The following is a 121,896-nucleotide window of genomic DNA, read 5'->3' as shown; positions in this document are numbered from 1 at the left end:
ATTTCATTGAAGTGGGTTAACTTCTCACCCAGGTCATTGACATTGGCATTGGGACAGGATAATTCCTTGTGATAATAATCGTGTGCTTTGCAGGATGTGTAATAGCCTCTCTAGTATGTCTCCACTAAATGCCAATAGTACCCTGGCCTCACTCATGACACTGAAAATGTCTTCAGGCATTGCCCCATTTTCCTCCAGACGGCAACACCAGCCCCCTGAGAGCCACCCGCCTAAAAATGCTGATTTTCAGCACAACAACTTCATCTTTTTTCTGAAAACATCAAGGTCCAAGGACCAACAACCAATACTTTTCTTTTCCCCTAACACGGAATAAGTTCCAAAACTCATTTTGCCTACCATTTTTTTCAGAAAAAAATTACTTCATGCCCCCCTAAAAATATATCTTCCTTTAGTGAAAAAAGTACCCCCAGTTGCATCTGAAGTTCTCTGCCCCGAGGATCCCCCTAACACACACACCAAGGGAGAGGTGTAGGAAACTCTGACTTAACATATAATTTCTTGAAAAATCAAATTCATTATTTCAGTATCTGCCTTTGGCATTTTCCCCAATATTTCCAGGGTGACCATTGGGTAAAAAATAGCATATAAATATACATATAAATATATTTATATGTATATTTGAACAGAGGTCCTTTTTTCCATGGACTCTGAGAAAATCCCCATCTTGTGTATACTTAGTATATCTCTGCATGATAAGTCTTCCCATAAATGCAGGGCCTTACCTAGAGCCATACTTAGAAGACTTCTACCGCTCACCATGATCACGGTCGTGCTGTTGTCTGCCTTCGTGGCTGGAGGTAAGCCCTGCCATCCAGATGCCATTTTTCCAATCCCCTGTTGGACCTAGGGGTGGATGCCCCCTGCTCCCCTGGACTCATCCTATGGTGATAAGAAAGGTGAAGCTGGGACAGGAGCGATAGTACAGTGGGTAGGGCATTTTCCTTGCACACGGCCGACCCGGGTTCAATCCCTGGCATCCCATATGGTCCATATGGTCCCCCAAGCACTGCCAGGAGTAATTCCTGAGTGTAGAGCCAGAAGTAATCCCTGAGCATCGCAGGGTGTGATCCAAAAAGCCAAAAAAAAAAAAAGAAAGAAAGAATGAAAAGTGAAGTTCCAGAGAAGTGGAATGAAGGGGGGCTGCCTCCTGGGATCCTTCCGGAAGGGGGCTTTCCAATCCGGGGCCTGGAGATGTACAAGTGTAGGTTACATGGTGAGGAACATTGCTTCCTAGACTCACAACTCTTCCTCTTTCCACAGCTCTCAGCTGTGGGATTCCCACCTACGAGCCCCACCTGCCCAGGGTTGTTGGGGGTGAAGATGTGAGACCCAACAGCTGGCCCTGGCAGGTGAGTCACCTACTCTGACCTTCTTCCCTCACTTTCTATCTGACCGGCCTTCCCCCAACCTGCCCTCCACTCTGCACTGGCAAGAATGAGGGTTGATGGGGACTCCGAAGGAAAGTGAGAAATTCCCCAGTAAGATTGATTTCCATGGTCTTGGTGCCAACCCTTCCAGCCTACTAAAGAGTCAGCTCCCACCCCACCTTCATACATGTAAACTCACACTGTTATGCTATTGACCAACCAGAGCCTTGCCTACAGATTTCTGCTATTTTATGAACCATTCATCACCATGTATTTAAATATCTACATGGTTCCAGAATGAACCAACCAAGGATATTTATGAAATTACTGTGTTTTTATTAATTAATTAATTTATTTTTTAACCCAGGTTTTCACACATGCAAGGCAAAGCGTTCCGCTACTGAGCTGCATTCCTGGCTCAAAATCAGTGTTTTTGCTTGCTGGCTTGGGGGCTTGGGGGGTCACATTTCCCAGTACTTAGGAGACCGTGTAGTGCCAGGAATTGAACCCTACTCTCCTGCTTACAAGCAATGCACTGCAGCCCTTCGAGCCATCTCCCCAGTCTTGCAAATTAATTCTTAACTATAGGCAAATCAATGTTACCAACCAAGGCAAATATTTCCTTACCTTGAACTAACCACATGATATCAAGATTAAAGTGCTGGGTAGGCCAGGGGCACAGTGAACCTGCTAGTGGTAGGATTTCCCAAAATTAAATATGTGAGACCAACACTGACATAAATAATACAGTTAGGGGGCTGAAGCAATAGCACAGTGGGTAGGGAGTTTGCCTTGCACGCGGCCAACCCTGGTTCAAGTCCCAGCATCCCATATGGGATGAGAAGCGCCAGGGGTAATTCCTGAGTGCAGAGCCAGGAGTGACCCCCTTGCATCGCCAGATGTGACCCAAAAAGCAAAAGAAAATAATAATTATAATCTAGTTAGATAGTTCTTATGTACCTTGGTTGAAACTAATTAAAAAGCTCACTGCCAGGACAGAGAGAGTATATGCTTCGCATGTAAAAGGCCTGGATTCTATCCCCAGCACTGCCAGGAATAACCCCTAAGCCTTGAGCCAAGATGAGTAGCACCTGAGCACCTCCAGGTATGGACCTAAAAACAAAGCAAAAACAATGTTGGTTGTGAAAAGTTGGTTGTAAAAAGACAGGTATAGAACCCATGCCTTGCATGCGTGAGGCCCTGAGTTCAATCCCCAAACCACATGGTTCCATGAGCAGTTCTTAGGGAAGCCCAGGTGCCTCTGAGAAACCGCCAGGCCTGAGCTCTGAAACATCAGATGTGCACAGCCAGGCTGAGAAGCACCAGGAGCAGCAGCGACTGCCTTCTCGGCAGTGATCCTTATGTTTAAAAGTGTATCTAGCAGCTCCTTTGGCCTAAATGTCCAAATGCCTGCCCTAGTTTACTCCTCTGTGAAATGGGCATGAGGATAGAGGCTGGTGGATTTGCTGTGACTGTCATGCGCACTGGTGCGGATTCACATTCTGAGCACAGAATGATGTCTGGTACCTGACTGCTACTCAAGTCATTATACATTGGAAGTGCCAGAAATGGTGATTCTTAGTCATCCCTAGAACCTTACGTGGTGAACATTATTATAATCCCATTTCCCAGATAACACAGGTTCAGGAAGTTTATGTAACTGCCACCCCGTTAGCCTAAAGAAGAGTAAGTAAGGATTCAAACCTGCTTCCCGCCATGGTTTGGGGGCCACACTTTGCTGCCTAAAGTGTAATTTTCCATATTCGCTTCTGTAGAGGGGTTCTTGCCCAGTTTAGGATTTTCAAGTGGGACATCCTTTCCTGTATCTTTTAAAATGTTTTTCTAATTTTAAGTGTCCTTAAGAATCAATCAATCTACCAGCCAGGGGGGCGGTTCACAGGATTGGAGCAGCGTGCTTGCTCTGCATGCCAGAGCACCGGTTCGATAGCCAACATCACATGGTCCCCAGCCCTGCCAGGATGAACCCCTGAGCACCAAGTCTGGAATAGCCTCCAAACCAGGGATGTGCCCCTCCAAATAAATTATCTAATGCTTGGAATGGCAAGAGAGCAGTTATTAATCAAAGGCTTATCTTTTTTCCCCTTTTTTAAATGTTTTATTTAATCACCGTGAGAAAAGTTACAAAGCTTTCAGGCTTAAGTCTCAGTCACACAATGATCAAACACCCATCCCTTCACCAGTGCACATGTTTCACCACCAAAAACCCCAGTATACCTCCCAACCCACACCCTCCACTCCCTCGTGTGTGGCGATGATTTTCACTTTACTTTCTTTTTACTTTGATTACATTCAATATCTCAACAGAAAACTCACTATTATTATTTGAAATTTTCCTTAAAAAATCAGACCTGCCGAAAAGGCATCATTTGATAATTTGTTTTTTGTTACTGAGAATGAAGAGCATATGAGGTTTTGGATTACAGGTATTTTAGTAATTAAGTCCAGAGAAATTTCTGCCAGAAGTCGAGTCACTGCAAGCTCATACCTCCGCTTAGTGGGCTCTATAAGATGGCGGTCGCCACACAGCCAGGAAAGGAAAGGCAGAGAGAGAAAAACCTTTCCCCTCTTGGGACGGCATGGGGCTGTATCTTAGTTCACAGTCTAGAGGCATTTCTGCAAGAAGCTGTTGGGTGCTGAAAGTGGTCATTAGGCATCGGGATCATGGTCTTTTAGGAGCCAAAGGCTTATCTTTTATATCTGAAGAAAATCCTCAAGATTGGGAGAACCCTGACAAATCATGTTGAAAAAAATATTCAAATCTGATTTTTGAGTCGTGCTCTGAAGTTTTGGGGTATTTTGTTCTTTGAGGGTTTTTGTGTTAAGGTCTGGTTTGGGTTTTTCTTTTGGTGGGTTATTAGGCCACACCTGACAGTTCTGAGGAGTACTTATGCTCTGCAAAAAGGGGTCACCTCTGGTGGGCTTAGAGGACCCTATGGGGTGCTGAGGTCCCAAGCATGGTTGGTCAATTGCAAGGCAAGAGCCTTACCCCCTCCACTATCTCTCTAGCCATGCTAACATCTTTATCGTTTTTATATTGCTGTGGCAGGTTAAATTATTGACACTTGGGTCTGGAGCGATAGTACAGCGGGTAGAGCATTTGCCTTGCACGTGGCCAACCCGGGTTCCATTCCCAGCATCCCATATGGTCCCCTGAGCACTGCCAGGAGTAATTCCTGAGTGCAGAGCCAGGAGTAACCCCTGTGCATCGCCAGATGTGATTCAAAAAGCAAATACACACACATATACATATATATATATATATATATAGAGAGAGAGAGAGAGAGAGAGACTTGATTACCGAGCATGCCTTCTGAGCCCTGCCTTAAGGATGCTGAGGAGGCTGGTCTCTGCCAGTCTCCAGAGCACCTGTCCTTCTTCCCAGGTGTCCCTGCAGTATGACAACAGAGGACAGTGGCGCCACACCTGCGGAGGTTCCCTGGTGGCCAACAACTGGGTCCTGACAGCTGCCCACTGCATCAGGTAACTGAGTCCCTGGCCATGCCAATCCTCCCCACCTGACCAGTGCTCTGCTCCAAGAACTGGAGCCCCAGTAGCCTAAGTCAGCCTCTATAAAGAAGCTTGCAAGTTAACCACCCGCCTGGCAAAGAAAGCAGCACTAGTGGATCTCTAGCTCAGCCTGTTGGTTAACAGGTGGGTTATCACCTAATGCAAATTGAATGGACCTATGGCTCAACCCACTGAGAGAAGATATGGGAGCAGGAGAAGCTCCTGGTCTACCGTCTAGGGGTCCCAGATGTGGTGTCCAGATTTGGAGCTGGGTTTCTCTTGAGTGAAACAAATTATTTCTTCATACCCACCTTCTCCACCCATTATATATATGCAGGTTGCAGAACTGAGTGCAGATTACATGAGACGAGACATAGCAGAGTCTGTGCTTAGTAATGGAAGTGGACTGTTAGCCCCAAGGCCCATGGGAAAGAAAAGCTTCTGGGACATTGTTGAACTTTCCCTCCTCTCCTTTCTGCCTCTGCCTGTCTTGGAGCGGTCTTTGGAGGGCCCCTCGGGTGAGGGAGAATCTCGCTGCCAGGCAGTTCTCTGTCCTCCCAGCCTAGTTATAAGCTCTGTGAGGCGGGAGGGAAGACGTTAGATGTGGGGGTCAGGAATCCCAGTTTTCAGTTCTGAATTCTCACTAGCAAGCTGTAAGGGCTAGTCGCACCTCTCTCAGCCTCGGTTTCCCATCTGATGTGAATATGAGAGGTGGGAGCTTAAACTAGGAGATGCCTTTGAGAGGAAAACTGCTATTTTCTCTCGGTCCACTTCATGTTCCCCATCACAACTGCGTTTATAGCGCTACACTTTCTAATTCTGCTTTGTGCTTATACATAGTGAAAATTATTATACAGTTAGCCCTCTCTTAGCACCATCAATAGTTTCTTGGAAACTGCAGGTGAAAGGATATATCATAAAACCAACCAGGTCCTTGGCTAGGATCTGTTTTTTTCTCCTCAAGACTCTAACGGGAGCAGGCATTAGGATGCATGCCTAGTAAGTGCCTGACTCAGGTTTGATTCCCAGCACCAGGAGGTGTGTGGCCTGAACACCCAAGAAACTCCAGGCTGGCCCAAGTCTCCCCAGAACCTCAGGGCCCTAAAAGTACGGCAGCCTCCGGCCTTTGTACTGAACCACCAACCAGTTGGCTGTGAATCACCTCTGAGGTCCTCTGAACATTGCTTGGGAGCCCACCCGTGCCCAGGAAAGAACTATGGGAAAGATGACATAGAGCAAACTGACATTATCCAAGGACCTGCGATCCAGTTGTTGGTGACGGTGCTTGATGGGCTGCCCCAGGAGGGGCAAGTCCCAACCCCAACCTGGTGGTTTATGTAGCAGTGCTGTTGCTCCCATGAGCCCATCCTGGTACTGGCCAAAGCCAGACCTCTGGAGATCATGCCCTGGAGAGTCCCTGTCTCTCCAGCACTGCCTATGGTGCCCTGAGCACCACCAGGAGTGATCCCTGAGCACAGAGCCAGGAGTAAGCCCTGGGGAGGGGGGGTGTTCGGAAAGGAAAGGCCTGTTGTCCCTGTTGGCCTGTTGTCCCTGTTAGCCTGTTGTCCCTGTTGGCCTGTTGTCCCTGTTGGCCTGTTTTCCCTGTTGGCCTGTTGTCCCTCAGCTGGTCCATTGACGTCTCTGCCCTTGATCTCTGTGCTCCAGCTCCTCCAGAACCTACCGCGTGATGGTGGGACGGCACAGCCTGTCCACCAACGAGCCCGGCTCCATGGCCATCAGTGTCTCCAAGCTCGTGGTGCACGAGAAGTGGAACCCCAGCCAGCTCTCCAAAGGGTACCTGCTGTCTGGGTGCACTGAGGGTGGGGGTGGCAGGGGTAGAAAGCAAGGGGTGTCTCACAGAAGGCGATGGGCCCTCAGCTCCTCCTCATTCCTCCTGCAGGGAGGGGAAGGAACTGGGCTCTTCAGAAGTGGGGTACCCCAAGGACGCTTGGGAGGGAGGAGTGGGAGCATCCCGGGAGGGACACAACATGTCAGAGCTGCTTGAGGCTCTACAGGTTAAGGGGCAGGTTCCAACCTGGACCCCACTGACTGTGTGCTTATTCCATGTCAAGCCCTGCTGGACGAAGGGATGGGTCTGGAGTTCCCAGTACTGACCCCGGAGCAGGACACAGACCCTCCTACCTTCCCCCAACCTCAGCCCCCTCCTAGTTTGGCCTTTTACATTTTCAAAAGTCCTTGATACTCCATAAGATAGCTGGGGGTTGGTGAGGGGGGCTTATACAGGAAGATGACCAGGGTCAATTTACTAGCTTAAAGCAGCAACCAGCAATTATTGTCATCGTTCAGGAATGATCCTAGTTCTGATGAGGCTCAGCGGGGAGATTATCACCCAGGGCTCCTCTGGAAGCTGCAAATAGAGAGTGGCTGGGCTTCATCACCTTGAAGGCTTCCTCCTTCAAGAAGAAGGAGAGATGCTGGAGGGGGGGCGGGGGAGTGGTTTAATCCCCAGCACTGCAAATGGTGCCCTGAGCACCACCAGGAGTGATCCCTGAGCACAGAGCCAGGAGTAAGCCCTGAACACCACCACGTGTGGCCCAAATCCCACCCCCCACCCCCCCAAGGATAAATATTCCCCTGAAAGGGCTTGGGGGAATTTAGGACTCTGAGCTCCACCAGGGATAAAACACAGCCTTGAAGTTTCACCCCCGTTGCTCTACTCCAACCCAATATCGGGAAGACTGACGCCTAGCCGGGGCTGAGATCGCAGTAGGAAGCAGCACCCATCTTTATCGCTTGCCTCTTTGCCACCCCAGAAACGACATTGCCCTGCTCAAACTGGCCAAGCCTGTCACTCTGAGCGACAAGATCCAGCTGGCCTGCCTCCCACCCGCCGGCGCCATCCTCCCCAACAACTACAGCTGCTTTGTCACTGGCTGGGGAAGGCTGCAGAGTAAGTAGATCCTGGAAGCCTTGCAGCTTAGGGGGGTCCGGTGGGGAGGTGCCCCCCACCCTGCCAGAGGTGCTCTTCCCAACCCCTGAAGACGTCTCTTCTTGGCAGAGCTCTTTTATCTTTCTGTCCCTTGAAGGAAATAGAAGCCACTGAGAGACATCTGCAGGTCACCTTTTGGCCTGGGATTATTTTTTTGGTCCTAGTTTTCCAGGGGAAGCAGATGCTTAGTCTAGCTTAAGTCGGGCGTTTATCCTTGACCCAAGCACCTGTGAGGACACAGTGCGGACAAACGTGGCTGTTCCCATTGCAACCCCAGGTCTGACCAGCAGTAAGAGGAATCAGAAAGGAAGGAGCCGGCCATCAACCTCGTTGGTTCTTTTCTTCTCAGATAAAGTCCTTCTGTCCCTACCCTGACTTTTCTCTGCTCTCATGCAGCCAACGGAGCATCTCCTGACATCATGCAGCAGGGTCAGCTGCTGGTCGTGGACTATGCCACCTGCTCCAGCCCTGGCTGGTGGGGCAGCACCGTGAAGACCAACATGATCTGCGCCGGGGGTGATGGCGTGATCTCCAGCTGCAATGTGAGTGCACATGGTCAGGAGCACCCTCCACAACTAAAGGGGGTGATGCTGGGGAGGTCCTCGGGGTCCCAGAGCCTGTCCGCCTACCTCCTGGCAGAAACACCAATAGTGCCATAAAGTTGAGGCCTTGAGCTTCGACCTCAGAGTGTCCAGAGGAAATGTCTTAAGATTCTCCTTGTAGTGTCCACCTCTCGCCCTGCTGAGCAGCCCCTCCTTGGGTCTCATGGAAGACTCTCCTGCCCTCATCTCTTACTCTCTGCTCTGTGAAGGGATCCATGCAAACAATCTGGTCTCTGGGGTGGGCCCGTTCTAAGGAAACTTCAAACGCATCTGTTGACTGACTCCCACCATCCGCTCACTGTCCTTTCCTGCTTGCCACAATCTTCCTGGATGCAGGGCCTTAACCTAAAGGCAGTGCAACGTGCCCGATGTTGTAGCAGGTTGGGGACAGAGCAGAAAAGAACTTCACACTTGCTTCAGGTCACGCTGTGCCCCAAAACTCTGCCAAGGCAGGCTGCTCCCCTGGAACCTTTTTCCTGCTGGGAGGAAGTGAAGGGGGTGACATTTTTAATCCTGGTCCTTCTCTCACCACCTGGACAACCTCGGGCATATTACCACCTCTGAGGGCTCCCCCTCACCTGTGAAATGGGCACGCTCAAACCACTGACCACCCAGTTTTTGGTGAGGATGAAGTGAGACAAAGCATACAAAATGCTTCGCCCCAGTCCTGGCACACAGAAATAACCAATGTCTCCTCTTGTTGACATCATGGTGCCATCTTGAGTTGTGACCAGGGTTGGCCTCAGAGAGCGTGGCACAATATCAGCAGACCTGATTAGCACGATGCAAATGTGCTAACCCTGATACACAAGCAGATGACCCCTCCCCCGGCTCCCAGGCTCCCCCTGACAGAACTCTCACCTTCCTCAGGGAGACTCTGGTGGACCACTGAACTGCCAGGCCGCCAACGGCCAGTGGGAAGTGCACGGCGTGGTGAGCTTCGGGTCCTCCCTTGGCTGCAACTACTACCATAAGCCCTCTGTCTTCACTCGTGTCTCTGACTACATTGACTGGATCAACACGGTAAGAACCAGGCAAACCTGGGCCTCCGGGCCCAACCCTGGCCCCATCAGGGCAGTTCCTACTACTGATGTCTACGAACCCACTCCTCCCTCCTCAGAGCAGGCAGGAGCCCCCTAGAGGAGCCCCACCAGGCATCCTCCTGGGGCTCCACAATTTCTGTGTGGGTCAAGTGTCATGGCACAGAGGGCAGTCTTGACGAAAGAGGTTGAAAACAGAGGAGAGGGGCTGGAGTGATAGCACAGTAGGTAGGGCGTTTGCCTTGCACACGGCCGACCTGGATTTTATTCCCAGCATCCCATATGGTCCCTTGAGCACCACCAGGAGTAATTCCTGAGTGCAGAGCCAGGAGTAACCCCTGTGCATCACCAGGTGTGACCCAAAAAGCAGAAAAAAAAACAAAGAAAGAAAAAAAACAGACGAGACTCCTCAAACAGGAAGGGTGGGTTCTGGTGTGCTGTGAGACTGAACAGGAAAGGATGTACATACCTTGTGTGCATGTGATCTGGGTTTGACCCCTAGCTTCATACAAAATAGGTTCCTTAGGACTTCTGTGGGATATTTTTGCCTCTCTATGTGTCAGCTCAGACCCACTATTCAATGCTCAGAACAGTAATCATTTTCTTTTGGTGCAGAGGGGGGTGGTCAGGGATCACTCCTGGTTCTGCACTCAGGGATCTACTCCTAACAGGGCTCAGGAGACCGTAGGGGGTCTCAGGGATATCAAACCCCAGCTGACTGTGTGCAAGGCAAGGGTCCGACCTGCTGTGCTCTCTGGTCCCTAAATAGTCATATTGACAGCAATGCCCAAAACCTGATCACTTGAGATCACCACAATAACTCTCGTTATGAAAAATTAGTCTCCAAAGACTAATAATAATAATTCTCCCCTTGTTATTCTGTCAGGTGACCTACCATCTCAGTTTTCCCAAAACTAGGAGATTGCCAGTGATATGGAAATTTTTGTTGTTGCTTTTGAAATGTTGTTGTTGTTGTTGTTTTGGGGTCACACCTGGAAATGTTCAGGGCTTACTCCTGGCTCTGCACTCCTTAATTACTCCTGGCAGTGCTCAGGGACCATATGGGATGCTGGGAATGGAACTCAAATCAGCTGCAGGCAAGGCAAATGCCTTCCCTGCTCTACTTTCACCCTGGCCTCCTGGAATCTCTTCTTCCTGTTTTGGAACCACGTCCTGAAGTGCTCAGGGGCTACTCCTGACTCCGTGTTCAGGAGTCCCTCCTGACAGTGCTCAGCGGACCATGCAGTGCTAGGGATCCACGCCAGGACTCCTGCATGCAGAGAGTGCACTCCAGCTCTTTGAGCCTGTTCCTCCACCCAGAACTTTCTATTTTAGAGTAGGCGAGTAGGTCTGATGTGACCCCCCCATTTCGTGACTGTCTGCATGAAACACCCTGTCTCCCATGAGCTCTAAACCAGAACCTCATAAGCTTCCATGCCAGTTCTCAATTCCTGTTGTCTTCAACCATCAATGTATATTTTAAATAACTATAAAAATTATTTGGGCTGGAGCGATAGCACAGCAGGTAAGGCACTTGCCTTGCATAAGGCCGACCAGGTTCAATTCTTCTGCTCTTCTCAGAGATCCCGGCAAGTTACCAAGAGTATCTTGCCCACATGGCAGAGCCTGGTAAGATACCTATGGCATATTTGATATGCCAAAAACAGTAACAACAATGGAGTCATTACTGGTGCCCGCCCAAGCAAATTGATGAGCAACGAGATGACAGTGATACAATGATAAAAATTATTTCATTTTGGGGGGGACCAGAGCAATAGCACAGCAGGGAGGGCGTTTGCCTTGCACGCGGCTGACCTGAGTTCAATCCCAGGCATCCCATATAGTCCCCGAACACCACCAGGAGTAATTCCTGAGTACAAAGCCAGGAATAACCAACCCCTGAGCATTTCTAGGTGTGACCCAAAAAGACCAAAAAAAATTATCTAATTTTTAAAAAACTATACTTGTGGGTCTGGAGAGCTAGTACAGTGTCTAAGGCACTTGCCTTTCATGTGGCCAAGATGGTTCTAGCCACAGCACCACATATGGTCTCCCAAGCCCACCAGGTCCCTGAGCATCACCAGGTATAGTCCCCCCCAAAAAAAAAAACCAAAATAAAACAAAACCAAAACACACTAATTTTGGAAGCTGGCTCAAAAGGGCAGGCATGCATGGCACCACACCAGGAGCAGCCATGGATATCATCTGAAGCACGTGCTGGAGATGTCACAGGAAAGGGGGAGGGGAGGACCAGGAAGAGGCTCAGTGAGCTGGAGCACATCCTCCACATACAGAATTCCCAGGGTTTGTCCCGGGCCTGCATGTTCCCCTGAGCACAGAGCTGGAGTAGCTCCCAAGCATTGACAGGTGCAGCCCCCCCCAAAAAAAAAAGAAGGAGGAGAGCAGAACTGGGAGCACTTGGACTCATGATGGATGTCGAAGGAAGAGGGCCTATGGCTGAGGGTGCATTTCACCCAACTCCTGGCAGCAGTTTGCTTCTCTGTGAATTGGGACTTGACCTAACACGACTCCTCCCCATTTTTTTTGAAGTCAGAGCAAGTGGGAGCTGCAGTGTTTGTGGCAGGGCCCCCTGTGAAGGAAAGCTGGCGTCTGATCGCTTTATTTTAAGTGTAATCCGAAGAGAACTGTTCCATTGAATCAAAACAATACTTTGCTATAAAATCAAGTAGGAAGCCGCAGCCACGAGCATGTGGCTGCAGAGGGAAAACTCTCCCGTCAAACGGCACTGTCAAAACAAGCAGGTGGCCACCACCCAGTCCCCCCTAATATCTGCGGCATTTTGCTCATTTGTCTGTCTGCTGGAGTCTCCTTGCCAACAAGTGGTCACAGACACCAGCGATCTCTGGAACGTTTATTGGAGGGGAAAAAGAAAGTGAAATTGAGAAGAAAATAGGTTGTCTTTTTTTCATTGCTAAACTAGGAGGATAATCCTGACTCCTCTCGGCAGAGCCCAGTCAAGTCCAGCTTTTAAAAGGCCACCCGTCAGGGCTGGAGCGATAACACAGTGGGTAGGGTATTGGCCTTGATTGCAGCCAATCCACGTTTGATCCCTGGCATCCCATATGGTCCCCTGAGCACTGCTAGGTGTTATCCTTGAAAGCCCTGAGCACAGCTGGGTGTCCCTCCACACCACCACCACCACCACCACCACACACACACACAAAAAAGTGCCACCAGCCTTTAAGGAACTAGCTAGCAAAATGCTTCAAGGCCCTTTCCCAACTCTTCCAGGCTCTCTTCCAGCATTGGCTGCCACATCAGTCACCAGGCAGCTGGTCTGGCAACACCTTGTAGGCCCAAAGCAGGGACCAGGGGCAACTGCCCTGATTTTTCAGTCCCACCGTCAGCTGTTCCCAGCCCCAGTCACAAGCTCAACAGTGCAGGCTACAGTCAAAATCGTGACCATATGTCGGCGGGATTCAACAGGGAAAGCAGGTCTTGGAGGCAGCTAGGCAGAGCCCTGTGCTCGGGGCTGGCAGCAACCCACACAGGCACATATGTCCGGGAGCAAGGTCCAGGAGTGGCAGGGGCAGGCGACCAGCTGTCCAGCCACCAACCCCCTAGTAGCGGCCACCCTGACAACTGCAGAAGGGCTTAGTGAACCCTTGCGTGGTCCTGGTCCAGGGCTCTCCACGTGGGAGCACCTGCCTGGACAAAGCCAGACAGATGACGAGCCCAGCTGGGGATGCTGCCAACAAAAGGCACCAAAGGGGGAGACAGGTGCACGGGGGCTCACCCGCCCTGCGAATGTCCACGGCATGACAGCACCACAGTGTTTTTCCCAAGCTGGTCCGCAACTCTCCCCAGCTCAGTTTTTAGTTTTGGAATTTCCATTAAAAAGTTTTTTTTTTCAAATAGAGAAGTGGATCAAATGAAAAGGCAGAAACCTTCCCCTCGTTTTATATGTCTAATTCCAGCCCCCCAAACATAATCTCTAACCGTCCAGATCTTGAAGTCTGCCAGACTTTGAATGCACATAGAAAGAATCAACATACACCATCAATATGCCTAGGTCTAGTCAAAAGTAGGGTTTTTTTTTTAATTCTTTATACTGTTCTGCAACTTAGTTATTTTTCGCTTCCAACCGTGTCCTGTTTTATATCTCAGATGAGTATCGATGTCACCCTTCAGAACAGCCGTCACTGACTCAGAGCACGGCTGCAGTGAATGAGGCTTTCGTCTGTTTTCCTATCTCCCACACCCACTGCTGCAGTGAATGCCCTTGGACATTCATTCTTGCACGATGCTCTGAGGCCGGTGCTCCAGAAACCCAGCATTCTGGGGCCACAGCCATAGTACAGCTAGTCGGGCATTTTCTAACCTGGGTTCAATCCCCGGCATCCCATATGGTTCCCCAAGCCCGCCAGGAGTAATTCCTGACTGTACAGCCTGGAGTAACTCTGGGACATCGCCAGGTGTGGCCCAAAACAAAACAAAAAGAAACCCAGCATTCTGAGGCTGGTCACGGTGCTAGCGTCTTAGAATGCCCACAAAAAACTTCTGAAAACAGGTGTGAGCCTCAGCCTAGAGACAAAGGGGAACAGAAGCTGGTGAACAGCAGTGGCTGCTAACACGTGGGGGCGGGCTCTCCCCCCTCCCCGCCCCCGTAAGAAACAAGTGATATCTAGAAACAAGCCCATCCATTCAGTTGGCGTATAAGGCGTAGAGGGTCACAGTCTCACCCTCACCCTGTGCCCTAACTCCGGACTCCGGGCTGAGCCCTTCCTTACAGGAAGCCCCTTCGGGTCAGTGTTTTTCCCAAGCGTCATTACAACGCCCTCGGGTGGGAGCTGCTCGGCAGAGGTCCTCTGTGAGGGCCAGGAGCTCAGTAGGAAGTAGCTAACAAGCGGGTCTGAAACTGACTCTCTTCTCCTGGGTGTCCTACAGGCAATGGCAAACAACTAAGAGACGCGCCGGTGACCGCTGCGGACGTGGAAAGGTCGCAGGAAGAAAAGAGCAATAATAATAAAGTGACAACCACAGAAATCACAGTTGGGCAAGAGTCTTCTTAACACATCAAACGATGTCCAGGACCCTGACAGCACCCAATAGGCCAGGGACGAGGGTCTCTCTGGGGGCGCCCCACCTCTCACTCCCCCCAGCACCCCCACCTGCTGCTCTGCAGTCCTACTGGGAAGGCACCTGGGGGCACAGGCCAGACTCTGAGGACCCCAGTCTAGTCCTGTCACCCCACCAGCTAACTGCTGTCCCCCCAGACAAGTGACTTAACCTCTCAGAACACAGGTTCTACCCCGAAGGTGGGGGCCGGGGTGGGGCGGGGGGGGGGGGGGGTAGGGGCAGGGCTTACATGGATTAAGATATGGGGAAATGTGTTCCAAAAAAAGCCAAAGTTGGTCTGGGTTTGATCTCCAATCACATGGCAAAAAAAAAAAAAAATCCTCCTTAATGAGGGAGAGCAAAGGTTAGAACCCAAAATGTAAGGCGAACCCAGGCTCAAGAGAACTTGTAATCATCTACAGTTTATTTTTAAAGAACATTGCAATACTTGGGGAGCCAGAGAAAAATAGTACAGAGGCTAAGGAGCTTGCCTTGCTTGCAGCTGAGTCCAGTTAGATCCCAGTACCATATATGGCCCCCTGAGCACTGCCAGTAGTGAGCCTTGAGCACAGAGCTAGGAATAAGGCCTGAGCACCACTGGTATATGTATGTGTGTGTGTGTGTGTATATATATATGTATATATATACACATGTATATGTATGTGTATGTTTACATACACACACAATCTGGGAAAATGAGTTGTTTTTAAAACCTCACAGATTCCAGCTATCCAGACTCCCTGCTCCAGACCTGCTGACTGAAGAGAGTAGCTGGTTTGTCTGAAGCTAGATTTATCTAGAGAAAATCCGGTGGTTCTCCAGTGGGGGACCCTGCCTCCCAGGGGAAAAGTGGCAACATCCAAAGACCTTTCAGTCAGCACGACTCGAACTGTGCCATGGCATCCAGTGGGTAAAGGCTCTACAGACACCAGCAGTGCCAGGCTGGCCAGAGCAAAGAGTGGCCCCAGAGTCCGGGGGCTGGGGCTGAGGCGCTCTGTGCAAGACAATGCTCCACTCCTCTTCTTCCTCCATCGCTGGGATGCCACGAAAGGCCTGTGGCAGCCCCACCGGGTACAAGCAGACCCTCCACGGGCTCCGAATCCATCAGAGAGCAAAATAGCAATTTTTGGCATTTGCTCAATTGTGGGGACATCCCGCCTCCCACGGCCTAAAATAGGAAGGTCTGGGGTAGAAGAAACGCAGGCAGGTGGAGGATCCTGGCCTCATTTTGTTTTAAAGAAAAGTCTTTTCCGGAGGAAATTGAAACAGCCAGGAATCTGTTTGTAAACCCCTTTCTCCGACACAGCATCTGCGACCTGTGGACACAGAATGGGGGTGTCAGTGAGTTCTCCTGACTACAGGGAGACGTCCAGAGAGGGGCTGGCCCTGGGAGCAGTAAGACCAAAAGAGGCAAAAGTTCCAACCACAGCCCCCCTCAAAGGGAAGAGTAAAAAGAGCAGCATCTCGACTTCAGCCTTGGAAAGTTCCAAATTTCAGGGGCTGAAGCCTGCCTTGACAGGCTTACACACACACACACACACACACACACACACACACACACACACACACACACACACACACACACACCTGACCCCGACTGGATCCCCGAAATTCCATAAAGTCCCCCGAAGCGCACCAGGAGTGATTCCTGAGCTCAGAGCCAGGAGTGGGCCCTGAGGATTGCCAGGTGTTGCCCCAAAACAAACAACAACAAAGAAAATTCCAAATTTCAAAATTCCCAAATTCATAAGCTTCATGTTTGATGAAAAGGTTTTTGGAGAAAAGCTGAGAGTCCCCAGGGTGCTGCTTAACCCTGAAGGGGACCCCTCAACCCCACAGCACAGGGCCCCAGACAGCTGCGGAGGCTCACTTGCCCAGGGACATGGCAGGCTGGCGCCCCCTGGAGGTGTGCTGTGTGTGAGCACTTGCTTTCCGCTCCTCCCCCTGCTCTGCCGACCAGAGAGGCGCGGCTCCCTGAGGAAGGAGCAGGGCCAGTGCCCACAAGTCCTTCCTCGGCACTAAACACCTGAGCAGCGTAAAAAAGGCCCGTGCAGAGGCCCCTGGAAGAACACTGGCAGGGCAGCAAGGGACGGCAGGACCTTCCCAGGCCTTCTTTCTGCTGCCTTCGCCAGGCCCACCCAGGAAGGGGATGTGCTAACAGGATTCTTGGTTCTTGAGGGTCAAGAACGGAAGACTTGGGGCTGGAGAGATAGCACAGCGGGTAGGGCATTTGCCTCGCACGCGGCCGACCCGGGTTTGATTCCCAGAATCCCACATGGTCCCCCGAGCACCGCCACGAGTTAATTCCTGAGTGCAGAGCCAGGAGTGACCCCTGAGCATCGCTGGGTGTGACCCAAAAAGCAAAAAGACAAAACAAAAAACAGAAGACTAGGAACAGGAGAGATAACGCCAGGATAAGGCACTGGCACACAGCTGACTCCAGTTCAGTCCTTGAAACTCCACATAGTCCCCTGAGCGTCATCCATGAACACAGAGGCAAGAGTAAGCCCCAAGCACCATTAAATGTGATCCCCCACACACCTCCCCCCACACACACATACACACAAAGAGTAAAAGACCGCACAGTGGTGAGTGGGGGGTGGGCAGAGCCAGGCCCTGCAGGCTGTTTTCTGGGATGCCATCCTCTGACCGTGGAGCCTTCCCTACCCTGCTACCACCGGGTGAGTGTTGGGGCCAGGCTAGGGAGCACATACCCCCGGGGGCCTCAGGGAGTAGGATGCAGCCCTCTGGGTCCAGGCCCAGGGACGCTGGCGACAATTACATCTTGCCTTCAGTGAAGCAAAAGCACTGGCTGCCCCGGGAGACGCAGATGCCGACAAGAGGTGTCTCGCCCCTCATGCCTCTCTGCGCATGGGCCCACCCGCCGGCACCCCAGCCCGCAGAGGACAGTGCTCACCCGGAGCAGGAGCGTCTGCAGGTCTTCCAAGGGCGCCCACTGCTCAAAGACGCTGTCCAGGGTCTCCACGTACCAGGACCCGCTCCTGGTGTTCCTCCAGGAGACGAAGCCTGGGGAAGGAGAAAGGCCACACTGACCCGGGGAGCCGCAGCCGGCCCGACTCCGACCACTCACGCCCCCGAGAGGAGGCAGCCACTGCCCTGTCCCACCCTTGACCTGACCCAGCGCGCCTCCACCTCCCAAGGGGGCTTTCCCAAACGGAAAACTGAGGCCCAGAGAAGCCAAGTGACTGGCGCAAGAGAGGAAATGTGGGGTGGGATGCCTCAGAGCGCCTGGGAACAGACCAAGCATGCGGGAGCTCTGGGCTCCATCCCTGGCACCTCATGGCCCCCCACGAGCAGCACTGCTGGCTGTGGGGGCCCCCAGGGAAAAAACAAGGAAGGAAATGAACACTGGTCATACCTGCCAGGTGCCAGTGATGACGACCCCTGCTACCTGCTAACCCCCATGATGACCCCTAAGATAACTTCTCACTTTAAAGAAGGGAGAAGAATGAGTGGGGCAGAGGGGGAATCTGGGGAGCATACAAATATGAGGAATGGGGGGTGCCGAGAGATAGTAAAGCTGGGAGGGCATTTGCATTGTACACGGCTGACCCGGTTCGATCCCCAGCATCTCATATGGTCCCCTGAGCACTGCCAGGAGTAATTTCTGAGTGCAGAGCCAAGAGTAACGCCTGTGCATCCCCAGGAAAGCCAATATATATGTATATGTGTGTGTGTATATATATATATATATATATATATATATATATATATATATGCATGCATCAGCATCAGCATCATCCCACTGATCATCGAATTTCTCGAGCGGTCTCAGTAATGTCTCTATTCGTCCAAGCCCTGAGATTTTAGAAGCCTCTCTCTACTTGTCCTTCCAACAATGCCATACTGGAGGCTCTTTCAGGGTCAGAGGAATGAGACTCAGCTTGTTACTGGTTTTGGCATATTCATACACAATGGAGACCTTGCGAGGCTCTCCCATGTGGGCAGGAAGCTCCCAGTAGTTTGCCAGGTTCTCCCAGAGGGAGAAGTAGGCTATAAGATATTGCGTGGCCTCGAAGTGACCGTGCACTTCCGGGAGCTTGCTTTTTAAGTCTCTGGATATATGTATGCATATATGTGTGTGTATACATATATATATATATATATATCGACCAAAAGCTTATATTCGTTAGACTGGGAACACCTGTAAAGGCTATTAGAGGCCGCCCCAAAAGCCTCCATCCCTCTCGGAGAGCCTGGCAAGCTACTGAGAGTATTCTGCCCGCATGGTAGAGCCTGGCAAGCTACCCGTGGCATATTTGATATGTCAAAAACAGTAACAATGATGGTCCTCATTCTCCTGATCCTGAAAGAGCCCCCAATACAACATTGGGCTACACTAGCATATGACAGGGACGAATGGAGACATTACTGGCGCCCGCTCAAGCAAACTGATGAACAACAGGATGACAGTGATACAGTGATATGTATGTATGTATATATATGCATATATATATATATATATATTTATGAGGAATGGGGACAGCCGAAAGTCTGCATCCTGGGTGCCTTGTACTTCCGAGGCTCAGAGAGGTGGGGTAACTTGCTCAGGGTCACACAGAAGGTGGGATGGAGAAGCTAGACTCCCAGCCGGTACTTTGGCTCAGGACATGGCAGCCCCTCGGTGGCCGGGAGGTGAAGCTCCCCCAGACACTCACCTGGGAAGGTGGAGTAGGACACAAAGATGTCGCTGGGCGTGGGCAAACTGGACACGGCATCGGGCTGGTCGAAGGTCCCTGCGTCGTCCTGGAATGGGGCAGCATCGGCCTCAGAGTCACCACCAGGGGATCTGTCTTCGGGGGACGTGGAGTCCACATGGAACCCATAGTCTTTCTGCTCTGCAGGGGAAAGAAACAGACCCCACTGGTCACAGGGACTCACTGGGCAGAGCCCCAGCTCAGGCTTCTCGGGGCCCCCAACCCGTCCCCACACTGAGACGGGCTGATTCCTTCGGGAGTCAGGGCCCCGTGCTGGACACACAGGGGCAGCAAACAGAAACGGAGGCTTCAGGTGTTGGTTTTCCTGTGGTGAAATTTTTGTTTTATTTTATTTTATTTTGTTTTATGGGTCACACTCGGCGATGCACAGGGGTTACTCCTGGCTCTACACCCAGGAATTACTCCTGGCGGTGCTCAGGGGACCATATGGGATGCTGGGAATCAAACCCGGGTCGGCCACGTGCAAGGCAAATGCCCTGCCCGCTGTGCTATCGCTCCAGCCCCTGTGATAAAATTTTTATAGGTTCATTGAATAAAAATTGGTGCGGGGAGGGATGGAGACACTCATAGAGATATTTTTAAAAAGTTCTAGAAAGGTCTATGAGAATTAACAATGGGCGTTCAAACAAAACCATGTACACACATCTCAAAGCATTATTTAAAAAAGGCAAAAGACAGATACGACCGAGTGTCCAGCCAGTGAGCGGGTAAAAAGGATGCTGCATCCAGCAGAACGTTACCCAGGCTCAGAAAGCTATGAAGTACCAAGACGTAACAGCATGGTGAGGCCTTGGAAACACGATCAATGAGAGAAGCCAGACACCGGGCCTGGGCAGACAGAGGATGGAGTCTATACCTTACACACACAAGACCCCGAGTTCGACACCTGTAGCACTGCAGCCGGTCCTCAAGCACCGCCAGGCCCAGCCCCAGGGGCCCTCAAACCACTGAACCCTGAAACCACCTGGCCTGGGTGGACGAATATTGCCCAGGAGTGACCCCCCAGGATGTCTGAGCTTGCATGGAAGCCCCTCCCTATCCTTGCCCCTCCAAAAAAAAAATTGGAAAGGAAAAAAAGTCACCTCATAGGATTTTATTTATATAAGATAGTAGCCAAGAGAGGGAAATCCAAAGAGGAGAAAGTAGATGCGTTGTTGCCTTCTTCTGACATGGTCCCTGCTGAACTTGTTTCCTTCGTGTCCCCCACAACCCCTTCCAACCAGCTAGTTTCAACACCCATTGACTTGATTTTGACCTGTAGCACCCCTGGAATATCCTGGGTATATCCACGGGAGGGGGTCAGATAACCCCCAGGTGAGAAACACCTGTTTCCACTGACTAGAAAAATTCTTCTGGCTTTGATGGGCCAGGTGGAAGATGGTCTAGGGAGAAAGTAACATAGCAAGGAACTGTGGCCACACATTCAGTTCTATCTAAGGTAGGCAGACGATGACTAGATGGCAGATAAAGTGTGTATGAGTGGGGGCTGGAGAGATAGCACAGCGGGTAGGGCGTTTGCCTTGCACGAGGCCGACCCGGGTTCAAATCCCAGCATCCCATATGGTCCCCTGAGCACCGCCAGGGGTAATTCCTGAGTGCAGAGCCAGGAGTAACCCCTGTGCATCGCCAGGTGTGACCCAAAAAGCAAAAAAAAAAAAAAGTGTGTATGTGTGTGTGTGTAAGTGCATGTGTGTGAGTGTGTGTGTGAGTGTGTGGGGTATGTGTGTGGGTGTGTGTGGGGTGTGTGAATGTGTTTGTGTATGTAAGTGTATGTGTGTGTGCGTGAGTGTGTGTGAGTGTGTGTAAGTTTATGTGTGTGTTTGTAAGTGTGTGTATTTCTGAATGTATGTGTAGGTGTGATGTGTGTGAATGTGAGTGTGTGTGTAAGTGTATGTGTATGTGAGTGTATATGTGTGTGGGTGTGTGAATGTGTGTGTATGTAAGTGTATGTGTGTGTGAGTGTGGGTGTGAGTGTGTGTATGTTTATGTGTGTGTGTATGAGTGTTTGTGAATGTGTGTATTTGTGAATGTATATGTGGGTGTGTGTGTGAATCTGTGTGTATGTAAGTGTATGTGTGTGTGAGTGTGGGTGTGAGTGTGTGTATGTTTATGTGTGTGTGTATGAGTGTTTGTGAATGTGTGTATTTGTGAATGTATATGTGGGTGTGTGTGTGAATCTGTGTGAGTGTATGTGAGCATGTGTGTGTGAGTGTGTATAAGTGTGTGTGTGAGTGTGTGAGGGCTGGAGCGATAGCACATCGGGTAGGGCATTTGCCTTGCACGCAGCCGACCCGGGTTCTAATCCCAGCATCCCATATGGTCCCCTGAGCACCGCCGGGGTAATTCCTGAGTGCAGAGCCAGGAGTAACCCCGGGTGTGACCCAAAAACCAAAAAATAATAATAATAATAAGTGTGTGTGTGAGTGTGTACCAGTGTGTGTGGGTGTGGGGGTGTCTGTGTGTATGAGCATGTGTGTGTGTGTGTCTGTGTGTGTGTGTGTGTGTGCGCGCACGTGCACGTGTGTGAACAGAGACCGAAATCTGGAAGGAATCTCATAATGTTAACAGAACTATCTCCAGGTCCCCAAGGTGGCTCAGGGGGCTAGAACCCAGGCCTTGCACACAGCATCCCTGGGTTTGATCCCAGAGCACCACACTGGGAGCATTCCAGGTCCCCACCTGGTGAAGCTCCCCAACGTGAAAAAGAACAGGGATGGACAGAGTTTTCACTCTCTAGGCTTTCCACACCTCTGACGTCTTTTCTCCGTTGTTTTTCAGTGAAGGTGACCTACTTTCAGCGCTCCTGCGTTTACCGGCCAGTATCCCGAACACTGGCCCTTTTGTGACTGGGTGCTCCGCAAGAGCTCGTTTGCAGTATCTTCCCTGTTGCATATGAAATATCAACACGGCTCAAAACAGAACAAAATAAGGCCCAGTCACGTGTCAGCACTCTGAGAGGCAGAGCTCACAGGTGGCAGACGGCTGTCTGTCTCCAGTCTTTCCTTTTACTTTTTGATTTGGGGGCCACACACCCAGTGGTGCTCAGGGTTTACTCCTGGCTCTGCACTCAGGAATCACTCCTGGCAGTGCTCGGGGTAACAGACTGGGTGCCAGGAATCGAACCCGGATCAGTCACATACAAGCCAATTTTTCTGCCTACTGTACTATCTCTGCAACCATAACAGTGCCACTGGGGCCCCGTGGTGCTGGGGGCCACCAGGCAGGGCCACCCCAGCAATGCTCGGGGCCACGTGGTATCCCAGATCCAACTCAGCTCCTTGGGCATTCAAGGCCCCTGATCTTTGAGGTACTGCCCACCACCGAGCCTTCTCTATGTCTTGGTGGTGGTGGTGGGGGGGGGGGGGGGGTTTGGGGGTCATAGTGCTCTAAGGCCACATCCAGTTTGGAGCTTGGGAAGGAGTTTGGAGTTTGGAGTTTGGAGTTTGGGAAGGAAACCAAGCAGGAGAGAGAGGAGCAGGGCGCAGGTGCGGGGTCCCCTGAGCGGGGCTGGTGGGAACCCAGGGAGGGACAGTGGGGACAAGAGAAAGTGCAGGTCAGATGGGAGGTCGTGGCTCCAACCCCGTGTCATCCTAACTCTACTCATGTGATGCCTCGGGCCTGGCCCTAAGCACTCCACATAGCATGCTCAGCTCTGTAATGATAGCTTCAGGAAGGGCGGGGTGACAGTTCAGAGGCTTAGGTGCATGATCGCACCACAGCCAATTTCCGTTCAATCCCAGGCACTGCCTGGGGTCCCCTGAGCACCACCAAGAGTGATCCTGAGCACAGAGCTAGGAGGAAGCCCTGAGCACTATTGGGGGGGGGTGGCCCAAACTCCTTTCAATCCCCTCTCCCCCCCCACACACAAAAAAAATTGGGGTAGAAGAGATAGATCAATGGATAGGGCATTAGTCTTGCATGCAGTCGACCCAGGTTTGAGCCCTGGCATCTCATATGGACCCTGGGCACAGCCAGGAGTAATTCCTGAGGGCAGAGCCAGGAGAAACCCCTGAGCGTCTTTGAGTATGCCCTCATACACACACACACACACACACACACACACACACACACACACACACACACACACACACCACTCCCCAAATAGCAAGACAAACTTCCCCCTAAGAATAAATGCACAGTGGAAGGAGGAGCTGTTCCTGCAGCTCTCAGACCCAGTACCACAGATGCACTGTTCTGCCTTCTGCCTTCTGTGCATGGTTTTGGGAAGCCTCAAGCGGGGTCGCCCCCGAATTCTCACTCCCCACTAGAGAACAGTCATCCTCGACAAGTCCAGCCAGCTGTCACTGCATCGCCTGACTCACTGCCACACCACCCCAAAGGCCCCAAATGGGACTTTCCACCCTGAGTCATCCCCTTCTACGGAGGGGGGTGGCTGACATCTCCGAGTTTGGGGTTTTCTATTGTTGTTGTTTTGGTACCACACCCAGTGTCTGCTCAGGAGTTACTTCTGGTTCTGCCCTCAGGGATCACACCTGCCAGTGCTCGAGGTAATCAGGGAATTGAACCCAGGTTGTCCACACACAGGGCAAATGCCCTACCTGCTGTACTATCACTCCAGCCCCACTATATCTCAGAGTTTTAAATGGCTTTAAATTGTTTCCCCCCCCCTTTATTTTTAAATTATGTTAGATTTTGATAGCAGTCAATTTATTGCAAGGGGAGAGTGAGAATCATATTTCCATTTTTAGGGACTCAAACTCCAGCCCTCCGCATACCAGTTATGTGCTTCTGCCCTTGGAGTTGTATCTCCAGCCTCAGAAGTGAATTCTTAAACACCGAAACAAGAACCACGCAAATGGAGGGCAGACATCAGATGCTGAGAGGAGGACTCCATTCCCACAGTCTGTTCTCAGCTGATGTGGCGCCCCCAGGTGGCAACACTGCCAAACACAAGGTCACACAGGCCCCTGGATTTGCAGGACCAGAACTTCACAGGTCTTCATGGCATTCCAGCTTTGCCGTCTGTCCCCTGGGAGTTATCTTTGCTTTTTCTTTCCTTTCCTTCCCATTCTTTCTTCCCTTCCTTCCTTCTTCCCTCCCTTCCTTCCTTCCTTCCTTCCTTCCTTCCTTCCTTCCTTCCTTCCTTCCTTCCTTCCTTCCTTCCTTCCTATAAGAGTCTTCATTACTTCAATTTTTCCTCACATGGATATTTTTACGTGAATCTCTTTCAAATTCAAATAAAGATACAACCATACTTATGAGTTCCGTGTCAGGCCGGAACCTGGCCTGACACTCAGAGAGCCACCCAGGGGGCCCCAGGGGGAACCTGCTAATGCAAGAGGAGCTGCGACAGCACCAGGGCCAGAAAATCCTGATTCCGAGCGAGGAAGAAGGGCTGTTTACGGAAGCTGTCTGCAGACCGTGGCAGTTAAGTTGTGACCAGAAAGGGCGGTTGATGAAGAACTGGTTGGGAGTCCAGGCAGAGGAAAGGTGGCCACCAAGTTAGCACCCGTATCATTGGGGGGGGGCAGGGAAGTGGGGACCAGGTGCCCTTGAGATGGTACTACGACCACAATTCTCTCGCTGCTGAGAATGGAAGAGGAATGGGCAGAGGAGCAGAAAACCAGCTCACTGGGGCTGGAGCGACAGCACAGCGGGTAGGGCATTAGCCTTGCACATGGCCGACCTGGGTTCGATTTCCAGCATCTCATATGATCCCCTGAGCACCGCCAGGAGTTATTCCTGAGTGCAGAGCCAGGGGTAACCCCTGTGCACCACCGGGTGTGACCCAAAAAGCAAAAAAGAAAAAAAGCGGGGCCAGAGCAATAGCACAGCGGGTAGGGCATTTGCCTTGCACACGGCCGACCCGGGTTCGATTCCCAGCATCCCATATGGTCCCCTGAGCACCGCCAGGAGTAATTCCTGAGTGCATGAGCCAGGAGTAACCCCTGTGCATTGCCGGGTGTGACTCAAAAAGAAAAAAAAATTAAGAAAGGAAAACCAGCTCACTGTGAGAGTGGGCATTCCCCGCGACCCTCACTTGAGATTCTCTTGTTCATTTCGGCCTTCCTTTAAATCACAGTAGAGAGAAGAACCCGTGGTGTCAGAGGAAGCACCTCGTTTGCCCACACGCCCTCCATGAGAAGGGAAAAGATGAGCAAAAAGGAACTTGTGCTTTACCAGAGCGATAGTACAGCAGTTAGAGCATTTGCCTCGCATATGGCAGAGCCAGGTTTGATCCCTGTCATCCCACATGGTTCCTGAGCACTGCCGGGAGTAATTCCTGAATGCATAACCAGAAATAAACCTTGAGCATTGCCGGATGTGGCCCAAAAAGCAAAAGAAAAGAAAAAAAAAGAAAGAAAGTACTTCTGCGGCCCCCTCTGCAGCAGTGCCTTGCTTTCCGCTTGCCATTATCCCTAGATCATGGTGCAGATGACAGGGCCACGGGGACCATGAAGTGACACTGAGTCCTCGGGCTTGAGAAGCAGAGAAGCGGAGGCCACATTTCCGGTAATGAAAGCCACCGGATACCACAGTAAGCGTGGCACGTGCACCGACTGGCATGTGTGCCGTTACAGTGCCTCTGAGCTGTGAGGTCACTACCCCACGTAGTGAGATGGCTCCTGGTGGGCTGGTCTGTGACTAGGTACACAGGGAATGAAGTTGCTGATCTGGGACCAAGCCACAGTTCTCAGCCACTCAAGGCCAAGTCACCAGCCTGGGTTCTGACAGCAGCTCTGTATTGCCCATCACACCCTGGGTTCCAGAGGGCAGAGATCCCATCTGTCCCCTACCCCCCACCGAACTCACAGCCAGGCGCTGCCTGTGCAAGCCAGACAGCTCTGGGATCTAACAGTGTCTACTTCTGCAGGAGATGAGGCCGACGGGCCAGGAAACAATGGAAGCCCCCACGTCAAGGCTCGGAGGGGACATCCGGGACATTAACCGGCACAAGGTTAATTTTTTTATTTTATCTTTCCTCCTTTCCCACTTTAAATAATGTAAAGATGAATCTGGGGTTCAGTTAAAAAAAGAACAAAGCTCTAAACAAGCCAAATGATCCTTAGAAATTAACAGAAATCAAAGTGAGGGAAAAAAATAGCTAGGAATGTCCAGTATTCGGTTCATTGGATTTGGTTCATTTGGTTCATTAACTATAATTTCAGTTAATTTTAGCCAGGGCCTTATTTTGTCCGGGATAGGGAGAGCAGTCTAATTTGGTGACCCTTGGCCTTTGCACGCCCGCGGGCCGGGACCTGCCCTGCTCACCGAACCAAGGTGGCAGACAGTGGCTTTCCACCTTTCTACATCTGCAGAATTTGGTACCAGTCTGTGGAGAGGTGGTTGAGGCACACTGGTTGAACTGACCAAGTTCAGGGCTTTGTTCCTGCCAAGCACCTGAAGCTGCTGTTGCCCCAAGTTAAGTGAGCCCCTGAAGCTACTCCTGTGAGGACGGAAGATTCCAGACTCTAAAAGGCGAGAGATGTGGGGCCAAAGCAATAGTCCAACTGGGAGGGCGCTTGCCTTGCACGTGGCTGACCAGGGCTTAATGCCCGGAATCCTATATGGTCCCCCAAGAATAGGCAGGAGTCTGTCCTGAGCAAAGCTAGGTGTGGTCCAAAAACCAAATAATTTTTAAATGAGGGGCCCGAGCAATAGTACAGTGGAGCGGGCATTTGCCTTGCATGCGGCGCACCCAGGTTCAATCCCCGGCATCCCATACAGTCTCCTGAGCACTGCCAGGAGTCATTCCTGAGTGAGAGCCAGGAATATCTCCTGAGTATTGTCAGGGATGGCCTCCACCAAAAAAAAAAAAAACCCAAAATCAAACAAAAATTAAATTAAAAATTAAAATAAACACATAACTAAAGGGCAGACAGCGCTAAGGCTGGCTCTAGGGCTGTCGCTCACATCCGTGCTGCTGTGACAGGCTGGAGGGACCCCTGTCCGGGGACACCGTGAAGAGCTGGAAGGAGAAGGGAGCAGGGGGGCACCACTGCACGGCAGCTGACCCCCTACCTACTTACCCCCGCCACAGGCTTGGAAGAAGAAGAGCTTGGGCTTCCCTCCCAAGCTGGGGCAGACAGCTCCGTTGAAGATGTTCACGATTCTCTCCACAGACAAAGAACACCCATCTGTACCGTAGACGGCCCCCGGGAACTGGCGGTGGCTAGCCTAGGAGGAGACGGAGAGTCCTGGTTACAAAACCCAGGGGCTGGGGCTGGGGCCGGGAGGAAGAGTTCAGTGGCTTAGAACTCCTGCCCTGCCCACAAGCGGTCACAGGCGCCACACCCACGGATCCCTGCCTGTGGCTGGCACAGTGACCCCCACAGCTCTGCCCTCTGAATCCTCCAAGCTCTGCCCAGGGCTGCCAACACCAGAGCTGCCCATGATTCCCGGCCACGCTGCAACCGGCACGTGCAAGCACGACTGAAGGGCGCCACCCTGGCGAGCCGCACCACAGAAAAGTGTGAGCAAAGGTAGCCAGGAGAGCCTCACTACTGCCTGGTGCGTGGTGGGTCCAGAGAGCAACCTGGCCTCCCAGAGATGCAAACAACACCAAGAATAGAGGGGAGGGAGAGAGCAGGGGGGACTTAAAAACCAGTAACAGGGCTGGAGCGATAGTAGTGTGGAGAGGGGGTTCCCAGCATCCTGTATGGTCCCCTGAGCACCGCCAGGACTAATTCCTGAGTGCAGAACCAGGAGTAACCCCTGAGCATGGCCAGGTGTGACCCCGAAAGACCTAAAAATAATAATAATAATAATAAATAAATAAAAATAAATAAATAAATAAAAATCAACAACAAGGGGGTTGGAGTGATAGCATAGCGGGTAGGGCGTTTGCATTGCACCCAGGTTCAAATCCCAGCATCCCGTATGGTCCCCCGAGCACCACCAGGAGTAATTCCTGAGTGCAGAGCCAGGAGTAACCCCTGTGCATCGCCGGGTATGACCCAAAAAGAAAAAAAAAAAAACTTTAACAAAATCAACAACAAAGACAGAGAGATCATGTCGGGCAGGGCACTTTGTCGTGCTCACAGCCAACTCAGGTTTGATTGCTGGCATCACATATGGTCCCCCAAGAATGGTCAGGAGGTGACCCCTGAGCACAAAGCCAGGAGTGACCTCTAAGAACTCAAAACAAAACGAACATGAAAACGATCAACACGTTGGGGAAGGAATCCCAAGGACTTTTGTGGAGTTTTGTGGGGGCCCTGAAGCATGACGCCAATGTGGGCAGAAAAGGGCTCACGGGTGGTCCGCATGAACCCTGTCTGGGTCCCAGCGTGCACGGGCCTCCAGGCTGAGGGAGCCGCACAGCCAGTGGGGCTTCCTCCGTGGCTGCCAAAGGGCGGCTCCTGGACTGGCAACAGCAGCGGCAGCAGCTGAGAGCTTACAAGACGTGCAAATTGCTCAGTTCCCCTCCCCTGCCCCCCTAATCCCGCACCTTCACCCCAGAGACCTCCTAAATCAGGGGTCCTGAGAAGGGGGCTAAGCAAGCTCCTCCTCTGGGTGCCTGGTGCAGAAAAACACTGAGAACGCTCAAGCTCAGAGCTCCCTAAAGTGGGGGGTAGTCATCTGGGGGCTAGGCATGGGACTGGATAAATGGGAGGGGAAAAGTTAGAAGCTTGGGTGCAGGTGGAAGGCACTTTGTCCACTTAAAGAAGGTAGATTCCAGGCGGGTGGGGCGGTGGCAACTCCGAGGTTTTGTTTTGTTTTGTTTTTTCTAGAAGGCTGTTAGGAAGAATGAGTGTGGCACCTCTGTAGACACTTGATGGTCTGGGGATCCTGTTCAGGGGAGGTTCTGAACGGAAGGTTCTGGGGAGGGGACTGAGTCTTCATTCTCCCACCTGCCCGGAGCGGCCTGTGCTGTCTGTCCAGGACACGGGGCCATGCCCCTGCCCTGTGACCATGCAGAGCTGCACTCTTGGAGGGCGCTGTCTGGACGCCCGGCCCTTAGTGGCTTTTCAGGAGAAGCTAGACTCCCACTCCCGGTGTGCGAACTGCCAATACTAAAGGCACAGCAGAAGCCACCAGGCATTCCAGGCCCCTCAGTGGGTTGCTCCAACCTGCCTAAGCCCTCAATTTAAAAGGCTAAGGAGGGGGGCTGGAGTGATAGCACAGCGGGTAGGGCGTTTGCCTTGCACACAGCCGACCTGGGTTCGAATCCCAGCATCCCATATGGTCCCCTGAGCACCACCAGGGGTGATTCCTGAGTGCATGAGCCAGGAGTGACCCCTGTGCATCGCCGGGTGTGACCCAAAAAGCAAAAAAAAATAAAAAATAAAAAAAATAAATAAAAGGCTAAGGAGGGGCTGGAGCGATAGCACATTGGGTGGAGCATTTGCCTTGCACGTGGCCAACCCAGGTTCAATTCCCAGCATCCCATATGGTCCCCCAGCATTCCTGAGTGCATGAGCCAGGAGTAACCCCTGTGCATCACTGGGTGTGACCCAAAAAGCAAATAAATAAATAAATAAATAAATAATGAGGAAACTGGAGGGGGGGGCGGGCAGAGGGGCAGAGAGATAGCACAGGGGGTAGGGGGCACTTGCCTTGCCTGCAGCTGACCTGGGTTCGATCCCCTGCATCCCATATGGTCCCCTGAACTGCACCAGCAGTAATTCCTGAGTGAGTGCAGAGCCAGGAGTAACCCCTGAGTATCACCCGGCATGGCCCCCAAACTGGAAGAAAAAAAGGTGGGGAAACCGAGGCACACAAAGGGGCTTGAGGACCATATCACAGCCGTGCCCTTGGTGGGTGCCAGGGCCTGCACTTGCGGTCAGCGGTCAGTGGTCAGGAGGGAGGTGGGAACCGGGAGTGCTGGCCTGCTCTGAGCAGTCTGGCTGCTTCTGCTTCTCCCAGCCCACTCCTCCCAGGAGCACCACCTTGCCCGGGAGGAGCAGCCAACTCCCGAGAAGACCAGATGGCCCCTGAGAAAACAATGGGAGGAGGACAGGGGGCCCCTGCGCTCCTTCAGCAAAGCCCAGTGTTTGGCCAGAGGAAGCAGCAGAGTCCCGCCCGCCCTGCCAGGCCCCAGGCCGCCTACCTGACAGCCGTGAGAGAGGACAGCCACTGCGCAGCAGTCCAGAGCTCGGTGGTCGCGCTGCGCCAGCTCCATCAACGCCAGCTCCATCTGCTGCAGGTGAGCCAGAATATGGAGAGTCAGGGCCCCCTGCACGGTCAGCCCCCCGCCCCCACGGCCCCCGGACACTGCAGCTTCCCTTTCTCTCCCCTCACATCTTTCTAATTCATTCAATAAAAACTACCTTCTTGCTTCACTAAAAAAAAATAAAATAAAAATAGAAGAAAGAAATTATGATTGTCTTCTACGTTTGAACATAAATCAGCATTTAAATTCAATGACGTTGCTATTTTAAGTTAGCATTGATATTGTGAAAATGAGATTCAAATTTTGTTTCTTAATGTTCATTCCTTACTGAAAGATAATTAAGGAACTATGCATCGTTCAGGGGAACGTCAGTGAGCTCTATGGGTGCACTGTATTTGCACACACATTTGGACATATTCTGAATTGTAGGCTTATTCACTTTTGCTTTTTTTTGTTGTCCAGGGCAAGATTTCCTGTTCTTAAGACATGGTTGTTTATATGTGAAGCGTCTCTTGTTATTGCCTCATTTTTGTTGCTTTTGTTAATGACAGGGCTCAGGGGCCAAGCCCCGCACTGTGGAGTCAGGTGTGTGGGCCTAAAGGTGCAGGGCTCAGGCCAGGGGTGCAGTACTGCTACCCACAGGGGAACTGGGGGCCACCAGGACCCCCGCCACAACACTCAGGGGGCCACGGGGCCTGGAGGATTGAGCAGGGGAGCCAGTGCCCTGCAGCCCTTTGAGCTCCCTGCCCTGCCCCAGCTGCGACTATCTTTGGGGCAAAGGTGCTGAGCTTCGGCATGGAGCACTTAGCCCTATAATCTAGAGCCCCACTTCTTAAACTGTGTGCGGGGAGGGGGGGGAGGGCCGGAGCGATAGCACAGCGGGTAGGGCGTTTGCCTTGCACGCGGCCGACCCGGGTTCGATCCCCGGCATCCTATATGGTCCCCCAAGCACCGCCAGGAGTAATTCCTGAGTGCAAAGCCAGGAGTAACCCCTGAGCATCGCTGGGTGTGACCCAAAAAGAAAAAAAAAAAAAAAACAACTGTGTGCGGGGACCCCTGGATGTCACTGTAGGCAATACATTTGCTTAAAAATAAACATGGAGCCTGAGTGATAGGAGTGAGAGTACAGCGGAGAGGGCATTTGTTTTGCATGAAGCGAACCCAGGTTAGATCCCCAGCATCCCATATGGTCTCCTGAGCACCACCAGGCATCATTCCTGGGTGCAGAGCCAGGAGTAACCCCTGAGCATCACTGGGTGTGACCCAAAAAGCAAAAATTTTTAAAAAAGCAAGATCTGTAGTCAGTCAGGGCTGGAGCAACAGCACAGTAGGTTGGGTGCTTGCCTTGCACACAGCCCAGTCAGGTTTGATCCTCAGCATCCCATATGGTCATCCGAGCGCAACAGGAGTAATACCTGAGTACAGAGCCAGGAATAACCCCTGAGCACTGACAAGTGTGGTTAAAAAAAAAAAAAAAGATTTGTTGGGGGCTGAGAAACACCAGCTCCCAATGCAGTATTCACCCGAGGGAGCAACCAGCTTCAAAATACAGCACCCAGGGGCCAATGTGGTAGTACTGCGTGTGGGGCGCTTGCTGTGTACACCGAAGACCTGGGTTTAATCCCTGGCACCACATACAGTCCTCCAGGTCTTGCCAGGGGTGATCCCTGAGCACAGATCCCAGAGTAAAAGAAAAAGATTTGTACTGCAGGTAGAGCACTTACCTTGCATGCAATTGATCCCCAGCATCACATATGGTCCCGAAACACAACTAGGAATAATTTCTAAGTGCAAAGCCAGAAGCTGCACCTGAGCATCACCAGGTATGGGACCGCACCCCAGCAAAAAAAAAAATATATATATATATATATATGTTAATAAATGCTTGGTTCCTATATCTATTTATAGCCTAAGGGTTATAACTGAATTTCTTGAATGAAAAGGGGTTCCAAGTGGCAAAAAAGATTAAAGAGGGGGCTGGGGAGATAGCACAGCAGGTAGGGTGTTTGCCTTGCACGCGGCCGACCTAGGTACAATTCCCAGCATCCCATATGGTCCACCAAGCACCGCCACGAGTAATTCCTGAGCCAGGAGTAACCCTTGTACATCGCCTGGTGTGACCCAAAAAGAAAAAAAAAAAGATTAAAGAGCCGGACCTTGGCTGTGAGGTCACACTTCACGTCCACTTGGAAACACAGCCAGTCGAAGCGTCTGCGTAGCTTCTCACAGTCGATGTTGGAGCCAGCGCGGGTTTGGAGCCGGGACTCCGGGAGGAAGTTCACGTTGTTGATGATGAGGCAGTGGCCGCATGGGTCTGCATTCAGCACATAGACCTGTGAGAGCACAGGGGCCCATCAGCCCAGGCTCACTGCACTCCAGAGACAACTAGAATTTCTTGGCTTGCAGCTGAGCTCCTGCAGAGACAAGGTCTATCTAGCAGCCCTCGGCGGGGCGGGGCAGAGGCGGCAGATTGCAAGCCAGACCGGGCTGAGCACGAACTGTGCAGTGTAGAAATAGCTCAGCCTGCACCAAATCACCAGCCCCCGGCATGGTATTCACCCGCCGCTGGAGCGGCCAGCTTCAAAATACAGCACCCAGAGGCCAAAGTCGAAGTACAGTGAAGTAGGGTGCTTGCCTTGCATGCCACCAACCCAGGTTCAATCCCTGGAACCCCCATAGGATCCCCCAAGCCATGTTAGGAGTGATCCCTGAGCACAGAGCCAGGAGTGAGCCCTGAGCACCACAGGGTGTGGCCAAAAAAGCATCCAGAGAACTTTCACCCCAGAGGACCTCCCAGGTAAGGGGCACTCTCTCTCTGGAATGCCTGGGAGCTGTGTGGACTCCGTCGTCAGACTCACACCCAGGCCTCGCACAGAGCATCTGAGGGCACCGATGTTTCCCTGCTAACTTTCCCTGCAGCCTTTGGCTCACGGTACTTCACACTACACCCACAGGCCAGCATTTTGCTGTGACAGGGCTCTGTGCGGCCAACAGCTGCAAAGTGAGAGAGCCACACGAGTGACCTGCTCCCCGCTGTCCCAGTTCAGAGCCCAGGGCTGGCACACCTTGACACTTAGGGGCTGTCACTGAGAGCGAGCGTCTCGGCCCGCTGATTCTGGGACCTGACCCTGACTCTGGAAGTGGAAAGGGCAGGGTGGGGTCAAAGACTCCAGCAAGAGTCAGGCAGTCACTGAGGGCCTGGGGCTTGGCATAGCCGCAGGGAAGGATGTGGGAAGTGGAGAGCGGAAGGGGCTGACACTCACACATCTGGCCCCAAGTAGCAGGACACTCACCAAATTGGCATCTCCCCTCGATTTATCAGGCACACCTGGAGAGAGAGAGAGAATGAGATGTAAATGTCAGGAGTGGGGGTAAGAGCTCAAAAGTGGGGACAGGAAAGGAAGTATAGCAGGTAACACTCTTTCTTGCCTTCTGTACAGCCAACCAGGGTTTGACCCTTGGCACTGTGTACAGTCCCCCAAGCTCCTCCAGGAATGAGTGCAGAGCCACGAGTAAGCCCTGAGCACTGCCAGATGGTGACCCCCAAATCAAAAAAAAAAAAAAAGAAGGAAAGAAAGAAAGAAGAAAAAAAAAGGAAAGCAAGAAAAGAAACAACAACAAAAAGAGCTCAGGGGCTGGAGCAATAGTACAGCAGGTAGGGAGCTTGCCTTGCACATGGCCAACCTGGGTTCAGTCCCTAGCATCACTTGTGGTTCGTGCCCTTGAGCCCGCCAAGAGTGATTCCTGAGTGCAGAACCAGGAGTAACCCCTGAGCATTGCCTATAGCAGCCCCAAACAAAATCTCAAAAGAATGAGCTCGGCCCAGATGAGATCCGGAGCAGCCGCGCACAACACGGCTCCTCTGCTCCTTAAAGACTATGATCCAGGAGGTCTACTTACCCATTTTGGCACCCAGGACTTATAGAAATGCATCTAGGCTGTGAGCTGAGCTAAAACAACAGAAATCCAAAACCACGCAGCCGCAATAGCGGCCGTGCGAGATCCTATCATCTTCATTCTCAGCAATGGAAAACAAACTATCAAATGATTCCTTTTTTGCAGGTTTGATTGTTGGAGGAAAATTCCAAATAATAATAGTCAGTCCTCTGTTGAAATATTGAATGTATCCAAAGTATAGAGAGAATAAAGTGAAGATCATTGGCCATTCAGGTGTGGGGGGGATGGGACAGGGGTATATCGGGGTTCTTGGTGGGGGAACAGGTGCACTGGTGAAGGTATGGGCGTTTGATCATTATATGACTGAGACTTAAACCTGAAAGCTTTGTAACTTATCACGGTGATTCAATAAAATAAAATTTTAAAAAATCTCAAAAGAGGGGGCCGGAGCGATAGCACAGTGGGTAGGGCATTTGCCTTGCATGCGGCCGACCCGGGTTCAATCCCCGGCATCCCATATGGTCCCCCAAGCACTGCCAGGAGCAGTTCCTGAGTGCAAAGCCAGGAGTAACCCCTGAGCATTGCTGGGCGTGACCCAAAAAGCAAAAAAAAAAAATCTCAAAAGAATGAAGCATAAACCTTGCATGCCTTAGGTCCTGGGTTCAGTGTCAGCACCACTAGAACCCCAATACCCTGCAGCACTTCATTGCAGGGTTCGATTATTGCCAGAAGGTGCCTCCCTGCTTCCCTGGGGCCCTGAGTACTAAAGGGGAGTCCCCTACATATACATTAAAAAAGAAGAAGTAGGGGCCGGAGCTATTGCACAGCAGGTAGGGCATTTGCCTTGCACACAGCCGAACCGGGTTTGATCCCCGGCACCCCATATGGTCCCTCAGGCACCGCCAGGAGTAATTCCTGTGTGCAGAGCCAGGAGTAACCCCTGAGCATTGCTGGGTGTGACCCAAAAAGCAATAAATAAATAAATAAATAAAGTCGTTTAACCAGCAAGCTAAAAACAGACAAACTATTCTAATTGGATAAGGGGTCAGCCAAGAAAAATAAAGCAAATGCTAACTGCTATGGGTATTTGCTGGACCCCCGGTTTTTCTTTTCCTTTTTCCCTCCTCTTCCTTTCGCTGCTGTTGCTCCAGCTAAGTGCTGAGCTCTGAGTAAATGAGTAGGTGCACACACACACACACACACACACACACACACACACACACGCATATCAGGGTTCAACAGAGAAGTGGGAAGAGACTCTGTGAGGGCAGCTTTCATAAACCCATGAGCGAGAGCTCAGGAAGACTACATTATTGTGCAGCTAGGAGGCACGGCCACATTGAAGAACTGTTTGGAACTTACTGATAAAATCAAACACATACCTACCCTCCCATGGGAATTATATTCCCAGGTAAATAATCAAGAGACATCGGGGAGCGGGGGATCAGCCACGAATAGTCACTGGACCATACTCATAATGGCTTCCCATTAAAATAACCCAGGTGGGGCTGGAGAGATAGCACAGCGAGTAGGGCTTTTGCCTTTCGCGCGGCCAACCCGGGTTCAATTCCCAGCATCCCATATAGTTCCCCTGAGCGTTGCCAGGAGTAATTCCTGAGTGCATGAGCCAGAAGTAACCCCTGTACAATGCTGGGTGTAACCCAAAAAGCAAAATAGTAATAATAATAATTTTTTAAAAATAAAATAAAATAACCCAAGTGTCTTTCAACAAGCTGACGAATGAATAAACTGCAATCCTGCCATACCAGGCAACACCATACAGCCTACAACAGGAACAGAATACCACTGACATGCCATGCCTAGATAATCCTCAAAAATGTCTTGCCAAGAGAAAAAGCCCAAAGAGTGAATCTGTCTATTGGAAATTCTAGACCAAGAAACGGTAAGGGAAATTCCAGAGAGTAGCTGCTTCCTCTCAAAGGATTCCATGGGGCTGGTACAAACACATGCTCAGGAAATATTTACAGAAGATATAAACAAGAAGGTGGTTCTAAAGAGTTTTCATTTCAATTAGCCAGAAGTCAACTGGTCACCAGCTTGTAAGATAGTGGGAAGAGTTTTCTTTGAAAGTAAGCAGACTTTTATTTAGAAAGGCTGAAATAACTGTAGGGCTAATTTGAACAGTGAGGCTGTCCCCCCCAAAAGTGACTTGAAAACTCCTTTTGATGTCCTCCAGGAACTGGGCATTGATTACTCATGCCTTTTTCTTTCTTCAAACCACAAACTCAATCCAACTGGACTTCCCCCCACATCATCCTTGGGCTCCAGCTAAGTGCTGAGCTCTGAGTAAAGGAGTAGGTGCCAGCAGCAGTGCCGGGAAGCTTTTCAGTGGACTCAAGGAACACATTGCTTCTAAATAAGGTCGTTTAGTCAGCAAACTAAAAACAGACAAAACTATCCCAATTGGTTAATGGGTCAGCCAAGAAAAGGCAAATGCTAAGTGCTATGAGCATTTGCTGGACCCCTGGTTTTTCTTTTCCTTTTTCTCTCCTCTTCCTTTCACTGCTGTTGCTCGAACATTGCTGAGAAGTCCAGGGTCACTTGGTGGTACTAACTCACCACTTGGTGGCAGTGAGGCATCACACACACTGCGGTCGTGGGATCCCAATGGCAGCACCAGCAAGATCATACTCTGTGATGGGGTAGGTACCAGAGGCTGGACTCAGGGCCTCACACCTGCAAGCAGGCTCACCAGCTCAGGTCCTCTTTGTTTCTCTCTCCTTTTTTTTTTTATCCAAAATGAGCTTATTGGGATGGTTCCCCGTTCATCTGATTCAGGGAGCTTTTAGTGTTGCTTCCGTCTGAAGGAGCATCCTTCTGTAAGCCTTGCCTTCCCACCCATGGGCTGGCAGAGGACCGTGGAGCAGCCGACACACAGAACCACGGTCTGTGCATGGCTGAAGACGGTGGTGATCTTATAGCATCCCGGACACTTGACGGCCATGAAGTAGGAGTTGGGGCTCTGCACCAGCCGCTTCTTCTTGTGCTTCCGCTTCTCCTCCTCTGGCGAGCGGTGAAGGAGGTCCTTGGCGAGAGGCATGTTCTCGTGGGGAGGTCATCATCGCCAGAAAAGGTCTCTTTTTTTTTTTAACTAAAGAGAACAGTGACCCCCTCCAAGGTATGTCAGTTCATGATCCAACACCATATGTCCATCATTGCTCAGGGTGGGGCTGGAGCCATTTTCTCAATGACTTCAGAACCACGTCAGAAAAGTGTTCATGCCCCATTTCTCCCCCCACTTTATTTAAACACTGTGGCTTACAAAGTTGTTCATCATGATTTGTTACAGGCACTCAATATCCCAACACCAGTCTCACCACCACTGTTGCGTTCCCTCCACTATTGTCTTCCCAACCACCCCCTCAAGCCTGCCCCCATAGCAGGCCCACAATAATTTATTTTACATTGCTAGTTAATTAAATGGCTAAAGGAATGATTAAAAATAAATATTTCCAGGGGCTGGAGCGATAGCACAGCAGGTAGAGCATTTGCCTTGCATGCGGTCGACCCGGGTTCGATTCCCAGCATCCCACATGGTCCCCTGAGCACCGCCAGGAGTGATTCCTGAGTGCAGAACCAGGAGTTACCCCTGTGCATCGCCAGGTGTGACCCAAAAAGCAAAATAAATATATAAATATTTCCATAAAAATAAATTAGTGAAAAGTGTTATATCTTACCCTGGGGACATTAGGTCCTTGTCTGAGGTTTTATTGAGCTGTTATTGCAAGTTAAGCCTTCTGTGTTAATGTTTTTGTCAGTCTATATTGGTTGGCTCCTGTGTTACATCACCACCCTCACATATAGTCCCTCCAACATGGCTAATAATGATACCTGAGCACCACCAAATATGACCCAAAAACCAAATATATGCATATTTGGTGTGTATATGTGCTCCAAAAATCCCACTTATGGATACATTTGCACAAGGAAATCAGGATCTCAAAGAGATATCTGTACCCTACATTGTCTATAACATTACTCATAGCAAAACATGGAAATGCCATGTCTCCTAATGGATGAACAGATATAAAAAAATACCATATAATATATAATAAAATAGTATCCAACCATAAGAAAGGAAACACTGACAACTGTTATTTGCCCCTCCGATGTAAGATCCTACAGGGTAAAACTATTGCTATAAACAGGAAATAAAATAACTTACAAAAGAACAGGAAGCTTCAAGTCAAGACTTTTGGTACTAAATGACTCAAGCAGACATTTCCCTGAACTGGACCAGATAACAAGACTTGAACTTTGTACTGTGTTTTCCTCCTTCCAGTAGTACAGGAATGAGGCTGGAGCGATAGCACAGCGGGTAGGGCGTTTGCCTTGCACTTGGCCGAACTGAGTTTGATTCCCAGCATCCCATATGGTCCCCTGAGCACCGCCAGGGGTGACTCCTGAGTGCAGAGCCAGGAGTAACCCCTAAGCACTGCCAGGTGTGACCCAAAAAGCAAAAAAAAAAAAAAAAAACAGTAGTACAGGAATGCTATGAACAATTCCAAAGCCAGTTCTCCTCCCTCCCTTTCTCTCTCCTCCCTCTCACTCTCTCTCTGTTTTCTCTCTCTTCTCTCTCTCCCTCTCTTTTCTCTATTGTGTCTCCTCTCTCTCCTCGCTCTTTCTCCCTCCCTCCCCACTCCCTTCTTTTTCTCTTTCCAATACAGTGGCTATTCCCAGCTTGTTTCTTTAGGAATTACTCCTGGCAAGATGCAGTGCCAGGTATTGAACCTGAGCCTCCTGTACACACAGCATCCTCTCCAGCCAGTTAGCCATCTCTCTGGCCGTCAGGAACCATTTTCCTTCCTTAGACCCTTATCATGTTGGTTTCTCTGCTTTAATGGGTTGACCAAAACATAAATATTCAGCACAAAAGACAAATACCACTTTTTGCCCATCACGTGGGAGAAAAAATAGTACATTCATTGTTTGCAAGAGTAAAGTCTAGTAAAGAGTAAAAAATAAAGCACATGCAATGCAAGTGCACTAGGTCTGTGAGCGATCTCCTGGCTGACTTTGTACTCTTTTAGGGAGGAACTGCCACCGCTGAATTTTCAAAAGGCCTACAAAATTTCCCCACCCAGAAAGACAATAACAAAATTAAAAGTTTTGGGGGCCAGAATTATAGTACAGTGGGCAGGATGCAGTCAACCTTGCCTTCCACACAGCCTACCCAGGTTTGATCCCCAGAACCCCAGCTGACTCCCCAAGCTTGCCAGATGTCACCCATGAGCAGAGAGCCAGAAGTTAAAATTTAAATTTAAAATTCTAAATCTTGGGCCAGAGCACTATCACAGCGATGCCTTGCAGGTGAAAAACCCAGATTCAATTTCTGGCACCCCAAATTGTCCTCTGAGCCTGTTAGGAGTTATCCCCAAGCACAGAGTCAGGAGGAAGCCTTGGGCACAGCCTGGAGTGACCCCAAATATAAAATAAAGTAACTTTAAAATTCTGAATCTCTGGCACTGATATATGACTCAGAGAATGTGTCGTACATATGTGAGACTCTGGGTTTGATCTTTCACACTGAGGATTTAAAATATATATGTGAGTGTGTGTGTGTGTGTGTTTGTGTGTGTGTAAAAAACTTGTATGTGGTCAACCTACGTTCATATCCCAGCACCCCTGATGGTCCCTTGAGCCCCACTGGGAGTGATCCCTGAATGCACAGTCAGGAGTCAGCCCCGAGCACTGCTGGTGCCCCAAAACAAGAACAACAACAACAACAAAAAACCCTTCTGACTCAGGCAGCCTGCCTGCACTCAGCACCACTAACCGAAGACTACCCTTTATGTCCACCCATCAGTCACTCTCAGTACTCACGGGCATCACTGATTCCTCTAGGACCAAGGTCCACTGGCCTGAGCACCTCAGACTTGAGTTTGATAGGTTCAAGCACCCGAGGCCCAGGGTCCAGGGGTCGGATGGTCTCAGGATTCCTCGCTGATGACTGGCGGCTGTTTCTCAAGGAGGTGGCCAGTTTGTTCTGGCCTGTGTCTTCCAGGCAGGAGATGAACAAAGGAAGGGCCTGACTCCCTCGGGTCTCCAGATCTGTGATCAGCTGTCTAGCTTGATCGCGCCGAGAACCTGCATGCTGCTTTGAAAGAAAGACATGGCACTGTTACCAACACGTTAGGATGGCGCACCTCATCCCCCAGCCCCTATACAGCCTAAGTTAAAAAGGAAAACTCAGATAGGATGACATGTCGCAGAGATGCCTCCAGACCCTGTACCAGGCTGTCTAATCCAGGGCAACCCAGAGGGGTGCGGGTGAGTTCTCCTCCCCTTCTCTCCCCTCCCCTCCCTGCCCCAACAGACCCCAGCAGCCGAAAACCTCTAGAACTCAATCGCTGCTGTGCTCACAGCCACTCCCCAGAGGCTCGGACGAGTCTCACCCATGAGTGAATCTGCTGTATAACCATATCTTAAATTTTGGAATTCCTAGAGTGTGTGGTCATGTTTGTGGCCATGTGACATCTCATACTTTACACCATTGACGTACCAAGAGTAGCACACCACATCTGATGGGGTTTAAAGTAGAAGGCAACCACCAGACCCTGTGCCAAGCTGTTTCATTCCGGGCAACCCGGAGCAGGGCAGACTTCCCCTCCCTGTCCCAGGGAAACAGCCCCAGCATCCAAAAACTTCCAAAACTTAACTATTGCCATGCTCACAGCTGCTCTCCACATGCTCAGGCTAAGCCTCACCCATGAATGAACCTATTCCTGGACCGCACAGCCGCAAATGTGGCCACAAGACTTCTCATACCTCACACCACTCATATTCTATGAGTAGCGCACCACATTTGATGGGGTTTAAAGTAGAAGGCAACCAATCTTAGAGGGAAATACATATTTACAGATATATATATATATTACATATATACATATGCAGAGTCTCTTGCCCATGTGCCTGGCTATCTTCCCCAGGGCCTCCTCAGAGGGGATGGGCTCCAGCTTCCCTCCCAATCCCAAGCAGAGCTCCTGGAGGCCGAAGACCTCCGGAGCCTAGCCACAGCCGTGCTCAAGGCCCCTTTCCACATGTTTGGACGAGCCTCATGCATGAGGGAATCGGTAGAGGAACCCAGGTGAGTGGGACCCGGGGCTGAGACCTCCAAGGCTTCTCGGATCGGAACTGGGCCTCCTCCGCCCAGATTTCCCATCTCCCAGTAGCTAGGTGGTCACACCAAGGGACTGCCCCCAGTACTGTGTAATCCTGTCAATGGCCAGCATCCAGAGACTTAAAAGCCAGCTCCCGGAAGAGCGTGGCCGCTCTGTGACCGCGCGGTATCTTATAGCCTACTTCTCCCTATGGGAGAACCTGGCAAACTACTGGGAGTTTCCTGCCCAGAGCCTGGCAAGGTCCCCATGGTATATTAATATGCCAAAACCAATAACAAGCTGGGTCTCATTCCTCTGACCCTGAAAGAGCCTCCAGTATGGCATCGTTGGAAGGACGAGTAGAGAGAGGCTTCTAAAATCTCAGGGCTTGGATGGATGGAGATGTTACTGAGATCACTTGAGAAATCTGATGATCAACGGGATGATGATGATGATGATGATGATGATGATGTTGATGATGATATGTACATATATATATAAGTATTCAAGGCTCAACCTTTAACAGCATGTTACTAATCTCTTATAGAAGCTTAACAGCACTTGGGTGAAATACAACAATCTTCACACACTTTCTTCTATGGAAACTTTTTTGGATAATTTTCAGCAGTTTATTCATAACAAACAACATAAAATAAATTATTTTGGTTCTGCTTTGGGGCAGGCATTGAGGTTTGGGATGGAAACATCCAAAATATGGTGGTGGGAAGGTGTAATGACTGGTGTTTGAATATTAAATGTAATCAAATATTATGAACTACTTTATAAAAATAAAATAAAATAATTTTTAAAATAAAATAAAGTAGAAGGCAACCAACCTCAGGGGGGAATACACACAACACACACACACACACATACACAGACACACACATAACACACACAAGGCTCAACCTTTAACTACATGTTAGCATCTCTTAGAATGGCTTAAAGGCTCCAGGGTGAAATACAACAATCTTCATAGACTTTCCTATAAGGAAACGTTTTTGGACCATTTTTAGTGGATTATTAATAACAAGCAATACGAAATAAATTATTTTGGTTCTGCTTTGGAGGCAGGGTTTGGGGTTTGGGGTTTGGGATGGAAACATTCAAAATATGGTGGTGGGAAAGCATAATGGTAGTGGATTGGTGCTTGAATATTAAATGTAATATATTATTGTGAACAACTTTATAAAAATTAAAAAAAAATTTTTTTAAATAAAACCCAGACATTGTCATTAAGGACATAACACAGTGGTAGAGCACTAGCCTGGTATTTACGAGGCCCTGAGTTTGATCCCCTGGCACTGCCAATAATAACTATTATTATTATTATTATTATTATCATCATCATTATCTTTTTTTTTTTTCTTTTTGGGTCACACCCAGCGATGCTCAGGGGTTACTCCTGGCTTTGCACTCAGGAACTACTCCTGGCGGTGCTTGGGGGACCATATGGGATGCCGGGGATCGAACCCGGGTCGGCCGCGTGCAAGGCAAACGCCCTACCCGCTGTGCTATCGCTCCGGCCCCAATCATCATCATTATCATTACTATAGTTGTCCATCAATTTGCTCAAGAGGACACCAGTAACGTCTCCATTGTGAGACTTGTTGTTACTGTTTTTGGCATATCGAATACACCATGGGTAGCTTGCCAGGCTCTGTCGTGTGGGCGGGATACTCTTGGTAGCTTGCCGGGCTCTCCGGGATGGACAGAGGAATCGAACCCGGGTCAGCCGCATGCAAGGCAAATGCCCTACCAGCTGTACTATAGCTCCAGCCCAACTTCCAGGCATGACCCCAAAATCCAAAACAATAAAAAAAATTTTAAATGCGAATGATAGGGCAACACCAGTCAGCATTCCTGCCTGGGTATAACCATACACAGCTCGAGCTAGGAGGCAAAGAGTGTGCCTTCTCTAGTGCTCACTCATTGGGCCTCCAACAGGCATTTGAGTTGTTTACGCCTCTGTGAATATTACCTACAGGTAGAGGCATTTCCAGTCTCCTGTGGCCACACAGCAGTTACTTCTCAGATTCATACTCCTCGGTAAAGAGGAGTTCCTTTCCTTACTTTCAGTCTCTCTCTCTCTCTCTCTCTCTCTCTCTCTCTCTCTGGACCCAGTAGATGTCTGGGGACCATGAAGTATCAGGATCAAATCCTGGCTTCTGCATATAAAAGGATGAGCACTAGCCCTTGGGGCCATCTCTCTGGTCCCACATAAAAAGTATTTAAAGAGAACTTCAAAAAATGTATTTAATTCTCTCTCTACTACCTGTATTAGGCATCTCCAAAACCCTCATCTCCAAAAGCCCTTAACAAACCTACACCCAATGTAGGACGTTGGGGCCAGGAAGATGGCTCAGTGGGCTGGCATACATACTTTGCTTGCAGGAACCATGGTGCAACCCCATATGTTCCCCCCAACACCACCAAAAGGAAAAAAAAGAAAAAAGAACAAGCACTGAACCCAACGTAGCCCGCACCACCCAAAGCAAAAACAATAACAACAACAACAACAACAAGACACACAGGACTGATCAAAATACAGTGAGCACAGCGCGTCACCCGTCACCGTCACGGTACACTGACTTAGGCTCTTCCTCTGGACACAGGCTTTAACCCCGTTATCTCGTTTAACCCTAGAGATACAACAGTTGTCACCATTTCACGACCGTGAAACAGACTTAAATTAAGTGATCTGTCCAAGAACACTGTGTCAGTAGGTCCAACGCTCTAGGAAAACGGGGTTCCCCCGCAAATGGTTGCCCGCAAGGGGGATGATGAGTTGTCCGAGGGACCAGGGGGGAGCAGAAGTTCAGCCGCTGGGTCCTGCTGTGGCCTCCGCAGCCCTCTCAGCACCGCCTCATTGTTCCCATCCGAGACACCACGTCTGCGCAGCGCGCGGGAAGCCGGGGGGGGGGGGGGGGGGGGCCGGGGGGGGGGGTTTCCCCGCTGAGCTGGGTGGGTTGGAGGGCGCACCTGGATGTCCTCGATCATGTCGGGGGTGAAGAGCTCGTGGTTCAGCAGAGGGTCCCAGAGCGAATCTACCTGCAGTTCACGAACCAGTTGTACCCGGCACCGCCGCAGGGTCTGCCGATCGGCTTCGTCCATCGCGGACCCACGACAGGGACGCGGGCAGCCGGCCACTGCTTCCGGGCCTGAAGTCCCAGGGCCCGGCCCGGGCCTCCAGACCCGCCCCGGGGCCGGCCCCCGCGTTCCGCCCCACCCCCGAGGCCACGCGCGCTCTCCTGTCCCGCCCCTGGGCGGGGCCACCGAGCTGATTCCCACCTGAATTGGCCGCTGCCGCCCCTCCGCCACGCCCCCTCGACGCGCTCGTTTCCCCGCCCCATCTGTGACACGCCCCCTTCCCGTCCCCCGCGACACGCCCACTTTCGCCTCCGAGTCTCGCCCAGTCCCCAGGCACACTCCACCTCTCTGACCTGAGCGGGAGAAACTGTATAGGTGGGCCTTGGCGCAGGGCTGTGGAGGCCTGTGCTCTAGTTCGAATCCCAGCATCACAGATGCCCCCGACCCCAGCACCGTCAAAGGTCCCTCCTGAGCACAGAGCCAGAATAGCCACTGAGCACCAGTGGGTGTGGCCTGAATACACCCTACCCCCACAAATTCTCTACCCCTCAACCTCTCAGGAGGTTCCCACTAGTAGGAACAGCAGTGCGTGCCGTCTTGGTCCATTCTGCATCTAGTACCCCGTAAAACAGTAAATCTTACGTTCGCGTTCCCCATCCTGCTTTCTCAAGGATTTCATCCAGCCAAATCCAGCTTGCAAGATTTTGTTTGCTTTTGGGGGCCACACCCGGTGGTGCTCAGGGCTTCCTCGTGGCTCTGCGCTAAGGGATCACTTCTGGCGGGATTCTGCGGATCGTATGTGGTGACCGGAATCAAACCCAAATCACTTTTCAAGGAAAGTGCCCTGCCCACTATACTATCTCTCTAGCTCCACAAGATCTTTCATTTCCTCTTTCACTGCAATTCTATCACCTCCTACAAAGTGGGGGCGAAGCGGGGAGACCTCACAGAAGTCTTGTCTTTCAAACTCCCTGTTTATACAGTTCATTTCCATGTTTTAAAAACATCATTCCTGGCAGCCGGAGCAATGGTACAACAGGTAGGGTGTTTGCCTTGCACATGCTGATCAGGGTTGATATCCCGCATTCCATATTGTCCCCTGAGCACTACCAGGAGTAATTTCTGAGTGCAGAGCCAGGAATAGCTCCTGAGTATGGCTGGGTATGACCCAACAAGAAAAAAAAAGCTATATATATGTATATATATATATATATATATATGTATGTATACAGGAATCCGGAGTTTAGACCTCCGTCGATGATGGAGGATCAGGAACGATCAAGGATGCTGCCTCGTTTGCCAAAGCGTCGAAAATCAGATGGGTCGGACTGCTGGACTATAGCCCTTACGACTGGATTCCATGGGATGTCAAAAGAACGCCTGACAACCCACCTACGAGATGGTCAGATTTCTTAATCAAGACCCTGAATGAATGGTTTGATGCTCTTTGTATTCCTGGAGCGAGCAGATGCCATTGGGCTACACTAGCACGCGACAGGGATGAATGGAGATGTTACTGGCGCCCACTCGAGCAAATCTATGAGCAACAGGATGACAAGTGATACAAGTGATCCTGTATATTGAACATTTTCCACCACTTCACACTGCATTATTTCATTTAGCCCTTACTACAATTCTACTAGAAAAAATATTCTATTCCTCTATCTTGCAGATGGGAGGCTAAGAGTCAAAGAAGAGGACACTAGTCTAGGATTCAGAGTTAGCAGTAAGTGGCAGAGGGAGGCCAAATTTATGGGTTTGTTTTTTGCTTTTTGGGTCACACCTGGCGATGCACAGGGGTTACTCCTGGCTCTGCACTCAGGAATTACCCCTGGCCGTGCTCAGGGGACCATATGGGATGCTGGGATTTGAACCCGGGTTGGCCGCGTGCAAGGCAAACGCCCTACCCGCTGTGCTATCTCTCCAGCCCCAGGAGGCCAAATTTAAACCAGAATCTGACTCAAAAATTCATATTGGAAAATATTCTCTTGCACAGTGAAGTTTTTACCCCATTGTTAATTGAATACAAGTATTCACTGTCATATCCTGTCATGCACAAATGGCAAGAATATACAGATAAACAAAACAAACAAAAAGGCCTGACATTAGGGGGCCAGAGAGATAGCTCAAAGGGCTAGATCTCAGGTTTTGCATATTGGACTGTGATTTCAATCCCAGGACAATTCACTGCCCCAGATTCCGGGAACCAAATGACAGCACAAAACTGGAAATAGCCCCCAGCATCGCAAGGTGTGACCTCAAAACAACAAAAAATTCCTTGCCGTTAGGAGCTTACATTCTATTGCAGGAAGACACAATAAACAACATAACTAATGAGAGATCAAGGCAAGGATGTTTTTAAAAAAATAAGATTAAATAGCAACAGGACTGGGGAGGGGGTGTAAAATTTCTTTATATCCCAAGGAACCTATCTCAATGGCTCAATGAAAGTCTACATTTCTTGTAATTGTTTTAACTGAATCACCATGAGCTCTAGTTACAAAGTTGTTTATGAATGACTTTCAGTTTCAGTGAACATTCTCAACTAAACATTCAGGATGAATGTTCCAACACTCATCAGCTTCACCAGTGTGACATTTTCCACCACCAATGTCCCCAGTTTCCCTCCCGCCCCCATAGCCTGACTCAATGAAAGACACTTCTCTTTTTTTCTCTCTCTCTCTGGTTTGCAATACTGTTACTGTGCTACTAAAAGGGTATTATCTACATCACCTTATCTCCTTTCAGCACTCAATTTGTATACACAGTGATAATTTCCAACTCTCGTTTTGTCATAAGGGCATAAAGTTCCTTTCTCTAACTGCACTCCTCCCCCCCCCCCCCACCTTTGTACCATAAATTCGTCCTTGTGATCCTGATTTCTACTGTGAAAGTCTACTTTATTGACCTGTGACTTCCCTACACTATACACGTCCCTTTCGGGTACAAAATATAGGAGCTAGCACACTTTAGGATGCAACTTGCTTTTTGCTAAGTAGGGCTGGTTAACCCTGAATTCTGGGCTGTGGACAAGTAAGTCCCTGTCCCTCTTCGGGGCCTCAGTATCCTATTCGTTTATGGAGGAGCTAGACTAGGAAGGATCCCTAAGGTCTCCTTCAACTCTGACGCTCTAAGATTCTATGAATAGGGTTAAAGAGAACAGGGACCAGAGATTGCTTCCCCATCCTAGCAACTGTTGTTAGACGAGGGGCATCTCTGACCGAGCGTAAACTCCTCCTTGGATCTGGGAGGTCTTTCTCACATCCCATCATGCAGTGCGACTTTGCCTCGCTAGGAGGCACGCTTTGGCCTCTTTGGTCACGACTCTCCTTTTGGATCCAGCCACAGAGCGCGCCTCGTTGCTATAGCAACTGTGCCTGGTCCACGCGCCGACGGCACGCCGGAAGGGTCAAAATAGGTTCGCGAAGTCGAAGCCCTCGACCTATGAGGTTCGCGCCTTCGGTGCGCTGGCTCTTTAAGTGTCACGTGACTGCTCTCCGGCTCCTTCCCTCCTATTTCTCCTCCCCGGGCCCTGGCGATCCCTGGTGTGGACCGAAGGCTCCCGGCTCAGCGGACTCACTGGAGCACGGACTCTGCAGTCACCGGTTAGGCCGGTGCTCTTCCTTGGTAACTCCTTCCCGGCGTGACGCGCGGAGCCATCGAGGTGGCGGGGCCGGGCTGCCTTAAAGATCTGTCAATTCCTCTGCGTTCCGGGTTCCCGCTGGGCCCGGGAGGAACCTGGAGCCACTGGGCCAGGCCCAGGGCTCTCGGGGGCCGGAGGGCTGTGACCTCCGGCGGGAGCTCGAGGCGGGGTGCTCAGACCTAGAGAGTGTGGCCCTGGAAGCGACCGCCTGGTCCAGGGGACACTGTGGGCTGTAGCCTACCTGTTGGACTGGATTCTGCTGGCCCCGAGGCCAGCAGGGTCAGCGAAAACGCTTCACTGGCCCGCGCCTTTGGGCCCGCCAGCGGAAAGCGACTGGCGCGGTGGAACCAGGCAGTGCTTGCCCTGCGTGATCGAGAAAACGTTTGATCACCGAGTACCAGGTATCGATTGTTGACCGGCGCCCAGCAAATCCTTGCGTACGCTGGACTCCCGAGATCCTTGCAAGGTGCTCTCATTCGCCCCAATTTGTGGACGGTTAGGTGGAAGCTCAGCACGTTTCAGTAACTTGCCCAAGGTCGCCTGCGGTGGGGGGCGATACCCAATCTTGGCCTCATTCTAGCGCCCGTCGCTATGTCACTCTGAGCGCGCTCTCCGTGTTGGCAGGGCCAATGTGGGTTGCCCCCCAAAGGAGAAAGTTGATTTGTTGAGGATCCTGTTGTGTCCTCCCGCGAGTCTGAACATTGACCATGAGAGTCGCTGGTTTTAAAGGACCCCCCCACCCCCGCCACTCTAGACCCACTCAGGCAGAAGTTAGACCTCACATGTCAAAACCCGCTGCTACAGCTCAGCCCTCCATAAGGTGTCACCTTAAACACTCACTTGAACCTTGAAACTTTAGAGGTTTATGAGGGAAGCAGAGTTAATTCAAGAGGCTGCAGATCTCTCGTGCGGGAGGCCGGGTTTGGTCTCTAGCATCATATAGTCTCCCAAGCAAGCACCGCTGGTGGGCTGCCTCACATTCGAGCACCACTAGGTGTGACCCGAAAACCGAAAAATTAAAGAGGTTTATGAGAAGTCAAAATAAACAGGTTTATGAGAAGCCATGAAAACTCATTGTAAGGGACCGGAGAGATAGTACAAGAGCCCTGAGCCCCACCTGCTGTGGCCCAAATTTACAAAGAAAAGAAGAAAGAAAACTCATTATCTTTTGCCAGAGTTCTGGCATGTGTAGGTCAGTGCCAAGCCACACTACTGTGTCCATTAACCAACCAGTATTATTTCTAGATATATAGCAAATGCAATAACTACACACACCAGAGACAGAGTTTTAACATTTGAAGACCAGGGCTGGTATATAGTCTTTGCATTTGTACTTCTTCATATGGAAAATGAAATTTTTTTTTGCATTTTCTCTCCTGAGGTCTCCATTTATAATGCTCACAATATTGTCAGTGGTTTCTTATAAAAAGACTTCTCAGGAGCAGGAGAAATGGTACAGTAAATCAGGTCCTTGCCTTGCACTCAGCCTACCTGATTTCCATCCTGGGCACCCCAGATAGTCCCCACAACAGCCAGGCGTGATCCCTAAGCACCAGTGGGTGTGGTCCCCAAATAAGTAAATAATTCAGTAAAATAATTTATTTTCCTGTTCAAATGTGGTGAGAAAGAATAGAATTGGGCCTAATTGCACAGGGTTTTGTTGTTTTTGAGAAGATTTCACTTCCATATTTGTATAAATTTAACCCCCAAGAAAATAACAGTTAATTTGATTTTGTAATTTTGCACATAGAAACTCTTACTACATTATTATTTATGGTTTACTCAGGGAGGTATATCTCTTAAGTCACATACTTATAAGCTTTTATTGCCAGAATTAGTGTAATGGTTCTGTAATAACCATGATTTTCCTATATATGTTTTGCCATATTCACTTATTATTTCTTCATCTCATTCATTTTCAATCATTTCTAAAGCTTTTCTAACCCATGGAGACTGGACGATTGCTGTTAATTCTGACTGCTCATCTTTTCATCGGATGTTCTTATTTGTGATATTCTAAAATAGCAGCAGGTTTGTTGATTTTAAAAGATACAGTCAAATAGCTTGACACTTTTCCTGCAAAAATATCTTTTGTTGTTTTGTTTTGCATCTGTATATCTTTGACCTTTACCTAAAAAGCAAGACTGTTTAGGTTTCTACCGCTGACACTCACTGCCTCTTCAATCATTTCAGCCCTGGAAAGGAAGAGAAATGGAAGTGAAAAAGTTGAGCATTTCCTGGCAGTTCTTGATAGTTCTGGTTCTGATCCTGCAAAATCTGTCTGCGTTGGATTTTGACCCATACAGAATCCTAGGGGTCAGCCGAACAGCCAGTCAGGCTGATATTAAAAAGGCTTATAAGAAGCTCGCCCGGGAATGGTAGGTGAAACAAAGAAATAGCAGTTTAATATAAGCTAAGTAGTTTTAGCAAGAGAATGAAGCCTAGTAAAAATTTTGCCTTTCTAATTCAATAAATTTACTATATATATATATATGTCTGTAATATTTTATGTGATAGAGCTAATACTTATGTTGGGGGAGGCGTTTGGTTTGGGGTTTTTTTGTTCATTTGTTTGTTTTTTGGTCTTTTGGTTTGGTTTGGGTCCATACCAGGCTTTGCTTAGATCTTACTCCCAGCTCTCTCTAGGTCTTGGTCAGTGTCTTGGTCACTCGTGGAGGTCCTCTGGGACCATATGTGGTGCCAGAGATCAAACCTGTGTCAGCTGTGTGCAAAGCAAGTGCCTTATCCCTGACTATTTTTCTGGCCCAACTGTTTTTCTCCTTATTTTTTAGTGATGAGATCTAAAACTTATATTGCTAGGAATCCTCCTTTAAGGAATATTTTTGACTTAAAGAATTGCATTAGATACTCTTTGTATATTTAATGTCAAAGTATAGTAAAGTGAAAGTGAACTTTAATTTAAATATGTCTATATCTACACACAATACACAAATACATACATGTACACATACAAGGCTCAAGAGAAAGCTCAATGGGCTGAACATATGCTTTGCATGTGGGAGGCCCAGGTTTAATCCTTAGCGCCTCTCGATCCCCAGAACTCCACTTCAGTGGCCTCCTAACCCCAGAACTACCAGTTATGGCCCCCTATTTAAAAAATATTTTTAATAATATATATAATCAATAAAAGATAAGTTGCTTGTCCCATGATGTTCATGAATCTCATTGCTAAAGTAAACATTATATAGATTATGAATTTTTAAGCATTCAAAAAGAATTTTTTTTTTTTTTTTTTTTTTGCTTTTTTGGGTCACACCCAGCGATGCTCAGGGGTTACTCCTGGCTTTGCACTCAGGAATTACTCCTGGCCTGCTTGGGGGACCATATGGGATGCCGGGGATTGAACCCGGGTCGGCCGCGTGCAAGGCAAACGCCCTACCTGCTGTGCTATCACTCCGGCCCCAACGAAAAGAATTTTTTTTTAAGGATTAGAGATGTGATTTAGAGATGTGAGTTATGAGGCCCCAGATTGGATCCCTGGCACAAAAAGAGAAAAATACATATTTTTTAGAATAAGAACATTTGTCCTTAATTTTAAAAAGATATTCAGGAACTGAGTGTATTACTTATAAAACACACTTTATAGAAAAATTGTAATTCTGCTTACAAATATTTTATTTGCTTGAGATAATGGAAGTACATTAGCAAGAAAACAATAAGTTTAAAATGTATCTTAGATAAATATGGTCAACTTCTTCTTCCACTGCTGGAACATGCCTAAGAAGTAGACATGTTGGAGGAGCTAAAGCCATAGTACAGTGGGGATGGTGCTTGCCTTACATGCAACTGACCCAGGTTCAATCCCTGTCATCCCATATGGTCCCCCGAGCCAGGAGTAATTCCTGAGTGCAGAGCCAGGAATGACCCCTGAGCACTGCTGGGTGTGTGTCTCTAACCCCCCCTTCCAAAAAAAAAAAAGAAGTAGAAGTATTGAATTATAAAGCAGGAAGTGGGTAGTGGCAGGAGCCAGGTGGGAAGAACACCAGTGATGTAAGCCAGGTAGATCAACCTTATAGAATCAAAGGAAGGTTTGGGTTGGGCTTTGTCACTGAGCACCACTGCATGTTTATCTCAAGGCTCTCTGCTTTTCATCTCATTTAGACGTTATTATCACTTGGTACTGGAGGATATTGCTGTCCTTGTTTTATGGGCAAGGAAGCTTGTGTTCAGTGTTGTTAAATTTGTGTTACCTGTGGGTTCCATAGTTTGGCCTTCTGCACCAACAGGTAGTTTAACATTGTTTTGCTTTTCAGTCACTGGCGAGTGGGGCAGAAGTAAGAGTGAGTGGGTTAGTGTTTGGTTTTGGAGGCTTTTGTGTAAGAGGAGAGATGCCACGTGCAGATAACGCTGTGCACCTGGTACTGCCCGATGCCCCAATAGAGGTCTCTGAGTGGTACATGCTGCTGCGGTGAAAGTAAATGGTAGCTTAGAATGTAATACTTGGGGTAGATAATATTGGGTCTGGTCAGTATTTGAATATCACCACGTTCATATCATAAAAAGTCAAAATTGATTACTGAAAATACTTATTATAGGGCCAGAGCAATAGTTTAGCAAGTAGGGCTTTTGCTTTGCACACAGCTGACCTTGGTTCCAGCCCAGCCACTCCATATAGTCCTTCTAGCGTTGCCATGAGTGATCCCTGAACCCAGGGCCAGAAGTAAGCCCTGAGCAGCAAAGTGTTGCCCAGAAACCAAATTAAAATAATAAAAATACTAATTATGGGTGACCTCTTTCAGGGACTCCCTTTAAGAGTCAAGTTGTTTCGTATGTCTTTTCAAGCCCTTGTCTCTTTATATTTGTAGAAAAATATAGGAATCTACGATTAAGGTAGCAACATTCTTTGGGCAAAGTATGACTTTTGATATTTTCAAGACTACAATGAATGGGCGGAATTAATATGTAGCACCTATTAAAATACCGCTTAAGACTTTTCTGTCTTCCAGAAGTGAAAAGGGTTTTGATATTAATTGAGTCATATGCTTCTTTTCCTTAATTAGGTGGTCTCTAAGTAATTCATCACAATAGAAATTAAAAGATTTGATCCAATGGCAATCTAAAATTTCACTTTATCTTCCTGTTTTCACTGCTCTGATTTTTCTACCTCTCTGGCAGTGTTTTTATCACCATTGCTTTACCTCAATGTTTTCATATGAAAATAGTGTTTCACAGTTTGTCTCTTTTAGAATGAGCTTGGGAAGGGAGTAGTTAATTGTGCAACTGGATTTGTAACCTTCTACTATGTTTTACTTAATAGTGTTTCTTAGAAGCTAGAGTGATAATACAATGGGTAGGTCATTTGCCTTGCACACACCTGGCCCAGGTTCCATCCTCAGCGTCCCACATGGTCCCCCAGCACCACTGAGAGTAATTCCTGAGTGTAGAGGTGCACTGCCAGGTGTCGCCCAAAACCCGCCCTTCCAAAAAAAAAAAAAAGTGTTTCTTAGATTTCTCAAAAGCTCTTCATATAAAATTACTTTTTGTCCCAATACCTAAGTTGTATCATAAATATTTTCTTTCCTCATCCACACTGGCAACTAAACAACTCCAGACCAAGGAGGTCACAGTAGCAGAGTGTCCACTTCACACACAGGAGGCCCTGGGTTCAGTCCCTGGCACCAAAATAAACATAAACAATTCCTCCAAAATAAACAAAAACAATTTCTGGAAAGGATATCATAAAAGTTGATTTGAGGGTCAGAGAAATTGCTCAATGGGTTGGAGTGATGTTTTGCCTGCAGGAAGCCCAGGTTCTAGTCTCAGCATCATAGGCCCCCTCCCCCACCCCCAGCCTGAAACAGCCCCTGAACACCACCCAAAACACAAAAAACAGGAGCAGCAAAAGTTAGTTGGAAACAAATAGGCATAGCATGCTCAGGGACCTGAAGAGTAAAGTGGGTTGTAAACTTTACCTTTTACTTTTGCTTTCCGTTTTCTTTAGGAGGAGGGTTTGGACCCAACATACAGCCTTGTGCTTGTAGCGCAGTGTGCCCTGCCTGGCAGCTACGTCCCCAGCTCCTCTGCCATCATGTTATTTCCAACAGCCAGTAGCAGTCAAGCTTAGTATTTCCTTCACTTTGGGTGGTTTATTTTGTTAGTTTGGTTGGTTTTGGAGCCCCACCCAGCAATGCTCAGGGCTTACTCTAGGCTCTACACTTCGGAATTAGGCTGGCAGTGTTCGGGAAACCATGTGGAACGCTGGGGGTCTGACCCCATACCTGCTGTGACTCTGGCCCTCTTCACTTTGACATTTTAAAGGAGATTTATGATGTTGCGGTTTGTGAATTGCACTCAAAATCGCATTGGAGGGTGCTTTCTTAGAGCTGAATTTGTCCTTTTTAAAATGTCTTCAGCTATGATATTTTCTCCTTCGATTAGAAAAAGTTTCCTTATAAAGCTGAAGCTGACTTGTGATTTCCTCTTATTCTCACCTTGGCTTTCTCTGCTATGGGGTCTGTAAGGTTTAGTCTGTTGCTCTCAAGATCCTTCACTCTTCGCTCAGTCTCCATAAAAACCCCTTCCCAACTTTTCTTCCCCTTGGGAGTTCTGAATGCAAATCTTCATTTGTGAAATTGAATATTTTTTATCATCTCAGCCTTTGGCCTAAGTTTGAATATAGAAGTACTTTTTGTTTTTGTCACCCAGAAACATGCTTTGCAATCATCATCTTGTTTCTTTCAGTCATTCTATTTTCTTTATATCTAGCTGTGTTTTTTTTTCCACCCACTAATACTTAACAAGGATTAACTAGTCAAGTGAGAAATCACGTCTAAACTCAACAGCCAACCATTTGGAGTTCCATTATTTTTAGAGAAATTAGGTTATGTGCCTAATTCATTCAGACACGTTTCTACTAGAGTAAGTTGGTCAAATATTAAATTATTTTTATTTTGGTATACATGGCACTGTTCATCGTGGTCATTTGCTTCTTACTGGCTTGTTTCTGCAGAAACTTCACTAGAGGAAATTTCCCAGAAGTTAAATGAAGTCGTTACATAAAAATTACATAAAAATAGGGGTTGGAATGATGCTACAGTGGGTAGGCCACTTGCCTTGCACATAGCCAGCTTGGGTTTGATCTCTAGCATTCCATATGATCCAGTATGGCCCTAAGACCAAAAGTAAATAAAAATAAGCTTTGTGATGGTCTTCATAAAATGAATATTGAAAGAACAATGAATATAAGGCATTTATTTTATCAGACACTAATGGGTTCCAAGAAAATAAAACCCAGCCCCTATTTTCTAGGCTTCAAACTCCCCCAAAACTGAAATCGATATAATGATTTTCATTTTCATTTTCTCACAATTTCAAAGTGTATGACTTGAAGTTTTTCTTTTGTGGGTAAAAGGCGGTCACAGGCTACCAGAGTACATGTGAAAACTACAGTGTTCTCATTTCGGTGTCAGTAGCAAGATGCCATTGGAGCAAGGTTGTCACCAAACAAAGATGTAGGGCATCCTATGCCCTGTTTCTAGTGTCTGCTGAGTTATCAGAAGGAATACTTGCATTGAAAGCATTCTAATGTTGGGATGAAATGCTGCCATGGGGTATGAAAGTGGGTTCTTGATAGGGGCCTTGAGCCGTGAGCCAGCACTCATTGTGCAGGAGCAATAAAAATATTCAGGATCCACAATATCCACACCCCCTCCTCTGCTTTCCTTAGCGAGATGCTGCAGTACTCTGGTACTTCTAAGTGCTTTAGGAATGAATGCTTGTTTCAGAGTTTCCATATTGTTGTTGTCATAAGTAACTGATTGCTGCTGCGTTTATTTTTAAGACACTGCCATTAAATGGCCTCCTATTTGCCTCTGATAGAGTGAATTGTGTGCAAAAGATTGTTCGCTAACCATGTGTGCAGCGTGAAATCCATTCTCACTGCCTGCCCATTTGTGTTTCAGGCACCCTGACAAAAACAAAGATCCTGGAGCAGAAGACAAGTTCATTCAAATTAGCAAAGCTTATGAGGTATCATGTCAAACTTTGTGTTGCATCCCTTAGCTCTTAGAAAATACTCCCCCTCCCCTCCCTCCTGCATTACCCCCCCCCCACCCTCTCTCCCCAGTCCTGTAAAGTTATCCTTGATGTCCTTAACTCAGCTTCTAGCTGAGAGGGAGGGCTGGGGCTAAAAACATTTGACCACATCCAATATATTGAAAGTAGCATCTGAACATTTTATTCCCTTAAAAAAAAAAACAAAACGGCCTATATTAAGGTGTTCACATTAGAATTACAGATTGACCGCCAATGTGTGTCTCTGTTTCCTTCTTTAGAAATGTACATGCTCACTCTGGGAGCACTAAATAATCACAGACCCATTTGCCTGTGGTTACTAAAATGGTACAAGGTTCCAAATACATTTGGAAAAGATTTTCAGTGGTTTTCCAACATCCCTGCTTATGTAAATTTGCCGAGAATGTGCATCAGAGCTAAGTGCCTGCTTCCTGATTTGCGTAGGCAGCACCCTTCCCTGACTTGCCATCGTAATACCAATTCTCAAATTTTAGACTTGAACGTTCCTTCTAAGTGAAACCAAAGTCAGCTCACATAAGCTTCAAGTGCTCACAGCTTGAATAGCTTGCCTCACATTATTCCGTGTTATGACTGAGCCATTTTCTGGTGGTGGTACCCTAATGAGCAACATCGTTACGTTTTGTTTTACTGCTATGTTTAGCATTATTATAGCTCAGAATCTTTTCACCAGCATGAGCATTAGTGTCAAAATGACTGAAGTATTTTGGATTTGAGCTGCATAATGAATGTGTTGAGTGAAGATTTCCTGGCACGACAAGTGACTACCTGTAGAATATGTAATCATGTTGTGATCTTTATATTTTCTTACTTTGTCTTCCGTGCTGTTTACAGGAAGGTCTTGAAAAGTGATTTTTCTCTTTCATTTGATAGAGTTCTTTTTCTCTCCTTTCTCTATAGATTCTTTCCAATGAAGAGAAGAGATCAAATTACGACCACTATGGTGATTCTGGAGATAACCAGGGCTACCAGAAACACCAGCAGCAGCGAGAGTATCGCTTTCGTCATTTCCATGAAAATTTTTATTTCGATGAGTCATTTTTTAATTTCCCTTTTAATTCTGAGCGGCGGGACTCAAGTGATGAAAAGTATTTGTTGCACTTTTACCATTATGTGAATGAAGTGGTTCCAGATAGCTTCAAGAAGCCCTACCTCATTAAGATCACCTCTGATTGGTGCTTTAGCTGTATCCATATCGAGCCCGTTTGGAAAGAAGTGGTTCAGGAACTGGAAGGATTAGGTAAGATAATTTTATTCATTGGAACATGTATAGGAGAATGTGACTTTCATACCTTAAATCTTACGGGCTGCTGGAGAGAGGGATGAGTTAATATCATTTCTTATCGCAAATTCCTGGTGATGTGTTTCTTGGGGACACATTTTCACAAAGGGGAAATATACAAACCACTTGCTTTTGGCATTACTTATTGGGTGCTTAATACACAGGAGAAGCTTTAAAAATTATTGGTTTAACAAGGCAGTCTTGGGGCTGGCGTGATAGCACAGCGGGTAGGGCAGTTGCCTTGCACGCGGCCGACCCGGGTTCAATTCCCAGCATCCCATGTGGTCCCCCGAGCACCGCCAGGAGTAACTCCTGATTGCATGAGCCAGGAGTAACCCCTGAGCATCGCTGGGTGTGACCCCAAAAAAAGCCAAAACAAACAAACAAACAAGGTAGTCTTCCTGCACCATGTGTTTTGGTTGTTGTTGGGTTTTGGTTGGTTGTTTTTTTTTTTCCTTTTGCTTATGGGCGTGGCAATGCTCAGGGAAACTTCTGACTCTCCCAGTAGTGCTCATGGGACCATGTGGTGCTGACATAGTCCTCTCTGAGTATACTCAGGTCTCACCCTCTCCATAGCCTAATGGATTTTTTAACACAGTGACACCAGCCCATAGCACCTGAGGCTTGCACTTAGGTGTGACTTAATTCACACAAATTGCCATCCAGCGGGTCACAGGGAACCACATTCTGAAGTACAAGGATTTAGGTCTTCAAGCTGTGGATGCTATACGGGAAAGAAATATAATTTAGACCTGAGCTTTGTAAACTTTCCACTTGTGACTCCTTTTCACCAAAGATATTTTTACATGACTGTGGGTCTATGAATAAGGTACATAATGTATCACTGTATCACTGTCATCCTGTTGTTCATAGATTTGCTCGAGCGGGTACCAGTGATGTCTCCATTGTAAGACTTGTTACTGTTTTTTTTGGCATATCAAATATGTCACGGGTAGCTTGCCAGGCTCTGTCGTGATATATGTGTGTGTGTGTGTGTGTGTGTGTATGTGTGTGTGTGTGTGTGTGTGTATACACACCCCCACAAATAAGGTTATCTTTCCCCTCCTTTTTTTGTGGGTTAATTTATGTTTCAATCACAAAAATTTAAAAGTATGAGGCTATAGCTTATGCTACCCTTGGTAAAAATCTTTTAGTAGTACTGTTATATTAGCATATATGATAATGGATAACATCATGCAGTAAAGTGAAGACTGTGTTTCTGAAATTTGAAGTTATACTGTAGCTCTGACATTCCATCTTCCATTTCTAGACTTCCTAATTTTTTTTCATGTTAAGCACAATAATCTTTGGAGGAGGAGTTAATCACCAAAATATGTTCTAAGAGGAGGGGTCCCAATATAATTTCTTTCAGCCTGACTTTATTAATCTCAGTCTTAGCTTCCAACATGTCCTCCCTAGTGTGCTAACTGAGGGTCTCTTGGTTTTGTTTTTTTTTTTTTAATTTATTTTTTTTTTTTTGCTTTTTGGGTCACACCTGGCGATGCACAGGGGTTACTCCTGGCTCTGCACTCAGGAATTACCCCTGGCGGTGCTCAGGGGACCATATGGGATGCTGGGATTCGAACCCGGGTTGGCCGCGTGCAAGGCAAACGCCCTACCCGCTGTGCTATCACTCCAGCCCCGAGGGTCTCTTGGTTTTTAGAAATCTCACCTTGTGTTCTGGGTACCAGGGAGTGAGTTCCAAGGACCGGACAGGTACATAATGTACTGATTATAAATTATGAAATCATTTTAAAACACAGTTTAATGTTTTCTTTGCAACCCCCCACATTCAGTTTCATGACTCTCTATGGGGTCGAAATTCACCGTGTAAGAAGCCAGGATTTAGTCCATGACCTGCTACTGGTTATGATTTCCTGTTCTCGCATAGTCTTGCCTTTGTTCAGAGTTAATACTTTGTGCTGGAAAAGTTTTAGAAATGGACAGGGAGGCCATTTATTTTAAGAAATCCATCACAGTTAGAATTACGGAATTAAATTTGGAGAGAGTATACCTTTAAAAAGCATCAGTTTGTCTGGAGAGATGGTACAAAGGGTAGGGCGCTTGCCTTGTGTGCAGCCAGTCTGGGTCAGTCCAGCCCTGCCAAGAGTGATCTCTGAGCACAGAGCCAGGAGTAAGTGCTTAGCACAGCAGGCGGTGCCCCCAAACCAAATAGTAGTAGTAGTAGTGGTAATAATAATAGTAATAATTTGAAAAATAAAAGGCACCAACTAATTTCTAAAACAGGTTTTTCCACCGTCAGATTCATAAAGGATGGAGGACTGGTCTGATCTTTACATTTGGCGGGATTAGTGGGGTTAATGACTGGATGGAAGGTTGAAAACAGATAGAAGCCCCTGGATTGAACATTTCTCCATCACAACACATAACTCCTCTAAGCCATGCTGATGGCTTAAAACAAATAAAACCTCATTAGGAGCTGATGTCAACACCCAATAGCAGAAAATAAGCGTTAAGTCATTGCCTGATTTCAGCAGTGTGTCTCCATCAGAGTCCAGTGAGAGCCTCCACTAGATCTTCATCTGTCAGCCAGACATGTGCAGTATGGCATGGCACTGTGGTAACGGTTCCAGCCACAGCTTCCGAATCGGATAGACCAGAGTTCCCATATCACTTATCACTTACTATCTTTGTGTCCTTGGTAAAATTACTTAACCCAAATTTCTACATCTCTAAAATAGCTGGCATATCAAAATAACTGGATTCTTATGAATATTAAATTTTTTAAATGTATACTAAGTACTAACATATATGAAACACCTAGTAAACTTCAGGGGATTACTGATGAATTGGGTTTTCTGGTTTACCCAAGTAAACTTTTTTTTTGTTTTATTTTTGGGCCATACCTGGCTGCATTCAGGGCTCACTCCTGGCTCTATGCTCAGAGATCACTCCTGGCAGGCTCAGGGGGACAATATTGGGTACTGGGGATCAAACCCAGGTCCACTACATGCAAAGCAAATACCCTACCTGCCATACTATCTCTCCAGTCCCACCAAAGTAAACTTTTCTTTTCTACTTTATTTAAACCCTGTGGGTTACAAAGTTTTTCTTTTTTTTTTTTTTGCATCCAAATTCATTTTATTTATTATTTTTTTTAATTTTATTTTATTGAATCACCATGTGGAAAATTACAATGCTTTCAGGCTTAAGTCTTAGTCATACAATGCTGAAACAACCATCCCTTCACCAGTGCCCATATCCCACCACCGAAGACAAAAAAAAAAAAAAAAAAACCACAGTATACCTCCCATCCCGCCCAGCCCCACACCCCGCCCCCGCCTTGTAACTGATAAATTTCACTTTACTTTCTATTTACTTTGGTTACATTCAATATTTCAACACAAACCTCACCATTATTATTAGGAGCACCCCACTAGAGTCAGACCTGTTGTGAAGAGAAATGAGGTCGTGTGGCCGCAGTAGCGGCCACGCGGTTTTGTATTTCTGTACTTTAACAACTAAGTCCAGGGAGATTTCTTCCGGATATTCGATCATTGCAAGCTTGTAAACCCCATCTGTGGTCGTCATAATATGGAGGTCCCCACGCCCTTCATCCTTGGGAAGGGACAGGAGAGAGAGAGAAATACCTTTCCCCTCCTGGGCGGGGATGGGGTCTCGGCTTAGTTCTCTGGCTGGAGACAATCTGCAAGGAGCTGCCCATGTTGAAGTTGGTTCAGCTGAGTCTGGATTCACGCTTGTGCAGCTGCGGAGATGCCGCACTCATGTGCGGCCCCCGGGGTCACATCTCGGCAGCGGTGGGAGGCTGTGGGTTACAAAGTTTTTCATGATGCATTTGTTACAGCATTCAATATTCCAACCCCAGTCCCACCACTACTGTGACCTGTTTTCCACCATCGTCCCCATTTTCCCAGCCACCTCTCAAGCCTGCTCCCATACCAGGCCCAAAATGATTTATTTTTATTGCTTGTTACCACTAAATGGCTAATGGAATAATCAAAGAACGCTTCAGTAAATGTGTGAAAATTGTTATATCTCACCATGAAAACATTAAATCCTTGTCTGAGAGTTTACTAAGCTGCTGTTGCTAGTTGAGCCTTCTGTGTTAATGTTTTTGTTAATCAAGTGTAGTTGGCTTCTACATTACATTCCCATCCAATCTGATGTGCTAGTACTGGGATGTTAGTATTGTAGAGTTTGGAGATGTCGTGCGACCTCAAATGCAGCCATGCACTCCAGAAAATCCAGAATATGGCAGCGAGCATACTTGGTCATGGAGGTGGATCATGGGTGTGACTGCCAGGCCTTCCAGAAGTATTGGGGGTTGGGGGGTGGCTACCCACCCCAACTCTGAGAAGGCCCAGAGTCCAGCCATAGGCGTGGCGACAGCTGCTGTGGGGTGAGTGCAGCTGCCTAGGCCTCAGCAGGGTGGGAACGTGGCCCACCCCCCTCCTGAGATTGTACCAGGGTCTTCAGCTGGGGCTGGTATATCTGAGAACTTTTTGCAGCAAGTTGATCTGGTTCGAGATTTAATCATGAGTTTTTGAAGCAGGCCCGATAGATGGACTTACACAGTGGCAGTGGTGGGGTGTGGGTGTCCCAAAGTAAACTTTTTGAAAGCACCTATTTTATAAACTACTTTCCAAACTCTTTCTTTTTTTTCATTTTTTTAATTTTATTTATTTATTTATTATTTTTTTTTGCTTTTTGGGTCACACCTGGCGATGCACAGGGGTCACTCCTGGCTCTGCACTCAGGAATCACCCCGGCCGTGCTCAGGGGACCATATGGGATGCTGGGATTCGAACCCGGGTCGGCCTCGTGCAAGGCAAACGCCCTACCCACTGTGCTATCGCTCCAGCCCCCCAAACTCTTTCTTAAGAGTGTTGGCCAACTTTCTTCAACTCACTCTCAAGCACTGACCTCTGACCTATTTTAGCCGGGTCTTGAAAGGTGATTGGAAACGGCCAGAAACAGAGAAGTGACGTTGTGAGTATAGGAAACATTGCAAGCAGGAAAGCAAGGCACACCCTCACAGGAGATAGCAGCAGGTCATGAGGTGGGCGTAGGTGTGCAAGAGACAAACGGGAAGAACATCCTGGGAGTTGGGGTGCCTAATAAAGTCCAAGCCACACTTGATTTGACTGGTTGATTGGGAGGTGTGGATTTGGCCGCACACTAGCTTGGTGGAGTGCTTGGGCTGCTCCTGGCTCTGTTCTCCAGGGTCGCTCCTGGCAGTATAACGAGTATAACAGTAACAGTAGCTTGTGTGTGACATATTCCGCTAAATAGCACCCTTTGAGGGAGGTGCCATCGTCGCCCCTGCCACAGAAGTCTGGCGCACTCTCAGGTCCTGTTTAGTCCCATCCTTAGTATTTGGCATAACTGGGACTCCACACAGGAGCCTGACTCTGGTCTGTGCATTGGCACCGTGCTGCATTGCTCTCCGATGTCCTCAGGTTTGATGAATGAAGAGTGTCATTCTTTTGGATTGCTGTGCTGTATCATCCTAGTAAGTCAGGACTTAAAGGATGAAATTTAAGCTGGAATTAGATCAATGGGAATGAGTGATATTTACTGAGTATTCAGTCCATTCTTCCTCCTCATCCGCCAGGCCCCCTAGAAGGCACATTTTTGACTCTGTGTTAACTTGGTTTCTAAAGATGGCTTGTAAAACATTTTCCTCTTTGGAGCATCTGGACTGGTGGACAGTTCCTGAGTGGTTCCGCTTAGTGATGGTTGGATGGAGTGGGAATGAGATCCTTCTAGCAATCATGGCCGTCCCCTGACAGGACAGACTACATTTCTTTTTTTTTTAAGCAGAGAATTTTTTTTTTTTAAGTATTCCCCATTAAGAGCAAAAAACGACAGTACAGCAAGTAAGGTACTGACTTTGCACATGGCTGACCAGGTCGGATCCCCAGTATCCCATAAGGTCCCCTGAATGCCACCAGCAGTGATTTTAAATTCAGAGCCAGGAATAACCCCTGCTCATTGCCAGGAGTGGCCATAAATAAATAAAGTCTGCCCCTTTGCTGACCCTTTTATTGCTGTGATGGCAGGGGTGGCATGGACTTGGTCATGGTGCTCACAGGTGGTGGTGCACGTTAGTTGCCATGCTGGCACACATTTGATTGTGGTGTGCCTCATATTACATCTTTCATTGTGTGTGGGGGGTCCCAAAGGCAATGCCAGTGGGGCCATTCCCAGCAGTTGTGGGGCAGTGCTGGAGATGAAACTCAAACTTGTCACCTCATGCTTGCCAGACAGAGCTCTGCCTAAACCACCTTGATTCTTATTGCAGGAAGTGTTTCTATTGTGAGTTTGGAAAAAGTTCCTTCTTGATCAGCTGAGTGGTCTGGGGGGTGTGGGGGGAACTTGGGCATGCTGGCGGAGTAACAGCAGATGCCTGAGTGGTTGTAAGTGAACAAAATAGAATCATTTAATCCAGAGGAGAAAAGTCACAGCTCTGGAAGCTGCAGTCCTGTGACTTGATAATAACCCCTGTGGCTAAGTAGCCCACATTCATGGACAGCTGTGCTACGGAGGACGCCCAGAAATAGCCCTGCCCTAATCTTGAGAAGCTTAGGGCTTAGTGGGAGGGAAAATATCCGCCCAGATAATTCAGACCAGCTCACCTTTACAAGAGGCTGTCACAAGAATAAGCAGAGAATGATTAAGAATTCATTATATATCATTTAGAACTTTTTAAAAGACATTTTAAAACTTTTTTAATGAACTACATACTTTTTTTGGGTACTGAAGTTTTGTTTGTTTGTTTGTTTGACCATCACAGACTGGGTTTATTTGTGATCTCAAATACTTAAATAGCAACATGCATTTTTCCACGGAGACTTCACAGGTCATGGCCAATATGGAACTTGGACAGGAAATCCTTTGGCCGTGGCACTTCTGTTTCTTGGAGGAACTGTATAACGTGTGTCCGCTGCTTCCATGCTTCAGTCATTTCCTCTAATTCCATCTTTCCCTTAATGATCAGCAGATCAACCACCCTGGGGTCTGTGACGTGGGCATTCTTAAACAGTTCTCAGACTTTATCCCAACTCTGTTTCACAGTGATGTCCAGCTGAAATAAGTGCACAGGGTTCAGCACCTCCCAATATCAGACTTGGTAGAGCCTGCACATGCTCCGCCTGGCCTCATTTGTGTCCTGACTGAAAATGGGCTTCACCTAGGTGCTGGTTGCCACAGAAGCCCACCGGAGCCCTCTCGATGCCGTCTTGCTCCTGGACACTGAAGATTATTATAATAATCTTTGTTTTGTTTTGTTTTTACTTGGTGCAGGGTCTAAAGCCCAGGGCCTTATATACTGCCAAGCTCTACCCCTTGCCATTAATACTCATTTTTATTGAGCATTTGAGTTGCTTATTTTCAACTAGGTGCTTTTTATGGATTAGCTTTATCCCCAAAGCAACCCAAAGGGAGGTTATAATTATCCCTATTTTATAGATAAGGAAACCAAGGCAGGCCCAGGAAGATTAAGGAACTACTCAAGGTTACATAGCTCTTAAGCCGTTGTGTTAGGATGTGGATGTAGTGCCATGCAAAGTGTGCATTTAGCCTGTTAAGCTATCTCTTCAGCCCCCAGAGTTTTTCTTTTCATTTTTAGGAGAGGGAGGAACTTAGGCCACACTTGTGGTCGGGACTTACTCCTGGCTCTGTTCTCAGGGATCCTTCCTTGTGGTGCTCTGCGGACCATAAGTAGTGCCAAGCATTGAACTAGACTCAGCTGCCTGCAGAAATGCCCCATTATTATTTCTCTGGCCCTGCCAGGGTTCATTTTCTCTCTTCGTTTTATTTCATTTTGAGGTCATACCTGGCAGTGCTCAAGGGCTGTTCCTGGCTCTGTGCTCAGGAATGTGCCAAGGACTTGAACCAGAGTTGGCTGCATGCAAAGCAGGCATCTTACTTTATGTACTAGCTCTCCAGCCCCAGAGTCCATTCTTTTTTTTTTTTTCTTTTTAATTGAATCACCATGAGAACAGTTACAAAGCTTTCAGGTTTAAGTCTCGGTCCTACAATGATCAAAACACCCATCCCTTCACCAGTGCACATGTTCTGCCACCAAGGACCCCAATATACCCCCCATCCCACCTCTCCCCCTGCCTGTGTGGCAGATGATTTCCACTTTACTCTCTCTCCACTTTGATTACATTCAGTTTTTTGACAGAAGACACACCATTATTATTTGGAATTTTCCCCCAACAATCAGACCTGCCAAAAAGTCATCATTAGATAATTTATTTTATTGCTGATAATGAAGAGCATATGATGTTGCGCGGCTGGTTGCATGATTTTGAATTTCTGGTATTTTAGTAATTAAGTCCAGAGAGATTTCTGCCAAAAGCCTCTGGGTTTCGAGATTGGTTTGTGTGCCTCTGGGATCATACCCATTTAGGAGCTAGCAGAGTCGTTGTGGGTGGCAACTCGGGGTCTTGTCAGGGCAGAGAGAGGGGCAGGTTCCACCCCTCCATCCCAAGAGGCCCGCGCCTCTCGTCACTGCAAGCTCATATCTCTATCCAATAGGCTCTGAAAGATGGTAGTCACCATGCTGCCGCCGAGGGGAAAAGGCAAAGGGACAACGCCTCTTCCCACATGGGGTGGCACGGGGCCATAGCTTAATTCACAGTCCAGGAGCATTTCTGCCAAAAGCCGCTGGGTTCCGAGATTGGTTTGTGTGCCTCTGGGATCATGGTCGTTCAGGAGCCGGCAGAGCCATTCGTGATTAGCAACCCCAGAGACAATTCTTAACCTTTGCTTTGCAAAAAGGTAAAATGTTGCAGTGAGGAAATTCATTTAGACACACAGGTATCAGTAAGGCCTTCTGGGTGCTACCGAAGAGGTGCTGGCAGGGAAGCTGGTGGCATCTCAAGGAAGGTGAATGTCTTAAAACAAGTAGCATTTAAGGGGAAGCCAGTTTGGATGATCAGGTGATGATGATTCACTCACTATGACTTCTTTTTTAAGAAGGAAGAATGATTTCTTTCAAGACTTTCTAGAGGGGACTGGAGAAATAGAACAGTGGGTAGGGTGCTTGCCTTGGCATGCACCCAACCCGGGTTCAATCCTTGGCATCCCATATGGTCCCCCCAAGAACCCCTAAGAGTGATTCCTGAGTGCAGAGCCAGGAGTAAGCCCTGCGAATCGCTTGGTGTGGTCAAAAAAAAAAAGAAGAAGAAGAAGAAGGAAAAAAACCAACAAAGACTTATTAAATGTTATTAAATGCAACATCCTTTCCTATCTAGGATAAGGGTCTACCTAGATACTGGTTTATTTTTTTAAATAGGGTTGTTGTTGTTGTTTTTACTTCTTCATGTTCTTAGTTTTGTTTCTGCTTCACATAGTTTTTCATCATAGTGGTTGTTTATGAATAGATTTGTACAATGTGTTCTTTGCATTATCTGTATCATTCCTTAAGGCATATGCAAAAGTTGAATAAAAACAAATTAATCTTCGGAGGTGGGTGAAGAATGCCACTAAAAGATGTGCTATACAATTAGAATTACAAAATGAAAGAAAGTATAATTTGGTACCTCAAAATATAAGCATGATACACTAATGCTTAGTAATGTACAAAAGAACCTTCTTTACCTCACAAAGAGGAGAGAACAGTATTTGTGTGTGCATGTGAAACAAGATAAGTTTTTTTCAATGAAATTTACTTAGAAAGATACAGTGGATGTGGGGTAAGAGGAAGGGAATACACGCACAAAAGGGAACACAAGCTTAAAAGAGCAAGTCAGTAAGCAAGAGAATACACATAGAGATAAGCGAGCGACATGTGTGTGCAGAGAGAAGGTGGGCATGCGAACTAGCCGAGAACAGTATTTTTAATCTCCCAGGTTATGTAACTTAACCAGAAACTTCGGTTCACATAAAAATCAAGTAATATTTCTAAAGGAAGACAAATCTGCTTTGCCTTCCTGTCCCATTCACTTCTCAAGTTCGGTTGGGTTCTAGGCAGTCCCTGTCAGCTCGCCAGCTTATTCAGAATCGGGAAAGATGCAGAAATAAGTTTCTCTTGCCTCGGTCTCCCTGAGCTTTGGTGTGTAGAGAATTTGAAAGCAGTGCAGGAAAAGGGAAGTTGTTGTCTGCTGCCTGTGCTTATGGTCATTTCCCAGCTTGAGACTTCAGGACAAGCCTGGTTGCCTTCCTCTTTGCCTCCAGCTTGGAAGGGGTGTCTGGAGGGCATTATATCTGGACTTTTGTTTGTTTGTTTTTAGGCTATACATGGATTAGGGTTTACTCCTGGATCTATGCTCAAGGATCTTTCCTGGCGGGATTCAAGGTACCGTGATAGCTGGACTTTAAATAAATTTTGTAGGGCTGGAGAGATAATGCAACTTGCAGGGCGCTTGCGTTGTGCATAGCTGACCTATGTTTGATTCCCAGCACCGTATATGGCCCCCCCAAGCCCCTTCAGGAATGATCCCTTAGCAGAGAACCACGAGGAAGCCTTGTGCATAGCTGGGAGTGACCCCAAAACGCATGAATAAATGGTGGGGTAATTATGCTCTTAGACTGTACAGTAGGGGAAATAGTACAAATTTGAACACCAAATATTTATCATTCTTTTCTAATTCTTATGCTAATCTATAGGGAGATTGTTCAAATGCTTCAGAAATTTAGAAATGGAATTATAATAGTAACAAAGTCCTGTGAAGAAATCACCCAGGAAGACAGCCGATATAGATGAAGGAACGCTTAGCTTTAGTGAAGGGATGTATGTAATTCGAAGATCTCATGAGTAATTTTACTTACTTATTTTGTTTCTATAGTTTTTGTTGAGACTTATTTAGAAAGATGTAAGGGGAGAGAAAGTGTGTGTTCAAGAGAGAAGACAGGTTTCTTCAGAGTGGATGTAGGCAAGCAAAGAAATGGAGTACAAGCGAATGAGGTTGTGTGTTCAAGGGAGAGCACAGGCTTGAAGAGCGAGCCTCAAAGGTAATTTTAAGTAAGAGATACGAGATCAGATTATTTATATTGCCATACTGGTGAGGCAAATGGGACAGGGCAACACACAGGGCAAGGCTTTGGCAGCTTTTCCTGTTCTGCAGAGGAAGAGACAGAGAATCCTGCGTGCCAGATCTGTGGGCTTTGTGGAGAAGAGGGACAAGGTCTGGTCAAGCCTGTGCTGCGCTCATTTCTTTATAAGGCAGCAGGACTTACTGAGTTGGAGTTGGATGGGGAGGGAAGCAGAGGTGCTCCTAAGAGTGCAAGGCTCCAGAAGTGCTCAGTTAGAGATATCGCTGACCCCACAGCCATCTGGGATGAGCATGTATTTTAGATGGAACGGTTTGGGGCCGCCACACTGAGAACAGATTGTAGGGGGCAAGGAGACACACAGCGGAACAAGGGGAAACATTAGCCCCTTATGAAATTATTTGTGGCAACCTGGGGAAGCAAGACGGTGATGACTCAGGGAATCTAATGAAAGCAGTAGGGAAAACAGATGAATTTATGATATATTTTAAAGTCAGAACAAACAGGACTTGCTGGCAGATTGGATGTGGGGTGTGAGACAAAAGAAGTCAAAGATGACTTAAAATTTTCAATGTGTCGGGGGAAGAAGATGCCATTGACTGAAACGACAAAGGCCTGGATAGCAGGTTATGGGAAATGTCAAACTCGAGCAGACTCTTAGACATGTAAGAGAACATTAATTTATTTGGCTGTTGATACTTAATATTTTTCCAATGTTTGACAGAGTAACTGACCCATTAAGTGTATTGTTTAATGGGGGCCGCAGTGATAGTACATGGGCAAGGTGCTTTGTCTAACCCGGGTTTGATTCCCAGCATCCCATAAGGTTCCCAGAGCACCACCGCCAGGAGTGATTCCTGTGTGCAGAGCCAGGAATAACCCCTGAGCATTGCCAGGTATGGTCACAAAGCTAGAAGTAAACAAACAAATAGAACAAAATTAATTTATTCAATAGAGAATGACAAAATAAGGGAATAGATAGCACTGAACAGTGACAAACCCTTAACAAACAGTGGAAGGAAGAAGTGGGGGCATGCAGGCCGGAGGTAAAGGATGGTGGTGGACGGTCATGGGCACGTTGGCAGTGGTGGGGTGCAGTAATTTTGTACATCGACTCCAGAAACTTTAACACTGTTGCAACTGTATTACCGAAACTATAATTTTAAATGTTTTAAGTTATTTGAATATCAAGTGAAACATCAGCTGCTTCCTTTTTATTTTATGTAAATATATAAGTCCACGCATACCTATGTTTGTGTAAGAAAAGGCCCGCTCTCTGGCTCCAAGCACTGGGCCACATATCATATGTGCTGGAGACCTGGATTTAGTTCCTGGCACCGCATTGTTCCCTAAACACTGCCACTGTTGGGTGTGGCCAAAGCAAAAAAGTTATAAATGGTAAGCTAGTAGCAGTGATTTCTGTTTCTTTTCTATTTTTTTTGTTTGTGTGTTTGGGGCCACACGGGCTGTGCTCAGGGCTTACTCCTGCCTCTGAGCTCACGGGTCACGCCTGGCCATACTCAGGGGACCACATAGGTATCAGGGACCAAACTGGGATCGGCCACGTGCAAGGCAAGCACCCTGCCTGCTGTACTGTCTTGTTTGATTTCTTTCTTTTTGAGAATCTCTGTTTTCTAATGACCGTGGTTATTTGTGTACAAGGGACAGGTGCTCTGAAGGATGAGAAGACTGTGGCCTTGTTTGGATAAATCCAACTCTCTCCCAACAATTTTGGAGTTGTTGAACCTTTGAATTGTTTCTGGTTTGGGTTCTTGTAACTAAGACCACTTTGCTTTCCTTTCTTTTTTGCTTCCCTCCTCCCTTTTTGGGTCACACCCAGCTCAGCAATGGCTCTGCATTCAGGAATTACTCCTGGCGGTGCTCGAGGGACCACATGGGATGCCGGGGATCAAACCTGGGTCAGCCGTGTGCAAGGCAAATACCCTGCTCACTATTCTATCCCTTCGACCCTTTGCTTTCTTTTGTTTTGAAGTATTTCCTCGTGACCTGCTCCCCAAATTTGAAATCGTAGAGACTAAAAGACAAAGATTTGTAACTTTTTAAAAATATTGCCAGACTGCTCTGCAGAAAAACTGAACTGACCCCGCCTTCTAGATGAAGATTTCATTTTCCCAACACAATCTGCCTTTGTGGCATGGAAAAGGCTTCATGGAGATGTCTTGTTGTCTGTGCTTTACAGGTGTGGGAATTGGTGTGGTGCATGCTGGGTATGAGAGACGCCTGGCCCATCACCTGGGGGCACACAGCACCCCCACCATCCTAGGAATCATCAATGGGAAAGTCTCCTTCTTCCACAATGCAGTGTTCCGTGAAAACCTCATTGACTTTGTGGAGAGTCTTCTCCCAGGGAACCTGGTGGAGAAAGTAAGTGCGTGTCAGCAGGGGCCTGGCTGAGGAGTCGCTAACCGTTGGGGGGCACTGCTGCCTGCCAGGGGCTCTCTGTCTGTGGCTGGTGTCACTTCCATCAGGGCGTGTTAATGAATGACACAAAATGTCATTTGAAGACTTCACTTGAGTGGGGTCTGTCAAAGACCAAAAACCAAAGCAGTGGAGAAGAATGCATCTATCAGTGCCCACTACAGATTTATTCTGTCCTAGGAATTTGAGCCTACAATGACAAGGACTGTTTTCCAAACAGAAAAATCGGATCACACTGTAGGATGAAGGATTTCTTTCTGACTCATGAATGTTCTCACTTAAAGTTATTTTTCTGGGGCTGGAGCGATAGCACGGTGGGTAGGGCATTTGGCTTGCACGCGGCCAACCCGGGTTTGAATCCCAGCATCCCATATGGTCCCCTGAGCACTGCCAGGAGTAATTCCTGAGTGCAGAGCCAGGAGTAACTCCTGTGCATCTCTGGGTGTGACCCAAAAATTTTTTTTAAAGTTATTTTTCTCTTTCTTTCTCTGTTTAATTTGTACTTATTTATAAGGGGGTTTGTTTTTGTTGTTCACACCCATTGGCGCTGGAGGGCTATTCCCAGGTCTGTGCTGGGGGTTGCTCCCAGAAGTGTTCAGGGACCATGTGGGGAAGGGCACAAACACAAGCCGATGACATAGAAAGTATGTGCTCAGCTGAGCCATCTCTCTGGCCGGAGGCAGTTTCCTAGTGAGGATATTTCAATTACATTATATTTGACTATATATCTAACAGTCCTATCTGGAGAATGCACCAGATTTCATATTATATATTTTTGGGATATTCAAAATATAATGTTGTACTAAAGAATTCAGGCCCAAAAAGTTCTTGCTAGTTAATGAGTTTTCTACTTAAGATGTATTTAGGCCAGAGAGATAGCACAGGAGGTTAGGTACGTGCCTTGCATGCAACCGTGGCAGCTGAAAGCCTGATTCCTTGGTATCACCTGTGGCCCCCAGCACGTTGGTCAAGAGTCACTTCTGAGCATAGTCCCAGGGCTTAGCCTCATACAAGGCAAATTTCCTACCCACTGTCCTATCTCTTCGGCCCCACATGCACTATTCTTTGACTCTCCCACCAGAATCATTGTCCGCAGTAGAAATGCTTGCGGAATCCGTTTGAAAGGAAATTATGAGAGGGCATAGCACATTGGCTCCTATAAGGGTGATAGATGCCCTGTAGTTTTCATGGAGCTCCCAGTCTAGCAGGTGAATGGTTCTGTCCAGTTTGTTGAGGGCTCATTCTGCAGAGTGGGGCAGGACTTCCTGGCAGGAATTTTTTTTTTTTAATTTTTTTGTTGTGATGTTTTTTTGGTGGGGAGGGGCTCCACACCGGCAGCATTCAGGGCTTACTCCTGGGTCTATGCTCAGGGCTCACTTCTGGCGGTTTTCGGGGGCTGGGGATTGAACCTGGGTCAGCCACCTGCAAGGCAAGCACCCTTCCCACTGTACTATCACTCCGGCCCCCAGAAATGAGTCTTAACTCACTATGCCAGGTGAGTGGAGAGAAGTGGAGAATGAGTCATAGGCAAAGCTGTGGAGTGATGACAGTCTGCTGCTCATTTTTATTTCTCTCAATATTATTTTAAGACATGAATAGGAAAAAGCAACATTAAATAATTTTGATGACAAAACAGCTTCAACTGAAGACAAACAAAAGATAAATTATCTTCCCTTTTTAAACTCTTTATAAAGTACTCTTACACATGTCAGATTCCATTCGTCTTCTAACTAAATTGTTCTTCTAACTAAAGTTGTTAAGAATTAAATACTGAAACTAAGTTCTTTTTTTTTTTTTTCAATTTAGGTTACAAATAAAAATTATATCCGGTTCCTTTCTGGCTGGCAGCAAGAGAACAAACCACATGTCCTTCTCTTTGATCAAATGCCCGTTGTCCCTCTGTTATACAAGGTAATTAACGTTGGGTAGTGGCTTCTCACATTTTGGTGGAAAGAACTGGTCGCCCGATTATCTGTTTTGTAAGTTATGGCTTATTCCATGAGAGAAGTGTGAAGGCCAGAAACTTGGCCTGTTTGCATACATTGGGCAGCTGCAGTGCGGTGACTGTGTTGATGCTCTTCACACTCGTACTGTCTTTTAGTCACAGCGTGTCATCAGTGTAGACCCCAGTGATAAAGATGTGGTCATGCTTTAGAGACCGAGCTCCCTGAGCCCAGACTGGCCGTGTAAACGCCCACAGCCGCCCCAGAGTGGAATAAATAGGCTGTGCTCTTGGCGCCTGTCTCACCTCACACCTGCTTTCTCCATGGCCCCAGCTTACCCTGCCTGTCACTGTGGCATGAAATGGGAACGTGGCAAGATGCTGCCATCTTTCATCATTGACAGATCGGTAATGCCTCTCCTGTGTCAGGCCTCCCACGGGACCCAGAGCTCAGTAAGATGAGAACTGTGCTCTATTTGAGGCAGGCGTGGGGAGAGAATTACTTGTGTTTAGCCTTGTTGGGGCCCTTCTCATGCATCGAGCCGCAAAGATTTCCGCTCTGTGTATAAGGATGTAGCAGCCAGAGAGTAACTCTCAAGGCAAAATCTCCACCCACTTAGGTGAACAAATCAAACTTGATAGAATTTTTTTTTTTCAAGAGCATCAATTGGGAGAAGAGGGGCTTGCAGAGAAACCCTTAAAGTCTTTTAAAATCTTTCAGAGTGAAAAGACAGGTAGCCTTGCACACAGCCAACCCAGGTTTGATCTCCAGCATCCCATGTGGTCCCTTGAGCCCTGCCATTGGTGATCCCTGAGCACAGAGCCAGGAGTAAGTCCTGAGCACTGCTGATATGGCATCCAGACCCAAGAAAAAGAGCATAAACGGGGGCCAGAATGTAGTTCGGTAATAGAGCACTTTAAAGCACTTGTCTTGTTGGGGGCTGGAGCGATAGCACAGTGGGTAGGGCGTTTGCCTTGCACGTGGCAGACCCGGGTTCGATTCCCAGCATCCCATATGGTCCCCTGAGTACCGCCAGGGGTAATTCCTGAGTGCAGAGCCAGGAGTAACTGCTGTGCATTGCTGGGTGTGACCCAAAAAGCAAAAATAATAATAATAATAAATAAAGCACTTGTCTTGCATCTGTGAGGCCTGGGTTCATTCCCTGATGTCACAAAAAAAAGTTTTAAGAGCATAAATGTTTATATAGATTAGGCATCTGATTATTACCACACCACCAAAATGCTATTATCCCTGTTCATGTTGATGTGTAATTTAGTTATTTTGCTATCAATTTACTTTTCTCCTCTCTTTTGCCCTGCCAGTTGATTGCTTTTGCATACAAGGATTATTTGTCGTTTGGCTATGTGCACGTCGGTTTGAGAGGGGTGGAGGAGATGACAAGGCAGTACAACATCAACGTCCACACCCCCACCATCTTGGTCTTTAAAGAACACATCAACAAGCCCGCAGATGCCATGCAGGTATGCGAGCGGCACTGGCTTTGGGATTGTCCAGAGTCTTCTCTCCAGCTCTGAGATAAGTAAGCAGGGAAGTTGAGCAAAGCAGGTGAAGGGAAGGAGAAATGAGGTTCAGCTTGGGGGGAAGGGGGTGGGCTTCTCGGGGGTTTCTGGAGAGGGAGGCACACCTCTAGTGCTTGGGGGTTTCTCTGCAGGAAAGCGTGTGCCAGGGACCAAATCCAGGTTTCCACATGCAAGGCATGCACTCCAGCCCACAGCTCCCTCCAGTTCTCCAGAAACTAGGTTTTTTGCTTGTTTGTTTTTTCTTTTATTTTTTTTTTTAATCTTTGAATCACCATGGCATACAAAGCTTTCATGTTTGAGTTTCAGTCATACAATGATCGAACACCCATCCCTCCACCAGTGCACATTTTCCACCACCAATGTTCCCAGTATCCTCCCGCCCCACTTCTCAAGCCTCCCACGCCTCTATGGCAGACAATTTTCCCCATACTCTCTCTCTGCTTTGGGGCATTATGGTTTGCAATACAGATCGTGAGAGGCTATTATGTCTGGTCCTTTATCTACTTTCAGCACACATCTCCCATCCCAAATGATCCCTCCAACCATCATTGTCTTAGTGATCCCTTCTCTATTCCAGCTGTCTTCTCCCCCAGCTTATGAGGCAGGTGCCCTGCCAACCATGGAGCAATACTCCTGGCCCTGTCTCTACTGTCCTTGGGTGTCGGTCCATATTATGTTATTTTATATTCCACAAATGAGTGCAGTCATTCTATGTCTGTCCCTCTTTTTTCTGACTCACAGAAACTAGTTTTTAATTTGTTCATTTAGTAATACAAATTTTTTTGTTTTGTTTTGTACACTGGGTATGAGGAATATACACAGTGGTGCTCAGGGCTTACTCTTTACTTTAAGCTCAAGAATTATTACTGGCAGTGCCCAGGGGACCATCTGGGATGCCGGGGATCAAACCTGGATAGGCCGCCTCGAAGGCAAAAACCTTACCCTCTGTACTATCACTCCAGCCCCAGAAGGACAATTTTTTTTTATGAATTTACTTTTTTAATATAACTTGAGAGCCTGAGAGCTAGTATAGGGGTTAAGGTACTTGTCATGCATGTGACTAACCTTGCAGGTAGGGACTTGCCTTGTACACAGCTAACTTGGATGCAACGAGTAAGTCCTGTGTACTACTAGGTATGGCCATAAAACAAAAAAACCAAAAAAAAAGTAGCTTACAGTGCCCAAAGACCAGATATAAATGAAAAGTTTAGCCACATCTTTGATACGTAAGAAGTGTAATAAAACCTGTAAGGATGGGGGGCCAGAGCGATAGCACAGCGGGTAGGGCGTTTGCCTTGCATGCAGCCGACCCAGGTTCGATCCCCAGCATCCCATATGGTGCCCCAAGCACTGCCAGGAGTAATTCCTGAGTGCAAAGCCAGGAGTAACCCCTGAGCATCGCTGGGTGTGACCCAAAAAGCAAAACAAACAAACAAAAAAAAAAAAACCTGTAAGGATGCTGAGGGGAAAGAAACAGTCTTGGGCCTGGAGAGATAGTACAGCAGGTACATAGTACACTTGACTTGCATGCAACTGACCCAGTTCAATCTCTGGCACCACGTCTGTTTCACCCAAGCAGAGCCAGAGGTGATCCCTGAGCACAGAGCCAGAAGTAACCCCTGAGTACAGCTGGGTGTGCCCAAAAACAAAAAGAGAAGAAAAGAAAAGCTATCTGTCAGTAGGAAGCAGGATGGTGGTTTTTAGAGCTGTAGAGAAAGTAAGAAATTAGGGTTTCAGGGGTACAGTTTCTGTTTGAGGGGATGTAAAATCCTGGGGGTGGATAATAGTGATGGTGGCAGAACATTGTGAATGTGTTACACTCACAGAATTGTTTGCTTAAAAATGATTTAAATACCCGACCCCTGCACAAACAAGCTTAACTGGCAGGAGCCAAGGAGAGAGCTAGAAGGGCTGGAGGTCATGCCGGGCATTGGAAGGACCCAAGTTTGACCTGGCACCGCATAGTCCCCGAGTGCTGCTGTGTATGGCCCGTGTGGCTCCCAGCACTGCTAGTTCCATGCAGCATAACCATCACCAGACTCAAATATTGAACTCTTTGGCCTGGCGAGGGACCCCTGAGCTCTGCCTGGGATAATCTAAAAAAAAAGAAAGCATAAAAGGTTAAATATTGAACTATATGTTAAATATATTATATCATAATGATAATATATTAAACAGTAATTGCCTCTAGAGCAATAGTTAAGAGATAATTTTAAAAAATAACCATTGAGGGGCCGGAGCGATAGCACAGCGGGTAGGGCATTTGCCTTGCACGCGGCCGACCCGGGTTCGATCCCCGGCATCCCATATGGTCCCCCAAGCACCGCCAGGAGTAATTCCTGAGTGCAAAGCCAGGAGTAACCCCTGAGCATCGCTGGGTGTGACCCAAAAAGCTAAAAAATAAATAAATAAATAAAAAATAACCATTGAGGGGCCGGAGCAATAGTACAGCGGGTAGGGCATTTGCTTTGCATGCAGCTGACCAGTGTTCAATCCCCGGCATCCCATATGGTCTCCCAAGCACTGCCAGGAGTGGTTCCTGAGTGCAGAGCCAGGAGTAACCCCTGAGCATCGCTGGGTGTGACCCAAAAAGCATGAAATAAATAAATAACCATTGAGTGCAGCAGGTAAGTCACTTACCTTGCACATAGTCAACTCCATTTCAAACTCCTGGCACCACATACGGTTCCTTGGGGCCAGGGTATTGTAAGGGGGGGGCCACAGGTGAAAATCCCATAAATCGGGTGCCACCGTACAAGACTAGGGGGCAAGTTGGTAGGACGGGGACGTGGGAACACTAGAAGGAAACAAGTTCACAAGTGGCCACAGTCGAAAAATAATTGAGAGTCCCTGGCTTACACTCTTGGGGGAAATTATCATATCCCTTTACAAATTATGGTGGTGCTTTAGCGTCTGTTCTTTGGATCTTAGAAACGTGCTTCACATAACTGAGTCTTCCGACAGCAGGTGAAACTGTTGGTGTAACACTGTCAGCACCACTTGCTCCATGCGACTGTAGCTCACGTCTTTGCCATGTGGTGTGTGTGGCCACGTACACTTGGTCTGTGCATCCTCCTGTGCCAGCCGCACTGGGCTCTGGCAGTGCTGCACAGTCACTGGCCGGTGGGCCCCAGCTCACCTGAGCTCAGCGACTTCCTGGATATGGTCCACAGATAATCTGAAGAGTATTCCAGTGGCCCTCCAAGGTAGTCTGTGAGACTCAAATAATGCTGAGACAAAATCTGTGCTTTTTCACTGTGTGTACATTTGCACTGATGGTACAAACGCAATGATAAGGTAGAACTACTGGTTCCAGAACAACCAAGTGCAGGGCCCAGGGCACAGCACCATCTCCTGTAATCAAAAATTCTTCACTCAGGGCTCCTCGGTGTGAAAACAAACAGCAACATGAACTTTGCTCACAAACCTTCATGAGGCAGAACAAAGTTTTTAATTTAGTTTTTTATTTCTGAGCCACATCCGGCAGAGTGGGCTGAGAGGCTGCTCCCTGCTCTGCACTCAGGGTCATATCTGGCAGGAGGACCAGGTGGGCCCAAAAATTAAACCCAGGCCTCCCACGTGCAAAGCATGCACTCAGCCGACTGAGCTATCTTTTCTAAGCCAGGGGACCCTTGAACACTCACCTTTTTGGTATTTTTTCTGTCCTGTGTAACAAACGGGGACTTGCACCCAGCCCTCAGGCACCTGCCTAGCTACAGAGGTTGGTTGGGGAGTGTTGTGTGGTTATTAGCATGTGCCTTTTGTTGAGCTGTTTCAGAGTTATTTGTTTTTAACAGCATCTCATTTTTGACGTGAAAAGAACACCTGATTATTACTCAAAAGAGCACCTCTCTGTAGTCACTCAGGTTTGGCTCTTTGGTGACATTGTCTACAAACTGAGTGAGTCTAACGCTTGAAGGGGAACAGCCAGTTCCCCTTTGTCAAGATGAAATTAAGGCTTCTAAGAAAATTTTAATTTTGGAAATTCACCCATTATTATATCAAGATTTTTGCGAAGAGAAACCATCATAAGCTTTATAAAAGCTTCTTAGACATCTTGGTGAGATTGATCATCATTATTTTCTAGTGGATGAAAATTGGTTAAATTGATTGTTGATATGATTTTAAATGTTTACTTTGTACTAGTGTTCATGTTTATGCTTTTGGTGTATGAAGTTACGCAGCAGTGGGCCAGAGAGATAGTACAGGAGGGAAGGCACCTGCCTTGCACATGCTGCTGTGACCTCAACTCTGATCCATCCCAGCATCACATAGGATCCCCTGAGCACCCCCAGGGGTCACTCGTGAGCACCAAAAAAGAAACGACCAAAACCAAAAAAGAAATTACCTAGTGCAGTTGCACCACCATCAGTGTGCCCAAAGCTCTTCTCTATTGCCTGTGTTGCTTCTAGTCCACCCCAGACCCCAGACCCCTCCGTAGGTACCTCAGTTCTGCTGTCAGAGAATTTATTGTCGTTGGCCATCCATTGTCCATTTCCTTCCACTTTGTTCATGTATAATGAAATTTGTCCACACTCGAGATCAGTAAGAGGAGTAAGGGGGGGCTGGAGAGATGGTACCATAGGTAGATTTTTTTTTTTTCATGCCAATCCGGGTTCGATCCCTGGCACTCTGTATTATCCCCCAAGCCTGTCAAGAGTGATCCTTCAGTTCAGAGCCAAGAGTACTGTGTGGTGTGTCCCAAAAACCAAAAACAGGAAAAGGAAAAAGAAAGATCAGTGAGCTAGTATTTGCAAAAGAGCAATGCAGGATATTATAAAGTCACAGGTGAAAGATCCACGAGAAGTGGACTGTTACCACCTTTTTCCACTAGCATGCTCTCGTTTTCTATCTGACCTGTTAGCAATTCTCACAATAGTATAAAACATTTTTATGATTGTTTTATCTAGTCGAGTGATATGTGATCACCAGTCTTTGATGGTACCACTGTACTTGTCCTGTGCACCGTGAACCATGTCCATATACTACAGCAAACATAGATTGACACGTCTGTGTGTTCTGAATATTCGCTCCACAACCAGCCTTTCCCCCATCTCTGACTCTTCCTTTCATCAGGCTTCTCCATACCCTAGTATGATAATGATATTAAAACTAGGTCAATTAAAAATGCCCTAGTGGGTCGGAGAGTGGGCCGGGCGCTTGTTTTGCACACTCCTGACTTAATTTCAATCTCCAAGACCACATATATTCCACTGAGCCCCGCCAGGAATGACCCCTGCATGTAGAGCCAAGAGTAAGCCTTGAGCACCACTAGGTGTGTCCCCAAAAAACCAAATAAATAAAATTGAAATTCTGTAGTTGTTGGGGGAGACCTGGGTGTGGGTTTAGGAATGACTCAGTAACAGCATACTTGCTTTTGCAAACGTGAGGCTTTGAGTTTGCTCCCTGTCACTGGAGCTCTGTTATCTGGGACATTCAGGGCCACAACAGTCTGCCCCTCCAGCACAGCCAGAAGTGAGCACCATGGCCCGAGGGTGCTGTCTCCAGGGAGCGCAACTCAACATAAAGGGGCAGCTGGAGATGCTAAAGCTATCCCCCGCACCGCACAGTCACCCCGACACCAAGCCAGGAGAAGCCCCTGAGCACTGCAGGATGTAGCTCAAGAACAAACACAGAATCACAAGCACTGCAGCCAGGAACACAAATGCAAGCCCCAGTGAACGTTTGTGTGAGCACCACAATGACCCGCCCTCCCCCCACCCTGTCGTGAGCACATGTGCAAGACCCTCAACAGAAAGGGTAGAACCGAATTAGCATCGCTGCCAAGCTGTACACAGGATCCACAGTACAAAAACAGCAGGGGAGGGGAGATTTTTTTTTTTCAATTGCTGCAGTGGCCTCTCAGTGTTGAGATCAAAAGGGAGCCACATGTCTCTCTCTCGAGGTCAGAAATGAGAAATGGTGACTCTTAATGAGGAAGGCATTCAGGAAGCTGAGTGAGAGGCCTTGGTGCCCAGCGGTCACGTGGCCACAGAGGGAGAGCTCTTGTAGGAAACTCTTATGTGCTATTCCAGCAAACAAGAATCTTACCGAGTGAGACATTCAGCCTTGGTATCCGACTGGTAACAGAGAGAGTTTTAGTGATCTGGAGAAAAAAGCAAACGAGCCACAGCATTCCCGTAAGCCAGAGCCCAGTCCAGAGCAAGGCCCTCGCTCTTCGAGTCTGTGGAGGCCGAGGGAGGCGAGGAAGCTGCAGAGGTCGGTCTGCGAGGACTAAAGGAAGAAGGGCTCCTAGGACGTAAAGGCGCAAGGTGGGGCAGCAGGTGCCGATGTGGAGGGAACAGCAAGTTACCCAGAGAGCCCACTAGGATCACTGATGGTCACACCACTAGACATATTTTTAAGGTGGATGAAGTGGATTATCAAAGTCCCGCTGTTCAGTGTTTGAGCCTTCCTATTGAAACAGATGCCATTGAAGACTTGGTTAGCTAGAGCGGAGACATCAAAGCCTGGCCTTAAAGCTCCCGGTGGCTGGGGCCAGAGAGATCATATAGTGGGTAGGGCATTTGCTTTGCACACGGCCAACCTGGGTTTGATCGCCGGCCCCCCTGAGCACCACAAGGAGTTATCCCTGAGCAGGAAGCCAGGAGTAAGCCCTTGTACGGCTGGACACGGCCCCCAAAATACCAGAAAAGTCCCAGTGTCAGGCTGGCTCTCTCCTAGGCCTAACACAACTATAACTTTAAGCTGAAACCTGGGCTCATTTTCCACTCTGAAAATCTCATTTCTTTTTTTTTTTTTTTTTCTTTTTGGGTCACACCCAGCGATGCTCAGGGGTTACTCCTGGCTTTGCACTCAGGAATTGCTCCTGGCAGTGCTTGGGGGACCACATGGGATGCCGGGGATCGAACCCAGGTCGGCCGCGTGCAAGGCAAACGCCCTACCCGCTGTGCTATCGCTCCGGCCCCTGAAAATCTCATTTCTTAAAGATTTTAACACTAAGTGCTCCCCCCATGCACAACAGGGAGTAGCTCCTAAGCTACTGGTATGGCCCAAAAGTTTAAAAAAAAAAAATGGGGGAGGAATAAAAGAAATAAGCGGCTGGAGTGATAGTACAGCAGGTAGGGAGCTCGACTTCCACACTGCCAACCTGGGTTCAGTCCTCTGCACCCCATATGGTCACCAGAGCACTGCCAGGAGCGACCCCCAAGCATTGCCCAAAAACCAAAAAATAAAAGAATTATCCTAGGGGGACGCTGGAGCGATAGCACAGCGGGTAGGGTGTTTGCCTCCACGCAGCCAACCCAGGTTCGATTTCCAGCATCCCATATGGTCCACTGAGCACGGCCAGGGGTAATTCCTGAGTGCAGAGCCAGGAGTGACCCCTGAGTGTGTGACCCAAAAAGAAAAAAAAAAAAAAAGAATTATGCTAGGGAGCAGGAGTAACGTAGTCTGTGGTAGAGTGAATGCCTGACATGTGAGAGCCCCTGGGTTTGATAATGCGGCACCAGGGTGGGGTCAGGGACTGAATCGGGTAACTACATTGGATTCATGGAAGGAGTTCAAAATAGCAGCATTTACAGAGGCTTGGAAAAAAGTAGATTCTAGCTCCTGTTTGACTCTAGAGATATAAGACTTCAGTAGAGAAAGGAACTGCAGATATGGTAGATCTGTAAAGAGAGCTGGAATTAGAAGTGGAGCCTGAAGATGTGACTAAGTTGCTACAATCTCATGATCAGACATGGGCAGGAATTGCTTCTTGGCAATGAGCAAAATCAGGGTCTCTTGAGATAGAATCTGCCTATTCCCGGTGAGGATGCGGTGCGTGTCATGGAAGTGACAACTAAGGGCATTTGAATATTACATAAACCTAATTGAGAAAGCGGCGAGGTTTTGAGAGAATGGGGTGTTTGGGAACCATATGGTGCCAGAGATCAGACTCAGCCTTCCTGCCTGCAAAGCATGCGCTCCAGGTTGTGCCCTTAGTGGCCCCTCAGCACCCCGGGCCCACTCACCAAACCCACCAAAGCATCAAGGACTGAGCTCTGCCGGAAGTGGGCCCATCCTTCCCCACCCCCACCCTGCTCTCGGCCCCTCGCACTGCAGGAAGTAATCCTTTTACATGAATGAAGTGTGAATGCGTCTGTTGGATCTGAAATAAAATAATAGCAGCACCCAATTAGTTTCCCCTCCACCCCAGCCATTTCCCCTTCTTCCAAGAAGTCTGAGTTGTGTGGCTTTCTAACGCTATGGATTCGTTTTGCCTGCTTTTCTGTTTTGTAGTAGATTCTAGCTCCTGTTTGACTCTAGAGATATAAGACTTCAGTAGAGAAAGGAACTGCAGATATGGTAGATCTGTAAAGAGAGCTGGAATTAGAAGTGGAGCCTGAAGATGTGACTAAGTTGCTACAATCTCATGATCAGACATGGGGTGTTTGGGAACCATATGGTGCCAGAGATCAGACTCAGCCTTCCTGCCTGCAAAGCATGCGCTCCAGGTTGTGCCCTTAGTGGCCCCTCAGCACCCCGGGCCCACTCACCAAACCCACCAAAGCATCAAGGACTGAGCTCTGCCGGAAATGAAATCATCCCGTGGGCCAGAATGAGAGCTCAGCAAGCTGAGTGCAGCAGCGGGGAGGCCAGGCTTGGATCAGTAGGGCAAGGGCTACTCCGTTCTTTTCTTGTTCTTTCATGGCACAAACGCTGGGAGCCAGGACCTCACATGCAAGGCCTGAGTTCTGCCATTGATCCACATCCCCAGCTTCCTATGGCAGTTGTTGTTTTTGGTCTTTGTATTTGGGGGCCACACCTGGTGGCGCTCAGGGCTTTCTCCTGGCTCTGCAGTCAGCGATCGCCCCTGGCAGGGAGGGCTCAGGGGACTGTGTGGGGTGCCAGGGATTAAAGCCAAGTTGACTCTCCAAGACAAGCACCGTACCTGCTGTACTAGCCCGCCTGTGTTTACGTAACACTCCCCTTCCAAGTACTACTCTGTCTATGTACCAATGTTTTGAAAGTTTTCATTAATCAATCAACTTCAAGTTACTTTCTCAGGGCCTGAGAGTGGACTGGACTGCGTCTTTTGCATGCAGGCCTGGGTTTGCTCGCACAGTCATCACGAGGAGCGACCCCCAGGCACAGAGCCAGGAATAGGCCCCTTAATAATACTGGACATAATCCCAAAACCAAACATGCAAGCCAAACTATTTTCTGATATCACATGTAGTGTCTTTGAAGATCAGTGTTATTCAGAGTATTTTAACTTCCAAACCTTAATCGATTTTCTGGTTTATAATTTATATTGATTTCTAGATTGTGGGAAGAAAACCTGCTATAAATTATTTTATTCCTTTGAAGTTTAATGAATGTTTGTAATAACAAAGAGTCCAGCATATCGTTTTTGTTCTGCCTTTTATACTTAGTATCATTGTTGATTTCAAGCTTATTTTTAATTGTTCGGTGTTCTATAAGTCTTTTATTTTGGTTTGGGTTTTTTAGTTGGTTTGCTTTTTGTTTGGGGGCCATAACCAGGAATTCTCAAGGGTTACTTCTGACTCTGCATCAGGAATTACTCTTGGCAGTGCTCAGGGACCATATATGGTACCAGAGAATCGAACCCAAATCAAACCTGAGTTGGCCACATGCAAGGCAAGCTTCCAAAGTGTTCTATAAATCTTTTATGGATGATTTACTTGAAAGTTCCATGATTGAAGTTTGTAATCTGTTAGCATAAAGCAGTTATACCATATCTAGTAGAAAGAATACTTTGTTTTTCTTTTGACCTGAGATAACTTCATCATTATATTCAACCCTGCACTGCTGACATAGATCACCATTCGGAGCTGTATAGATTTGCTCCTGCAGATCTGCCTTCACTGGTGACATTACTCTTGCCAGGGCTGTGTTATTTTAGCCATTGACAAACTTTAAAGTTTATAAATAAAGCCTCTTTGCCACAAGGAACCTGGATTAAAACCAACTGTTTCTTGTTTTCTCTTGTAGGCCCGAGATATGAAGAAACAGCTTATCGACGACTTCATCACCCAAAACAAGTATCTGCTGGCAGCCAGGCTTACCAGCCAGAAGTTATTCCATGAACTCTGCCCCGTGAAACGGTCTCACCGACAGAGAAAGTAAGGACTCAAGGTTTTGTCACATGATAGAGAAGCCCTGTCACATTCACTACAGAACATTGAACCCAGGGCCTCCTTCCCTCAAATCACACCCCACATTTCTGGCACCAATAATCTATAAAAAAATGTTGGGGGAGGGTGGCTGGAGCAATAGCACAGTGCGTAGGGCGTTTGCCTTGCAGGCGGCTGACTCAGGTTCAATCCCCAGCATCCCATATGGTCCCCTGAGCGCTGCCAGGAGTAATTCCTGAGTGCAGAGCCAGGAGTAACCCCTGAGCATCAGTGAGTGTGACCCAAAAAGAAAAAAATAAATTAAAAAATAAATAATTGTTTTTTAAAAAGAAAAGAAATAGAAAATGTCCCTGTGTTTCCAGACCCTCATGTTACTTTATGGACTAAGAGACAAAGGACTTTAAATAGATGTCAAGAACAATCAAAGGCCAAGAGAGAGTGCAGAGGTTAAGGCCTGACTCCGGTTCAGTTCGCGTTGTGAGCACTGCCAGGAGTGATCCCTGTGCATCACTGAGTGTGGCCCGAAAGCCCAGGTAGAAAAAAAAGAGAGAAAGAAAGAGAACCCCTCGACTTTAAGGATTGTTATTTACATCGCCTTCAAAATGGAATGTCCCAGATCTGCATTCTCACTTTTTTTTTTTCTTTTTGGGTCACCCCCGGCTGTGCTATCCTCCAGCCCCTGCATTCTCACTTTTCAGTGCCCTGGAACAGGCCCCCAGGGACTCCCAGGGACACCACCATGTGAGGCTTCCTACAGTGCCCACTTCCTTTCCACCTGTCCCTGCTGTCTGTTCTCCACGTTCATCAGCCAGGCAGCTTCTAGAACTGGGCATGGATTCAAGTCACTCCCCACCTCAGAGTCTTTGCACTTAAATTTCTCTGCCCGGGTTGACCCCTTCCCCTCTTAGGACCCTCTTGAGTCAGGTCTGTACTCAAACATCACCTGCCTAGTGGACACGGCCCCTGCCCCACCCTGGCCTCTCCCCCGTCTCTCCCTAACCATCCTCACTTCTTTCTGCCCTGCTTCATCTCTTTGTTGCCTGCCTTCTCCATCAGAACCTGAGCTCCCGCAGAGCAGAGGCATTGTCTGTCTTATGGAGTGTGTAGGTAGTGCGCAGTAAACATTTGGGAAAGAGTGAGTGAGTGAATAGCTGAACGTTCATTGGGACTGTTGCAAAAGAAGCCTTTTGGCCGGTGGCTTCTGTTCTGAGATAGCTCGGACCAGCCCTGCTTGTGTGGGAAGAACAAGGACCAATGGCTTCTGAAAGGCCTTTCTGCACCAAGGGTTCAGTGGTCATTGCCTTGAAATAATTACTAAGTGTTGTGACCCTTGGTTGGGTGAAGATTTCACCAGCCTGGAAAAGCCTCAGGGTACTCATGACTTGGATATCTTATCTCATTCGAAACTGCCAGCAGACAGTTTTCTTCAGTGAAATGTGTCCACTGGTGGGGTCTGGGCATTCTCTCTTGACCACCACTTGCCATCAGGGGCCTTCCCGTGGCCTGGGGGGTTGTTTACGGTCTCCTCCTCTGTTGCTGTGCAGGTACTGCGTGGTCTTGGTCACGCCCGAGGCCGCCAAGTCGAGCAAGCCCTTTGAGGCCTTCCTGTCTTTCGCTCTGGCCAACACCCAAGACACAGTGAGGTTCGTGCACGTCTACAGCAATCGCCAGCAGGAGTTCGCCAGCTCCTTGCTCCCGGACGACGCTGCATGGCAAGGAAAGTCCTCGGTGAGTGGCCACTTCTCCCGGTCCCAGGCTCTCCATCAGGTCATTGTGCTTGGTTCTGTGGCCTCCTTCTGGGGGAGTTTGGAAATCCAGAGATCTCTGGCTCTTCTTTTAAAAACCTATTCTTAAATGCTTTCCTCGTCCTTCGGCCCTGGGCCTTCTCAGTGCGCACCTGTGTCTCGAGCAGTCAGGAGCTCTGGGTCCACACCACCACTTCTTTCTGTCAGGTCATCTGACAGCGCCACGTTTGTGGAATGGCATGTACACCACCAACCAGAGGCTTCTAAAAGTGCTCTTCGCTTTCCTTCTGCCCTTTTCCCTCATCCAAATGGCTGTGCTCTTTCCGTGGCCCTCGTCTGCCTTCACTCTGCAAAATTCTTCCCTTTTTCATCATTTGGGTTACCACAGAAAAATCTCTCTGAAAGACAAGAAGGTTCTTATATTAAGATATAGAGTATCCGAGGGCTGGAGAGATCATAGAGGAGGTGAAGCGCTCTCTTGAATGTAGCCAACTCCATTGTGATATCCAGCATTGTGTATGGCCCCTGAGCACTGCCAGGGGTAACCTAAAAGCCAGAAGAAAAATTAAAAAATTAAATATTATTAGAGGTTTTTAGTACAGTCTATTGAGGAAAAAAGTTTTAGCCTTTAAAGGAAGCTTTAAAAAAAGGGGGGGGAGCACCATAGTGGGGTCAGGAGATAGTATAGAGGCTAGGGTGCTTGCCCTGCGTACAGCCAGTCCGGGTTTGATCCCTGGCATCTCATATGGTCCCCCCCAGCACTGATCACTCAGGAGTAATTCCTGAGTACAGAGCTAGGAGTAACTCCTGAGCATCACTGGGTGTGCCCCACCCACCCCCCAAAAAAACACCTTAGGGCCAGGGAGATAGCTCAGTGGGCTGAGCACATGCCTTGTATGCAGGAGACCCTGATTCTATCTGCAGCACCAGATGGTCCTCCAGGCACTTCTGGGAGTGACCCAGAACAGGGAACCCAGAGTAACCCCTGAACACTGCCAGCTTTGGCCCAAACATAGATAATCCCCATTGAAAGGATTTGGGGACGGGGATTGTCGGAGAGATAGTATAGTGGGAGGGCTCCTGCCTTGCACACAGACTGCTGACCCAGATTTGATCTCTGGCACCACGTGTGGTCCCCCAAGCATAGCCAAGTGTGATTCTTGAGTGCGAAGCTTAAGCTCTGGACATCGCCAGATGTGACCCCAAAATAAAACAAACCTGGCCAGAGCAATAGTACAGTGAGTAGCATGTTTGCCTTGCACGTGGCCCACCTGAGTTTGGTCCCCGGCACCACGTTTGTGCACTGAGCCCTGCCAGGACTGATCCCTGAGCGCAGAGCCAGACGAAAGCCCTGAGTGCCAGCTATGTGGCTCAGAAACCAAAACATAAAATAAAACAACACGTGTGTTTTTATAGAAAAATGTACATCTCTTGCACATACCGAACACTCCGCCGTATTTGAGCTTGGCTTCTCCTGTTAGCCTCACAGGACCCCTTTTTCCTTCCTCCCTGAGAAAGAAACTGTGGCAGCTCCCCACTCCTGGGGACTCATGGCTTTCTCTCTCGTTCTCGCAGGTGTCTATCTTAGAAAGGCGCAACACAGCAGGAAAGGTGGCGTACAGGACCCTGGAGGACCCCTGGACAGGGAGTGAGAGCGACAAATTCATCCTCTTGGGTCACCTCAACCAGCTGCGCAAAGACCCGGCCCTGCTGTCCTCGGAAGCTGTGCTCCCCGACCTGACGGATGAACTTGCTCCCGTAAGCTCTGGGCTCGGGAGGGGGCTCTGGGCGGAGCTTCGGCAGCAGCCCCGGCCGCCTCTCCCTTCCAGCGCGGGGCTCGGCCCCAACATTGTCTCTCTTCTCTCTCAATAGATTTTCCTCCTTCGGTGGTTCTACTCTGCTTCTGACTACATCTCAGACTGCTGGGACAGCATTTTCCACAACAACTGGTAGGACTCAGTTCCTCACTCTGTTCCTAGCAGGACGACTGTTCTCTTTTTGACAAGAGTCCACCCACTGCTTTCAGTTTGTACTCGGTATAGACAAGTGGAAGACTTTTTTCTTTTTTTTTAATTGAATCACCATGAGATACAGTTACAACGCTTTCATGTTTGAGTTTCAGTAATACAGTGATTGAACACCCGTCCCTCCAACAGTGCACATTCTCCACCACCAGTGTCCCCTCTCTCTACTTTTGGGCATTATGGTTTGCAGTATAGATACTGAGACACTAACACATTTAGTCCTTGACAAGTGGAAGACTTTTTTGCCTATTGTCAACCACTTGTCCCCTTTCTATTTCCTTTTTCTTTTTCTTTTTTTTTTTTTTTTTTGGCTTTTTTTGGGTGACACCTGGCGATACACAGGGGTTACTCCTGGCGATGCTCGGGGGACCATATGGGATGCTGGGAATCCAACCCGGGTCGGCCGAGTGCAAGGCAGACGCCCTACCCGCTGTGCTATTGCTCCAGCCCCCCCTTTCTATTTCTTTCAGGAAGGTTCCTTCTGACTTTTGTGGGTGGGTTTCTTATTTATTTGGGTTTTTCTGTGGGGAGAAGTTGTTTTTGGTTTTTTTGCTTCTGGTGGTGCTGACAATCAAACGCAGGGCTTCACGTGCAAAATGTAAGTGCTCTGCTACTGAGCCACATCCCTGGCCCCAAGGTAACTTTTTAAAAATGTATTTGTTACTGGTTGGAAAACAAGGAACCACCAGTTAGCAGAGTCTGGCACTGTTCTTGTCATTGAGATTCTGGTGCGCTTCATTGACCTGACACCCATAGGTCCCAGTATACAGGCCTCTCTCCCTCTCTCCCTCTCTCCCTCTCCCTCTCCCTCTCCCTCTCTCCCTCTCCCTCTCTCTCTCCCTCCATCTCCCTCTCTCCCTCCCTCTCTCTCTCCCTCCCTCTCTCCCTCTCTCTCTCCTTCTCTCCCTCTCTCTCCCTCTCTCTCCCTCTCTCTCTTCTTCTCTTTCTCTCTCCCTCTCTCCCTCTCTCCTTCTCTCTCTCCCCCCCCCCCCTCTCTCTCACACACACACACACACACAGAGTGAGGCAGTGTGCTTCTATACATAAGAACCACTTCCCACTCACTGTTGTGATGCCTGGCACTCAACAGGCCTTCGGGTGTTTGTCAGTGAATCAAGTTTTAGAACACTAGTCTTAAAAGGAAACCGTAAAAGGTCACCTTCTCTCTACTCCCCTCCCATCCAGGCCGTCTCTCGATTAGTCTGGCTAGGAAAAAAAAAAAGTCAAAGGATGCCATTCTACAGACTGTCTCATCACTCGTACTACCCTCTAGCTGAGAACGTCCTTCCATGTGCAGAACTGAAACTTTTGGTTACCCCCTCTTGTTCCTTCATTCCACAGAATTCATTAAGCACAGCTTATACTGAGACACAGTTAAACTTTTAAATATGTCATCAGTGAATTAAAGCAGAAGAGAAAAATCTCTACTTTTCCATCAGTATCTCTTCCACCACGCCTCCCCCACCAAAAATTAAAAATGCTGTTATTTTGTGTGTGTTTTGTGGTTTTTGTTTTGTTGCAGGGGCAGGAGGGGGCCCTTTTAGCAGTGCTCAGGAGTTCTTTCTGACTTTGTGCTTAGGAGTGACTCCTGGTAGTACTGGGACAACTATATGTGGTGCCATGGATCAAACCAGGATCAAACCTGTCCCTATCCCATCTCTCTGGCCCTCAGGTGTTTGTGATTCTGGAAGGTTCTTGGCTTGGCTTTGTGTGTTGCCTTTGTGTGTGGTTGTATGCTGTGAGCTGGAGAGCAGAAACTTCACAGACGTGTCACAGCCGATATGTAGAAGTGACCCAAGTGTGTTGGCTTCCTTGCAGGCGGGAGCTGATGCCACTGTTGTCTCTGATCTTCTCAGCCCTCTTCATCCTCTTTGGCACTGTCATTGTGCAGGCTTTCAGGTAAATGCTTCCGTGGCCTCTCGAGGAAATATTTGAATGTTGAGTCCCAAACCCCCATAGTGGCTTGAATTTCTTGTTTGCTTTTGGTAAAACTTTGCTTTTTTTTTTAACTTCAGTGATTCCAATGAAGAGAGAGAGTCAAACCCTCCAAATAAAGAAGAAACACGTGAGAAGGCCGGAAAGACAGAGCCCAATTTCAAAGAAAACAACAGGTTTCTTGAACCAAACTCCAAATACATTTCCCCTTAGCAGCAGACCCACAGAGTACCAGATATAGGGACTGGAATTCACAGCATTTCAGAGTCCCTGCTCACCCCTCCTGCCTGGCATGAGGATGAAGGGAAAAGCCACAGCTGATTTGTGGCACATAAACACGGGTCCCGGGGCCAGAGAGATAGTCCAGCAAGAAAGGCGTTTGCCTTGTATATGGCCAACCTAGATTCAATCCCCAGCATCCCATATGGTCCCCAGAGCCTCCAGGAGTGATCCCTGAGCACAGAGCCAGGAGTAAGCCGTGAACATCACTGGATGTGGTCCAAAAACAAAACAAAAAGTAAACACAGGCCTACTTCTCAATACTGGTGACTTTGCTTTCTGTCTCACTTTTAGTCATCAGGCAGCAAGCAAAGAAGCGCGTTGGAGGTGCTCGATGAGCAGAAGCAGAGAGAAGTGTGTGACAGTGGTCTCTGTTCCGTCCGAAAGCATTTCTGTGCCAAGGCAGAATCAGGAATGTCAGTAATGGGCTAGAAGTAGCTGTGATTAGGGTGCTTCAGTTCCCAGCACCACAGGGCCCCCGAGTGTCACCACACACAGACAGCCCTGCCTCTCTCCGCGCCTCTGCACCACCAGGGGTCCTGGACCCTTGCTGTGAACCTCTGGGAGAGAATTGCTATGGGCACCCTTAGGCCACCTCAGTGTTACTTGAGACAAATGAAAAACAGTCATGTTGGCCCCCCAAAAGGAGAATTATTAGCATCTGGACTTTCCTCCTGCTTGTTCCTTTTTGTTTCATTTACTGGGGTTTACATCCAGCTCTAGGGCTGCTCTCAGGTCAGTGCTCAGAGGTGAGTCCCCAGCAACACTCTGGGGACCAGGCACTGCCACAGTCCGGACTGAGTCTCACATATGTGAAGCAGGCTCTTCAGCCCTCCAAGTAGCTCTGGAGCCCCTGCTGTTCTCTCGAGAAGTCACGCCGTCATTCCCTCCTATTTCTCCACAGCAAGGCTCCTAAGAAAGGCTTTGTGGAGGTGACCGAGCTCACAGATGTGACGTACACCAGCAACTTGGTCCGCCTGCGGCCAGGCCACATGAACGTCGTCCTCATCCTGTCCAATGCCACCAAGACCAGTCTGCTCCAGAAATTTGCTTTGGAGGTCTACTCGTTCACTGGGTGAGTGTGGGTGTGTCTCTGTACGTCTGACTACATTTGAATAAACAGAAGACTAGGAGAAAATTTATTTTTTCTGACCATCGGGGATTTTTAGCTTTTGTTGTGCTTGGGGTACTCAGGGGCTACTCCTAGCTACGTAGCTCAGGAGTCCCTCCCAGGGTTCTTAGGAGACCACATCTTGCTGGCCATGGAACCCAGGGCTCCCCGGTGAGAAGCATGTTCTCTCGCCCTTTGTACATCTTCCTGGCCCCAGCCTTTAGGGAACTTCATCTGTGTAGCAAGATATTGGCTGTGACCTGCCCGGCCTAGCACACAATGAGGGGACCTCAGCAGTTTGATTCCGAGGGAAGAGCTGGAGCGCTGTCTTCTCCCCTGAGCCTTTCTTGTGTGTGTTTTGCTAAAGTCTGACGCCGGCAACGACAGCAGTACCCCGCAGAGCGTGGGAAGTGGCTGGGTGAGTGTCCCAGGTGCAGGAGCCCTCCTGGAGAGAGAGTTCCTTTTCCCTGTATCCAGACTGCAACGCAAAGCCTTTTCCTGCTATGGGACTCTGGCTGAGGTATTTGTGGTCCCTGTGAACACGCGGAGAGGGAGCTGACATCCTCTTGCTGTTCTTCACAGGAGCAGCTGCCTGCACTTCTCCTTCCTGAGTCTGGATAAGCACCGAGAATGGCTGGAGTACTTGCTGGAGTTCGCCCAAGACGCAGCCCCAATCCCAAACCAGTATGACAAGCATTTTATGGAACGTGACTACACTGGCTATGTACTGGCCCTGAACGGCCACAAGAAGTACTTCTGCCTCTTCAAACCCCAAAAAACAGTGGAAGAGGAAGAGGCCATGGGGTCCTGCGGTGACCCGGACCCTTCGCTCCACCTGGGTGAATCTCGGGGGAAATCTGCTTTTGGCTCCGGATCCAAGCCCATCAAAGAGAAACTGAACAAGCTGTCCTTATGGATGGAACGCCTGTTGGAAGGCTCCTTACAGAGGTTTTATATCCCATCGTGGCCTGAACTAGACTGAGAGAATTTGAACAGACTCAAACTCTTTAGACTTTTTACCTGAGAAACGGTATTTTTCAGGACTCAATTACAACGGACAAAGTATAGATTTTAGATGATTCTTCTAGAGCAACTCGAAGAATCTTTCCTCTGTCCTGTTCTAGGAGTGAAAAACACCACCCACAAATTCAGTTCCTGAGATTCAACTCTTTCCGTCTGGTTTCTTTTTGCCCCCTCATTTGAATGCCACACTATTTAAAACTCGACTCTTCGTTTTCCCTCTTCCTTTGTTGTCCCCGCCATGTGCTCACCCAACCCTCCCCTGCTCCGTCCGTGTTGTGGGAGAAGCTGGGGGCTGAGTCTTGCACAGCCGTACCTGGATGGAACCTTAGGCCCCGTGTATGGGTCCCCCCCTCCCGTGCCTGCCTCGCCCCTGCTCTGCTCCGACCGCTCACGGCAGCGTGTGGGCCCCGCATCTTGAAAGAGGCCTAGTTCAAGCACTCGTTACACTGAATGGTTTTGCTGGGAGTCAGTGGCCAAGAATAGATGTGGGGGGTATCCCCCTACCACAGTTCTGTCAGCCACAGTTTTAGAAAGATTGGGATGAGCAAGAGCTCTGCATGGGAGTTTGCTTTTCTTCCCAGGAAAGAGGTGAGAGCCAGGCAGTACCCAAGTGAGCCCTGTGAGCTGCCCCTCCAGGCCTCCCCGGCACCCCGTGTCGCTGGGGGAGGGAGCCACGGGCCAGAAGTACTGTAATGACTTTGAGCCATGTATGCGTGCGTTTCCCGATGCCTTTCTGCCTCTGTCACTTTTAGGGTGTGGATATTAGGAGCCATAATTGGTGACCTTGTTTTCTGAACATTTAGGTAAGCTGCTATAAGCCCCATAGATGTTAAACTGAAAACACGTTCTTGCCACCGCCGTGAAGACCCTCTTCACTCCCGCGTGTCGCTTTAGTCAAATACCAGACATGTCTTTGTATCAAGGAATTTAAAATTTCTTAACACATGTATTTTGAACCCCAAATTCTGTATCTTTGAGTCCTGTTTTGTGATAAGTGAACCTGTTCCCCACTCTTATTTTGCACACGGCTGGTTTTGAGCTTCGGGCCTGTATTTCGGTGTCCCACGTTGTTTTCTCTCTTCACTTCCCACTGCTTCTGGTACCAGTTACAGGGTCTGATCCGTCCGCACCCAGCCTGCTGAGCTCCAGTCTTCAGTGGACTCCAGCCTGCCTCCGCCGACTAGCTAGAGGGGCCGCTCCTGTCTCTGTGAGGCAGGACCACCAGTGGAGTTTGGACATCTTCAAAAAGCCATCTGTTTAAATATCAAAGCAAATTGCCCTTTCGTAACATAAAGAGTTAAAGTCCGCAGCAGTAGGACACTTACTAAGTTCTTTCATCATAATTGCTCTAAGCGAAACCATTTCGATCCTAAATAATTAAAATGTGCTACAGTAGGGATTTATTGAACTCCTTGATGTGCAAGTTCTCAAAATTATCTTTTGGTTTGGTGCTAGGCCTTATTTTTAATTTCTGGTACAAAATGGAATTCCTCAGCCAAATTTCCAGAAATCAAAAACTCCCTTGATTTGGTCATCTGTGAACATTTTATCCTAAAATCAAAAAGGTGTCTTCCCACAGCTGAACCTTCCATTTATACTAAGCAAGCGAAGTTATTACAGGATTGATGATAATGCTGGCAAATATTTCAGGAAGTGAAATATTCTGTAGGAGGGGTTGGGGAAGTGGCCCCATGCTACAGTTCGTGTTTCACATAATCTGAAGCTCCAAGATCAATCTCTGGAAAGAAAAAAAAAAATACCTACAGATCTGCTTGAGGGCTGGCAGGTATGCATCCAAGAAGGTCTTAGGGGACTTTCATTTTAATTAAAGCTTAACTCTTGATCACTGGAGCCTTTCCTCTTAAATATTGCTTCCACGAATCTGTTTACTTGCGTGTCAAATGTAAGAGCCATTGTCAGTTCTGCCAATGCCACCTTCCTTCTGACGGATGTACTCACACACCCAGTTTTTGTGTTTAAGTTAGTATCCTAGTCTCTGAATGTCTTGAAACAGATAACCATTGATATTTCAGAGGTAGGTTTTTTTGGTTGATACGGATTAGACTATGCTCCATGTTTAGCAGAGAACAAACATTGGCCTGACTCAAGTCTTGGTAGAAAACATGCCCATCTGAAAAACATTATCTAATTCCCCATGTGGTGGCACAGCCTGTGGGACAAGGGTCAGCAGCTCGAACTACGAAGCACTCCTGTGAATACGATTGCCCTACCGTACAGGCCTGGGGTCTCACTGCTATCTCGGCGACCATATGCACGGCGGGCTGTGGTTTTTAACTAAAACATTGATTTCCTCTTTCAATACATAAATGTTTTGCTAATAAAAGGAATTAGGATCTCAATGTGCTTTAAATGATTTGCTTTGGGGAAATGGATTGGAAGCAAACACAAACGTTTTATTTTGCAGTGCCAGAGACCAAACCCAGGTCTCATGCATGTAAAGCATGTGCTTTACCACTGAGCCACGTGCCCAACCTCAAACTTTTTTGTTGTTGTTTTCAATTAAAATTTTTGAAAGCTGATGAAAAACATCTTTACTCACATGAAATATTGCTCACATCTAAACTCCCTTGAAAACAAATGCAGTATGGCAGCTGCTGAAACTGTCAAGTTTGTCAAAGACGATAACTGTACTTTAGAGACAGATCTGAAAAGAAGGTGAATATTTTGCACTTTTGATACTCTTAGGAACAAATAACTTATTTGGCAACTGGTGTCTTTTTTTATGTTGTTTTTGTTTTGTATTGTGAACAGTTACTGAAGCTGATGTTATTTTAAGAATATTACAGACTGGAAACAAATAAACTATTTTAATGTGTGATGACTATGGGTAGCGTTTGCATTGGGAGGTCATGGCCACATCAGTAAAACGGAATTGGCCTGTATTTCACACGTGTTTCAGATCAGCATGTCTGAACGACAGGTCTCGGGAATTGTGGGCACAGCAGCTGGGGGAGGAGATGACGTCATCTGGCTTAAAAGCCAGCCTGGCTTTTTGAGTGGGAAGTTCACGGGCACCTGAATGTTATTTTCTTTCAAGCTTTCCTGATAGTCCTAAAACCAAAGTGCAGCCCTCAGCTCCTCAGAGAATGCAGTGTGCAATCATATCCATTTTAAAGGAATATAATACAAAGAAATGTTTTTTTATTCCTTCACTTTTTCAATAATCTTTTTTTGTTTTGTTTTGTTTTTTGTTTGTTTTTGGGTCACACCTGGTGATGCACAGGGGTTACTCCTGGCTCTGCACTCAGGAATTACTCCAGGGGACCATATGGGATGCTGGGATTTGAACCCGGGTTGGCCGCGTGCAAGGCAAACGCCCTACCCGCTATGCTATCACTCCAGCCCCACTTTTTCAATAATCTTAAGTGAAATTAAATTCTCCATCCTTTCCTACTCTGTCCACCATTATCATCAAAAGGGGAAAAAAATCAAAGTAGCATAATGTTTTTGGGTTTTTTTTAATGCCAACTCTTTAGAAATATTCACTGTTTATATTAGAGTTCAACTGGTTGCCCTGAGCTTAAAGCCACCACTAAGAAAGTTTCCTTGGCATAAAACCAATCATCAGGGGGCTGGAGAGAGTACAGCAGGCAGGGCACTTGCGTTGCATGTGGCTGACCAGATTTTTATCCCCCAGCACCACATATGGTCCCCCAAGCACTGCAAGAGTGACCCCTGAGTGCATAGCCAGAAGTAAGTCCTGAGTACCACGGGGTATAGTTCAAAATCAAGAAAAAAAAAAAAACTAGTCCTCAGTTTGCCCATGAATTTTCTTATTTTTTGTTGATTTGGGGTCCACACTTGGCTGTGTTCAGGTCTTCTGGTTCTGTGCTCAGGGATCACTGCAGGCTCAGGAGTAAGCTGCATGCAAGGATCTTCACCCTATAGGGTGAAGCCTTCACCCTATAGGATCTTGCTCATGAATTCCTGAGAATCCATCATTGATGTGATCGGTTTTATTTGTGTCATTTAGATAATGTGTTTACAATAGTGTTAGTGTCCATGGTGTTGTTGTACAAAGTCACAGCGCGCCCCCACCACCACCCCACCCCGCCCCCACCACCAGTGTGCCCAGATGATCCTGTTTCATCTTCAGGTGCGAAGGACTCAGACAGTTTTCACTTTGGGAAGAACACAGAGCATCTCAAACAGCAGGTTGGCCGCCAGCAGCGCCGTGTTCCCTGCAGGGAAGAGAAACCGCTGTGAACACCAGGCAGGGCAGAGCATGTCCTGAGTCTCTTCTGGCTTGCAGCCCTCCCACTAGCCCACCCGCCCCACGCGCCGCTGGGCCTCCCTGCCTCTCCCAACAGGCCTGCCCTGACATTCTGCTCTGTCAAGTGCCACGTAGAAACAATAAAGTTCAGGTGGTTCTGTGTTTAGTCTGAACAGATTTCCCCCTAAGGGAAACCCATAATGATGCAAATTGTATTTATTTATTATCTACCCACAGAGGCTATGAGGCCTATCTCTTAAGCTTTTCTACATTTAAAATTGTTGGACTCGCTTTGAATATTCCTCCTAAATCAGCTCCCGGCTTTATTAATATTAATGTATATGTATGCTCTGAGAATTTATGATTCCAGTGAAAGAGCAAAAAATGGGTGGGACTGTGCAGCCGTATCACTAAACTAGAGGCTGGTTTCTCTTCTGCAGATTGGTGGGCAAGCTAATAATACTTAGTCACCTCCCAGGGGGGTTGTTAGGGTTAATTAGTTCATGTTTGTTAGGAATGCAATAACAGGTTTATTTTCTTCACCAGAGGCCAGACTCAGCAGGTTCCCAAGAACTCATCCATTTCTACTGGTGAACTACATTAATGTCCCTTAGTTTTTGGGTTTTTTTAATGCCAACTCTCTAGAAATATTCACTGTCTAGATTAGAGCTCAACTGGATGCCCTGGGCTTAAAGCCACCACTAAGAAAGTTTCCTTTAGCTGTTCTGCAGATCGCACATCGCTTCCATACTCACCAGAAAGATCGTACATCGGTGAAACTTCCACGAGATCACAGCCGACCACATTGAGTCCTTGACAACCCCGGATGATCTCCAGAGCCTGTTCAAGATCAAGTCAGGAGTTGTCCAGAGAGGAAAAATCATTTACAAGAAGTAACCCTAAAGGCCTCGAGATTTCTCTGTTGAGAGCAGAACTACTGCTCTCCCTTTATAAATGTGTTGACAGCTCAGGACACCAAAGGTAAAAATGACCAGTGAGCAGTCCCAAGCCCCCAAGAACCCCACGTTGTGAAGATGGAGAGAGGAACACCAGTCAGTTCAATGCCATACATTAAGGACTTCAAGAAAGTCAAGTGTCAAGGCCAGAAAGACAGATCAACCTGCTGAGCGCATACTTTGCATGCAGAAGCCCTAAGTGAGATCCCCAGGACCTCGTGGTTTCCTGAGCACCACTGGGTGTGGCTACAAAAAGAAGAAGGAAAAAAAAGCAAGCTCAGGATATGGTAGAAGAGGGGGCAGAGAGATTGTACAACAGTTAAGGCAATTGCCCTGCATGCGGGAGAGTCAGATTCATTTCCAGGCACCACATATGGTCTTCTGAGCACCACCAGGTGTGGCCCCCAAATATATATATAATATAAGCACCTTAAAGAGTGGGTTCCTGAGGTGGAAACACAATTCCAGGAATCTTCTGGATGCAGAAGACTTAGGGGAAGATCAGAAAGAAGGGGGAAAAGGCTCCAGCATGGGAAAGGGCCCATAGCCAGCGCAGCTGAGATGCATGGTAGGCCATCTCTTTTCTGAAAGAGCTGCCCTAGTGCTGGTGAAAAGCTCCAAAGGATGGTAAGCTGAGGAATGAGGGCTGTGCCCTGAATATCGCTCAGGAAAACAGGCTGAAGAGGGCATTGAGGCTGTTCTCCTTCCTGAGGGGATCTGCCTGACTCCACTTAAGGAGTCCCCATGCATTTGTTCACAAGGCTTCTGGGTTTGTTCAGGGTGGGTGTTTGGTTTGTTGGCTCGGTTGGTTTTGGCCTTTCATTATGGGCCAGCCCTGGTGGTGTTCAGGGCTCACTTCTGTGCTCGGAGATCACTGGTGGAGGTGCCGGGGATTAAACCTGGGTAGGCTCCATGTAAGACAAGCACCTTACCCTGTACTATCTCCCTGGCCCTCACAACTATCTTGAAGTATCGCTACAGGTACTATTCTAGTTCTCACCTCCAAGGACAGGGTGGGCACCCCAAAAAGGGCCCTAACCTCCCAAAAGGAACTTTTCAGTTCTAAACACTCTACACCCCTGCCTTATATTTGTGCATTCAGCACGCCGCACAGGAGTTTCACCTGGATGTCTCTAAAATTCTCCCACCCCCTTGGAAGATATTCATTCCACTGTGTACACTTGGTGAAAATCAGCCCTGAGGGTCAGAGAGGTAGTGCAAAGGTTACAGCGTTTCCATGAGACCAGACCCCAGCTTGATCCCTGGGACTGCAGATGGTCACCCAAGCACTGCCAGGTGTGATCCCTGAACCCAGCAAGTCCTGAGCACTGATGAATATGGCTAAAAAACAAAATGTAAATTTAAAGAAAAAATGTTGGCTTTTTTGGGTCACACCTCTGGTGCTCAGGGGTTACTCCTGGCTCTGCACTCAGGAATTACTCCTGGCAGTGTTCAGGGGACCATATGGAATGCCAGCAATCAAACCCAGGTGACTGGGTACAAGGCAAACGCACTACCCACTGTACTATGGCTCCAGTCCCCATAAATTAAATTTTTAACAAATTAATTCAAGGGATGGAGAGCTTCAGCAGGTTAGTAACTTATTTTGTACACAGGCAACCTGGGTTCAATTCCTAGCACCCATTATGGTCCACTGAGCACTGCCAGGATTGATCCCAGACTCAGAGCCAGGAGTAAGCCCTGAGCACAGCCGATGTGACCCAAAACCAAAATTAATTTATTAATTTCAGCTCTGTAAAATGAAGTATATTGTTCATTTTATAAGTGTTTGTGTATATGTGTGGTTCTAGAGATCAAACACAGGATTTCACACATGCAAAAACATACTCCACCACTGAATTATAGCCCAAGCCATACAATGTTCTTAAGAGGGGGTACACCATTGTCCCCATGATCTTACTAGAGGTGGACCACAAAAGGAGAAAGACCAATAAAAGATTATAGTATTCCTTGGGGTCAGAAAGATAGTTCAATGAACTAAGTGCATGTTTATTTTGTTTTATTTTTTTAATTGTTTAATTGAATCACCGTGAGATACACAGCTACAAATCTAAGTGCATGTTTTACATACAGGAAGCCCAGGTTTGATCCCAGATACCTCATGGTACCCCAGCAACGCCCAAGCACCAAATAAGGAATAAGACCTGGGCACAGTAGGATTCAAAAAATATAAATAACCAAAACCAAAAACATTATGTTCTGTATTACTCCCAAACAGGAAATGAGGGCCCTATCCAAAGTCAGTAACCCCTAAAAATGAGTCAGGCTTTTCTCTAGTACTGACTTCAGAGAACTACTTCAAAATTCCTATCTTGATTCTTGAAGACTCGCAACTGGTCCCCGGAATGAGTGAAGTTGAGTTGCCCCTGGTGGAGCCTCCTTACCTGACTGGGAGTGAGACCAGCAATTTCGGGTGTCCCTGTCCCTGGGGCATAGGCAGGGTCCAAGGCATCGATATCGAAGGTGATATACATAGGTTTGCCTCCCATCTGCTGCCTCACTTCCCCCATCAGCGGAACCAGTGACTTCATCCAGCAGTCTTCCGCCAGCACCACCCGGAAGCCCTGAGGAGGGAGAGAAGGTCAAGGCTTCTCCAGAGCAGCACGGGCCCACCCTAAGCCCCGAGCTCTCCATGCACCACCTCTGAGCCTCAGTCTCCACGAGGGCAGAACTACTGTCTACATTTTTCAGACAAGAAAGGGAAGAGGGGCTGGAGAAATAGCACAGAGAGTAGGGCGTTTGCCTTGCATGCGACCGACCCGGGTTCAATTCCCAGCATCCCCTATTGGTCCCCTGAGCACCACCAGGAGTAATTCCTCAGTGCAGAGCCAGGAGTAACCCCTGTGCATCGCCGGGTGCGACCCAAAAAGCAAAAAAAAAAAAAAGAAAGAAAGAAAGAAAGAAAGAAAGAAAAGGAATAGACAATGATGGGAAAGAAGCAGGGTTGAAGGCAAAAACAAACTCTGGGATGGGCCCAGAAAACTCTACCATGGCAAGAGGGAGAAACTCAAGCCAGCCCAAGCCAACCGCTCCTGGGCAGTTCTGAGCAGGAAACGGGCCTCTGTCAAGTCTGCAGAAGGAAAGGACGTCTGTCCTTCCTGTTGGCTCTTGGGTTAGGGGTTTCTGGGAACCACTCTGCCTGGGGCTAGGAGGATGAGAACCAAGGTGGCATTTGGACCGACTGGGCTCCAGAGCTCAGTGTTTTCTGTCCCTGTGAGGTGGTGTTCTCTGCCTCCTGGACTCACACCCACCTTAGCCTCTGCTCCGCCCTCATGAGACATCAGCTTTTCCCCTCCACCTTTCGGGACTGGATTAGGGAATCCCCACGGAATCCATAACTGCTCTGGCCTGGGGCCACTGAGAGCAAGGGACTCTGGGGGTCGGGGATACCAAGAGGGGAGTCTGATGAGTCACCTGATCCCGGCTGTATTTGTAGGTGTCCAAGGTCGTGGAAGAGCCTCGGATGCCGATCTGGACCACCCGCTTACAGTCCAGGAGCCCCGCTTCCACGCAGCGACGGAAGGGTGTCCCGTGATAGAGCTTCTCGCCGAGGGCCTTGTCAGCCGTATCCATGTGCGCGTCCACATGCAGCAGCCCCACAGGGCCGTGCCTGGTGACAACCCAGCAGCTCAGAGGCCAAGTCTCTCACTGGACCCCCACGCAGCCACCCTCCAGACCACCAAGACTTGGGGACAGTAGTTAGCCACAGAGGGGAGAGATGGCATCAATTACCAGCCTTGCAGCCGGTTACTACCTTCAAATCACGTAACAACTCAGAAGAACAGTGAACTCAGAAAGAGCTGTCAGGTGGCAAATCTACTTGTGCTTTGGCCACCACCCACTCCCCCCACACCCCCCGAATTCTCTTCACTCAGAGAAGAGGGATGAGAATGAGGGATGGTGGTTCAGGAGAGCAGGGCAGAAGCGTGGCCAATCAGAGGCATTCTGTGGCACCAAGAAGCAACTTCCACTGGATTCTCCATAATCTCCAACCCTGCCAGTCACCCAGAGTCAATACACAACCCGAACCAATACTAGACAAACACAGCTCCTAGAAGGACTTGTCCACAGGAAGCTGGAGTGATAGTACAGTGGTTAGGGCGTTTGCCTTGCACACAGCCAACTCAGGTTCGGTCCCCGGGCTCCCATGTGGACCCCTGAGCACTGCCAGGAGTAATTCCTGAGTACAGAGCCAGGAATAACCCCTGAGCATCACTGGGTGTGGCCCAAAAAGCAAAAATAAATAAATAATAAATAATAAAAGTCTTGTACCTCATCCCACCACGCCCCCGCCAGAAAGTTACCATGCGTTCTTCCCGTATGTGACATCTGCAACTGCCAATGCCTTGACCCTTTTCTTCCTCAAACTAACTAACCCAAGTTAGTCAACCCCTGGAAAATTTCCACTAATGAAAAAAAAATCCATATTCTCCTTCTCTGGGAATAAGTCTCAGAATAAAACTGGTCTCAGCAAGCAATACCACTATGTCTGTTAGTATTTATTTAACCTTTGAAGCAAAACAGAAACTGGAGTTAACTAGGGTTGTATATTCCACTAGGGGCTCATCTTCCCAAAACAAAGACAAGCTGAATAGATGGCCAGGGAGGGTGACCAGGCATGTTAATAATAAATTATCTTGGCTTCCTATGGTGACTGACAGAGACAAGTGGAGATCAACCTCAATTCTGACCCACAGAAGCAACTCAGTTAAGAATTTTCTACCACCCCGATACCCTGAGCTGCCAAAGGTCACCAGATACCAAAGGTCACTTTCCTGAATTTTGAAACCTCCCTTGGGCCCAAATACTGGAGACTTACTTTTTTGCTATCGCTTGCAATATAGGATATGTGATTGTGTGATCTCCCCCTGCAAAGAGAACAGGGAAAACATATGAAATGTGGATAAAATTCAAGGATAAAATACATAGAACAATCTCCAATTTACCCAAGTTTGCCAGTCTTTTAACAACAATGAAAGATTATAATTCCCAGCAAAAATAAAATCTTGTTTAGTCATAGTAAAATTGCCACTGGATGTGTGAGATTGCATTAAGATTCAAAAGAGGAAATGAAACCAAAAAATACTCAGAATAACTCTGTCCAACAAAACTTTCTGCAAAGGTGAACACATCCTGTATTTACATTGACCAAAACAGTGGCCACTACACATCTGTGACTATTGAAATGTGACTCATTCAACCAGGATACAATTTTATTTCATGTAAACCAATAATCAAAATATGATAGTAATTGAACTAATTTTTTTCTTTTAGTTTGGGGTCCACAGCTGGCTGTGCTCAGGGCTTACTCCTGGCTCTGCTTCTTGCTCTGCACTCAGGAATTACTCCCGGATAGTCCCGGGTACCATATGGGATGCCAGGGATTGAAACTGGGTCAGCCATATGCAAGGCAAGTACCTTACCTTCTACACTCTCTGACCCCTGAGATACTAATTTTAATTAATACAATTTTTTCAAGAGAGAGTGCAAACACAGCCCCCCTACAACACAAGCCTGCAGTTAAGTTCCCACATTTGGGGAACTCGCAGGGATTGGCACATCTGAAGTGCAATAGACCAAATTCAGCCTTGGAAAACCACCCGCCCGATCATGGCCTCTTTCCTGCCAGGTAAATATCAAAACAATCTTTTAAGTTTTAATTTTATTTCTGGGTTTTGGCTACGTGGTGGTGCTCAGGGCTTATTCCTGGCTTTGCGCTCAGAGATCACTCCTGGCAGGGTCAGGGGACCATGTGGGGAACTGGGGATCAAACCCGGGTGGGCCACATGCACCCTATTTGTACTGTCACTCTGTACTATCACTGTGGCCCCAACAATAGTGCTAGGGAGGAGGGGGCCCTAGCGACTCCTCACACGGCTTGGGGTATGCAGTGCAGGGGATTGAATTTAGGGACTCTGTCACTTGAGCCAGTCCCTGGCTTAAATTAATTTTATTTATTTGGCTTGGGGCGGGGGGTCACACACTGTGAGGCTTAGGAAGGAAGGAAGGAAGGGAGGGAAGGAGGAAAATTGATTTTATTTCACCGGCCAGAGACACAGCAAAACTGCTAACGTATTTGCCTTGCATTGCATCTGACCATGGTTTAACTCCCTGCAATACATGGTACCCACCAAAAATAATCCCTGAGCACAGGCAGTTGAGGCCCAAAGATAAAACTTTTCAAAAGATTAGCTCGGTAAGTGTAGGCTCTGAGCCATACTAGATGGAACACCTACTACAGACTTCCTTTCAGCACCCTTCCTATTTTACACCCAGGTGAATGAAATCCATCGTGTTCATCATACTAGTCCAAAACGTAGTCCTTACCCCAGCAGCTAAACTACATGAACTTAATTTTCTATTTATTTATCTAATCCGGGTTCGATTCCTCTGTCCCTCTTGGAGAGCCCGGCAAGCTACTGAGAGTATCCCACCTGCATGGCAGAGCCTGGCAAGCTCCCCGTGGCGTATTCGATATGCCAAAAACAGTAATAAGAAGTCTCACAAAGGAGATGTTATTGGTGCCCGCTCGAGCAAATCTATGAACAATGGGATGACAATGCTACAGTGCAGTGCATTTATCTATCCATCTATTTACTTATGTATTTAGTGGTAGTGCCAAAGATGAAACCCAGGGCCTCACACATGCAAGGCAAGTGTTCTACCACTGAGGAGCTAAAAATGTCCACTCTCCGGGGCTGGAGAGATAGCACAGCGGGTAGGGCGTTTGCCTTGCACGCGGCCAACCCGGGTTCAAATCCCAGCATCCCATATGGTCCCCTGAGCACAGCCAGGGGTAATTCCTGAGTGCAGAGCCAGGAGTAACCCCTGTGCATCGCCAGGTGTGACCCAAAAAGCAAAAAATAAATAAATAAATAAATAAAAATGTCCACTCTCCTTCTATTTCTGATTTTTTGTGTGTTTTGTTTTTGGTGCCACCCCTGGAGATGTTCAGTAGTTACTCCTGGCTCTGCACTCAGGAATTACTCCTGGCAGTGCTCAGGGAACCATATGGGATGCCAGGGATCAAACCCAGGTTGACCGTGTGCAAGGCAAGCGTCCTACCCACTGTACCATCACTCCAACCCTCTCCTACTATTTCTGCACTCACAGAAGCCCACCCTAGAGAAGCAGCAGTTCTCCCTCCCACCCATGGAGAATGACCCTGGCCCACAGCACCACACTGGCCCTTGCAGAGGACATTACCCAATGTCAGAGGTACACAGCCCGCGGCCGCGATTTTCTGATAGGCCTCTCGGATGAGGCGGCAGCTGTCCTGCAGGTTGTACAGGTTGACATTCACATCACCCAGGTCTGCAACCAGGAGGGACTGGAAGGGGATGGCCCTTGTGCTGGGGTTAACCAGGCGAATCATCACAGATTCTTCCCGGATTCGCCGGGGTCCAAATCTGCAGGAGGAAGAATCACCCTATGAGCCACACATTCAGGTTCAGAGGTGTATTTCTTACCTTGACACTGTTGATACTGTGGGCCTTCGGATTCTTTACTGTGTATCCTCATGTATGTTTGGGAGGCGGCCAGGGGACTGCAGGGGTCCGCTCTGTGCACTGCAGGATGCTTTAACAGCAATCCTGAACTGAACCCACTCAATACCCTCCAAGTCAAGTGTCCCTTGGGATAAAAATTCCCAGATTGAGAACTACTGCTCAAGGTTATCTATCTCCAAGGCTTCAGTTTCCTACCTATAATAGTTATGGGGGGCTGGAGCTACAGTACAGTGGGAAGAGCATTTGCCTTGCACTTGGCCAATCCAGGATTGATCCCCAGCATCCCAGATAGTCCCCCTAGCAATGCCAAAAGTAATTCCTGAGTGCAGAGCCAGGAAGAATCACTGAGCATAGCAGGGTATGACCCAAAAAATCAAAGTAAATTAATAATAATAATAATAATAATAATAATAATAATGGTATTTACCCCTTTGTAAGAATTAAGTAGTCATGCAAAGTGCTTTGCACTTAGTGACATTTTATACAGGGTGACATTTGTTAATCCAGCTCAGGAGTTGGGGATGTGGCACAGCGGTAGACCATTAGCCAGACATGTGTGAAACCCTGGCTTTGATTTCCCCAACACCACCAAAGAAATAGGGTGGAGAGGCTCAATGATAAAATGAAGAATATCTGGGTTCCATCACAGGCACTGCAAAATTTTAGTGAAAACAAACAAATAGAGGGACTGGAGCAATAATACAGTGGGCAGGGCACTTGCCTTGTCTGTGCCCTGACCAAAGTTGGATCCCTGGAACCCCATGTTGTCCCCAGGGCACCATCAGGAACAATCCGTGAGCACAGAGCCAAGACTAAGACCTGAGCAACTCTGAGAACGGCCCCCTCAGAAAAAGGCAGGGAGGTCTGGAGCGATAGTATAGTAGATAGGGCATTTGCCTTGCATGTCACTGACCAGTGTTCAGTCCCCAGCATCCCATATGGTTCCCTGGCACCTCCAGGAATAATTCCTGAGTGCAGAACCAAAATAACCCCGGAGCATCGCCAGGTGTGGCCCCAAAATAAAGGCAAACAAACAGAGAGCAGGAGGGGTGCCAGAGCAATAGTACAGTGGGGTAGAGTGTTTGCCTTGCATATAGTCAACCTGGGTTCCATCCCCAGCATCCCATATGGTCCCCTGAGCACCGCCAGGAGTAATTCCTGAGTGTAGAGCCTGAAGTAATCCCTGAGCATCAATGTGACCCAAACCCTACCCCACCCACACACACACACACACACACACACACACACACACACACACACACACACAAAAACCCTAGAATTCAGACCAGCAATTAGACTTCAGTGACTTGAATTAGAAAGAGTTGGTTCTCTGGGGCTGGAGCAATAGCACAGCGGGTAGGGCGTTTGCCTTGCACGCGGCCGACCCTCCGGGTTCGATTCCCAGCATCCCATATGGTCCCCTGAGCACCGCCAGGGGTAATTCCTGAGTGCAGAGCCAGGAGCAACCCCTGTGCATCGCCGGGTGTGACCCAAAAAGCAAAAAAAAAAAAAAAAAGAGTTGGTTCTCAATAATTTACCTCAGGAAAAAAAATGCCTACATTTCTGCCATTCTTGAGTCAGATGTTTGAGTCTAGAGGTTTGGGGAGAGGATAACCAGCTGCTTCGAATTCGTAAAGGTACTATCGCCGCCTCTGTAAGTTGTGGGAACTCAGGACCAAAGCGCAAAGCCGGCAGAGGCGGTGAAGCCTCAGCGCTCCCGGGGTTTTGGCAGCCGGGTTCAAGCTCCCAGCATAACCCGCGCCAGTGGCTATCAAGCTTCCAAGCCACGTGTCCCCCCAGAATCTCGGGCCTTACCTCGCCCCAGGACGGTTGGAGGTCCCGATGTCCAGGGGCACCCCAACGAAGGCGGCGTCCAGCCCCTCCGGGGAGGCCTGCACGGGCAGCCGCATCATGGAGCAAACGCCCACTGACCTGGCCACGAACTCAGAGCTGGGGGGCAGGTTCCGGGGGGCGTCGGAGGCCTGGCGGCTGGGGCTGCGGCGAGGGTCGCCGCAGAGCCCCGCGAGTGGCAGCCCCCGTGCGCCCCCACGGGCGCCCAGGCTCCAGGCGCAGCCCCATGCCCACCGCCTGAGCATTGCGCCCGCCCCGCGAAACGCCGGTGCCCGCGGCCAGCGCTAGTGCGCACGCGCCCGGACCGCCCGGCTCAAAGGGCAGGGGGCCGGGGGCTCCAAAGCTCGGCCGTGCTCTCCCTCACAGGCCTCCCTGGACTTCGTCCTCGGGCTGCTTTCGTAAATAGAGCCGGCCAGGGGCTTCAGCCCTCGTCCACCCTCAGAGCCCGAGTATTCCTGAGCCCCACCAAAGGTAACACAAACTGGCCGTGGACAGCTTTTCCTCCCTTTCAGAGTAAGTTTTTTAAAAATTATCGTTTGTACTACAAGATGCTTACAATAGTGTAAATGTTCATGGTCTTGAATATTACCGCACACCATCACCACCACCACCAAAGTTTCCAAGACTCCACTTGATGCCTGCCTTGGCATCTCCCTCCCATCCACCTCACCCCCCTAATTTGGTAATCTCAATTCTGCAACCAAAGGCCAAGGGTTTGTCATATTCAATAGTCTCTCTCTCTCTCTCTCTCTCTCTCTCTCTCTCTCTCTCTCTCTCTCTCTCTCTCTCTCTCTCTCTCTGTTCCTTTCTTTCTTCCTTCCTTCCTTTTTTCCTTCCTTCCTTCCTTCCTTCCTTCCTTCTTTCCTTCCTTCCTTCCTTTCCTTCTTCCTCCTCTCTCTCTCTCTCTTGCTCTCCTCCCTCTTTCCTTTTATTTTATTTTTTTTTGTTTTTATACGACACCTGGCAATACTCAGGGCTTACTCCTATCTTTGCGCTCAGTGAACACTCCTAGTAGGGCTTGGGGAACCATATGGGGTGCTGGGAATTGAACCTGTTGGATATTGACCTTAAGTGTTTTAGACTTCATCAGTGAGTTGCCCCTTTTCCTCCTAACAGTAAAGCTTATAGTGCTCTTGCAAGCATCCCTAATCCCCTGAGTTTATCTTTAACCTTTTCTTTGTGTTTTATACCTCATTGTCACAGTTCCCCAAGTTACTCTTGGTTACTTATAAGCCAAAACTTTCTGGTAATTCTGGATTTTGTGCCAAAAAACAGTAACAAGTCTCACAATGGAGAAGTTACTGGTGCCCGCTCAAGCAAATCTATGAACAATGGGATGACAGTGCTACAGTGCAGTGCTACAGTGAATTACTAGCTTTTCTGTTTCCCCTATAGACTTTTCATGTTTTACTATAGAGCAATGTTCTTTGCTTAAACCCAGAAAGACCTTAATGCTATGCTCCCAATATTTGGGAGTCGATTGACTCTGAAATATATCTACTCCTGGGTATCTGTCATATTACTTAACTCAGACTCTTGTTGCTGTAATTCCTAACACCCCAAAAGGGAGGTCCTGCCATAGGACTGGGATGGACCCGGGGTGAGTGGTGAAGCTACCCAGACATTGAAATGAGGCAGTCTAGATACATAAATGCATGGTCTTTTTTTTTTTTTTTTTGCTTTTTGGGTCACACCCAGCGATGCTCAGGGGTTACTCCTGGCTTTGCACTCAGGAATTACTCCTGGCGGTGCTTGGGGGACCATATGGGATGCGGGGATTGAACCCGGGTCGGCTGCGTGCAAGGCGAACGCCCTACCCACTGTGCTATCACTCCAGCCCCATAAATGCATGATCTTGATGCAAGCTATTATGACTTGAGACAGGAACCCCAGAGGGAAGGACATGCTGAATTGGCCTGAGGACTTAGTCGGGAATTTATGGTAAAAGCCTCGCTTGCTCTCAGAGCCCACAGAATAAGTTTTGGGATCTTTATCTCTTACTATGTTTATCCAAACAACTGCAAGTATTGGTAAGAAGTAGAATTAATTGTTTGACTAACTGTTTGATTTAATTGTTTGATACACACACATATATGACTAGAGGGAAAGAGAAAAATAATATAGATATCCCTTGGAGACAGCATCTCCTTGAGTTTATCTCCCCCAGAGAACTGCCTCTGCTGGGATTCTTTGCCTCTGTAAATCACACAGACATGCAGTCCTGTACCTCTGGCTCCTTCAGATGTTCTATAAGTATGCGAGCAGCTCTGCATTAAATGGGTCATTTTCACCATCAGGCTGTGGTCCCCATCTCTCTGTCTCTCTGCTGGGAGGCGGCTCTCCTCCACGAAGGCACGATTTGCCAGGCACCCACACATTATCTTGTGAACTCACAGGATCTACTTTGTTTCATTTACTTATTTATTCAATGCTGGAAAGCAACCCCCAGGCCTCCTACAAGAAAGACAAGCAGTGCTGGAGAGAGAGTACAGAGGGAGAAGCATTCGTGTTACACCTGTCTGATCCCAGTTCTAGTCCTAGCACCATGTATGAACACCACCAGGGGACACTCTTGAGCACAGTGCCAGAAAAAGCCCCTGAGCAGCAGCAGATGTGGTCTCAGCCCATGATGAATTTGTTTCTTATTTAAAATATTATGCCCTTAATGTGTGAGGCCTGGATGTAACCCCCAGCCCCCAGGCACACACACACACACACACACACACAAACATACACACACACACATATTTAATATCTGAGATGACATAGCACAGAAATGAGCCAGATACTTATTATTATTATTTTCTTTTTTTAGAAACAAGTTCTTATTTTATTTTTATTTATTTATTTGGATTACACCCGGCAATGCACAGGGGTTTCTTCCTGGCTCTGCACTCAGGAATTATCCCTGGCAGTGCTCAGGGGACCATATGGGATGCTGGGAATCGAACCCGGGTCGGCCGCGTGCAAGGCAAACGCCCTACCCGCTGTGCTATTGCTCCAGCCCCGAGCCAGATACTTATTAGCAGGAAATACCAGGTTATGTTAGGTGGACAGCAATCATAAAAGAATGTGCTTCAGGTCAGAACTCATTATTTTGAAGTGCTGGCATGAAAGAGTGGGATTGGATTAAAAATATATCAGTGTCCGTCCCAAGATAGTACAATGGCCTTGCACCAATCAGGGTTCAATCCCCAGCATCCCATATGGTCCCCTGAGCACCACCAGGATTCCTGAGTGCAGAGTCAGGAGTATAGGAGTAACCCCTGAGCATCTCTGGGTGTGTCTGCGCCCTGAATAACAATGTTATTGCAGAACATTGTTGTACTGCATAACATGTATGTACAACTGTTATTTGTTATTTACATATGTGGTGCCAGGGATCAAACCCAGGGCTTCAGACATTCAAGGCAAATGCTCTACCACAGCTACATCCCTGGGCTGCACAATGGTTACAGATAGTAAAATAAGATTTTTCTTAACATATTTTCCTAAGCACTTGGATGTGGATCCAGGCTAGTTCCTTCATCCAGATGTTCACAGGGCAGGGAAGAATGCAGATTTCATTTCTGACCCCATGCACTTGGAAGAAGGTGAGAGGAGAAACATGGGTGGGGATAGAGCTTTGGCTATCAATGACCTGAAGTCATGATGCAGCAAGTGTATACCCCAAGTGACAACCCACCATGCAGCTTGGAGGCCTCATTTGAACTTGAACCCTGGCCCAGGTATCCCGCCCGCATAGCAGAGCCTGGCAAGCTACCAGTGGCGTATTCGATATGCCATAAACAGTAACAATAAGTCTCAAAATGGAGATGTTACTGGTGCCCGCACAAGCAAATTGATGAGCAACGGGAGGACAGTTCATTTTTTTTTCCCCCTTTGCTAGGATGACTGGGAGGTCACACACAAGCCTGGTTGTGGTGTTCACACCCTTAGTCACAGTGCTCCCTTAGAGTCATGCATCCTTTAGTGTGCTGGCACACAAGATGCCGCAATACTCGCCAGGGATGGATGAAGTGCTCACAGTGCTCCCCTCACAAAAGACCAGATTCCTATTTGCAGTGCTCGCATTCTTTTCTGATGCAGTGCTTGCTACAGGTCAGACTTGTGATATGACCCACATTAGCTGCCCTGCTCTAGAAATCACACTCTGTTGGGGTGCTGGGGTGCTGGGTGTCTCAGAGAAGCAGAGATCTAGAGATCTAGGCAGCCCTAGAGATCTCACTCAGGGATCAAGCACTTGCAAGGCAGGTGTTTCTGTCACTGAGCCACCCTCCAGGCCCAGAAAAAATATTTTTCTTTGCAACCATAGGAATCAAGTCCAGGACTTCATCCGTGTAAGCAAACACTCTGCTACTAAGCCACACCCCCAAGTTGTAAGTTCTTTGGGGGAGGGGGTGCCTTCCCAGCAGTGCTGAGAATCACTGAGGCTATAACCAGTGGTACTAGGGAGGTGATGCAATGCAGGAGTTAAACCTAGGGGCAAGGGCATGACAGGCATGCCCTTCAACCTTTTGAACTAACCACCCAACCCCTGGACTGTAAATTTTTATTTTATTTTATTTTATTTTTTAAAGTAGTTCACAATATTTCATTACACTTAATATTCGAATGGGCTGGAGCGATAGCAGGGCTGGGGCAATAGCACAGCAGGTAGGGTACTTGCCTTGCACACGGTCGACATGGATTCGATTCCTCCGCCCCTCTCAGAGAGCCCAGCAAGCTACCGAGGGTATCCTGTCCGCACAGCAGAGCCTGGCAAGCTATCCGAGGTGTATTCGATATGCCAAAAGCAGTAACAACAAGTCTCACAATGGAGCCGTTACTGGTGCCCACTTGAGCAAATCGATGAGCAACGGGATTACAGTGACCGTGACAGTGAATATTTGGACACCAATCCCACCACTATTACATCTTTCCACCACCATATTTTGGATGTTTCCATCCCAAACCCCAACCCCTGCCCCCAAACAGAACTGAAATAATGGTTTTCGTTTGTTTTTTTGTTTGTTTGTTTGTTTTGCTTTTTGGGTCATACCCGGCAACGCACAGGGGTTACTCCTGGCTCTGCACTCGGGAATTACTCCTGGCGGTGCTAGGGGACCATATGGGATGCTGGGAATCAAACCCATGTCGGGGAACCCAGGTCGGGCTGCGTGCAAGGCAAATGCCCTAACTGCTGTGCTATCGCTCCAGCCCCTGAAATAATGTTTTGTGTTGTTTGTTATGAATAAACCACTGAAAATACTCCAAAAATCTTTCCTTAGGGGAGAGTGTGTGAAGATTATTGTGTTTCACCCAGGGGCCATTAAGCCCTCCTATAAAAGACTAATATGCTGTTAAATCAAACCCATCTAATGAAATCTAAGGATTTCAGCTGCCAGACTGGGTCCCTTGGGGTGGGGAGGGAGTCTCACCACCCCTCCCCCTCGACCTCCCCAAATGAATCAGACTGGTACAGGGTCCGACAGCAATGACTATGGTGTGTGTTGTTTTATGCTCTCTTCTGAGAGAGAAGGACAATGAGATTCTGGATCAGGGGCACTTTTGAGATTATCTGGCACCAGCCACAGGTGGCTTGTGAGTGTGACTACCAAGCTGTCGGAAATGTGGGGGGAAATGGACGAAGATCACCCATTCCCGGTTCCATTGAACCCGGGGTTTTCAGTCACAAGTCTCACATACCTGGGCCTTTCTGCAGATTCACTCTTGTGTGAGGCTCGGACCTGATCTGTAAAAATTTTGTTTTCTTTTTTTTTTTTTTTTTTTTTGCTTTTTGGGTCACACCCAGCGATGCACAGCAGGGGTTACTCCTGGCTCATGCACTCAGGAGTTACTCTCCTGGCGGTGCTCGGGGGACTATATGGAATGGTGGGAATCGAACCCGGGTCAGCCGCGTGCAAGGCAAACACCCTACCCACTGTGTTATCGCTCAGCCCTGGTCTGTAAAATTTTTAATGACAAAATTTCTTTTAGGTCATGGTCAACACACTGATTAAACCTGACAGGGAGAAGAAGGCATATGTTGGCCTTGCTCCTGACTACGATGCCTTGGATGTTACCAACAAAATTGGGTTCATCTAAACAGTCCAGTTGGTTAATTCTAATTATAATTTTTTTCACCATAAAAATTTTTCTTTCGGAGATTGCACTTATCTGGGGAATATAAAGTATCAGAATGAGAGACTAACACCCAAGAATAGTAGAGATAAGGACCAGGAGGTTTACTCCACGGCTTGGAAGCCGGCCTCAAATGCTGGGGAGAAAGGCAGCTCAGATAGAGAAGGTAACACCAAGCAAAGGGCGTTTGGAGGACCTGTTTGGGTTGGGAGATGCGTGCTGAATATAGATCAAACACAATGGCTACTCAATGCCTCTACTGCAAATTATAACAACTAAAAGGAAAGAGAGAACAAAAGGAAATGCCCCCACAGAGGCTAGGTGGGGAGGGGGGATGGGGGATGGGTTGGGGGTGGTAGGAGGGACACTGGGATCATTGGTGGTGGAAAATGGGCACTGGTGGAGGGATGGGTACTCAATCATTGTATGACTGAAACACAAGCACAAAAGTCTGTAAGTATATAACTGTATCTCACAGTGATTCACTAATTTAAAAAAATTTTTTTTTCTTTCAGGGCTGATGCAATGGTACAGCAAGTAGGGCACTTGCCTTGCATGCAGATAACCCGGGTTCAATCCCCATATGGTCCCCTGAACACCACCAGGAATAATCTCTTAGCACAATGTCAGTAGTAACCCCTGGGCACCCCCAGATGTGGCCCTAAAACAAAAAAAAAAATTTTTTTTCTTGTAGGGCCAGGAGATAGCCAAAATGTTCAAGGGTGAATGCCTTATATGCACAAGGTCCTAATTCCATCCCTAGCTCCAGATAGCCTCCAGCCCATCACTAAATGTAGCCCTGGAGAGATTCCTGAGCATGGAGCCAGGAGTAAGCCCTGAGCATCACCGGATGTAACCCAAAAACCTAAAAAAAAATTGAAAAGAAAGAAAAAAACAAAAGTCCTGCTTTATAATGCACTGGGGGGCTGGGAGTGCAGCTCAGTTGTAAAGCACTTGCCTTACATGTGTGTGAGGCCTTGTGTTCAATCCCTAGCACCACAAAAGGAACAAAAAAAACTGTAGCCATTTCAAGTATACAAACTGATACTGGAAAGTTGCATTCATTGAAGAAACCTGATCTCAATTCAACACTTCAGTCCCACCTGCCCTCCACCCATATTTCACGGTGCCCTGGGCATGCTGGGAATGAGCCCCTGAGCACAGAACTAGAAATAGCCCCCAAGCACCATCAGATGTCACTCAAAAAAATATATAAATGAATGTTTGGTAAGCAAGTGAATAAAAAGACGAGGGAACTAGAAAGTAATAATTCCAGGGAGGTTTTTAGTTTTTTAATCGGGCACCATACCTCACAGTGCTCAGGGGCCACAGCTAATGGTGCCCAAGGGACCAGATGTGGTGCTAGAATTTGAACTATTATTGCAGCCGCAGCATATGCAAGGCAAGTGCCTTAACCTCTGACCCTAGAGTTTTTTTTTTTTTTTTTTTTTGCTTTTTGGGTCTCACCCAGTGATGCTCAGGGTTTACTCCTGGCTCTGCACTCAGGAATTACTCCCAGCGGTGCTTGAGGGACCATATGGGATGCCGGGAATTGAACCTGTGTCGGCCACGTGCAAGATGAACACCCCACCCGCTGTGCTATTGCTCTAGCCTGAGTTATCTTTTTTCTTCAGTGCTGGGGTTCATTCCCTGTTCTCAGGGATGAAAGGCACACCTTTGAGCACTGAGACACTCCCAGACCTTGGAGTGATTGTTCTTTCTACCAAAACCTGTCCTGACAGTTCCACACTTCGTTCAGCGATCTGCATGGATTCACTTTGGCTTGATGAATGAGGCAAGGATTCTGCCGGTGTCAACACTTCAAACTTGTCTGTGCTTGTGGAGACTCAGAAATGACTGTACAGGAGCAATAGGACAGCGGGGCAGGTGCTTGCCTTGCACGCATCTGACCCAGAGTCAATCCCCAGCATCCCATAAAGTCTCCTGAGCCCACCAGGAGTGATCCCTGAGCCCAGAGCTAGGAGTCAACCCTGAACACCACGGGATGTGGCCCCAAACCAAACAAACAAAACTAATAAAGAAAGAAATGACTCTGAAGCAACTCCAGTCTCCTCAAGACGTCCAGGAAGGGACTCTGTGACACTCCTCTCCCTTTGTTATCCAATCTTCACCCTTGTCCCTGGCCTGAAAGAAAGGAATATTTTTTGTAAAAGTGTGTCAAAATCTCCATCTTTCTGTAACTACAAAACCACACACCCAACATTGCCTCAAGAATATACATGTGCCTATGGTGTTATTTCCAATAAGATTTTTTTTCTTTTCTTTTTTTGGCAGTGCCACAGATCAAATTCGGATTTTTCCTTTGTTTGTTTGGTGTTTTGTTTTGGGTTTGTTGGGTCACATCCAGCAGTGCTCTGTACTTAGTCCTGGCTCTGCACACAGGGATCACTTATGGCTGGGCTTGGGGGAACCCTATGGAGTGCCAGTGCACTAGTCCTGGTAGTGCTAGACAAGCGCCCTGCCTGCTGGTCTATCTTGCCTGCCCATTCTCCAGCTATATTAATACGATATTTGTGCCATTAAATTTTTTCTCGAAGAACATATTCAAAAATTTTGAACACTCTGGGACTGGAGTGATAGCACAGCGGAGAGAGCGTTTGCCTTGCACGCGGCCAACCTGGGTTCGATCCCCTGAGCACCACCAGGAGTAATTCCTGAGTGCAGAGCCAGGAGTAACCCCTGAGCATTGCCAGGTGTGACTCAAAAAGCAAAAAAAAAGAAAATTGAACTCTAGGCAGTCTCCCATACATTTGTCTTAGATAGCATTCTGCTTTGCCTAGGAGGTCAGTGGCATCTGAGAATCTCATTCTTCATCTGTAAAATGGGCCCCTGGGGCTGGAGCAATAGTACAGCAGGTAGGGCATTTGCCTCGCACGCAGCCGACCTGGGTTTGATTCCCAGCATCCCATATGGTCCTCTGAGCACTGCCAGGGGTGATTCCTGAGTGCAGAGCCAGAAGTAACCCCTGTGCATTGCCAGGCGTGACCCAAAAAGGAAAAAATAAAATAAAATAAAATGGGGCCCTTAGGAGCAAAGATTTCCTATATTCCTGACGATGACACAAAACTGCCAATTCAGCAGTCTGGCCCTTGGAGAGAAAGGCATTAGGTGAATGCAGTCGTTGGTTATTAGTTATAAATGCCATACTCTGGGCAAATAGATCTGACTCAAATTATTAGTTAGACTAAATAGTCAATAATTGATGACTAAAGGGACTGTAGATTTAAACTGAGAATCTAAAGTGACACATGGGGAAATGCTGCTTAGACAAAGCCATCTGTGAACCAATTCATGCTAAGCAATCAAATCAGAAGCACATCATTACCTGTGTTTGGAGGATTAGAATCAGTGCTAGACAAGCTGCAGAGATGCCTCCAGACTCCATATCAGGCTGAGTCTCATATCCAGGGCACCTCGGAGGGGGGCGGGTGAGCCTCCACCTGCCTAAACAGTCCCAGAAGCTGAAAACCTCCAGAACCAAGTCACCTCCATGTTCACGGCTGGACTCTACAGGCTTGGATGAGCCTCATCCAAGAATGAATCAGTTGAAATACATAGGTATGTGAGTTTTGTGACCAAAATCGCCAGCCTCTTCCAGAGTCAACGATGGATGAAATCCCCCCACCCACCTGTTCTTCTGGGATCCTGGAAGTACACACATGAACTGCCTCTGGCACCATATAAACTCATTAACTAGCCATTATCTGAGACTCATAAATAAATCTTTTTTATTTATCAGATCAGCAAGTTGTAGAGATGCTACCAGACCCCAGTTATAAGTTTAACTCCAGCTGTATCACCCCATTCAAATTTTTTAGAATTCCTGAAGCATGTAATAGCTCACACTCTAAACTATTGATGTACCAGGATTAGCACAAGGCTTAAACCTGTAAGAACATGTTAGTAATCTCCTTATATGAGCACTTAATGGCTCCAGGGTGAGATATAACAACCTTCATACACTTTATTCTAAGGAAATTTTTTTATCATATTTAGCAAATTAATCACTGTATCACTGTCATCCCGTTGTTCATCGATTTACTCGAGCGGGCACCAGTAACGTCTCCATTCGTCCCAGCCCTGAGATTTTAGCAGCCTCTCCTTACTTGTTTTTCCCAATGATTGGAGGCTCTTTTCAGGGAAAGGGAAATGAGACCTGTTATTGTTATTGTATTTGGCATATCGAATACACCACGGGGAGCTTGTGAGGCTCTTCCATGTAGGCGGGATACTCTCAGTAGCATGCAGGTTCTCCGAGAGGCATATATATATATACATATATATATATTTCTCTTTATGATGATGTGTCACGCAGCCACTTTGCAGCCACGCGGTCCAGGAATATATTCACTCATGCGTTAGCAAATTAATCATAACCAGTAATACAAAATGAGTCATTTAGTGCCTGCTATTGGGGTAGGCTTGGGTGGTGGTCAGGAAAATTATAAATAATAGTGGTGGGAAGGTGGATGGTGGTGGATTGTTGTTAGAATACTGAATACAATAAATCGTAAACAACTTTATAAAAATATTTTTTTTTAGAAAATTAGTGCTGGAAATGCAGAGATACCATGAAAATAAAGCACATGTGATACAATGTTGCCTGCGGTATAATACTGTCAGAGCAATGATAAAGCATTTAGCATTTGGTCTATTTATGATTTCTTCTTAATTCAACTTGATATACTTTATCTCATTTGTCCTCCCAGTTCTACTGATTTATAAAAGCAAGACATTATTTATATTTGATAAGAAAACAAAAGTGTATATTTCAAGGCAATTTCCTCCCAGGATCCAAAATTAGAAATAGTCTTTCTTGTCAAGATTTGGTGTTTTGTGCTCTTATTTTGGGGAGAGTGAGGTGGTGGGAGAGGGGGTGGGGTTCAGGGATCACTCCCGGTAGATATTAGAGGACCATATGCTGAGCTGGGGATCAAACTAGGATTGGCTGGGTTCAGGAAAAAAAGCCTTAATGCTTGTACTATCTCTCTGGCCACTCCTGACAAAGATTTGATTGGAGTTGGTAAAAGATACTTAACAAGACAAAGTCCCTTGAGCTGGATCAGTAGTATAACTGGTAAGGAGCTTGCCTTGCATGTGGCTGACCTGGACTCCATCCCTGGCATCCTATAAAGTCCCCCAAGCACCTCCTGAAGTAATCCTGAGTGTAGAGCCAGGAGTAACCACTAAGCACTGCCAGGTGTGCCTCCCCATAAATAAATAAGTCGAATAAATAAATAAGAGGACAGAGTCCCCTGTTCTGGATATTATTTGCACCCCTAGTGTTCATCATAATGAAGTTTAAGATACAGGTTCTAAATACTCATTTTCTCACATAAATCTGGTTTTTGGAACAATGGCCAGCAGCCAAATAGTTTGCCTTAGTTCAGAGACAAAAGAACAGAACAAAAACTAGAAGCCAAGCTTTTTGATTTCTTATTTCATGTCCTGTCCATTTCACTGTAAAGCAGTCAAATAGACTGTTCTCTTGGTGCCACCTTGGCTGAATTTTCTCTTTTGCTTGATGTAATCTTTTAAAATCTTTCATTTTTTAATTACAAAAAACAATTAAAAATTTTAATGACTTTTAAAATATTTGGTTTATCCTATGTAAAACGTTAAACTACTTTTCACCTTAAAATCTTATAAATTTTTGATATAAGCTTTTAGAAAGACCCTTTATTTAAGTATAATTTATGTCACAAAATTCCCCTATTTTTTGTTTGTTTTTCAGGCCACACCCACAGTCTGCAGGTCTCACTCCTGGCTCTGCACTCAGGGATTATTTCTGGCAGGATTTATGGGACCGTATGGGGTGGAAGGGATTGAATTTGGGCCAGCAGCATGCAAGGCAAGCTTCCTATACATATACCATTGCTCCAACTCACAAAACTCACATATTTTAAGTGTATCACTAAAGGATTTTTTGTGTTGCAAACTTGTGCAACCATTACTGCATCTGAAGTTTTAATGTAATCACCGCCCTCCAAAAATAACCTCATGCCTTACTGAAGGGGCATTTTTTTTATAATTACAATGACAAATAACAAGCCACAGAAATTTCTATTTTGCCTACCTTCATTTACTGCTGGTAAAAAAGAAAATTGCAAAAACCCATCAACAAATGTCGGAGGAAAACAGCATACACTGATCAACAGCTGTTTGCTCAAAATAGTTTATTCATCCACTCCAGTATCAGAGTGGCAGCCAAGTGTGAGGCTACCAGTTAAGTCTGTAGGATATAAGGACAAAACAGTAGCTATCTTCTCCTGAAATAAATTGGATGTGAGTTATGTGAGTTCAAAAACTTAACGTTAAAGTTTTAAGGTTTTAAATCCAATAGTTTTGATGGTAAAATGTTTCCCATGGGTAGAATATTTGGACTTACACTTACAGAAATCAAGATAGAAAACCTGAGGCCAGGTGCCAGAGCAATAGTAGAGCAGATAGAGCATCTGCCTTGTACATGGCTGATCCCTGTTCCACCCCCAGCACCCTCTATCATCCCCAGAGACTGCCAGGAGTGACCCCCCAGTACAGAGTCAGGAGTAAGCCCTGACTGTATATCATCCCAAAACAAATAAACAACAAAAAACTGAGACCAGGCAGGGATGTATCACATATGTATAGCACACACCTCTCATTTGAGTAATGCTGAGTTAGATTCTTGGTACAGCCAACCAAATAAATAAATAAATAAAACAGTATCAGAGAGATAGTGCAGTGGGTAGGGTGCTTGCCTTGCCTGGTCCTCTGAGCACTGCTGGAAGTGATGCCCCGTGCACTACTTCCCAGGGGGAGGTCCCTAAAAGTAAATAATAAACTCATACTGGATAAAACTAATGGTAGATTAAATATAGCATCCTACCCCCCCCAAAAAAAGTTTAGTAAAATGGAAGACATAGCAGACATCATTTGAAAGGTACTGAAGGAAACTTTTTTAAAAATTTGCAATTTTTACTTAGTAATTTACACAAAACTATTTACAACAGAATTCATGCATACAACATTCTAACTCCAGAAATATTTTTTGAAAGTAGCAGGGATGTGACTCTGTAGAAAGAATGCTTGTCTTGAGTGTGTGTGGCCAGGGGTTCAATTCTTGGCACCTCAGAGTCCTTAAAACTGTTGGATATGGCCCCAAAGCCAAAGAGGAAAAAATAAAAAAGAAAGTAATAACAGCCCCAATTTTTTTTTTTTTTTTGCTTTTTGGGTCACACCCAGTAATGCTCAGGGGTTACTCCTGGCTTTGCACTCAGGAATTACTCCTGGCGGTGCTTGGGGGACCATATGGGATGCCGGGGATCGAACCCGGGTCGGCCACGTGCAAGGCGAACGCCCTACCCGCTAACAGCCCCAAATTTAATGAAAAAACAAAACCCACAGTTCCAAGAATCTCAATGACTGCTAAGTACAAGAAACATTAGGAAAGCCACAGCACCAGGGCTGGAGAGGTAATACCGCCTACTTGGGACATTCAGATCTTTCATTGCAATGATTTTCATTAAGTCTTACATGTGAGTCATTGTGTTGGGATCCCAGACATCCAGTTCTCTTGCTGTTGTGATTAGTTGTGGGTCATGCAGCTGACACGGTTGGTTCAACCTCGAGTGCCACCACAGACATCTGAGTACTGCTGGTGGTCTAAGCGCCCCCTTTCCCCAAGCCCCAGAAAATAAAAAGTTATGCTATTTAAAAGTAATAATTTTAGGGGCTGGAGCGATAGTATAGCGGGCAGGGCGTTTGCCTTGCACGCGGCCGACCCGGGTTCGATTCCTAGCATCCCATATGGTCCTCTGAGCACCGCCAGGGGTGATGCCTGAATGCAGAGCCAGGAGTAACCCTTGTGCATGGCCAGGTGTGACCCAAAAAAGCAAAACAAACAAACAAAAAAAAACTAAAAGTAATAATTTTAGAAGTCGGAGAGAGTACAATGGGCAGAGCGCTTGCTGTGAGCGCGGTCGACTCGCGAAAATGCCCACATAGTCACTGAATATCCAAGAGAAAGCGCCTGAACCCTGCTACCTCCCAGGATCAAGCTAAAGAGGAGCCACGGCCACTGTAGGGGTCGCCTAGCAACCTGGGACGCAGGATGTAAATCGTGCATTGGCCGGGGAGCGCCACGTGACCGTAAGTCCCCGCCCATCGGGGGGATAGCGCTGTAAGAGGGTGAGGCTGCGCAGGCGCGTTTCCACCAGGTTTTGGGCAGGTGCCTACGTGCGTTACGCGCAGGGCTCAGAGGCGTTTCTCCGTATTTCTTCCGGGGTCTTTCCTGAAGCCCCCGTGCTTGGGTGGTGAGACCAAAGATGGAACTCTCCATAGAGGCCTTTCCGCGGCGGCTCTAGTAAATGGTGCTAAATAAACGGCGAGGATAGCTTGGCTGTACCAGCGCTAGATGCTAAAATGTGCCTCTTGTAAGACCAGAAAGTTGTTTTTTTTTTTTCTTTGGCGAGGGGAGAGGGAGGAACCACACCAGCAGTGCTCAGGGGTTGTTCAAGTCTCTGCGATCAGGAATTTCTCCTTGCGGTGCTTGGGGCGGGGCGAGGGGGTGGGGTGCATAGGGGA

The 121,896-nt window shown here is 47.7% G+C and overlaps 5 protein-coding genes, 1 non-coding gene and 1 pseudogene across 9 annotated transcripts; 2 read left to right on the top strand and 5 right to left on the bottom strand.

Annotated features, from left to right (window-relative positions):
• Positions 1-759: 759 nt before the first annotated feature.
• On the top strand, positions 760-14,793 carry LOC101537532 (chymotrypsin-like elastase family member 2A). Its single transcript, XM_055138834.1, has 8 exons — positions 760-818; positions 1,282-1,370; positions 4,792-4,889; positions 6,582-6,710; positions 7,691-7,827; positions 8,263-8,408; positions 9,339-9,491; positions 14,417-14,793. The coding sequence occupies exons 1-8, from the start codon at positions 779-781 to the stop codon at positions 14,432-14,434; spliced, it is 810 nt and encodes a 269-aa protein (XP_054994809.1). The 5' UTR covers positions 760-778; the 3' UTR covers positions 14,435-14,793.
• Positions 14,794-14,988: 195 nt separating this feature from the next.
• On the bottom strand, positions 14,989-44,638 carry CASP9 (caspase 9). 2 transcript variants are annotated; one of them, XM_055138833.1, is made up of 9 exons: positions 44,404-44,638; positions 40,145-40,418; positions 33,697-33,731; positions 32,560-32,736; positions 30,341-30,430; positions 27,318-27,465; positions 19,267-19,446; positions 17,505-17,614; positions 14,989-15,903 (listed from the first exon to the last, which is right to left on the bottom strand). In XM_055138833.1, exons 1-9 carry the CDS (start codon positions 44,533-44,535, stop codon positions 15,811-15,813), a joined length of 1,239 nt encoding a protein of 412 aa, XP_054994808.1. In that variant the 5' UTR covers positions 44,536-44,638; the 3' UTR covers positions 14,989-15,810. The 2 variants fall into 2 exon arrangements, with proteins under 2 accessions (XP_054994808.1, XP_004603710.2); XM_004603653.2 differs by having other exon boundaries at positions 40,145-40,415.
• Positions 37,063-37,367, bottom strand: LOC101549529 (40S ribosomal protein S27-like). The gene has a single exon (XM_012931638.2). It carries the CDS (start codon positions 37,359-37,361, stop codon positions 37,107-37,109), a length of 255 nt encoding a protein of 84 aa, XP_012787092.2. The 5' UTR covers positions 37,362-37,367; the 3' UTR covers positions 37,063-37,106.
• Positions 44,639-48,014: 3,376 nt separating the features above from the next.
• Positions 48,015-95,456, top strand: DNAJC16 (DnaJ heat shock protein family (Hsp40) member C16). Of its 3 annotated transcripts, none has more exons than XM_004603357.2 (15): positions 48,015-48,138; positions 50,348-50,532; positions 56,077-56,143; positions 57,107-57,446; positions 70,675-70,859; positions 72,720-72,824; positions 74,179-74,337; positions 84,358-84,488; positions 86,045-86,228; positions 87,821-88,003; positions 88,118-88,194; positions 90,088-90,168; positions 90,285-90,380; positions 91,388-91,558; positions 92,177-95,456. In XM_004603357.2, exons 2-15 carry the CDS (start codon positions 50,366-50,368, stop codon positions 92,574-92,576), a joined length of 2,346 nt encoding a protein of 781 aa, XP_004603414.2. In that variant the 5' UTR covers positions 48,015-48,138; positions 50,348-50,365; the 3' UTR covers positions 92,577-95,456. The 3 variants fall into 3 exon arrangements, with proteins under 3 accessions (XP_004603414.2, XP_054996089.1, XP_054996090.1); XM_055140114.1 differs by having other exon boundaries at positions 48,044-48,555; XM_055140115.1 differs by having other exon boundaries at positions 48,044-48,620.
• Positions 64,327-64,834, bottom strand: LOC129404847 (NADH dehydrogenase [ubiquinone] 1 alpha subcomplex subunit 6-like; annotated as a pseudogene).
• Positions 95,457-96,671: 1,215 nt separating the features above from the next.
• Positions 96,672-107,465, bottom strand: AGMAT (agmatinase). The gene is made up of 7 exons (XM_004603654.3): positions 107,152-107,465; positions 105,035-105,237; positions 102,648-102,696; positions 101,243-101,438; positions 100,213-100,392; positions 97,607-97,691; positions 96,672-96,819 (listed from the first exon to the last, which is right to left on the bottom strand). Exons 1-7 carry the CDS (start codon positions 107,430-107,432, stop codon positions 96,746-96,748), a joined length of 1,068 nt encoding a protein of 355 aa, XP_004603711.2. The 5' UTR covers positions 107,433-107,465; the 3' UTR covers positions 96,672-96,745.
• LOC129405471 (U1 spliceosomal RNA) lies at positions 103,304-103,465 on the bottom strand. Its single transcript, XR_008630609.1, has one exon. It is a non-coding gene; the product is annotated as a U1 spliceosomal RNA (small nuclear RNA).
• Positions 107,466-121,896: the final 14,431 nt, after the last annotated feature.

The sequence above is a fragment of the Sorex araneus genome, chromosome 5 (genome assembly GCF_027595985.1).
Source record: "Sorex araneus isolate mSorAra2 chromosome 5, mSorAra2.pri, whole genome shotgun sequence".
Lineage (NCBI taxonomy): Eukaryota > Metazoa > Chordata > Mammalia > Eulipotyphla > Soricidae > Sorex > Sorex araneus.
This window is presented reverse-complemented; position numbering and strand designations above follow the sequence as displayed.

Excerpts from the sequence above, each read along its gene's own strand:
- LOC101537532 (XM_055138834.1), top strand. The coding sequence starts at position 779 with ATGATCACGGTCGTGCTGTTGTCTGCCTTCGTGGCTGGAG. Across the intron at positions 6,711-7,690 it reads CCCAGCCAGCTCTCCAAAGG|AAACGACATTGCCCTGCTCA; the intron begins GTACCTGCTGTC and ends TTGCCACCCCAG. Across the intron at positions 8,409-9,338 it reads GCGTGATCTCCAGCTGCAAT|GGAGACTCTGGTGGACCACT; the intron begins GTGAGTGCACAT and ends CACCTTCCTCAG.
- LOC101549529 (XM_012931638.2), bottom strand. The coding sequence starts at position 37,361 with ATGCCTCTCGCCAAGGACCTCCTTCACCGCTCGCCAGAGGAGGAGAAG.
- CASP9 (XM_055138833.1), bottom strand. The coding sequence starts at position 44,535 with ATGGACGAAGCCGATCGGCAGACCCTGCGGCGGTGCCGGGTACAACTG. Across the intron at positions 32,737-33,696 it reads CGAGGGGAGATGCCAATTTG|GTCTATGTGCTGAATGCAGA; the intron begins GTGAGTGTCCTG and ends GTGCTCTCACAG. Across the intron at positions 30,431-32,559 it reads AGTGTGACCTCACAGCCAAG|CAGATGGAGCTGGCGTTGAT; the intron begins GTCCGGCTCTTT and ends GCTCACCTGCAG.
- DNAJC16 (XM_004603357.2), top strand. The coding sequence starts at position 50,366 with ATGGAAGTGAAAAAGTTGAGCATTTCCTGGCAGTTCTTGATAGTTCTG. Across the intron at positions 72,825-74,178 it reads TTGTCCCTCTGTTATACAAG|TTGATTGCTTTTGCATACAA; the intron begins GTAATTAACGTT and ends TTGCCCTGCCAG. Across the intron at positions 84,489-86,044 it reads CGGTCTCACCGACAGAGAAA|GTACTGCGTGGTCTTGGTCA; the intron begins GTAAGGACTCAA and ends GTTGCTGTGCAG.
- AGMAT (XM_004603654.3), bottom strand. The coding sequence starts at position 107,432 with ATGCTCAGGCGGTGGGCATGGGGCTGCGCCTGGAGCCTGGGCGCCCGT. Across the intron at positions 101,439-102,647 it reads TTGCAAGCGATAGCAAAAAA|GCACGGCCCTGTGGGGCTGC; the intron begins GTAAGTCTCCAG and ends GGTTGTCACCAG. Across the intron at positions 97,692-100,212 it reads CTGGTCTCACTCCCAGTCAG|GCTCTGGAGATCATCCGGGG; the intron begins GTAAGGAGGCTC and ends GATCTTGAACAG.